The following is a 125,593-nucleotide window of genomic DNA, read 5'->3' as shown; positions in this document are numbered from 1 at the left end:
CGTTTCCGAGATCCCAGAAAAATAAATATACAAGAATTGCTCATTTAAAGGTATTAGATAACAATAACAATAACAATAACAATATTTTTATTCAGATAGATAGATAGAAACTGGATAGAAACGATAACTTTTGACACTTGTTTGACACTGACATATCCGATCCATATCGTTTCTATACCTTTTATTTGACGTATCTTAAAGTTCGAATATGGCTGTCTGACTAGACCAAATCCAACTATATGTGATTTTTCGGAATTGACTTTGGTTTCCTATTGAGCTTTAGTTATTATTAATTATCTTATTAATTTTTGGTTATTATTATTTCAGCTAATCCAGCTAACCAAGGAGGTAAGTTTAAAAAAATAAAAATCATTTATTTCGGACGATTGAAATCCATAAAGTGTTAGTTACAAACTTACAACTAGACTTAAATTACTATGTTATTACCTAAACTAAGATGTTGGGAGGTCCAGTGCCTAACTAGTGCACTATCCCATCTCCCTGCCACAACGACCGGAGACTGTGGCGGCTGTCGCGCACCCTGCGGAGCGTCGCGGCGCAGCGCTTGCGCAGCGTCGCGTGGAAACCGTCCACATGCGCGTCTGCGAATATGCCCGACGCGCTGCAGTGTCGCGGCAGCCGCAACAGTACCCTAAACGCGTCGTTGTACTGAACACGCATGGCATTTATAGTACGCTGCGTGTACCTCGTCCACAGGCTGCAAGCAAGTTATTTATTAGTAACGGTCAGTATACTAAGTATTAAGTTATGTAGGTACATACAGCTTTAATAATGGTTAAAACGGTGTACTTCCGTTTGGGCCAAATACCTACCTTTCCCCAAATTTCACTTCCCAACAAACGTATCGCAATAGTTTCATTTCCCAAAGGAACCTTTAGCAAAGTTACACTTCGCATATAATTTATTTGGTCAAATTATCATTTGGCATGATTTTACTTTGTCAAATGTTATTAGGACAAAAACTTATTTAGCAAACGATTTTTTATTGGCTAATATTATATTCCAAAAAGATTGATCAAATTGTCACTTCACAAATTTGACAAATAGGCATCTCTTTATTTAATTTAGTACATAAATTTGTCGTGTTAATATAAGTAGGTACGATAAGTCTACGTAATTTGGGTGGGTTAGGTTAGGTTTGAACTACGATCCTCACAAAACTGAACCGCTATCAGATAAGTTGAAATGTGACCTTTATAGAAACAAAATGTCCAAGGTCGGGATAAAGTATTTCAAATGAAAGCAAAAATAAAAATACTGCAGGCCCTCTATTGGTATGTAAAATATGTAAATTGTATATGCCATGTAATATTTTGGGACATGTAAGCTATGCTTAATGATACATTTGACTAAATAATACTTGGTAAAATGTAATTATTTGCTAAACAATAACTTGCCAAAAAAACTATTGGTAACTGAAAAATTGCGATAAGTTGTTTTGCCAAACATTTTTTTGGGAAATGATAATTTGGGAAACATAGTTTGGGATGTGATACTTTGGGAAACGTTTTTGGCCCATTCGTTAGTAAACCGGTTAAAACAATGCGTCTAAAGTATTTGCGATCCTCTAATATATTTACATACCTTTAAGAATAGTATCTAGAGGTAAGTAAGATACATTTTAAATACTTTTTGTAAAGCTATTAGGGAAAATACCTAATTAGCAGATACTTTAGTTTCGTCCACTTCAATTGCAGCTGATTGTACTCAAGAGAAAAATCAAAACGTAAAAAAAAATATGGTGTACCCTACACGAGTCGGACTCTGGCTTTACCAGTTAAAAAAATGTACCTACTTACCTATATTGTTTGATAGAGCCAATTCAGATGCTTTCGTTACAATTAAATTATACAAAATATAGGTATATTTATGTTCCCAGGGCAAAACATTGATTCCGCATTTGGCCGTCCGTCCGTTGGTGGCAGTAAGTATTAATCCACTTCCAAATAACAAAGAGTTCAAGTTTATCTTAATGGCTCCTCTACACCATTGGCCATGATGGGCAATTGCAGGATCCCGATCGTGTGGAGGGCCCATACCATGCATTATCGCCGATGATGGAGCGTAATCGTCATTCTTTCGCTTTTCGGGCAAACTTCAAAGGAAGTGGCGTTGGAATCGTCGTCGCCCATTCTGTAATGGCTCCTCTACACGATGGGCCAACGCCGGCCACTCCAAGGGACGCAGCCATGCGGTAGAATGAGATAGCTATATCACTTGCTCCCTCTAACGCATAAATGCGTCCCTTGGAGTGGCCGGCGTTGGCCCATCGTGTAGAGGAGCCATAATGGACTATCATTGCCGATGGTGTAGAGGAGCCATAAGATTAGTAAGATATTGACGAGCGGGCGTATCATTGGCGTAAACCTAGAAAATAATCAATACATACATGATATGATTATGGCAATGCTCAATTTGAATTGAATCAAATTAACACTGAATATATGTACTTATTTACCATTTTTTATTGTTTTATTGCAGATAACAGGCCGCAGAAATGTAAGCATTTTTTTATAATTTTCCTTTTTAATACTAGGTAAATAAATATGAAATAAATGTATACAATTGGAATTAAGAGAAATTAAGACCCATAAGTATTGTACAATCACATGCTTTTTAGTAGCTTCTGAGCTTGTTTTGTGGCATTCAATTATTTAGGTAATAAAATTCTCAATTTACTTATTTTTGCAGTCGTTTAAAGGCTTTTGTAACATCCTGTAGAGCTTGTTTACGTTTTTTATTTATGACAGTGACTAATCTATGGACTATGTATATGCTGTAATTAAATATATGTATGTATATGTAACTAGGGGCAACTGATCAACATTTACATTTTTGTTGACAAAAACGCTCATGCGCATTGAGAACTATTCATAAAATACCTAAATAAATAACCTAGGTAATTGTATCAATAATGGCCGTTATTATTGACAACGCAATTGATTTCATAGAAGTTTGACTTCTAAAATAACACTTGCACAGTCTGTGCTGTGAAAATCGCTGCCAAGTTAGCATGGCTTGATTTTATCAGTCTAACAGTTCGTTATAAGTAAGTAAGTAAGTACTTAATGTTTATGTTTGTATTTCAGACTCCAACCCGGCCGCCCGCGGTTAGGCAACGGAATTCAGTCATTCCATCTTTCCAACATATACCTACTTTAATAACGTTATAACGTTTTTTTGTGACTGTGCGACTCGGAATTTTGTATTCAAATAAAATTCAACTAAAGCTTTTTTAATCTTTCGTTTTACTGCTCTTCGCTACCATTTAAGTATTACCTAATTAAATAATTATCCCATCCATGCAATTCCGTATTTAGTATGTGCCATCGCACAAGGATCCTAGTGATAAAACCTTGTTTTTTTTTTATAAATGTAAGTACAATATATTGCCCCAATTTGTCCAACCGATCTGTCAGTACTTACAAAATTGGTACAAAAGCAGGATCATTTGGTGCAATTCACTGTCACTTTAGTAACTATATTAAAAAAAAACACAAAAACAGAATTTAAACAGCGAGAGAGCGTCCATGGCGCGTACTCTAGATATTCTAGATATAAATTTAATAAACACACTGCGCTGGCTGCGGCATTTCAAATTGACGTGTGATTCCCACAGGGCTATAGCCAAGCGCCATACGCCACATGCGATAGTCAAATTAGGCCACCACACTGCCCGCTACGCGACCACTAATTACGAACTTATCAATTTGTCAACCCATCCCCATCTTGCACTTATATCTGAGCGAATTATAGCCGTTATGTTATGCGTGAGGGAGCTTCGTGGTTCTAAAAGTTCCCACATCAGCATGGTATAGTTATTGCCGAATCCCTATCTAATTATTATAGATACTTACCTTGTAATAAAAAATATGTTATAAGAATTATTAGTTAGAGTCTGTGCGGAAAGAGAAGAGTCGTGGAATGTATGGGACCCAATACATTCCACGACTCTTCTCTTTCCGAAAAGACTAAGAAATTAAACAAAAATTTACTTGTGAACCGCCCAAATAGACCTAATATTGGGTACCTAATGATTCTCCGAGAAACTTTTAGCAGATTATCGATTCGCCGACAACGATTCGCCGAACATCGTTTCGCAGAGTCATTTATTTGTAAATGTTACTTTTGGTCGACTAACGTTACGTAAACTTTTAGTTCACATACAGTTCAGTTCGCTTATGTGTAAATTAGCTGAACTATTATCGGACGATTTCCATTTAGCAGAGTAGGTAACTGTTTCGTTTAAGCAATGTTTAGTCGAATAACGTTTCACATTATACATATAATTTTTTATTTTCGCAACAAAAGGATGATATAAAATATTATCATTTTTTAATTAAATGCGTTAAGTAGGTATACATATATGTAAGTATATAAAGTAAGTTACGAAGAAATAGCGAATATGTAGTGTCAGACTCGTCGTAAGGCTACAATTGCACTACATCAAATTGGTGGATTTCGGGAGGAAATGCTTGAGTTACTTTAGAAAATACCGAAATCATAATACACATGCCTTTAAAAATTTAGGAGTTCCGTCAATTCCTAATGGATTCCAACATCAGATCAGAACCAAAATTATTATGGGAATGCCACGAAGGTAACTTACTCAAATCGGACCATGGGTGCCGGAGTAATCGCTGAACATATTACTTAAAGTAAATCATCATCATTATCATCAAAACAATCATCATCATCAGGTACACTTTATCAAAATATTTGAACTCTCACCTTAGTTTATAACTATTTCGATTAAAATTTAGTTCTTTCTTCGGAAGTGTGATGAAAAACATTGTGTGTAACTCCGGGGGTAAGAATATTCTAAGTTCTGCTAGTCAATAATATGCCAAATGAACATTCGACCTATTGTGTTTCGACCAATGGTTTCTCGGGTAATTATGACAGTTACTAAATGATTATTCTACGAATAGTAAATTTGCGTATCAATGTTCTGCTTACTGACTACTCTCGCAAACGACTATTATGCGTAATGAGATTCGGCCAATCGTTACTCTGCCAAACAACCCGTCGGCGAATCGTTGTCGGCGAAACAAAAATCGGCGTAATTTTTCTCGGAATATCAATAGGGCACCGTCAGCAGGTCAGCACCTTCGCCGCCTCTCAAGTCTGATATCAGTCGCACGTCACTTTCGAGTTAGGTCACGTTCTGAGGACGTCACTTTCTGAGGTCGTCACATTCTGAGTTTGTCACTTTTTGAGGTCGTCACATTCTGAGTGCGTCACTTTCTGAGAACGCCACTTTCTGAGGACGTCACATTCGGAGTACGTCACTTTTTTAGCATGCACGTGCAACGTGAGCCGGCACGAACAATGGATTTTTAGCATGCACGTGCAACGTGCGCCGGCACGAACAATGGATACCAGCTATCATATTAGCTATGTAGCATAAGGCCACTTTTATGTATGACATACAGGATGGTCTTTTCAGCGTAGTCATTGAAGGGAAATACTAATCTATAGAGATAGACGATAAACGGGAAACTGTCGTTGATGTTCGGATTCAGATTACAAAAGCAATACTGCAAATATCAAAATCGATGTTGCTACCCGGATTTTCAACATTTGCGGCAGCTGGTGCAGTCTGGATCCGATCGGTGCCTTAAGACAGTTTCCCGTTATCGTCTATAGATTAGTAAGTATTTCTCTTCAATGGCCACTGAAAAAAACATTCTGTACCTATGTCATACATAAAAGCGGCCGCATGCCGTGCAGCTGATTGCTGGTATTCATTGTTCGTGCAAGTATAGGTACCTACGCTTAAATCTTACTATAAAAAAGTGACGTACTCAGAAAGTGACGTCCTTAGCATGTGACGTCCTCAGAACGTGACATAACTCGAAAGTGACCTCCTAAGAAAGCGACATAGGTACTCCGAGTGTCAGGCGGCTGCGAAGCACCAAAAGTATGCTCCCCTGGGCTTTGGGTAATAGTTATTTACGATACAAGTACGGAAAATAGGAAAATCGACACGAGTTGCCAATTACCTATTCGCACGTGTATCGTACAAAATTTTACAGTGCTTATGTCACTTTAAACTTTCGACATACGCACGGAAAGTGCTCTTTCCCGCGTATGTCCCGGGAAAGTAGCACCATATGTACTGTAAAACAATGAATACCTGGAGAAGAAGCCCCACATAAACAATATTTCTGTAAAAATTAAAAGGCATATCCTCTCCAAGTATTCATTTGATTTTCTAAAATGCGCGACTCACAAAACAGTTGTGCTTGATATGTCACTAACGGTCAGTGTGAAATTTTCAATATTTAACTGGTGTAATATAATTAACAAAATATTAAAAGGCACAGATATTTGTCGTTTACGAAAATCTTTACCATTAACTCAGAGAAAGGCATTAATAAAGTACAGAAAAAGGTTAAAAAATAAACAAAAATAACTATCTATAATGTTGTTTTATTTCTAAATTTCATTTGCCATGACCTAAACAGAAATACATGACTTTACTCCTTGCACATTACTGTGCAAGGTAAGTGTCATGTATTTCTGTTTAGGTTTTAAAAATAATTTTAAAAACTGGTACTACTACCTAGAGAAGCTCTTTACATTAGCCCCTTTGCCCACATATTCACACAATAAAAAAAAAAAAGAAAGTCCGATCAATTCCAACTTGATCTTACGGTCTGCTATTGGCCAAAATAGCTCTATGACAGTTGTGCGTCTGATACGTACCGTAAGAAATACTACCATCTATGGATACGTAGTATCTCTTATTAGTCTGTGGTTGGGGCCTTGATCTATGGTGAGGTCTCAGCTGTCACCTGTCACTCCTGTCAGTGTCATAAGAGGAGAAATAAGAATTCAATAGAACGGCGCGTCTCTACTCTAATCATTAATTACACAGTATTTATCTAACAAATCGATGAAAACAACTACTACTCTAACCAGATTTAAACTGTGCTTGTTATAATATTCTCCAGGTATGAATCACACAACTTGATAACAAAACAATATTAATTTTAAAACTCATATACTATGCACCAAAACTAAGATATCCCAGTTTCTATATGGAAATTTTTACTCTTCGCAAAACCACAAACTTAACCACAGCCCTAACCGCCTACTATGCCTTCGCAAATTCATGGTTACGATACGGGATCTTAACATGGGGTAACAGTATTACAGTACAGATGCACACGACTTATTCGTAATGCAAAAAAACTGTGTTCGCGTATTAATAAGAATCCGAAATTGGGAAAGTTGCAAACCTCATTTTTTTTAATCTCATTTTATTAATCTTGGCATACTCTCTCTACCATCTATATATATATATATTTTCGAATTGGGCATATATTTAAGAAAAAACATTCACTTGTTCCAAGAGCTACCAAATAAAAGACTAAAATATAAGCTTGAATTAGGTACCCGTCCCAAACCTAGAAATATACTGGAAAAGCCCTCATTATGTAGCAGTTAAATATTATAATCAAATCCCGAACTATATAAAGGCAGAGGAAAAACGGATAACGCAAAAAAGTTGAAATTGAACAGAAGTTTACAAAAACAACATAACTGCTTAGAGCGGTTGACACTTTTTTAAGAACATTGTTAATTGTTTCAGGTGTCAACCAGTGTAGTCAGTTATGTTGTTTTTGTAAACATCCCTTCAATTGTTCCTTACAGGCAAAGCCTACTACTCAGTCACAGAATTCCTTAATGATAGTTTTAATAAGTAATGTAAATAATTTTGATATACCTTTAATTCTAAGGCTTGTTTGTGTTCCAAAGATATTACATAAATAATTTTGTTTATTTTGTTGATACTTAGATTACTTAGCTTAAGGAAGTATTTGCAATACCCTTCTAGGGTCCATGAGACACTTTTATACTTTATACTTTGTATATTTTGTAAGAACTCTTTACCATGGTGCAATAAACGATATTATGATTATAGTTAATTTATTTATATTATCTATTTTAATCAAGTGATTGCTCATAGAAAACTATTCTATAGAATAGAATCTTTGATTACTGAATCTTACTTTCGAACACCGCAATCCAGTTTCTAAGTAGGTATTAATTTCGTGTACTTTCTTTTTCAGCCGTGTTTCTTCAAACCAATACGAAGCATGACATCTGATAAAGATCCGCTTACCAGCGAGAGATCTGGAAGAGTGAGAGAAGTCGGCAATCACGCCATTTGGAGTCTGTCATCTTGTAAGCCAGGTTGGTTGCGTCAAATAGATAGCGATGATCAAAGTGGCCTAATATATCAAAACACTTCCTTGTTCCTATAGTAACAGAGGTGTGGTGTGTTGCAATACATTTGGCCACTTTGGTTGTCACTGTCTATTTTATGCTGACTACTAATGAATTGTACAAATGCAGGAGTTAGCCAGTGATTGTAAATTGTGAAGGGTCTGAGATAAGTCACAACATATGAAAAGTTAACTAGCTTGCTTGCACATAAAAAAAAAAGTAAGTTTTGACAAAAATGCTAGAGAAAGTGGTTTAAAATTATCTGAAAAATTGGATATAATAGGCTATGCATTGTGCTGCAGTGTGCATGTATTTAACATTAATTTATTATCATTCACAGGCTTTGGTATAGACCAGCTGAGGGATGACTGTATGGACACATATTGGCAGTCAGACGGTCAACTGCCACACCTAGTCAACATCCAATTTCAGAGAAAGACTATGGTGTCGCACATCTACATCTACACCGACTACAAACTGGACGAGAGCTACACTCCCAGCAGAATATCCATCAGGGCCGGAACACACTTCAATGATTTACAGGAAATTGAAGTTATTGAATTAATCGAGCCGAGTGGTAATTCAAAGTTTAATCCAACACACAGTATCTTCGGATGCGTTTTTAGGATTCCGTAGCCAAATGGCAAAAAACGGAACCCTTATGGATTCGTCATGTCTGTCTGTCTGTCCGTCCGTATGTCACAGCCACTTTTTTCCGAAACTATAAGAACTATACTGTTGAAACTTGGTAAGTAGATGTATTCTGTGAACCGCATTAAGATTTTCACACAAAAATAGAAAAAAAAAACAATAAATTTTGGGGGTTCCCCATAATTAGAACTGAAACTCAAAAACATTTTTTTCATCAAACTCATACGTGTGGGGTATCTATGGATAGGTCTTCGAAAATGATAGTGAGGTTTCCAATATCATTTTTTTCTAAACTGAATAGGTAGTTTGCGCGAGAGACACTTCCAAAGTGGTAAAATGTGTGTGTGTGTGTGTGTGTCCCCTGTAACTTCTAAAATAAGAGAATGATAAAACTAAAAAAAATATATGATGTACATTACCATGCAAACTTCCACCGAAAATTGGTTTGAACGAGATCTAGTAAGTCGTTTTTTTTTAAATACGTTATAAATCCCCTAAATACGGAACCCTTCATGGGCGAGTCCGACTCGCACTTGGCCGCTTTTTTGTAGTACTAGGGATGGGCAAACTTTTAAAGAGATGTGCCAACCACAGTAGAAATCATCTGTCAAAGAGCCACAAAAGCTTAATTGACTAGTGTAAGTCCACCAAGTGTTAACTGTTTGAGCAAGCATAGGTGGATCCACATGCAACTCGCGGATGGGGATTGCCGACTCCTATTGTAGTGGAATGTAGTGGATAAATTACTCGTAACATAAGAATCATGACACCAAATCATAATGCAACATACATTGTGGAAATCCATAATAGCAAATATTGAAATAGTTGTTGAGGAGAATGAGTTAACATGTGTTCTAAAATACATGAAATAGAAAAAAGAATTTGGCTTGCAATGCAATACAACTTTTACTAAATGAGTACCTATTCTAGTTTTTCTAACATATTTTTTCTTATGCTACGTTGGTAGCCAGCATCTATTCTAAAATTGTTTTAATCATTCTTCTTTCAGGATGGGAAATGATACCGATCAAAGACATGCATGACAGACCAATAAGAACATTTATGATCCAGATAGCAGTTTTGAGCAACCACCAGAACGGGAGAGACACACACATGAGACAGATCAAAGTGCATTCTCCTTGTGAACCCACTTCATTTGATATTAATAAATTTAGGAACTTTTCTACAGTCCAATTCCAGCAGTACACTACTATCCGATAAGTTTCCTCTTCTGTTCCGAAAGCTAAGGATAATCCAGCCTTATTTATTGATTGTGTCTTACATTGCCTGAAATCGGTACCATTGGGGTCGGAAACTGTCCAAGGTTTTTATAGATTGACAAGGAAATTGACAGGGGAATAGGGGAAACCTGGTGCGATCTATACACTAGCGTCTTTCGAGCGTCGGCGTCTAGTCAGCGCTATATAAAATGGTGTTGCTGCGCAGTTGCGTCAACGTTGCGTCGAGCAGCAGCCATAGAGTTGACTAGACGCCGTCGAGACTAGTGTGGGGGTTAAAAAGCTACGACCGGCCAACCTCTTTGCTTGACCATTCAATCAAAAACTATAAAATAATTATCATTTTATATTGAATTAACTGAATAAATCTGTACAGTATACACAAGTTTGTATTACATTTTCAGTCTGATTCCTCACTCTCTGCCTCTTGAAGCCATTCGAAGAATTTAACCAACGGTGCCTGTTGGGCGATAGGACTCCCGTTTTGTTGCAAGTCATCGTACCACTCCAGTAGCGAGTCCTCGTCAACAACGTCTGCTCCGTACAACAACTGTATAACCTGGCCCGCTTTTCCATTCAGCCATTCGCATTTGATACAACTTTCCTGAAAACAGTTATGTTTCTGTTTTATTAGTCATTTGCCATCGCCATAATCGCCATCAGATATATCGGAGCGTCCAAAGTGCTCACAAATATGTGAACACGCCTCTATTGTCAAGCCGTTAGAGTGCGTCCGTTTACATAATTTTGAGCACCTCGGCCGCTCCGATATTTTATTACGATTCAAGTGAAATCAAGGAAATTGGCAACGAAACACGACCGAAGGGAGTGTTTTAAAAAGTATTTAAAACGATTTGCGAATTATCTTTTCGCACGTGTATCGTACGTTTTACAGAACATATGGTCATTAAATTTTTCGGCATAGGCACGTATTGTGCTAATTACCGCACTAGGGCGGTTAAGTAGCACCTAGCACCATATACAGGTGCTAATTACCGCACTAGGGCGGTTAAGTAGCACCTAGCACCATATACAGGGTGGTCCAAACCTTGACGTCCAAAAATTTTTTTTTGATTCCTCACGTCGTGGGCTATCAGAATATACCCCATGTATGTTAGCCGATTTTTCGTAGTTTTCGAGTTATGATTTTTTAAACTTTTAAATTTTATGAAATTCCGGGGTTCCCATACAGGGTGGCTAAAAATAACTGCATTCCCGTTGCCAGGGAGGTTTTGGGATTATACTGAGCAAATTTTACTATGAGACCAACCCCGAAATCGCGAAAAAAAATTTTACCCTTCCATAGAAAATGGACCACAGCTAAAATGTATGAAAGCCAATTTTTTTTTTCGCGATTTCGGGGTTGGTCCCATAGTAAAATTTGCTCAGTATAATCCCAAAACCTCCCTAGCAACGGGAATGCAGTTATTTTTTAGCCACCCTGTATGGGAACCCCGGAATTTCATAACAAAAGTTAAAAGTTTAAAAAATCACAACTCGAAAACTACGAAAAATCGGCTAACATACATGGGGTATATTCTGATAGCCCACGACGTGAGGTATCTAAAAAAATTTTTGGACGTCAAGGTTTGGACCATCCTGTATACTGTAATTTGGACACTGCTTGAGGCTACTTACTTCGACTGCTTTCAGACAATCCATGATGGAAGATTTAGTCTTAATATAGTTTGCCAGAACTGGCCGGAAGAACTTCAAGATATCTTTGACCACAGACACCACATTCTTGGCATCCGTGAGAACTGGTAGGCTCAGTAGGGCCCTCACCATGAAGAAGTTTACTTCGTGCAACTGAATGTTGTAAGCGTATCTTGACGAGTTGATTTCCAGAATGAGGTAATCACACTTTAATTTCTCTTCATACCCTCTGGCTAAACTGTCAATGACTTCTTGAAGGAAAACTGAAAATTAAAAAATATATATTAGCAAGGTGCATAAGCAAAATGGATACAATACAAAAAAAAATTAACATAAAAAATATAAGTGTAGGTACTAAATCTGTCATTTATGTATATTTATTATAGTATACAACACATAGTACTTGGTTCAGAAAATATAATAAGAGTTGGCTTATTAGGGAAGAAAAAAATGTAATATTCACACAGTAAAAAAAACTCGAGTTTATTTCTTTATTTTTGCTATAGGTACCGACTACCGATATCGCATTATCTCGCCAACAAACTATTGCATCAGATTGGCAAGTAATTATATAAAAGAAGAAGAGTGATTATGTACTTTTGATAAATAAAACAAAAATAGTCTTAGTAAGTTAGTAATGTCTTTAGCGTGGCGCGAGCTACTTGCGCAAGCATTTATTCGTAATTAGACCTTTACATAGTCGGTTCTTTAAACCGGAATTGTTTTACATGCGCCGTGTGCAATCGCAATTGGATTAAACGATTAGGTAATCAAATTATAATAAAGGAAAAATACACCACCTCCGACAAGACTCGAACTTGCGACCTCGTGGAACACCGGAGGTATTGAATTTTTCCTTTAATATAAAAATGTGTAGTATCGCTCGCAGACGTTGGCTTGATAAAAAATAATTTGATACTCAATTAATTGTTAAGGCATCAAATCAGAAATTTAAAATGACACAATGGCAACCATCTAAGTTCGCGTTCTTTTTACAAACTATGCTAAGAGGATAGTGGGGAGTGAAGACTTCTCCATACATACATAGGCCCCATTTTCCTCCCTGGATATTGATATTATTTTATATTAAAAGTTACTCTCCAGAGAGGAAAATGGGGACTATGTTTGTATGGAGAAGCAGTTAGATGACTTCGCTCCTTTCGTCTTAAGTATGATTAATCTAAAAAAATTAGGCGAAACAAAATGATATCATAAATTTTAAATAAGTACATATCAATTTATAATTAAACAGCATATTATGCTTTCACTTACTATTAGTATCATCAGGTACTGGTGAATCAGGTATTGTAGACTCTGTACTGCTGTCCGATGAGTAGCATGATTCGCTGTCACTCCAAGTTTTCTCAAAACCGATTGCTTCATCTTCTTCGCTTCCGGTTGACTCGTTTTCCCATTCCGTTCCACTTTCAGAAGTAGATTTTGCAAGTTTATGATCTGAAATGTATACTCATAGAAGATGGCTAGCAACTCTAGTAACATCATATCACCTATTCAACTCGTAGAACTAAGGATTGAAAAAACACCCTGTATGCATATTTACCATTTGATTCCAGACCTTCTTCCACCACTGAACCCTTATATTTAGTTCCACTTGATAATTTCGCATTTGAAGTAAGAATCGTTCCATTTTCTAAATCACAATCATTCTCAACTACGCAGTTTTCATCAATGTAACTGTTGATGATTTTGCAATTGTCTTTTATAACCGTATTGTTTCCAATATGGCTTCCAGAGATAGTAACGTTACTGCCTATCACACAGTTGCTCCCGATAACAGATCTGTTTACAACTGTGTTATCACTGATTTTGGTATTGGCTCCTATTAAAACATCTTCTTGGACACTGCATGACCTTAAAAACACGATTGACATTAGTTTAGAGGTGAACATTTTTAGAAAAAAGTGTAGGTAGGTAAGTATCATAATCATAATTGTTTATTGCATTTACTCTTATGCGAAAAACTAGCAAATTTTCGGTATTTTCTACTCAGGAATCACGAGTATAGGAACCTACTTACTCGTAGGTAGTAACGTTCATTTGCCCTCCCACTTTTAACGTCAAAGTCGTCAAACCAAAACAGTCAAACCCGGGGATGTAAATTAGTCTTACCTACTCAAAGTAGCAGTCTTGTTGCAGAAATTGTGGTTACCCAAGAATTCGTAGTTATCTTGGTAGAGTGCACCACTCTCTATAGACAGAGGCAGGGCCCAGTGATGTATAATGTCGCGGCTGTAAAAAAAAAAAACATTTTATATATAGACTCTAGAGTGGAGAATTGTTACCAAACCCCGTTATCAATTGTACAATTCATTGAAAATCAGGGTTCATGGTTAGAAAACCTATCAGGAAAATAAGCTATTAAAAATAAATATAATGGGTAAATAACGGTTAAATATGCTTTCAGGAAAGGGTCCTATTGAGAATATATAATGTGGTAAAAATTGCCAATGGCAGAAATAGCAACATGGAAAAAACGATTTCCGGATTACAGTACCTACAAGCTCGGTTCGCGTGACTCTTAATTTACCTACCTTATAATTTTAAATGTCCTCCAATTGGTGACAGTGGTAGCGTACATGTTGTCCTTCAACAGAACGTAGTACAAGGAACTGGCCAGTATTTCCTCGTTGATGAGAATTCCGTTAATAAAGTCGTCTCTGGTTTGAAAGTCAAAGTTGTCGGAGAACAGGGGAGGCACGGACGGTGAGCATAGTGCTATGTTAGCATCCAGCAGGTTGTGGTGCAGTTTCACTTCGGAATGGTTGAGCACGCTTTCCTGTAAAAAAACAACGGGTTGCACTCCGGCAGTGCTGCATGGCAGAAGTGAAAACTCAATCACTATTGCAAAATGTCTGCAGCATTATGTATAATTGAGGTTAACGCCATCTAGCGTTATTTCGTCGCATTACTTGAAACCCCTAAGCACATCACTGTTAGTACTCGAGTTATATTAATACCAGTTAGATGGAAACTCACTAGATGGCATTTAAATCAATAAAGAAAAACTTAATGACATTGTAAGTTTTTCGATCAGGGGCCCATTTCTCGAACGATATTAGTCTAATATTATTAGTGCGTTGTCATGGCAACCCATACGTTTTGACAGTTCGTGGACTAATAATATTTTCACCTCAGCAGCTCGAACAAGGGTACTTTGATTCTTAAAAACAGTGAGCAAAATGCGATTTTGCTCACTGAGTGAGACAAAATGACATTCAAGTGACCTTTATAGTCAAATGTCATTTCAACATGCGGGGTCTAATAAAAGTTCGAAATACTTGGGTTCTATTATCTCTGTCCCTTTCACACTGTTAGCAAAAAGAAACAGACAAAAAAAAGTTAAAACGACATTCAACAGTATATTCACGGTTTATAATAGACCCCCGAAAAACTTCAGACCGCATCGTTCCAAACCACGTACGAGTATGAATTCTTAATAATTAATAAATAAAAATAAAGTTTAAGATTTCATAAAAACTGATAAAATACTATATTTTAGGTATTTTATTGTACAATTAAAATAACGAACTCAAAAAATACACAGATCATCACGCAAAATTAATTATTTTACTTTTAAGAATTTCTACCATAGTTGACAAATAGTACGTATCCGCAATTCGGACCGTATCTTACAAAGATTTTTTTTGTTGTCAAAGTTGGCGATTGAAGTGTCAGTTAATGTTTGTTATTTCTATATTATTTTACTGGAATTTATTATTACGTTTTGTTTTTGTGTTCCATTGCGGTAATTAAACTTAATTGTTTGTATATCTTAAGAAAACATGAGTGCAGGTATTAAGTGATGAAGAAGGATTACATTTTTCAAGTTGTCTAATAGGTATGTTCTCACTGCGCTGAGGTGAAAAATGTTGTGTACTACACGAGATCAAAGTTATTTACATCTCGTGCGCTTTTGAGTCCCTTACTACGCTCAAGATTCTAAATTAGATTCACTCGCTACGCTCGTGAATCTATTATAGAATCTTTCGCTTGCACGGGACTCAAAATAAGCACTCGAAGAAATATCAAACTTTGATCACTTGTTGTACAAATAACTATAGTCTAATACCGTTCGAGAAATGGGCCCCAGGTCACGTGTCCGTCTTACGGTCACGTGATCTGTCGCGAGCTTAAAAATTTTACCCCACCTCAAAAAGTGCACAGCGCCGCTAAAGAAGTTTTCACTTCAATAAAATGAAACAAGTTACCATCAAAAACATATATTTTACCTACTTTCTCTCCGTTGTACGTCTATCAAGTGGTTCTCAAGATCTTTTTCTAGTCAGCCTAAACTCCACAGAAGTAAACTCAATGTGGTTATGTTTTTCCATTTGGCTACCTAGCTGCATCATCAGATCAGCTCCATCCATGTTAGCATATTTTTTTTTAATACACAAAACAAGCATTTATTATAACAATATAGGCAAAGGGGTAGATAATACGGGTAGGGTAGAAAAAGGGTTTCAATCGATGTGTGGAAGGGCGGCAATATTATTGGAAATACGGAAATTTCAGCTCAATCTGACACCGGGAAGTGGTTCAAATTTATGTTACAAGATTTGAAGCACATACTTACCTATAATTATACTTATACAGATAATATATGCGGTGAAGCTAGAGGCCTGTCCAGACGGGAACAATTTTTCGCCAATCTGATTCAATTGTCCGATCAAATCAGCAAACGCCAATTAGGCCACTTTCACCTATTTTAAATTCATGGTGATATTTGAACGCTCTAAATTAAAAAAAATGCCCCCAAACGCGAATACTAGCGTCACAAATTGGTATTCTTGCGTCCGCACCCCATTTTATCGGAAATATCGGTCATAATACTCATAATTGGCGGTCGAATTAGGAGAGCTAAATTGGCCTTTGCGTCCGCACGGCCTGATTTGATCGGACAATTTAATCAGATTGGCGAGAAATAGACCCCGTCTGGACAGGCCTTAAATTAAAGTGTGTAATATAGATAAAATTATCTTTAGTCTACTGTTTAACTAAGACGGTTGGTAAAAAGTTATTGTGGTCTGCCGAGGTCTGGTTGAAGGCAGCTAATGCATGAAGCCGATTTGTCCTAACTATGTCGAGTGCAGTGGATGAATCAACATTTTCTTGTTTAAAGTGGTAACACACTATCGCACCGCACCGCGACCTTGGAGCGTCGCACCCATAAGTGAGAGCGAGAAAGCGATATCTGTTTCTCGCTCTCACTTATGGGTGCGACGCACCAAGGTCGCGGTGCGGTGCGATAGTGTGTTAGCACGCTTACTCGTTGCCATAGTTACGGTCGCCTCGCTCGCCTGGGTCACTCTTAAAACATTGCATTGAAGTTTTGATTCATTAAATCATAGTAAATGCTTTTAATAGGTCAATAAATAAAAACACTTATTATAGTTAACATTTTGAGGGAAAAAAGGGGTAATACCATCATATACAAATTCAATATCATTTGAATATCATAGTTTTTTTCAAACAGCTTGGGTATGGTGACAGATGACAACTCAATACAATTTTGAGAGATTTTGCGTTTTGTGGTTATAAATTGTATGAAGATGACATCTGTCACCATACGCAAGCAGTTTGAAAAATACTATTAAGCTAGAGAAGTTTGATCTTTCTTACCAAGGGCAATGTGATAGTTTTATCCTTAGACTTGGGTTTATATTTTTTGTGGATGAGCACTTTCCTTGTGCGACCGTCGGCTGCCAAGAAAATTGGTTTGTCAGTGCCGATGAGCGGGTGCTCCCAGGACACTTGCTTGTAGACCAGAGTCATGGCTGCACCCTTATCTCTCTTGCATAATGTTCTGTAAGAGATATCTATTGTAATAATATAATGAATCGTCTATTACTGGCCACCTTCCAATAATTATACTGGAATTACCAAAATAAAAATGATATTTATTTATTTACACAATTCAAGTAAACCAAAATAAATACATACATTATTAGTTCTGAAAATTTACTTGGATGGCAGTATTGAGACTATTGAGTATAATAAACATAATCTTTTTTAGTATAAGATGTCCAGTTCAGTCAGTGGATCGTTCGTTCAAAGTAGTGTCTGACCGAAGTTTCTGTTTCAGTTTTGGCATAAAAGTCGTGTTTCAGCCGTAGTTTCGGATTCAGACAAAAAACTGCCGGAAACCTATCGACCGCGCCGAAACTTACAAAATTGCACTTTCGCATCGCGTTAGGCTAGTTTACTATAATGGTAAGTGGAATCTAATTACTAATTAGTCCTTCTCAATATGGAATAGTACGCAAAATTCTGCGTAGGAGGCGCCTCTAGCACATTCTGAAATTTCTGACGCCCTACCGCAAAACAAGAAGATCAAAATTTCGTTACCTACCTCTCTATCTAAAAAAAATATCTCTATCATAATGTCATATTTTATTATCTGTGAAAACTTGTCAAAAAACTGTTTAAGACATAGGATGTATAAGTTACTCAATGGTTTACAATGTGTGCTAGTGCTGCACTCTGGCAGCAGAAAATTGCAGTGATACCGCCTTACAATATATAATAGTTGTGGTCCAACATGCACTTAGGCAGTTTTTTATTTATTTTATTTACCTACTCATATACCACTTGCACAAATTATAGGAGTTTGTTCATATGACGAACAAGAAAGGCCAACATAATTTTTTTATTATCTCCCAAGTCCCACCCACCCAGTAGTAAGAATAGTAAGTAAACTCCAATGAAAAGTAGATTACTAATGACATAAAATTAATAATTTTTTAATATATAAATAATAATTAATTATAATTATAAAATATCAAATAAATAATTAATAAATCAGTAAGAAAACATAAAAAGGAGCACCTTGGACACCTTTGTTTCATACAACTAACTAGTGTCATATAAATATTACCATAATAAAATCATTTTGATTAAACATTGAGAGCTTGGCACTAATAGTATTAATGTGACAGCTTCTAAATTTCCTGATATTGGTACCTAACATGAATCTAGTATTAAACTGGATTGGGCATGAGTGGTGGGGATAACTGACAGAACAGGATAGTCTTATGTATCTTTCAGTAGGAGTAGCAGCGAAAGCGCTATTATTGTTTGTCCTTGTCACAGTCTCACATTTTTTTTTGTTCCCCACCATAAATTAGTATGCCCACCATAACAAATGAATTCGACCAATCATATCGTCACATTGTGTATGTTTTGTCCCTCACGGAGGCACACGTAGACCACTTCTATAGGATGCTATCTTCTATAGTACCTAATCATGGTTTTGTTCATTGTAGAAGCTTCTTCGGCACATGATACATTTCTGTTTGGCCCTATGATGTTTGACTGGTGTAGAATTTTGTCTGGAATAAAGTCAACCTAACTGACTTTATGCAATATGTTATGTGCAATAAAGCTGTTTGAGAATGAAACATAAATATAAGGCTTACTTATGTTGCTCCAACATGGAAGCATAGGGTATGCTAGCGATGCTGTTGATGGACATCAGCACAAAGTAGCCTCGGATCAAACCGGCAGCATCAATCTCTCTCATCACATCCCCCATCGTCTGGCAAGTGTCGGACATTAGCACCTGTGCGTCCAGGGTAAGACTCCATGGAGCCCGCTGTTCTTTTGCCGTCCTGCAAATATTCATTGAGAAAATGACATCAAGAACATTAATTATAACTTAAGCATTTTGAACACTAAAAAATATGTGAGTATAGGGCTAATTTGCAGAGTAAACTACAAGTATGCTAAAATCATTAAAGGCTAGAAACCTAGATGAAGGTAATCAGGAAGGTGAAACTAAAGTACAAAAATCTCCATCTCGGATGTTCTTAGAATTACCTTGCTTAAGACGAAAGGGGACAACCACCCTGAAACCGGCTTCCATACAAACATAATCCTCATTTTCCTCTCTTAACAAATGACCAGACTCACATTTTGTGTCAATATTATTCGTAACCTGCGTGTGTATTACATTTAGTTTTTATTTTAATAAAACGTTATTAATGTTTATGAGTTACCTTAAATGTTCTTTGATTTTAGCTCCGTCCTTACAACAAAATAAAATCACTTCATCAACTCCTCCCAACGCCAGAGATTCCAGGACGTAGTTAACTAGAGGCACTCCAGCGACCGTAAATAAACCCTAAATATAAAGTTTTCATTTATATATTTGAATTTTTAAAAGATGATGAAATGAAGATTGATTTCATCATGTCAGTACTATAAAATAAGGTAATATTCCTTACCATAGGTTTGTATTTTATTATAGGATCAAAGTTATTATTAAATATATCCATTACAACTACCGCTTGAACGGCATTTTCTTTCTCCATCTTTGATAATAAATATTTTTCTTTCGCTTTTAATATTTTTTTAGGTTAGTAAAGAAAAGTAGTAAAGTACGGACGTCATACATACGTCACTTAATTTCGACTGACATTGACATAACAATTTTTTTTGCTGACAGCAATTTCACATAGACCAAGTATTATATAGATGAGCTAACGCGTAAGCCCGTGAGGGGCACTCTACACTCGCGTTCGTGGCTTAGCGCGGTATATATAGTCCGTCAACCAAATCTTGTCAGTAGCAATGTAAAGCAAACTAAAGTAGGGCAACACTCAAAGAGCAGTATTGCGTTAAGAAAAGCAGCAATGTACATCGAACAACAGATTTTTTTTTCCGCTGAGCGCGCCCTGCGTACGTCAATTCAAATTGTCACTCGCGGTTTATTGAAAAAAATTGAAACATGGACGGGCAATTTAAAAGCGATGTTAAAACAATGTTAATTAAAATGATGAACAAATTTGAAGATATCAAAAACAACTGCTTATATTCTCTTTGTTCCCTATCTATGTCTTCTAAGTTTACTAAAATAAAATCATATCAAAATGCAGATAATTAGATAGTGCATATATTTGTTATTTACAATATAATATATGCCACTTGTTAATGTAAATTAGTGTACTGTTCTGGATGAATATGACATACCTGTGTAATTTTTTTGATTGGTATATATTGTACAATATACATATTAAAAATAAAACAACTGATATTTAGGTGTTTATTTAATTTAAAGGTAAATAAGATAAGGGTCACTTTTCGACTTGGTTGCGTTGTACACGTACATAAACCGCCATAGGTAAGTATTGTCTGAAAAGATACTACCTACTACGAACGCCTTATATTGGGCAAGATTTAATCCTGCAACAAACATGTATAGATTAGGTAGATATTGCGAAAGAACGGCGATATAATAATGGCTCTTAATACTGTTTAAAAGGTTTACCTTTGTAAATAGTCACAACTGATTGCTGAAAATATTTGACATGTGGGCCTATGGACGATTTCCAGGACACAATTTATGGTCTTGTTGGATAGATTTAGGCATACGTTTTAATTTTATTTATGCCTTTTAACCCTAAAACAAAAAAACTGAACATAATCTTAAAAGTTCGAAAGAGTTCTTCCAATACATGTCATAACCTCAATTTTTAGTAATGTTTACCATCAACGAGCATGATTGTACATTGTAGGCCCCTTAGCTTTGCTTAATCTTATTTAAGGTATTGGTATTTAATGGTGACAGCAGAAATATCTCTTGAAACAGAAACGATTCAGAATGAAAACCAAATGAAAACAAATAAGGTGACGGCTGTCATTCACGATCCACATTCCACAGATAAAACACAGATGACACGCGTTTTGGAATTATTTGAACACAGTGTTGCTAACCCGCGATTTTTCAAATTTGCCGCCTTTTACTACTGACAAGATTTGGTTGACGGACTATATATACCGCGCTAAGCCACGAACGCGAGTGTAGAGTGCCCCTCACGGGCTTACGCGTTAGCTCATCTATATAATACTTGGTCTATGTGAAATTTAAACTTTTTATATTATATTACTCTTTGGTGGAGGGCCCTTTACATGTACTATTTGTAAGTTAAATTATAGCTTTAACACACTACCGCACCGCACCGCAATCTTGGTGTGCGGACAGGCTTATCTAGGTTTACTACGAAGGGGGTAGGTATGTAGGTATAGATGGTCAAGCAGATCTCTCATCTCGGCAGTAGAAAAAGGCGGCAAATTTAACACATGTAGGCGCGAAGGGATATCGTCCCATAGAAAATTTGAATTTCGCGCCTTTTTTTTACTGACAAGATCTGCTTGACCATCTTAAGGCCCCATTACACAATGGGCCACCGCCGGCCACTCCAAGGGACGCATTTATGCGTTAGAGGGAGCAAGTGATATTGCTATGTCATTCTACCGCATGGCTGCGTCCCTTGGAGTGGCCGGCGATTGCCCATTGTGTACTGGGGCCTTTATAAAGCCCAGTACACAATGGGATGGTTTACTAAAGTGAGGTCCAAACGAGACAATTTTTCGCCAATCTGATGAAATTGTCCGATCGAATCAGGCCGTGTGTACGCAAACGCCAATTTAATTCCCATAATGATCAAATCAGCAGGTGCGGGCACAAAAATGCCAATTTTCGAAGTTAGTATCTATGCGACCGTTCCCACGATCTTCGGCCTGTAGAGGCGCGGTCAGATCTGTGAAAAAACGGGCCGTGGGAAGCCGGCATTAGAAAGAACTTCGCAGAAGTAAGCTTGTGGTTCCAAATCCGGCACTTTTAGCGGTAATAGTTTGAAGTAAATTATATGTATTGACCATGCTAGATTAGATAATTCAATAATTATTAACAATTAAAGAGCCTGATAAAAACTGCACGCTAGCTTCTGTGGAGTTCTTTCTAATGCTAAAAAAATGAACTATATACTGACTCTGATTAGGTTCTGGTAAAATAATACGGCTAAATATGGATGGAGTCATAGAAGGTAGCATCCTATAGAAGTGATCTACGCGTGCCTCCGTGAGGGACAAAACATATAAATTCGACCAATCATAGCGTCGCATTGCGGTATGGTGGGCAACAAATGAATTCGACCAATCACGGTGGTCAATTTACGGTGGGGAGTATACTTGGTCAATCAGATCTTGACAGTAGAAAAAGGCGGCAAATTTGAAAAATGTAGGCGCGAAGAGATATCGTCCCATAGAAAATTTGAATTTCTCGCCTTTTTTTACTGACAAGGTTTGGTTGACCAGCTATAAAACAAGATGTGAGACTATGACAAGGACAAACAATAATAGCGCTTTCGCTGCTACTCCTACTGAAAGGTACATAAGACTATCCCGTTCTGTCAGTTATCCCCACCACTCATGCCCAATCCAGTTATACTAGATTCATGGGATGGAGTAGTATTTTGTATGGAGGTGGCCTCTATGACGGCACCGCTATACTTACTAGGTAAACATTTAAGAGCTAACGGAAGCGGCTCCTAAAACTAGTGCGATAAGGACAAGGCGAAAAATCCTGCGTAAAAATATCAAAAATCGAGGTTTCGTACTCGACTGTTTCCTCCTCCAAAACTTAACCAATCGTAACCAAATTTGGAAATCTAAATGATTATGACATTATCTGTGTCGGACCGTTTTGCTTTTTTGACTAATTGATGTCAGTTTTGAATAGCACGCCTCTCATTGCGGCATAGTCAATTAGGCCATTTTGGCCATTTTTGAAGGGCTCTAGCGCCTTAAAAAACAAAAATATCAAAAAAAGCAAAACGGTCCGACACAGATATTGACAATATTAATCTGTGTTGAAAAAAATCATTGCTCTAGCTTCAAAACCCACGGAGGAAAGAGTCGAGTACGTTTGTATGGAGAAATGACCACTCCTGTTGGCTCTTAATCATTTAATACTTACCTCTTACCTTACCTATACACATTATACAGCAACTTCATTGTTTGTATGCTGGTTTCCAAGGTAATTATTGATTTATAAGTAGGTGGGTAAAACTACTTCATATTTACCACATATGGTATAAGTTACTCTATGATATTTACTAAGATTGCATTATATTTGCTTTTCTAACCAACTAGGTAAGAAAAGCACTTAGGTAAATAAGTATAATATTTCGATAGTAGAAATACGTAACAGGAAATTTATAGTTTCCAACCGTTAAGTACCTATCCTAGGATAGGACAACAACATGGAATATGATTTTTCGCGAATAGACTATGCAATATGTGGTATTACGTACCCGGATACTTTAAAGATATTACCCGCGCCTGGACCAAAATTTCAGCAGAAGGTGAGTAGAAGTTACCTAGTGACAAAATTTACAGTTTTTATCATAAGTAATTAATCGATTAATCTCTCATTTTCTCAGTTTGTAATCGGCGACAAAAACGGCGTTCTACAATGCTTGAGTATAAAAGATGAAGAGGCAATCGTTCAATTTAAAACTCTACCGGGGAAACCAATAACGGCTGTTCAGCTAGCTACCAACGATGGTATGCCATATTATTTGATCTATGTAGGTAGTCTATAAAATCAAACACATCACTACTAGCTATAACAAATGACGGACATAATGATACCAGTAGGTATATCGAACAAATATAAAAACTACTATCGATATTGAAATCCTTAACTTAGTATTTCTGCTGAGAATCCTAGACACCAACACTTTATGGAGGGCTGCACTGCATCGCAGGGCGTTTTGGTTTAACACTAACACAAAAAGAGGAAAGTCAGCTCCTGGTAGCGGAAAGGAAAATTTTTCGGAAGATCCTGGGACCTATCAAGAGAGAACGGCACCTGGAGGATAAGGAGGAATGCCGAAATCGAGGAGTTGGTGGCCGGACCCAATATCATCGGCGAAACGAAATCCCACAGACTTCGCTGGTTCGGGCACCTATTGAGAATGGGAGAGGACCGAGCTGCCAAGAGGGCGTACCTGGGAAGACCGACTGGTGGCCGCCCGGTAGGTCGGCCCAGATACCGCTGAGGAGACAGTGTGGAAGCGGATCTGCGTCAGCTTCAAGCCGATATTTGGCAGGAAACGGCGCAGGATCGGGAAAAATGGTGTGCTCTCGTTTCGGAGGCCAAGATCCTCTTTGGGTCGCTGAGCCGTAATAGTTAGTTAGATATTGAAATACACTTATGTATTATTTATTAGTTATCCTTTATAATTCGCCATACCAGGACGCATAGATTAGCATATGTTATCCAGGACGGTCCTCTTCGAAGTGTGCTATCTGGTCCCACCCGAGCCCGTCACCGAGGTAGCCAGCAGGAAATCAATCATCTTTATAATTCTTACACCTCGGGGAAAGTAAGCATTAGGCGTACTTTGTTAGCGTATTGTTTCAGAAAATTGAATGTAGGTAACATAATATTACAGGATCCCAAGCCGACAAAGTGTTTGCTGCATCAGGCAATGAAGTCAAAGGTTACACAAGGAAAGGAAAAGTGTTTCTTTCAATCGAAACTGCTCTATCGGAAACGATCACATCCATGTATGTTGTTTTCACCTTATGCTCTGGTTTCCTAGGATAGCGGATCCTAGGAAAACCGATCTTTACTGGAGTAAAGTGATTATTTTAATAAATATTTACAGTAGTTATTGTAAAAATCATTGCAGGTCCATTTTGGCGGGCGATCTGATTCTCTGCAGCGGTCGGACCGTGACTCATTATAGGGATTTGAGGGAATTTCATTCCTATATTTGCGAGGATAGAGTTCTAGATATTGCGTCATTTGCTACTCCCAATGTAAGTGGCTTTTACGTTGTGAACATCTTTATTACCTACCTACTTATATAACTTATAGCCTACTCAATTGAGCTACCTACCGCCACCAAGTGTACTAGATGCACCATCCACCAATTTATTTACAGAACACCAGAGTGCGACTTCTAGTCCTGATCGCTAACAAAGGAGCAGTAATGCTAGAGAACGGGCAGGTCGCAGCCAGGGCGGTGGTCACCTCCGGCCCTTCAAGACTGTTGGTCCCGCCGCCCATGCACGCCGCGGACCTTTACGCGTTCTACGGCGCTGCTGATGGTTCCGTTGGACTCGTTGCTTTTGAAGAGTAAGTAGTTATTTCGAATACACCTCACCTAATTTCACTCTCTTCGTCTTTATTACCAATCAGCTGGCTCCCTGAAGCCTGGTAGCTGGCATCAAAATCGAAGCAACAGGTTATGGGCCCATCCTGTTCTGTGCTCAGTTGATTAATTTTAAAACTACTTGCTGACTGTAATATCCATGTGATGTCATTGTCACATCCATTCCACGAGTTATGAACTTTATGAAACGCTTATTTTCATGCCTGTGAGTTTTTTAGCTCAACGCTCACCAGCAAATGCCTGGTGGAGGGCAAAGGCTTGGGTTCAGTAATGTGCCTGGGCTGGTACTTCTCCAACGGAAGCTCGCACCTTGCCGTCGGCCGCCATGATGGATCTGTGCAGCTCTACCTCGTGGATATGGACAGCCTAGGGGACAAGCCTCGGCTAAAATATACATATGTGAGTTTAAATTTATTATACCTATAGGGGTCGGTAGGAGAGTTTAGATGAATTACACACAGCTATGTACAACTTGTACATAGTTAATTAAATACTAATTGCAAAACTGTGTAAAAATAACGAATGAATGCAAGTGATTTAAGTTTAAGTACACGACAGTTAGGACCGCCACAGACGGACTGAAATTTGTATGGGAACTGTTCCCATACAAGTTGCAGTCCGCCTGTATCGTATCGGCCCGCTAAGTACCTGTAAGAAACTTTTTGGTAAATCTTGCAGTTCGTTTTGAACTTGCTATTGAATATAAAAAAAGAACACTAGGTATCAGTGTTTTGTCATTCATAGTTTGAATAGCCAAAGCACGCCAAAGGTAAATGATGTACAGAAGACGGGAAGTATAAACGCGAACTTCGAGGAACTTAAATAGTTAAACTCAACCCATACACACGGTCGTGCTCATGCGCGGACTTTAAGTAGGTACATGATAGGTAAGTATTACAGGTAGGTACTTAACCTACAATAAATACGCGATTTACAAATGATTTACTGTTTCAGTTTTCCGGAGAACCCGTTACGTCAGTCAGCGGCGGATGTGTCGGTACGGAAGAGAGCGAACTGTTGGTCACCACCTTTTCGGGCCGAGTATTCGCTCTGAGATCTCGTAGGCTGGTTTCCAGCTCTGGAATGTTTACTAATGTTCCCCCAGACGTTATAGCGGCGAGAAGGAGTAAACTAGAGTATGTTGACCAGTAGCTGGTTCATATAAGACGACGACAGGCCTATCCTATGTGTAATTATATAATGATCGGTCGTGCCTTGCCTTCATCAAACTCTCATTTACCCACTCATTCATCCAATTTAACTTGGCTTTTGTGTTAGGGCCACCCCACATCTAGCGTCTTTCGAGCGTCGGCGTCTCGTCGGCGTCTACAACTCTATGGCCCTGCTCGACGCAACGTCGACGCAACTGCGCAGCGACGTCATTTTCCATAGCGCTGACCATGTCATCATCCCACCTTATTGGACGCTGCACCGAATATTTTCCCAAAATCACCATTCACTCAGACCATTCATTTAAATATTAATGTGACATTCCTTGACCGTTTCGCAACGTAAGATAATGCTGGGCAAAATACTTAACATATTTTTATTGTCCAAAGGGCTGAAGTAGCTCGATTGGAAAAACAGGCAGCTAATGAACGAGAGAAATATCACCGAAATACCCGGTCCTTGGAAGGTGGAGTGACAATGACAACTCCTCCGCTGTTGGACATTCATTATGAGGCGAGTAAAGTCCATTCATAGGGCCCAAATAGAAAAACTAGTTCAGATTTTATAAATACCTATCTAAAGTAGGTAAGGTACGTCCATTATTAGATGATCGATTTCTCCATCGATATGAGCATATCTCTTAAGTTATGATTATGATGAAATAATTATATGGTTTGACTTAAAAAAAAAGTGTTAAAGTAAATCTAGATTTACTTAAATATTTGTTCCATGTGTTGCAGTTGTTAGGAGCGTCTAAAGACGGTTGGCAAGAAGCAAGAATTATGGCCCCCGTGCCTTTAGATATGTTATTTATATATTGCAACCGAAAGTTAGACATGAAGACTGACAGCGCAGCGGTGCTTAGTGTATGTCCGTCCCAGGTAATATACAAATTGGTGACTTGGTAAGTTTATAATCCAAGATACGATCTTATGACAACTCTGTCCCTTGAAACAATTAACAAATTAAAAACCCGGGTACTAATTTTGTCGAATATAAGTCGGGTATCACCCGGATGTCACATGTGATGGTACTGACATTTATTTAACCAGGGATCATCATCAGATTTCCTAGCAACAGTGCGATGCCAAGCCGGCACCCGGCGACTGTGGGTCCGCATGCGGCACGCGGGTCCGCCTCGGGCAGAATGTGCTCGGGTACTGATATACGCTTTGCCGGCTGGAGCGCCACGGGTCGCGCGTCTCATGACACTGAGGTTGCCGGTGCTCCCTTACTATTCCCAGCACGAAGATCCCGATTCGGATAGTGAGAGCCGGTTAGTATTTTACAACATTCGAGTACATAGGTATTCTCAATATTGCTCCGATAAAACAACTCTGTCTGCCCTTTACTTTCGTCTAAATTTGATAAAAGAATCCTGACCAAATTCTTCAGTCAGACTTTAAACTTCCAAAAGGAGGAGGTTCTCAATTCGGTTGTATTTTTTTTTGTCATTTACAATATTGTAAGTGCCTATTGTTTAATTTCCAGAGCATGGTGTGTACTGAGTGTATCAGGCAGTTTTTCCGTGGCCGAAATGACGGCATGGTTGTCAGAGGCGTTACCAGGGGAGCTTCCCAGGCCTTCTACGTCAGTGGCCGTCGGTCGGTCGCACTCCCTTCTTAAGACAATCCTCGTGTGTCGCTTGCAGTAAGTGTATATTCATATTCATATTCATATTATTTATTCACAATATTTATAATATTACATGTCATTTTTTATTTTTTTATAATAGATTGTATAATTATTCGAAACAAGTATAAGTGTACATTCGTAAAAATCAATAACAATGATAATAAAATTCATATTCGGGTAACTTAACTAATGCTCAACATTCAAAAATTCGTCATAGGTGTAGAATGTGTGTTCGAGAAGCCAAGCCTTCAGTCTAGCTTTAAAACATTGCAGCGATGGTGACGAGGTGACTGTCTCCGGCAACTTATTGTAAACAGTTGGACCCATTATGTGGGTCAGCTTATTGGACCTTGCAAGTCTACGTTTTACCGGGAGAAGTTGATTCGGGTTCCGTAGCGTGGGGGCTGAGTCGGCGCGTTTTTTATATTGCGTCAGGTTGGTATACACGTAAATAGCGACTTGTTGAATCACTATTGACGGCAGAGTCAATATACCCAGTTCTTTAAACAAGTATTTCTATAAAAACAAGTCCGTGTCAAAAATTTCAATTTTCATGCGACTGTATTTATACTCGACAGGCTTTTAGGCTCCGACCACCACCACCATATTGACAGCGACAAATGTAATATATCCCATATTAGGAATGCCATACTTGACGTAACACTTCGCGTGGTCGGACACTAGCAGTCTATGCATAGGTGTATGGTGTTTAGCGATAAGACCGCCTGTTGTCTGCCTCTACATTTAATCAATTGTTCTTTTCTTTTGTATCTTTTTACCTACTGGGGTGTGCCAATAAAGAGTATCCTATCTATCTATGTATGAAAAAAAAAAATCTATGTATGACGGACGACGGTATATTCCACCGTAAGGGAAAAACCTGCTAAGCGGATTTTACGGGTTATTCCCACTAGTTACCACCAAGTTGTTACCAGTGGTAAATACTGGGATTTTTTTCCCACCTTTTACCACTGGTAACAACTTGGTGGTAACTAGTGGGACTAACCCGATTTTACGAATAAGGTATCAAACGATTCGTTTTGCGGATAGCATAAGCTTCATTTTTGAGAGGAAAAAATCGTAGTCAGATCAAAGAATTTCAACTTCCTTGTGTAAGTACATATCTTGATACAGGTCAACATTACATCGGAGGCAGTTTTGGCTAATAAAAGATTCAACCAGAAGTTAGGCTCCAGTACCTATCCTTTTGGGGACAGAAGGGAAAGCTTATCTTGTGTGATTATACTATTTATACTGATTATGATCCAGGCACCTAAGTGTCTCAATTCTTTGTTGCAGGCGTGGCCAAGCCGTTTTCAAATCGGATAATGTTTCCACAATAGCTACGATGAGAGACGTAATTTCTAATTGCTCCTTACGAAAGAGCATTCGCCTGGAAACATCTTGTGGTATGTTTGTTAATTTACCCTGTTGTACAAAGCCGCAGTAACAGACTGGTGTAATGCAACCGACCCTAACTTATCGTTTATCGTGTCCCTTTCATAAACGAAACTAGTTTTTCATATGTTGCAGATATTCCAGAGGCAGCTTGTATAAAATCTTTCAAAAGAATAGAAGAGCAATTCAAGGTTGAGCATAAAAAATATGAAGATGTTTCTTTGAAAAAGGCATTAAAGTAAGTGTTGGTATCATTAAAAAATGTAATCACTAATCAGTCATCGATCAGTGAGGGGTGTCTACACACCCGATGGGCAAGCCGGAGCCTTACGTGTTTTTTCTTTAAGAATTGTTGGGTAAAATACTCGACAAAAAAGTGACCATACCTTTATCGACGGTAAGGAAAGGACTTTCGACGATGTTAGATATAAAAGTAATGAGGCATTGTATATGAATCTTGTATTATTATCATTCTACCTATTTTTAATTCTAATTAAAATGGAATACTAGGTACTCGTACCTACCTATATCATACCAGTTGGTTTTTGTCACAGATTAAATTTATTTGTCTGCAGTTTTGTTTCAGTACTGTAATTTTACTTAATAATACTAAACTAATAAAATTAATGTTTCAGTGCTTTAGATTTAGACGAAAACGTGTTAGCTGACAGTGAACCTGTACTATGTGAAGACTATCTCCGAGTATGGGAGGCACCATTAGATGATGAGGCAGACGCTTACTTTCAAATTCTTGTTGGTAAGATATAATCCTACCAAAAACATGTTCATGTAAAATGTTGCCAATAAGTCGAAACCATAAAGCTCGCACTGTCAAAAAGTTATCAGATCTCTTGTAGAGCCAAGCTTCTAACTCTACAAGCCCTAACTTCACAAACTCTACACCTTAGTCAAAATATGTGGTTTGACCGTTTCGTTACTACAAGAACTATTGAATAATAAAAAATAATGAACAGTGAATCCATTTTTCACCTTACGCCCATGTGACGGTAGCGAAACGGCTGCCCTCTACAGTTCACGCGCGATTCCACACGCGTTGGAGTTTGCCTAGTGTAGCCTAAATCGGAAAACTAACACAATACGATTTTGGTAATTGGCTCAAATAAACAGGGGGCTCCTGGGCTGCCCCGTACAGTTCATGCGCGCTCCCTATTTGAGCGACGGTAAGCGAAATACAAAGTACTACATATTACATATAAAAAAACAAGCAAAAAAAACGGTCACCCATCCAAGTACTGACCCCGCCCGACGTTGCTTAACTTCGGTCAAAAATCACGTTTTTTGTATGGGAGCCCCACTTAAATCTTTATTTTATTCTGTTTTTAGTATTTGTTGTTATAGCGGCAACAGAAATACATCATCTGTAAAAATTTCAACTGTCTAGCTATCACGGTTCATGAGATACAGCCTGGTGACAGACGGACGGACGGACGGACGGACAGCGGAGTCTTAGTAATAGGGTCCCGTTTTTACCCTTTGGGTACGGAACCCTAAAAAAGAACGAGACCTTGTGACCGTGACGCCATCTACGGATTACATAGGCACAATAAGGAAGGTATCTTTTTAGATCAGTAATCCAACTTCGAACATTTTATAATTCTCGTTCGAAATTTAAAATCTTAGATGCACGGCTGTACCAAAGTACTTACTACATTAAACGTTTCTATTTTCGTCTGAGAAGTGCCGGCCACCGCAGAACTACGCAACGGGCCACCCCTTAAGATCGGTTTTCCTAGGATAGCGGTGCCGTCATATAGCGGCCGTCTCCATACTAAATAATACGGCTAAATATGGATGTTGTAGTATTTGTATGGACTATATGACGGCACTGCTTTCGGAGGAAACCAAAGCTTTAGCAAACATGGTTAAACGTGGTTAAATCTGCTTAAATCTGCTGCGTCGTCACTTGTTTTCACCCGAGATCAGAAAATTTTTGAAGTGAAAACTTCTTTAGCGGCGCTGGACACTTTTTGAGGTGGGGAAAAAATGATAAACTCGAGACAGCGTAAGGCGATCACGTGACCGTAAGGTTTAGATGGCCACTCATTTAGATGACATTTAAATTAATAAAGAAAAACTCAATGACATTACATTTAGATGCGAGGTCTGCAAGGTAACTTTACAATTTCTATTCGAATTTTAAACAATTAATGCTACAAATTTGAATTTTGAATTTCGAATTTTAAACAAGCTCACTGACCAGCAATTTCGGAACTAAAGTTTTTCAATAGAAAGGAGGATGGGTCAATTATACATAGTGCTGCAGACATTTTGGACTAGTCATTGAGTTTTCACTTCTGTCGGCACTCCCGGAGTGCAACCCGTTGTTTTTTTTTCTGTTCGAAGTTGGACTACACGTTATAAAATAATAAATCGGTGTGCACTGACATAGGTACTAGTGTTTGCTTTCTGGCAGCTCTATCATCAAGGTTAAATAAACTAAATTTCAATAAAGTTTATTTTCCAGATACTGTTATGCAATGGTACACAGACTGGAAAAAGAACACATTGTACGGCACCAATCAAGGCAATGAAAAATCCGAGCTTCTCTCTGCTCTAAAAGATTGTAACTTGGACATCATCTATAAAATACTCAGTAATCAATCACAGTCACCATCATCACCTGACCTTTCAATCAATAAAATATAACAGGCAATAAGTTTTTTATTTGCAAGAAGACAATCTTAAATAAAGACAAGGCTGAACCACATTCGGTGGTGAACTCTAGGTGAGGCCTATGCTGGACAGCAAGACAATCTTCACGACCAATCTTTTATTATGAAAAATTGTTAAATAACACTTTATTTATTTTTATTATAACATTACTTGTATGGAGACTTATATTTGTATGGATAAGTTGTCTGAAGATATTTATCATACTGGTGTAAAGCATCAGGATCTTCAATGATTCGGGCAATGTCAGTCACTTGCTGGGATAAGTTATGGATAGAATTCATTTGTTCCTTGAGAAAAACTGTTGTAAGGAAATTAACACAATGATAGTCCTTATCCTTTTCTGCAGTTAAAACCAGTGTTTTTATTAGCTGCAGAAAAATTAACTAATGTTAATAAAATATTGTCTTCGGTTAACATGCATCTATTTCAGTTTAGCATGTAAATAACTTGCACCTGTTTCAATCTTGATATAAATAATAAGATACATACCTCAGTGATACAATGTTCCATATTCAATGCATGTTTGAAAGCTTCAAGCAGTATAATTTTGTCTTTTGGTGCAGGTGCATTCAATGCCTTAATTGTGGGAATGCCTCCTCTATAAAGCTGATACTGGATCAAATCTTCCATATGCTGGAGCTCTTCATGGTACATTCTCATGAAGAAACCCCCGGTTCCAAGTCTAGAGACACTAGGGTGTAGAAATGTTACCGCCAAGTTCAAGTACTCATGAGCCGCTTGCTGTTCTGCCTGAATTTGTTTATTTACACCAGCTTCCAAATCTGTACTGTACTGGTGTTTAAAGTAACAACTATCACTGAAGAAGTTGGTTGAATATTTCGATACATTTTGCATTACAGTATCTGTTAGGCACCAAATTTTTTTTAAAAGAATCAAAGACTTTTGCTTTCTCAGAACAAACATGATTTAGCCACTACTTCAAGACTAATATACTGGAATTTGTTATATACAACCAAAACACATACAAAAGTATTAACTTTTGTCAAAATATAAGAGACCAAATAGATTTATAAGATTATAAGATTGCCTCATGTGGCATGACAGTAAGCTAGTTAACTCAAAATAGTGATTTACAGTTAAATAAAACACAAACAAACGGTAAATCATGTTTATTACATTGCCTACTTATCTACAATAAAAACTATGATTAAGTTACATATTATCTAAACATTATATTACTTTTGGAACGGATAATAGTCCAAGCCAGAATTATATTTAAATTTGTAAGTAAAACGGTTGACCTGAGTTTTTCCAACTTCTATCATTTTCTGGACTTCTTTTCGGTAAGCAGGGGGCAACAGTTCAGTCTCTAGGGTGCACTTGTGATCGCTGTCTGTTTGAACCTTGTACACACGCTGCCGCACGATATCTACATCTCTGCTATATTCTTCTTTCAGATCGGCTACAGCTTGTGTCGCGGTATCAATTTTAAACACGAAATAGTTTGCTTCTCGATGAACTAAGCCGTGAGCACTCGTTTTGTACGGCATTGCACGAAAACCTAAGTTCTCGATTTCTCGTATGATACCTCCACGGTTAAATATGGCATGTGAGACACGTTTAAGTGCAGTTTTCAATTCAGGTTTCGGCATAACGCGTAACATTAGCGCTAATTCGTAACTAGGCATTTTTACAAGATTAGGGAAAATGTTTTGTAACCTAAAAAACGAAAGCCAAAGCCAACCACAGCCAGAAAAAGTTTTGACAATGACAACCATAGAAGGTAGCATCCTATTAGCCGGTTTAAACTCTCGCGTGAGCCACGAGACGAGCCCAAAGAGTAGTATAATAAAGTCCGTCAACCAAATCTTGTCAGTAGTAAAAGGCGGCAAATTTGAAAAATCGCGGGTTAGCAACACTGTGTTCAAATAATTCCAAAACGCGTGTCATCTGTGTTTTATCTGTGGAATGTGGATCGTGAATGACAGCCGTCACCTTATTTGTTTTCATTCTGAATCGTTTCTGTTTCAAGCATGTTTCAAGAGATATTTCTGCTGCCACCATTAAATACCAATACATTAAATAAGAATAAGCAAAGCTAAGGGGCCTACAATGTACAATCATGCTCGTTGATGGTAAACATTACTGAAACAAACAAACAAGTACTGGAAGAACTCTTTCGAACTTTTAAGATTATGTTCAGTTTTTTTTGTTTTAGGGTTAAAAGGCATAAATAAAATTAAAACGTACTTATGCCTAAATCTATCCAACAAGACCATAAATTGTGTCCTGGAAACCGTCCATAGGCCCACATGTCTAATATTTTCAGCAATCAGTTGTGACTATTTACAAAGGTAAACCTTTTAAACAGTATTAAGAGCCTTGATTATATCGCCGTTCTTTCGCAATATCTACCTAATCCATACATGTTTGTTGCAGGATTAAATCTTGCCCAATATAAGGCGTTCGTAGTAGGTAGTATCTCTTCAGACAATACTTACCTATGGCGGTTTATGTACGTGTACAACGCAACCAAGTCGAAAAGTGACCCTTATCTTATTTACCTTTAAATTAAATAAACACCGAAATATCAGTTGTTTTATTTTTAATATGTATATTGTACAATATACACTAATTTACATTAACAAGTGGCATATTATATTGTAAATAACAAATATATGCACTATCTAATTATCTGCATTTTGATATGATTTTATTTTAGTAAACTTAGAAGACATAGATGGGGAACAAAGAGAATATAAGCACTACGATAGGTAGTTGTTTTTGATATCTTCAAATTTGTTCATCATTTTGATTAACATTGTTTTAACATCGCTTTTAAATTGTCCGTCCATCGTCCATGTTTCAATTTTTTTCAATAAACCGCGAGTGACAATTTGAATTGACGTACGCAGGGCGCGCTCAGCGGAAAAAAAAATCTTTTGGTTCGATGTACATTGCTGCTTTTCTTAGCGCAATACTGCTCTTTGAGTGTTGCCCTACTTTAGTTTGCTTTACATTGCTACTGACAAGATTTGGTTGACGGACTATATATACTTGGTCAACCAGATCTTGACAGTAGAAAAAGGCAGCAAATTTGAAAAATATAGGCGCGAAGGGATATCGTTCCATAGAAAATTTAAATTTCGAGCCTTTTTTTAGTGACAAGATTTGGTTGACCAGCTATATATATGCTCGCGGCTCGTCTCGTGGCTCGCGCGAGAGTTTAAACCGGATACTAGATTCATGATGACAACTGTTCTTTTTAAAACCATAACACACTACTACACCGCACCAAGGTCGCGTGCGGTGCGGTAGTGTGCAGGGCTATTACGTGTGCACATTAAGCCCCCTCCACACTCGTGCGTGAATCGTGGCTTTGCGCGAGTGTAGAGGGGGCTTTTTCTATACAAGCTTTAGTAACACACTACTGCACCGCACCAAGTTCAGTGGTACACGGAAGTGTGGACGGCTTTTATGAGTGTACGCGACTAACCATAGACAAATTCAATCCTTTTTTTTGTGAAATTTATTTACAATGGTAATAACTAATATATATGGTAACATTGTTCTTACCGTCATGGCCGTGGAGGCGTTTGCTTCGCTGTTTTCCTAATATTATAGAATTTATTTTTGGCTTTCATGATGAAATCGTTTACCAAGTTTGTATCAGAATATTGTAAAACTTGGGAAAAATCTGGAAAAGAACAATTGTACGTATAAGTTGTTAATTATTTTCAACAACCGATATGTTTGTAACGTCTACCGCATGTTAAAAAATGCGTAACCTTTGTTTATTAACTTAATAAGCGTTCGTTAGTATGATCATTTACAGTAAATCGTATTTAAGTTACGGATAGTCCTCAACAATACATTCACGGCGATACATAATGCATTTTTGCATTTAGTCAAGTACTTTCAGAGTATGGCCTTATGGCATTATCTCATATTTACGGACCGTTTACCCTACAAGATTATTATTCATAATTATAAATATTATAATAAAATGTATCTGTTCAAGAAATAACATAAAATAATTGTTTATTTCAGTATCAAAACTGTGACACAATCTATAAAAGATGAAGAAAAGAGTCCATTGTTGACAAAATCTGGGAAGCTATCAGGATTGTCTGAGAACATTTACGATCTACTGCTCTGCGGTCTGCGAGGGGCGCTAAAGAGAGATGCTGTTTTGTCTACACTCCAAGAAATATGTGTCAGTATGATGTGCTTGATGTTTAACATTGAGAATGTTTAACACATTCAGTGCCAGCGCGAGCTACGCGCTACGAGCGTAGCCGATAACACGGGAAAAACCGTATGTAGCTAAAAGCGCCTACGAACAGTGAATTCCCCTAGCGAGTCGCTGGCAGTTAATGTGTTATAATACATCAATTCGAACAGAATAAATTGTGGGAGTGTCATTATAAACGTCATGCTTCCATAGGAATTTGACATTAATGATGACACTGTCATTTGCCATGCAGATTTAGCTTGGTCCAAGTCTATTTTCTAAGCTCTTATCCTACACCATTTGCTAAACGGTTATTGTTGTGATATTTTTTAGGCTTTACATGCAGATATACCATCTATAGTTCTGGACGTGGTGTGTGTACTAGACGCAGAGACCTGTTCAGACATCCAGAGCGAGGAGCGCTCCAACTTCTGCTACATAGTGCGGGAACTAGAATCATTTATATCTGAAAAACTGTTGAAGGAAAGACTGGAAATTGATACCTTACAGGATGTTGGTACATTGAAGAACAAAAACTTTTACACCAAATTTATCAAAATCAAGACAAAATTGTAGTAAGTATAATCTACCCCTAAAAATACATGTCAATTAAGTTTATTTGGGTATGTGAATTAGGTACTTATGTTTACTTATGCTACCTACAAACAAACAATGATGTTTATACAGTTGGTGTTCATAGTAGCAGATGAAATGAAGCAACTAAAGAATTCCTGCAATATTTTTGTTACTTGAGATATATCTCTTCAGGCGTTCAAAAATTGTTACAATTTAATTGTTTTATACATAGAATAGAAACATATATATTTTTGTATGGCTATTAGGGAATGGTAGATACTTTGATGCTGACTGGACCTAGAACAAATTTTTGTTCTATGTCTTAAAACAAGACATGAAACCTATCATCCCATCCTAGAATTATAATCAAATCAATATAATATGTTTTGTGGGTAACTATCTTGTGAATATGGTTTGAAAAAAAAAACAATTATGTCATAGTCTTATTTATGCTACATTTACATGTTTGCCAAGCATGTAAATGTAGCATTGGGTTATCTTTAAATTTACTTTGAACTAACCTTGTAAATGATTGTATTTTCCTCAGTTACAAACAACGTAAATTTAATTTATTCAGAGAAGAGAGTGAAGGATATGCTAAATTAATTGTGGAGTTAAATCAAGAGGTCACCGAAGAAACGGAATGGAAAGGATTATTAGAAATCATTCAATCACTTATAGGTATGTGAGAGTAAATTTTAAACATATGTAACCTTAAACACTGTACATATTTCAAGACCGGACCAGCTAAATTATTTATTTGCTGAATATGGGCTAGATGTAGTGTAGGGATGCCCTGCCAGAAACAGGCGGGCTATCAATTGCTTGTTGAGTTCATTAAGCCCAATTGCATGAAGTTGGCGCTGCAGGTTACTGTTCCGGCGCCATTCCCACACTATTCTCCACAAATCTTGTTTTCCTGCAGAACAGAAACAGAAAGTTCGATATCCTTTAGTTCACTTTCTTTTAGTCTGTCTCTACCAAATGTATGATATTGTGGTGCTGCATACATAATACATTCTGCTAGTAAGTGTATGCTAGTCTCTCTCTTTAGCCCTTTTCTACCTTTCGGGTGTATGCTAGTCTAATGAACTTTGAACATTGGTAGCAAAATGTTGTTAATCGGAACTATCACCACTCTACCCACAGATATATATTCCAAGTATATAAGTACTACCACAGATATATAAGTCCAGTCTTAACCCCTTATTCATAAAACTTAGTGACCTCCTACAAACCTTTGTTAAATGATGTCTCTTTCTAACAGAATCAAATGACGGAAAGGGACAAGACTTACAGTTTCCATTTTGGCTACTGTACCCTTAAAAAGATGTTAGCACTTGTAAGCAATGATTTGATACTATGTTTCTTACTTTCAGGTTGTTTTAATTTGGATCCAAACAGAGTGTTAGACATTATATTAGAGTCTTTTGAAGCTCGTCCCCACCTAGACTCGCTATTCATATCCTTAATCAAGCACTATATGGGTGACCCTCAAGTTATATCAGAAGTTTTAGGATTCAAACTTGGCAATATGGAAGTGCTAGATAAATATGAAGAACCACCACCACTCATGACAGTTATAGCACTGTTATTACAACATCAAGTAATAGCTCTGGATAATATCTATCCATGGGTAAGCATTTTTATAAAGTCTGTTTAATGTAACCCTTTGAGCGCCAAAGACGTGAACCGACGTTGCTACGAGTACAGCAACTAGTTGTAACATTTTATTGTTTTACAGTTGCGCCCTGATGATACGATAATGGCCAAAGAAGCGGACAAGGAATTTAAAGCCGTTCAGGAGTACATTCGCAAGATTAACATTGTGTCCACTAAAGGACCACAGGCCAATGCTCCCACTGAATTTGTTGAAGATAAATTTGATCCACAGGTAATTTAGGCTGTTCTATGAAATATATCTAAAGTCTATTTTTTTATTCCGTAGACTGAAATGACAGTTAATTGTATGAACATGAAATGTCATTTCATACTATTAACTGTCATTTCAGTCTACCGAATAAAAAAATAGACTTTAAATCAATGTCTCTCGGAATTCTTTGATGAAGTCAGTTGGAACCATGTCGGATAGCAGAGCATAATATTTATACTAAATCTATGATAAACATTTTCTTTAATTTGTGGGTTTCTAGTGTTCTAGTGCTCTAACCTAGGTTGGTCTCTAATTGACATGAAAAAATATAGTCAATGTTTCCGATTATGTTGCTGACGTAATTTTATTTCCAAGATCTGAAAATTTCAATCGTCATCCTTAATTAAAATATTAGGGAACGGCACGGGATCAGAGCCGCTCTCGGTGCCCTGTTCAATAATTCCATCCGGTGCAAAGTTGATTTTTAGGGTTCCGTACCCAAAGGGTAAAAACGGGACCCTATTACTAAGACTCCGCTGTCTGTCCGTCCGTCCGTCACCAGGCTGTATCTCACGAACCGTGATAGCTAGACAGTTGAAATTTTCACAGATGATGTATTTCTGTTGCCGCTATAACAATAAATACTAAAAACAGAATAAAATAAAGATTTAAGGGCTCCCATACAACAAACGTGATTTTTGACCGAAGTTAAGCAACGTCGGGCGGGGATCAGCACTTGGATGGGTGACCGTTTTTTTGCTTGTTTTCTTGTTGATGGTGCGGAACCCTCGGTGCGCGAGTCCGACTCGCACTTGGCCGGTTTTCTTGTAGGATTACTGGGGCAACCAGAAGCTGGTGCTGAGTGAAGCGCTGCTGCGCGTGAACGCGTGGCGCGAGTTCGCGGCGCTGGCGGCGCGGCTCCCGGGCTCGGGCGTCGCCGAGCGGCCCGCGCGCGCGCTCGCCGGCATGCTGCACGCGCTCGTCGAGCCGCTCTACAGGAAGTAAGTGCCGTTGCGGTTACTGGGGCAACAAAACGGAAAACTTTAAAAAAGAGCTACCTTTCTTTTATTGTGATTTATTTATTTATTGTGATTTTACTAATTTTTAATTTTTATTAATTTAATTTATTGTAAATTTTAATTTCATTTATTTATACTCATACTCATTTAATGATAATATTCTTAAAATATTACATGTCAACATCAGAAAATACATTTATATTGTTAAATCATTAAATTAAAATTACAATGGTAATAAATTGATTAGTTATTATTTTTGTCATGGTCAAAGAACTCCGTAACAGTATAAAAGGTCTTATCATTAAGCCATTTTTTTAGTTTCTTATTGAACATATTGGCACTATCTGATATTTTAATGTCATTCGGCAGTTTATTGTAGATCCTAGGGCCTAGGACATGCATAGTCTTTGAAGACTTGCTTAGTTTGTGGGGTATATAACTTATGTAGTATTTTTTTTTTTTTTTTTTTTAATTTATTAAGAAACAAACAGTCTTATACAACAGATAAGTATATAGAGTAACATTCTTCTAGTAATAGACTTATAGTTTCCTATATGTAAACAAATATTATAATAAAAACTTATTACTACGTATAAATGACATGCATATGTACTAGTATGTGTGACGCGATATGTGAGGAAATCTTAATCTAGGTGGTCATACTTAAAGAAGAAAAAACTAATTTTTTAAACAATCTTAGTGAGCTGCTAAATATGTCTACGTTTTGGCACTTTACATTGTACAACCTACATGTGCGTTTAATGTATGAGTGCTGCGCATGTTTAGTTCTGCTGCTTTTGATACTAAATAACATTTTATTTCGACAACTACGTTCTGTTCTGCGGGGTACGCGTAAATCTATATTTTCTAAAAGTTCAGGGGCATCTACTAAATTATTGAATATTTTGAATAAGAAAATTAAATCTGTACAGGAGCGTCTTATGGAAAGAGATTGAAGATTGTAACTGTAATATTAACTGTGTAGTATTTTAATTATTAACAATAGATTTTAAGTCACTTTGTACCTAACACCAATGGATCATCATCTAAATAAAGAAATTATATTATTATTCTCTGATTTTGCTTTTCCATGTTTAATATATTGATACTATAACATTTTTTTTCAGACACTGTCGAGTCTCCCCAAAGATCATGGGCACACCCATACCACAGCTTACGTCTCCTTTGGCCCCTTCCGCGTGCGTCACATTCGAAGACATGAAACAGAGTGTCATCCCTGCATTGATCCTATTGGGGCCTTCGCTCCATTATGATCCCATTTTAATGTATAAAGTAAGTCGATAAAACACCTACACGTACGCAGTCGCGGACAAAGATAGAGTGTAGTTTTTTAAACTGAGCTCATCCGGAGAATATTCGGTATTATTTTAAAATCACAAGCCGGACGCGCCAAAAAAAGGGCCGGAATGATGTTCACTGTTTCTTAGGTACCAACTCTATGGTTCTAGCTAGACAGTAGGTTCATAATGAACAATCAAATTTAGCTGCGATCGACACGCGTTACGAAGGCGCGTGCCGCGCGTCGCTTAGCACTCCAGGTAGATGCTGCTCAGTACAATCCATCTGGCCCCTATTTCACCAAGGTGACAGGTGCGAGAATTGTCGACATCACTGTTACTGACGTCACAGGCCTCTATAGACTACGGTAACCGCTTACCACCGGACAGGCGGTGTGCTTCTTTGCCACGAACATATTCATTAAAAAAAAAACTCCATTATATCGCCAATAAATAAGTACTTATTTTGCGAAGCTAATGACAATTGTCACAAGAAACACGACAATTGTCACGAAATTCCGACACAGAACTCATTTTCTGTCAAGAATTACCGAAAGTTCTATTAAATCGTGTGACAATTGTCATCATCAGCATCATAAACTTCGAAAGAGAAATACCTGTTTTTTGCCGATATAATAAAGTTTTTTTTAATAATACAATGATGGTGGCAAACAGGAATACGGCCCGCACAATGGTAAGTGGTAACCGTATCCCATGGATGCCTGGGACGTCAGCAACAGTGACATTTGTCGAATTGTCGCACCTGTCGCCATGGTGAAATAGGGGGTGACTACGCGATCTTCATCGAGTCATAGAATAGAATAAACTTAGTTAAACATTTGTTTTCAGATAATACGTATACTGCGAACATCCCGTTCACTAAAAGAAGATCCCTTGCAACATGAAGCCCTCACTGTGCTCGACGCTGCCATATTGCCCTCGCTCACCCTGATGGAAGGCAATTGTTGCATGGCCGAGGAAGTTTACACCCTGCTCAAACTTTATCCATATCAATGCAGGTAAAAAAACCGGCCAAGTGCGAGTCGGGTCTCCCGCACGAAGGGTTCCGTACCATTACGCAAAAGACGGCAAAAACAATCACGTTTGTTGTATGGGAGCCCCACTTAAATATTTAATATATTTTGTTTTTAGTATTTCTTGTTATAGTGGCAACAAAAATCAAGATTCATGAGTTACAGCCTGGTGACAGACAGACGGACGAACAGACGGACAGCAGAGTCTTAGTAATAGGGTCCCGTTTTTACTCTTTGGGTACGGATCCCTAAAAACACTACCCCTTATAATACAAAGTCCCCCGCCGCGTCTGCCTGTCTGTATGTTCGCGATTACTCAAAAACCACTGAACGGAATGTCATTCAATTTGTCATGTCTTATATTTATATTATATAATGACAAATTGTAGCAATGTCATTAATTCATCATTAACGTAAATTTATTACAATTTCAGTTTATGAAAATATGACGTTTATTAAGACACTTCATCCCTTTGATATGTTCAAGTCGGTGCAAAGTAAGTTTAGATGGACCCTTGTTTTTAGATACTGCCTGTACTCCCGTTGGAAGAACGAATCCGGCGAGCGTCTGCCGGCGCTCATGCGGGTGCGGGGCAACTCCCTGCAGCGGATCAAGCACATCATGAAGCGCGTGTCCAAGGAAAACATCAAGCCGCAGGGCCGCCTCATCGGCAAGCTGTCGCACGCGGCCCCGCAGTTCCTCTTCGACTACATGTTGCTACAGGTACGATCATGTTAGCGGTACTATACAACATCAGGCACATCATGAAGCGCGTGTCCAAGGAAAACATCAAGCCGCAGGGCCGCCTCATCGGCAAGCTGTCGCACGCGGCCCCGCAGTTCCTCTTCGACTACATGTTGCTACAGGTACGATCATGTTAGCGGTACTATACAACATCAAGCACATCATGAAGCGCGTGTCCAAGGAAAACATCAAGCCGCAGGGCCGCCTCATCGGCAAGCTGTCGCACGCGGCCCCGCAGTTCCTCTTCGACTACATGTTGCTACAGGTACGATCATGTTAGCGGTACTATACAACATCAGGCACATCATGAAGCGCGTGTCCAAGGAAAACATCAAGCCGCAGGGCCGCCTCATCGGCAAGCTGTCGCACGCGGCCCCGCAGTTCCTCTTCGACTACATGTTGCTACAGGTACGATCATGTTAGCGGTACTATACAACATCAGGCACATCATGAAGCGCGTGTCCAAGGAAAACATCAAGCCGCAGGGCCGCCTCATCGGCAAGCTGTCGCACGCGGCCCCGCAGTTCCTCTTCGACTACATGTTGCTACAGGTACGATCATGTTAGCGGTACTATACAACATCAGGCACATCATGAAGCGCGTGTCCAAGGAAAACATCAAGCCGCAGGGCCGCCTCATCGGCAAGCTGTCGCACGCGGCCCCGCAGTTCCTCTTCGACTACATGTTGCTACAGGTACGATCATGTTAGCGGTACTATACAACATCAGGCACATCATGAAGCGCGTGTCCAAGGAAAACATCAAGCCGCAGGGCCGCCTCATCGGCAAGCTGTCGCACGCGGCCCCGCAGTTCCTCTTCGACTACATGTTGCTACAGGTACGATCATGTTAGCGGTACTATACAACATCAGGCACATCATGAAGCGCGTGTCCAAGGAAAACATCAAGCCGCAGGGCCGCCTCATCGGCAAGCTGTCGCACGCGGCCCCGCAGTTCCTCTTCGACTACATGTTGCTACAGGTACGATCATGTTAGCGGTACTATACAACATCAAGCACATCATGAAGCGCGTGTCCAAGGAAAACATCAAGCCGCAGGGCCGCCTCATCGGCAAGCTGTCGCACGCGGCCCCGCAGTTCCTCTTCGACTACATGTTGCTACAGGTACGATCATGTTAGCGGTACTATACAACATCAGGCACATCATGAAGCGCGTGTCCAAGGAAAACATCAAGCCGCAGGGCCGCCTCATCGGCAAGCTGTCGCACGCGGCCCCGCAGTTCCTCTTCGACTACATGTTGCTACAGGTACGATCATGTTAGCGGTACTATACAACATCAGGCACATCATGAAGCGCGTGTCCAAGGAAAACATCAAGCCGCAGGGCCGCCTCATCGGCAAGCTGTCGCACGCGGCCCCGCAGTTCCTCTTCGACTACATGTTGCTACAGGTACGATCATGTTAGCGGTACTATACAACATCAGGCACATCATGAAGCGCGTGTCCAAGGAAAACATCAAGCCGCAGGGCCGCCTCATCGGCAAGCTGTCGCACGCGGCCCCGCAGTTCCTCTTCGACTACATGTTGCTACAGGTACGATCATGTTAGCGGTACTATACAACATCAGGCACATCATGAAGCGCGTGTCCAAGGAAAACATCAAGCCGCAGGGCCGCCTCATCGGCAAGCTGTCGCACGCGGCCCCGCAGTTCCTCTTCGACTACATGTTGCTACAGGTACGATCATGTTAGCGGTACTATACAACATCAGGCACATCATGAAGCGCGTGTCCAAGGAAAACATCAAGCCGCAGGGCCGCCTCATCGGCAAGCTGTCGCACGCGGCCCCGCAGTTCCTCTTCGACTACATGTTGCTACAGGTACGATCATGTTAGCGGTACTATACAACATCAGGCACATCATGAAGCGCGTGTCCAAGGAAAACATCAAGCCGCAGGGCCGCCTCATCGGCAAGCTGTCGCACGCGGCCCCGCAGTTCCTCTTCGACTACATGTTGCTACAGGTACGATCATGTTAGCGGTACTATACAACATCAGGTACATCATGAAGCGCGTGTCCAAGGAAAACATCAAGCCGCAGGGCCGCCTCATCGGCAAGCTGTCGCACGCGGCCCCGCAGTTCCTCTTCGACTACATGTTGCTACAGGTACGATCATGTTAGCGGTACTATACAACATCAGGCACATCATGAAGCGCGTGTCCAAGGAAAACATCAAGCCGCAGGGCCGCCTCATCGGCAAGCTGTCGCACGCGGCCCCGCAGTTCCTCTTCGACTACATGTTGCTACAGGTACGATCATGTTAGCGGTACTATACAACATCAGGCACATCATGAAGCGCGTGTCCAAGGAAAACATCAAGCCGCAGGGCCGCCTCATCGGCAAGCTGTCGCACGCGGCCCCGCAGTTCCTCTTCGACTACATGTTGCTACAGGTACGATCATGTTAGCGGTACTATACAACATCAGGCACATCATGAAGCGCGTGTCCAAGGAAAACATCAAGCCGCAGGGCCGCCTCATCGGCAAGCTGTCGCACGCGGCCCCGCAGTTCCTCTTCGACTACATGTTGCTACAGGTACGATCATGTTAGCGGTACTATACAACATCAGGCACATCATGAAGCGCGTGTCCAAGGAAAACATCAAGCCGCAGGGCCGCCTCATCGGCAAGCTGTCGCACGCGGCCCCGCAGTTCCTCTTCGACTACATGTTGCTACAGGTACGATCATGTTAGCGGTACTATACAACATCAGGCACATCATGAAGCGCGTGTCCAAGGAAAACATCAAGCCGCAGGGCCGCCTCATCGGCAAGCTGTCGCACGCGGCCCCGCAGTTCCTCTTCGACTACATGTTGCTACAGGTACGATCATGTTAGCGGTACTATACAACATCAGGCACATCATGAAGCGCGTGTCCAAGGAAAACATCAAGCCGCAGGGCCGCCTCATCGGCAAGCTGTCGCACGCGGCCCCGCAGTTCCTCTTCGACTACATGTTGCTACAGGTACGATCATGTTAGCGGTACTATACAACATCAGGCACATCATGAAGCGCGTGTCCAAGGAAAACATCAAGCCGCAGGGCCGCCTCATCGGCAAGCTGTCGCACGCGGCCCCGCAGTTCCTCTTCGACTACATGTTGCTACAGGTACGATCATGTTAGCGGTACTATACAACATCAGGCACATCATGAAGCGCGTGTCCAAGGAAAACATCAAGCCGCAGGGCCGCCTCATCGGCAAGCTGTCGCACGCGGCCCCGCAGTTCCTCTTCGACTACATGTTGCTACAGGTACGATCATGTTAGCGGTACTATACAACATCAGGCACATCATGAAGCGCGTGTCCAAGGAAAACATCAAGCCGCAGGGCCGCCTCATCGGCAAGCTGTCGCACGCGGCCCCGCAGTTCCTCTTCGACTACATGTTGCTACAGGTACGATCATGTTAGCGGTACTATACAACATCAGGCACATCATGAAGCGCGTGTCCAAGGAAAACATCAAGCCGCAGGGCCGCCTCATCGGCAAGCTGTCGCACGCGGCCCCGCAGTTCCTCTTCGACTACATGTTGCTACAGGTACGATCATGTTAGCGGTACTATACAACATCAGGCACATCATGAAGCGCGTGTCCAAGGAAAACATCAAGCCGCAGGGCCGCCTCATCGGCAAGCTGTCGCACGCGGCCCCGCAGTTCCTCTTCGACTACATGTTGCTACAGGTACGATCATGTTAGCGGTACTATACAACATCAGGCACATCATGAAGCGCGTGTCCAAGGAAAACATCAAGCCGCAGGGCCGCCTCATCGGCAAGCTGTCGCACGCGGCCCCGCAGTTCCTCTTCGACTACATGTTGCTACAGGTACGATCATGTTAGCGGTACTATACAACATCAGGCACATCATGAAGCGCGTGTCCAAGGAAAACATCAAGCCGCAGGGCCGCCTCATCGGCAAGCTGTCGCACGCGGCCCCGCAGTTCCTCTTCGACTACATGTTGCTACAGGTACGATCATGTTAGCGGTACTATACAACATCAGGCACATCATGAAGCGCGTATGTATTGGTAAATACGAGGGTCTGGGCGCCATTCGAGTGCGTGCTGCGAGCAGTTAACGAGCCAGATCTGGGGCCGTAGAGTAACGCCAATCGAAAAGTAAAAATGAATCGGGATAACAGATCGACAAAAGTCATTTCATCATTTTCGTTAGGTTATTTACGAGGGGCGTTCAATATATAATGAGAATGAGATGCAAACTCTTTAAATATTAGGAAAGTAAATACTGGCCGACAAAGCTAATCTACCTAGCTGATTGCCATGAAAAAAAAATCTAACTGTTCTTTGTTTAAAAAAAAATACGGCGATTTCTTTGCGATGCTATTGAGTACGTTAGCGAAAATGGAGAAAATTGAACTGCGCGCCGTTATCAAATACTTGTGTTTGAAATTTTTTTCTATGGACCAAGTCAATTTAGATTTACGGGACACTTTCATGTCTAATGCTCCTCCGTATTCAACAGTCGCACGTTGGTGCGCCGAATTTAGACGTGGAAGAACATCGACCATGGATCACCCCCGCTCCGGACGCCCTACTACAGCAGTAACTGAAGAAATTGTGAAAAAAGTTGAAAACTTAGTTTTGGCGGATTGTCGTGTCACGGTTCGTTTTATTGCTGAAAATGTAAAGATTTCAACGGGGAGCGTGCATAATATTTTAAATGAACCCTTGGGTATGAAAAAGGTATCAGCGCGTTGGGTACCCAGAATGCTTACTGACACGCAAAAACAAACTAGAGTCGAGATTTGTCAAGAAGCTTTGGACCTGATACAGCAAGACCGGGAACTTTTTTTGGCGCGATTTATAACAATGGACGAAACATGGCTCCATCATTACGACCCTGAAACGAAACTGCAGTCTATGACATGGAAAAGGCCATCATCTCCAACTCCGAAGAAATTCAAGGTGGGCCCATCTGCCGGTAAGGTCATGGGCTCTGTTTTTTGGGATGGTAAAGGGGTCGTAATGATTGAGTATCTCGAGCATGGAGCCACTATTACGGGCTCTTTATATGCCAAACAAATAGCAACATTGCGCAATTAGATCCGTGAAAAACGGCGAGGTAAACTCTCGAAAATTGTGTTGTTCCATCAGGACAATGCACGGGAACACAAGTCCGCCGTTGCAATGGCTGCAATACGTGATGCTGGGTTCGATATCCTTAAGCATCCTCCGTATTCACCAGACCTCTCCCCTAGTGATTTCTACCTATTTCCGAGATTGAAGGAATACCTAAGAGGCAAGAAATTTGAAGACGACGACGCGGTAGTCGCTGCAATACAAGATTTTTCAAGTACTCAAGATGAAACCTTTTTTAGAAATGGAATTTTAAGTTTAGAAAAAAGATATACTAAGTGTATTATGCTAAAAGGTGACTATGTCGAAAAATAAAATAACATTTAATAAAAGTTGTATATAACATACTCATTCTCACTTTTTATTGAACGCCCCTCGTAAGTTTCGATCGGAAGCACAAATCGTGTCGCAGATATAGTTTGGAAAAGAGTCGTTTGTCAGCGGAGCGTAATAGTCAGAGAAAATCAGACTATTTAACAAGCTTTTATTAGGTTGACCTGTATGTAACTATGTAATGGAATCTAAGGTAACTAATTTAACCATCTTCCAAGGATCGTAGCGTCATGAAAATTGGCAGCTGTATGTAGTTCTGATGACAATACAATAATATGGTACTGTCGAACTGATCTGATGATGGAGACAGGAGGTGGCCATAGGAACTCTGTGATGAAACAACGCAACCTAATTGTGTTAGGGGTTTTTAGAATTGTCTCGATGAGTATTAGTTGTCTGTCGTAAGAAAAGTACAGTCAGCGATAAAAGCTTGTACCAAAAATTAAATTTTCTAATTTCTTATGCTAATTTTTTACTTGGAGGGATTACTGTCAAAACTATATACGACGATTGAAATTCCAGATCCAAACGTACGACAACCTGATCGGCCCGGTGGTCGAGTCGCTCAAGTACCTGACGGCGCTCTCGCTGGACGTGCTGGGCTACTGCGTGCTGGAGGCGCTGGTGGCGTGTCGCGCCGCGCGCGGCGCCGCGTACCCGCCGTGGTTGCAGGCGTTGGCCGCCTTCGCCGGCGCCGCTTTCAAGAAGCACAACATCGAGCTGACCGCCCTGCTGCAATTCGTCGCCAACCGCCTTAAGGCGCACCAGAGGTACGTGTGTTCCATAGACTAGGAATCCTCTCATTTCATTTATTTGGTTGTAAAGTCATGGACATAAGTAAATCCAGATGTTATACAATAAAATACAAGTCAGACCATGACACCCTGTAAGGGCACACAACATTAACTTAAAAACTAAATAACCTAAAGTTTGGATTCATTTATAAATAACAATTATTAATATAAGTATTACAAAAAATAGATGTTACTCTAGACTGAGTATAAAGCAATTATTTCATGAAACCGATGCTGCCAAAAATACGGGGGTGCGGGGGGACGAGGTGAGTGAATCCCGTGCCGTGATTGGTCCGTTCAAAGACACGGACCAATCACGGCACGGGATCGACTCGAAGATGGAGTAAATCTACCGTATGAGTGGCAGAGGGGGTAGCGTTACTATGCTCAGTCTAGAGGATGTCTTGTCTGTGGTGTGTTCATAATTCATAATTCGTTTATTGTCTGTAGAACATGGGTATATACAATGATGGAACATTAAAATATAGAGCCGATGTGTGCCGAGCTTGTGGCGATTGGGTTGATCTTCATTTATCTAATACCTTTAAACGAGCAATTCTTGTTTATTTATATATATATATATATATATATTTCGGGGATCTCGGAAATTATTATATGTTTTCCGAGCGAAGCTCGGTCACCCAGATATTAAATACTAATATCTGGGTGACGAAATATATGAAAACTCGAAAATGCTCGTTTTCCCAGAGATAAGACCTAGCTAGATCGATTTTTCGCCCCCGAAATCCCCCATTTAGCAAATTTCATCGAAATCGTTAGAGCCGTTTCCGAGATCCCCGAAATATATATATATATATATAAATAAATAAATATATAAATAAACAAGAATTGCTCGTTTAAAGGTATTAGATTAGATAGATTAAAACAGGGTATTTACGATGTATAAATGAATAAATTGGGGACAATCTTACACAGATCGACCTTTGTTGTATTATGGGTGCAGTCAGCAGCAGAAGTTGCTAAGCTGGCGAGGTGTTCAAAATTACCTTGACGCGCGATTCTCTTAATAATAAAATCGCGTCAAGATCATTTTGAACACCTGGCCCGCCTAGCAACTATTGCTGCTGACTGTACTAGGCGACCATATACGTATTTATATAGATTAATACATATTTATACTAATAGGTACACATAGAAAAAACTTCCATAACTCAGGAACAAATATTAGCGATAAATAAACTTTCACATAAATTAATTTGAATTCGTATTTATGTTTGATTACAGCCAAGACCTGCTTATATTAAAAGAAATAGTGCAAAAAATGGCTGGCATAGAGGCTGCGGAAGAAATGACAGCGGAGCAATTAGATGCCATGGCTGGAGGCGAACTATTAAAAGGAGAGGTAAGTCGGGTCCACAGACAATCCAACCTCTAGACATAGCATAGTCGCGCTACCCCCTCTGCCACACATACGGTAGCGTTACTCCATCTTCGAGTCAATCCCGTGCCGTGATTGGTCCGTGTCTTTGAACGGACCAATCACGGCACGGGATTCGCTCACCTCGTCCCCCCGCACCCCCGTATTTTTGACAGCATCGGTTTTATGAAAGAATTGGCCTAAGCTCAGTCTAGAGGTTGGATTGTCAGTGGTCGGGTCTCTATTGTTTCCCAAATAATTCTAAGCCATAATGTATTGTTTGCCCGCATTTTCGTTAGTATGCATTTGGTTCAGAAACGCGTCGCTTTTCAGGATTGCCATAAAACTAACCTAACCTATCTATAGGATAACCTAACGAAAATCCTGAAATGCTAACGGTTTCAGTTTTATGACTAATGATAATATGACAAACAATACATTATGACTTATAACTTTATGGGAAACAACGGGACCCCGAGGTAAGTAATTCTTACAAAAACCAAACGTTTAGACTTGGAGAGATTTATTTTTTAATTAAGTATTTTTTGGTGGTCATTATAATTGTAGCCGTATTGTTTTCACAGGCTGGATACTTTTCTCAAGTGCGCAACACCAGAAGGTCGTCAGCGCGGTTAAAAGAGGCCATAGTTGGAAACAACCTAGACATATCACTCTGCATACTGGCCGCTCAGCAACGCCACTGCTGCGTGTGGAAAGGTAAGCTATTAACCCAGTTTTTCAAACTATCAACGAAATTTGAGTGGGCCCTGAAACATAAGACGACATCCCGATCGATGGGGTTAGCCTTTTGGACGCCAATGACCGATATATCCGCACCGTAGGTTCAACGCCAAAGACCGATTAATCACATATCACAGAGCAACATAGACCTACGTGCATATGCATAAAGTTCAATTTTAGTTTTGACACTTTGGTGACGTGGCGTCAGCGTGACAGCTTTTGTGTTTGACACGGCGTCGAAAAGGTTAACAGCCGATATTTCAGGCTCCCTATTTAACCTTTTCCACGCCGTGTCAAACACAAAAGTTGTCACTCAGACGCCACATAATTGAAGTGTCAAAACTGAAGTTGAACTTTATGTATATGCACGTAGGTCGTTGATGCTCTGTGGTCTGTGACCGATTAATCGGTCTTTGGCGTTGAACCTACGGTGCGGATATATCGGTCATTGGCGTCCCGGCGGCGCAGGTGGGTCCCGAACTTGGAAGTTTTCAGCCCAGTTAACTTTGGGAACCACTGTGTTAACCCTTTTCCAGGCATAGTACGATTTATCGAATCGACCACATCCGTGTCAATTTGAACCTTGGCAATCCGATTTAAGATTCAAATTAGATTGAGATAGAGAGAGAAAAGCGCATAGCATAGCTACAATATGGTTATTAATAAAATCAAATGTCAATATCCAGAGAGGAAACTGGAAGCTACGTTTGTAAGGGGCGTCACAGTCAAGTTTCCTACTTTTTAAAGTTCTCTCTGATTTATTAAATACAAATTGTGCCAAATATAGATGATTTCTGCTACTTTATTGCGTACTTACTAGAGCTCCCGAATCTCCCGATACACGTGTTACACGCTGACACGGGTACCCGTGTTCTTAAGCCCGGCGGTATTAAGAACCCGAACTACACGAACCCGCCCGAATTCGGAAACGTTTACACGGGTACCCGTGTACACGGGTACACGAAATAACGGATCTTATTTACCCGCGGGTTCGTCCCTTCACTCTCGTGTTGGAGAGATTCGTGCTTTGAAGACATACGATTGAATAGGCTACATGACTAATTTTTATTTATGGTATCAATCGATCGAGTTTGTTTTTAGGATCAAATGTCTATATGGGACCCATTGTATTAAAGTAACACAAAAGTCAGAAATTGTAGTCAAAGGCCGACAGTCGCACTTCATTCGCGAAACGCCCTATACAAAACGGCCAGAGGCCGTGACGTCAAGGTCTCTGGGAGCCCATCTTGTAGTATGGACAAAACAAGAAAATTGCGTTTTTGTCGGTGAAATATTGCGTTTATGTATATAGTTGCTATACAATATTTTTTTGGATGAAATGTAAGGAATCGAATGGTACCATTACTTTTATCGTTTTTGGAAGTTAAAAAAAAACTTAAACTTTTGAAACATTCAGGTCCTGTATTTTTGTAATTTTTCAATATTTTATTTTAATATCCACATTATTGTGATAAATTGCTCGTTTGCTATCTATTTTACTAGATTTTGTTATAAAATTCAACATGTGTCATCATCCCTATTGGAAAATTCGATTACTTTGCAGTTTTACCGGATTGATTGGTAATGTCTATACAATAGGTAGGTAAGTATACTTTGTTTCAATAATTCATATTTTTAGCTTTACTCTAAATAATATTAAAATTAACAATAGGTATCTTAGTATCCGTTGATTTCATTGATAGCTCGTTTTCTTCATTGTAATTTTTTGATAATGAAAGTAAACCTAAATGATAATCTAATACAAAAGTAGTTAGTTATGCTTACTGAAACTACCACGAATTTAGTTTTTTTGCGATTGTTTTCGCTATTATATCTGTCACTGAGCTTAATGCCCAGGATACTTCGTTCAATAGCTCGCTGACATGAACGTATTTTTGTCTTTATGTCCTTTGTGAAGACCCATGTTTGTGCACCGTAAGATAGACAAGGACAAGCACGCATCTATGACCTTTTTACAAACATAAGTAGGTAACCTAAAAGCATATTTAAAATGGCCATATGGTATGCAATAAACAAAGTGCAGATGTTTCATTCAATATACCGTGTTGTTTTTACAATATGAATTCGTGCTTTTGGTCTTATCTCTTTGTAACAAGCTTAACACGTCTGCAAAAAATACAACAACTAATCACTCAGTTAGAATCTTATTGTTTTGTTGCAACGCGGCACTAAAGAGCATTTTGATAATGACAAAGACAGCAAGCAATGAATAATATCTGTGCCTAAGATTTATAAAGTATCTCATCACGTACGGTATGGTCTTTATTTTATCTATGCATGTGAATCTACGTCTACGACGATAAAGAACTAAACTGTACATGTTTTTTAAGTAGCTACTAGCTACCTAATTATTACTTGAATAACGAGTTATTTTGTATATCTTAAATGATGACAAAGGCAATACAAAATCAATTAAATTAGTACAATACATATCAATTACATTGAAAATCTGATAAAACTGATCGTATTCGATTCCAATCGGAGCTCCTGATCCTGAATCTTCGTTTTATTTAAAGCTCTATACATCAATTCAATCTCCGCTACACGCCAAGGACGTGTTAGGCCCGCGTGTATTTAAGGTCCGTTCACCGTGTACACGGGTACACGGATACACGGATCTTAATTACACGGGTACCCGACTACACGTGTGGAACGGGTCAGAAAACCGTGTACGTGTAGTTCGGTACGGGTACCGAACACGTGTACACGAAACCCGGACACGACCGCGAGCGTCGTGTGAAATAATTTATTTTAAATAAATTCTTCCCTATCGTTTAAAAAGCATGTAATATCGTATGAATTATGGCCAGATATCGATGAAGACATCGGTCCCGGCTCCGCGCCCGGCTCCCGGCTGAAGGTGGTGGGGCGGCTGGCGGACCAGTGCCAGGACGCGCTCGTGCAGCTCGGCACCTTCCTCGCCTCCTCGCACGCGCCCGACGAGTACGCCGCACGCCTGCCGCCGCTGCAGGTACCGAGCCGAGCCGAGCCGAGCCGAGCCGAGCCGAGCCGAGCCTGCCCGCCTTCTCTCCGAGGCAATTCAATTCAAATTCAAAAATAATTTATTCAAGTAGGCTTAATAATGAATTAATAAGCACTTTTGACAAGTCATACAGAGTATACGTAAATATTACAATGATTAATTAAAACAGAAAATAATAATATTAAAAAACAATACAATTGGTAACAATTAACAATAAATAAAAAGACCATGTCAAACACAAAAAAAGGAATAAAAGTCAACAGAAACAATATAAATAATAGAAGTGCGTAAGTCAGCTCAGTCCCAGGCTGAAACGGCTTTCGGCAACCTGTTCCTATCAATTGACAGTCACGTGTAATCGCAAACTTTACCATTTAACACATTCATTGCCACCCAGCCAAACGAGACATCCGCGCCAGGCCACAAAAAAATCTTCATATAAAGGTGTAGTACCACGATCCCGACGGGTCATACGGCCTGGGAACTTGGAGGATACAACTAAACGGAGTAGCCATTAACAGGCTTTCCCCTCTGTCGAAAATAGGCGGCCAACGGTCATACACAATCTGACATGGCTATTTTTACGTTACGCATACATTTGACGTTCCCCTCCCCCGCAAAAATCGGCAGACTGTTTTGTACAGAAAATTACAGACATGGCGTCTCCGTTTGATTATATCCTCCAAGCCTGGGAACGAAATCATAAAATACCCGATTTTTCGGCACTGAATGTGTTAACTTCCATTGTAAATTTTTCCATCCGATTAAGGGGTTAGCCCCTTAAGGGCTGATTTCCGAGAATCGAACCATGGCTATAACAAATTCCATCTAAATCGGTTCAGCTGTTTAAGCAGAAAAAGTTACCAGACATACAGACAGAGTTACTGTCGCTTTTATAATTATGTATTAGTAATCGCGACGGCTGATCGATAATGTCTGATGGCTTTAGTCAAGATTTTATTTTACACTTAACGTAAACTCATTGTAGGACGATTTTCTGATCGTTAAAAAAATGTATTTCATATAAAAAAAAAACTAAAAAGCTAAAATGACCTAAAATTTTCTTGCAGGAACTGCTCCGCGATTACCACGTAGACGCCGACGTGGCGTTTTTCCTCCACCGCCCAGTGTTAGCCCAAAAGATCGCCGCCAAAGTGGAAATGCTGCGTAAAAGTTCGGACAGCAGCCCGGAGCTGGCTATAGAGCGCTACAGCGCCGCGGCTAAGGAGGCCCTAGAGCCGGTGGTGCACTCCGTCACACCCCTACTGCCTCTCAGGACCTGGGAGGATATATCGCCAGAGTTCTACGTCACGTTTTGGTAAACACTTATGTTATATTGTAATCTTAGTCTAAGCTCAAGACGGGTCGTAATGGTTAATCCCATTATTCATATCAGGGATGTTGCGAACATCCGCATCCGCATCCGCAACCGCGGAACTTCCGCATTATTTTCAACATCCGCATCCGCATCCGCATAAAATCGATGCGGAGCTTATGCGGATGCGGATGTCGAACAAGTCGGTACAGAAACGTCTTAGCGGCGGCGTAAGTGCTAAGTAATTTCGTCATTACCTATAACGATATCGTCTAGAATAGTCTAGATCCAGAAAAGTCGGTCAAGTTACTGTTTATTAAATATAACGCACTTATATTCTTGTACAAATACTAAACGTTTCGTTTTTTTTTAAATAAAAATTACTAAAAATGTAATATTTGACGTGTTTTAAGTACCTAATCTTGACATCCGCATCCGCATCCGCGGATGTGAGCCTTTAAATATCCGCATCCGCATCCGCGGATGTCAAAAAATCTGCATCCGCAACATCCCTGATTCATATACGCGCCACAATCGTTTGTCTTAGACTAAATAGACTCATTTGGACTTGGGCATTTAGACTTATAAATGTTTAAGAAAGGGATGAAACATAAATTAACTATTTGAGGCTTGTAGTGCGCTTATGAATAAAGGGGTAAAGCTAGAGATGGGCCGAATATGGACTTTGCCTAATACGAATATTCGCCCGAATGCTTAACTTCAGATCTTGCTGAACCGAATATTAGGCGGGATTTACCTAACAGTTTCAATGATTATTCGCACCTCCATAAAATAAATTTGCTAGAACGCAACCTCTGTTAACAAGAATTCTATACATATTTAATTACACAAACGGGTCTACCGCGATATAATTTCATTGTTTTTACCTTAAATTCCGACGTTTCAGCTGAGTTGCACCAGCTGTGGTCACGGAAAGACTGACAACCCAGCAAATGTCAACGGAGACATTAATAAAACATGTGTACAAAACGCGAGAGTTTAAAGTGAAGAATACTATAATTGCGTTCGGTTAGGTCCTCCCAGAATTTTCTTCTTTCTGTCCCGTCATCCTCGTCTAAATTCTATACCAATTCTTTCACTTTCCAATCTGTTCGACTATGGAATTCTCTGCCTGCAGACGTAAGGTGCGCCCAGTCTCCTAATTCTTTCAAGAGACTCGTTAAACTTCACTTTTTATCTGCTCCGTAATACTTTTACCTGTTTCCTTTTCCCTATAGCTGGCATATTTACACAGTGTGTGTGTATGTATATGTATCTTATCTTATTTTATTTTTATTTGTATTGTGTTTTTGTGCTAAAATTCTTATATTGAATATGAAACACCTACTGACATGACATAAATGTATTAATTTCCGCTACCTAAAGGTTGTCTGGAAGAGATCGCTTTTTAGCGATAAGACCGCCTGTTGTTTAACCTCTTCTTCCTGTATTATCCGTATTGTTTTCTGTAATGAGGTGTGCAATAAAGAGTATTTGTATTGTATTGTATTGCGGATAAAAAAAATTAACCTGGATATTTGGTACAGTCAACTTAAATGGAAAACCTAGTTAATTGAGCTAAAATTTCTGGTCCCTACAGATTTCAATTATCCCGGTTCACTGTAGTAACAAATTCTTATCTAAAAATATTTTGTTTGCTGTGGCAAACTTGTGAATATTGTTCAAATAACTGCTGTATTTGCAGGTCCCTGTCCATGTACGATCTAAAAGTTCCCGAAGAATGTTACGACAGGGAAATAGATCGGCTGAGAGCGGCCGCAGCGGCCGCCGCCAAGGACTCGTCGCAAGGCACCAAAGGCAAGAAGGAGCAGGAGCGGTTCAATACGCTTATAGATAAACTGCAGGTATTTAGAGATTTGCTTATTCAATTCAATTTATTTATTTAAAAGACAACAATGGCCCATAATAAATAAATAAATAAATAAATATTATAGGACATTATTACACAGATTGACTAAGTCCCACGGTAAGCTCAAGAAAGCTTGTGTTGTGGGTACTCAGACAGCGATATATATAATATACAAATACTTAAATACATAGAAAACAACCATGACTCAGGAACAAATATCTGTGCTCATCGCACAAATAAATGCCCTTACCGGGATTCGAACCCAGGACCGCGGCTTCACAGGCAGGGTCACTACCCACTAGGCCAGACCGGTCGTCATAATGGTTAGTAACAATTAAGATTAAAAACTAAGTGTTAGTGGAACAAAAACAGAAAGCGATTAAAACATACACAGACAGCAATAACTTAATCTATCACCTAGTAGCGGTTATGACACACTCGAAATGCCGCATTATAGGTGAGTCGTATCGGCCCGCTACAGTAGTCAGGATGGGGTTAGAGTTGGCACGCACTCTGCAGAGCAACGAGGCAACTCTCTTTCGTATTACGGCATAGTAGTCATCCGTGCGAGCTTGTGCAAACATGCCTGATGCGCTGCAGAAACGGGACAGCCCCAACAACATCCTGAAACCATTATCATATTGGACGCGCAGGGAACTGATGGTCTTTTTTTTTTTTTTTTTTTAATGGACTTGAGGGCGGTGTTACTGATGGTCTTCTGCGTATAGCTAGTCCAGAGGTTGCACGCGTAGAAAACTTGACAATAAGCTTATCTTTTAATAATCTTATCTTTTGACAATATGCTTAGCTTAGCTTATCTTTTATGTATTTTTTAAGTCATGTAATTAAATATATTATCCGTAGAACGCCTCCTGGGACCCGTTCACAGGTGTAGCAATAGACACCCTTTAACCGGTCTCAGCAGGCATTGGGACTACTGTAGAAAAAGTGAACAGTATACCGGTCTATGTTAGGCAGTTAATCCATATACCAACATCCTTAAGTGTAATTATTTATTTATTATTTCTTATACTATTATTGGGAATGGGTTGTAATTTATTCGGATGAATTCGTGGAGTGACTAATTATGGTTGTATAATTGCACTCTTTTACTAATGTTTTATTTTTATCATATTTTTTGACATGTAAACCGGTTTTATCAAATAAATGACTATGACTATGGATTGAAGTTTGGGTGGACAATGAAACTGGGTTATTGCAAAGATTTTTTTTTATTTTTTTTTTATTGATATTTAGGACAACAACAGCCGTAAATAAAAGTTTTACATATGAATGCTTACATAACAGATGGCCAATAACAGTTATCCATAGATTACATTTTACTTAAAATAACGTAAGTAGTATCTAAGTATTGCTTAACATATTAAACATTTAAAAGCTAAAAAAGATGTCGGACACCTGCCATAACACTGTTAGTACACGTTATCGAGACTTGCCGCCCACTAGATGGGCCCCTGAAACTGTCGTCGTAAAGACGACCAGGAGCAACATCGGTGTGAGCGGCTCAGGGGTGTCGAGAGGTGTGCGCCGCTTTCTACCCAGTGGCTGTTAACAGCCACTGTGCCAACTCGCGTCTTATGCATCTTTCACTTCCACTCCTGGAGCATATAGCTCTAACGACTCCTCTCTGGACGGCCAATGAAGGCCAGCCAGAGCCGAGAGTCCTGCGGGTCCCCTTGGGGTCCACTCCGACCCACGAAGACACGCCGGAGACGGAGACCCTGAACGACTCTCTGGGGTCCGTGGGGTCATTACTGCCCAACAGCTCGCCATTATTATTATAGCCTTTCTTGCTGGAAACCATCAAACTACACTTCATTGTTTATCAGTATATCACGCACGTTTTCCTTGATTTAGTGTCCAGCGTGTCCTGTGACACAAAGGCCTCTTCCAGCTTCTTCCATTCTTGTGTGTCGTTAGCTTTTTCGGGCTATTCTTTTCCTCCAATTTTATTATTTAATGGCCCCATCTTTTAAATTGGCCACCTTTCTTCCTTTTTAACAAGCTTTTATTAGGTCGACCTGTATGTAACTATGTAATGGAATCTAAGGTAACTAATTTAACCATCTTCCAAGGATCGTAGCGTCATGAAAATTGGCAGCTGTATGTAGTTCTGATGACAATACAATAATATGGCACTATTGAACTGATCTGATGATGGAGACAGGAGGTGGCCATAGGAACTCTGTGATGAAACAACGCAACCTAATTATGTTAAGGGTTTTTAGAATTGTCTCGATGAGTATTAGTTGTCTGTCGTAAGAAAAGTACAGTCAGCGATAAAAGCTTGTACCAAAAATTAAATTTTTGCCAAAAACTTATTCCATCTATGAGATGGAAATATATTATATACTGGTACTTAAATCTCCTCTAACCAATTTTTGTGAGTGTATGGCTTCATCAAAGCCTCGATGATTCCGCGAGTCGGGTGTAGTAATTTGTAGTTCGACGATAGATGGTGTTCAGAATATCTGATTAACTTAGAAAGAAACACAAATTCCTTAATATACTTATAATATAAAACTAATAAAAATCAACTTGCACATTTTTTGTCATCTGATAATGACAATTTCCTGTACATTTGTAAGGTCAGTGAGTGTCGCCGGTACTTAGCTTCAACGTCTCTCGTCAGACCAACAATGTAAGTCGGAAGGTTAAAGTTTGTTCGATAGAAAAAAATCACGAAACATGTCTAATTTTCATTTACTTCCATTTGAATATCGGGAGCAATCGGGACCCTGCATACACTGCACATCAGTATAATTTTAGTATACAATGGCTAATCGGTTAGGGATATTTAACCGAGGGATCTGTCGATCAACATTTTAATATTTTTTTTTTATATTTTTATTTATCACAAAGTACACAACAATTTTTAACAATTTATATTCCGTTGGCGAGATCGCGCTCATTTTTCAGTTTTAAACATAAATATTATGCTATGCACTAATGCACTAAATACTAAACTTAACTTTAATACATACTATCCAAAAAGCGAACATGCATGGCGATTATGATGACAAATCAAAAAAGACAAGTAGGTCATAACATTTGAAATTATTTTAACAACAAAATTAAACGGAAGAATACTGTCAGAGTAATCGAGGTAAAAGGTAAAAAAACCCGGTCGCCGGCCCCACCATCCGACGCCAGTTTCGCCGGTATCCTTCTAAATCGGTGCGGTCGTGCAGGAGGAGCGCTTGCGGCAGCAGGCGCACGTGGCGCGCGTGGCGGCGCGGCTGGCGCGCGAGTGCGGCGGCTGGTTCCCCGCGCGCGCCGCCAAGTCCGCCAAGAACGAGACCGTCACGCGCCTCATGCAGCTGTGCCTGTTCCCGCGCTGCGTGTTCACGCCCGCCGACGCGCTCTTCTGCGCCGAGTTCGTGCACGCCGTGCACGCGCTCAAGACGCCCAACTTCTCCACGCTGCTGTGCTACGACCGGGTGAGTCTGAGTGCTAGGGTTGCCAGATGGTCGGGATTTGGCGGGATTCTCCCGATTTTTAGCATGTGTTCCCGCTTCCCGACCAAGTGCAAATTGTCCCGAAAAACAGGTTCACGTTATAAAACAATGATTTCAAGTTCCGAACTGTCGTCGAGCGAGCGCGCGGGGCGTGCGTGGCGAGAGATTGTGCGGTGAGGGAGCGATGGTTTTTTTTTCCGACTTAAGTCCTAAAATCCCGATAAATTGATATTTTTTCTCGATAATAGCGCCTTTTGATCTGGCAACCCTACTGAGTGCGCCCGACTACCGCGGCCGTGACGTTTTCGATTATGCATATTGCCTTTGTTTACCGATAATTTTCGTTCGGAACGTCCCCTTGAGCTAGCTCGTTTTCGTTACCTATCGAGCGCTAAATGTTTGTTTTATAAGTTCCTCGTAACTTCGGATCTCTTAAGACCGGTCGCAGCGATTACGCTGGCCGGACTGATAAACGTCATTGTACGGAGAACTGAACAACTTCCCATTCAATAAACTTTGGCGATTTTTTGACGCCGACATATTTTGGTGCAACCGACCCCAAGAATTCATTATTCTGAATACTCAGCTTAACGCACAGACAATCCAACCTCTAGACATAGCATAGTCGCGCTACCCCCTCTGCCACACATACGGTAGCGTTACTCCATCTTTGAGTCAATCCCGTGCCTTGATTGGTCCGTGTCTTTGAACGGACCAATCACGGCACGGGATTCGCTCACCTCGTCCCCCCGCACCCCCGTATTTTTGGCAGCATCGGTTTCATGAAAGAATTGGCTTAAGCTCAGTCTAGAGGTTGGATTGTCAGTGGCTTAACGTTTAACTTAACCCGTTAGATTCGCGTTTAATTCACACAATCCACTCGGCTATCGGCTTAAGCCCTAAAAATGAAAATAGTGTCCGAGATGCGCTCAACGGGATAAGAATAATAAGTAGAGATGCACCGGATATCCGGTATCCGGCCGTTATTTTAGTATCCGGCCGGATACCGGATAGTGACCTACTATCTGGCCGGATACCGGATAGTAAAATTAACACATTTTGGGGTAAAATATGGAATCTAAAAACAGTCACGGTCATAATGCTAACGACACAGTAGATAGAAATGAATACGTAACCAATGTCACACAATACCTACACTTATTTGATTACACAAAAATACGCGCGCGCACTTGTAACGAACTTAATACGTAAAATGACATGATAAAACTCGTTACGATCCTATAAATGTGTCCGCGCGAACGTTCACTACGAAACAGGTCGAAACCTGCACGATGCGCAACTGCAAAACTCAAAATATAGGTATAGTTCCTCCGGCCGAATATCCGGCGGCCGGATACCGGATATTCGGCCAGTGTCCAGGCCGGATATCCGGTATCCGGCCAAACAACTATCCGTCGCATCTCTAATAATAAGCATGTGTCGTTGGCAGTTGTTCTGCGACATCACGTACTCGGTGATGTCGTGCACGGAGGGCGAGGCGGCGCGCTACGCGCTGTTCCTGTGCCGCGTGCTGGGCACGGCCATGCGCTGGCACGCCGACAAGGCGACCTTCCACAGGGAGTGCGCGCACTACCCCGGCTTCGTCACCAAGTACCGCGTCTCCAACCAGTTCACCGAGGCCAACGACCACGTCGGCTACGAGAACTACAGGTCAGTGTTTTTTTTAATCTTTATTGAAGAGCTTTATCGCTTAGCGATTATATCGCTCCATATAATCAACATACAATCACCCTCATTTACGATTACTAAGGCCTATATTGACTAGCTTGAAGAGTGCTCTGGCCTCGTTCGATAATGGAGAAGCCAGGGCACTATTGCAGCCACCAACATTGTGAAAAGTATTACAGGATATTTTCAGTTGACTCCTAAAGGATTCGTTCCGCACACAGGTCAGTGTTGGGCGCCTTTCAGTGCCAAACGAAACTTACGCGGCGGTGCGTTAGTGAGACAGCGTTATTGTTATGCACGTAGTGTTAGACCAGGCTAAGTTGCCAGCGATTTTGATAGCACAGACTGTGCAAGTGTTATTCTAAATGTCATTGTTGCTGCCAAGTTAGCTTGGTTTAACTCTAGGTATATAGCGATGTCCCGCTCGCAGGCGGCGTGCATTACCCACCCAATGTAAATATCGAACTTAAGAGCCAACAGGAGTGGTCATTTCTCCATACAAACGTACTCAACTGTTTCCTCCGTGGGTTTTGAAGCTAGAGCAATGATTTTTTCAACACAGATTAATAATATCTGTGTCGGACCGTTTTGCTTTTTTTGATATTTTTGTTTTTTAAGGCGCTAGAGCCCTTCAAAAATGGCCAAAATGACCTAATTGGCTATGCCGCAATGAGAGGCGTGCTATTCAAAACTGACATCAATTAGTCAAAAAAGCAAAACGGTCCGACACAGATAATGTCATAATCATTTAGATTTCCAAATTTGGTTACGATTGGTTAAGTTTTGGAGGAGGAAACAGTCGAGTACGAAACCTCGATTTTTGATATTTTTACGCAGGATTTTTCGCCTTGTCCTTATCGCATAGTTTTAGGAGCCGCTTCCGTTAGGGAGACGGGTATATTTACCTAAAATATTTAAAAGCTCCTGTTGGCTCTTAATCCCTGAAATCCCAGAGGTCCAAAGGGTGCGACCATTATATAATTATGCGAGGGTTTTGAGAATTTTCTGGCCACTCTTCCCCGTGGTAAAATGACGTGAGATTTGTTTCGACTCCCTCCCTCTCTCCCTTAATCTCACGTGAGATCTTCAAATTTTGTATTTTTTAGTATAAATGCGTTTCATTTATTAACATACTTTTTTATTTCATTTATTTTTATAAATGCATTCTCCAGACACGTGTGCCACAAGTGGCACTACAAGATCACCAAGGCCATGGTGGTGTGCCTGGAGTCTGGCGACTACGTGCAGATCCGCAACGCGCTGATCGTCCTCATCCGGGTGCTGCCCCGGTTTCCCGTGCTCGCTAAACTGGCGCAGATCATCGAGAAGAAAGTTGAGAAAGTAAGGAATACATTTTTCTCAAACTTGCAGTGAAATGTTGACATGACTTACTTCAAAAGAAGTCCGAAAATACTACGTATACGGTGCGATGAGTGTATGTAAAGGAATTTCGTCTAGCCTTAGGCTTCGTTCACACGGCATTGTCCTGCACGTTTTTTTGCAGTATACGTCTTAACGGATAAATAGTGGCACATACTTTGTGCATAGAACCATTCACACGGCGTTTGTACTGCAAAGAAACGTACATTCTTTATACGTTTAAACGGATACTCACCGGACTTGTCAAGCAAATCGAATGAACTTTAACGTATTCGGTTTGCAGTGACGAATAGTATAGTTCTGTTTCATTCACACGGCACAATTTTATACGTTTTTTAACGAACAAGCGTCTATAGTACTCGAGCGTTTTTCGGAGGGGTCACACGTATTTTGTTTGGAATTTCGAGGTTATTTCAAAATGGTTGACGAATCTTCTATAGATAACGAATTATTAATTAATTTAGTGGAACAAAACTTTATATAGACATCCGAAATAAATTGAAAAAAATTGTTTCATCATTCCTAAGTTTAGCGTACCTATAAATTTTCAAATATTTTATTACGCACAGATTTTTCATTTATGGGATGTAGCCAAAACCTTCTATTTTGTCGGCGGCGAAACCGTTATCGCCATCGATACCAAAATAAAAGTACGATGAAGCGTGAATTCATCTCAGACGTCTGCCCACTGCGACAACTGCGTGAAAACTGTCGCTATTCGGCGTGAAAACGGTTTTTAAACGAATGAAAATCTACCGTGTGAACACCCGACTGGTTGTACGTTTAACATCGAATACGTGAAAAAACGTGCAGGACGTTGCCGTGTGAACCTAGCCTTACACACGTAGGCCTGTATAGCGGCCCGCGATAACTCATACTCGTGCCGGGGCCCGGCGGGTTGGTCAACGACACCATCTCGTAACTCATGAGGCCCTGGTACTTGTTCCGCGCTAAATTACATTTTTAGTCAGTTTTTTGCATTGAGGTTTTTACAAGAGACGACATCTCGAACAAAATGTTTCCGCACCTTAGAGAAGTGCATGCATGCATGCGAAGCCGAAAATTGTTAATAAAGACGCCACGAGTATTTTTTGACTCAGTTAAACAACGTTACATACAATATTTTTCTACGACCAAATATTTACTTAATACAGAAAAAAAAATTAAAATTGCCTTCGTGCGTGTTAAAAAGTTGCAACAATAGCACAAGAAAATATAATAAAAGGGATGGAATAACATTTCACCGGTAAGCAATGGAATAACTGTTGATTTACTATTATTTAGTTTTAAAAGTAAATATTTGGTCGTAGAAAAAGTATTGTATGCAACGTTGTTTAACTGAGTCAAAAAATACTCGTGGCGTCTTTATTAACAATTTTCGGCTTCGCATGCATGCATGCACTTCTCTGAGGTGCGGAAACATTTTGTCCGAGATGTCGTCTCTTGTATATACCTCAATGGTTTTTTGCTCGATTTTAGCCACCGTAACCTATGGATATTTGATTGTGAGTTCGAAGAAAAGCACTATACAAAGCTCGGACTAGAAACGGGGTTGCCGGCCGTGTATTCCCGTCTCCATCTTGGCTTGCACGTTTCCCGGCTTCTATATTATTGTACTATTAATCTGTCAGCTCCCACGGCTCATATATGAGCCAGAACGCTTATGGTGACGTCATATCGTGGGATTCGACAGGTTAAAATGTCATGTACTAATCGAATAAACGAAACAAACTAACAATGAACACGTTTCACCAGGTAAGAGAAGAGGAGAAGACGCATAGGCAAGATCTGTACGTGCTGGCGACGGGCTACAGCGGGCAACTGCGCAACCGCATGTCCAGCATGATGCGGGAGAGCGAATTCCATCAGGTCGGTGCAGCTGAAGTAGGCCAGGGCTCTCCAAACTACGGCCCGCGATCCTGCCAATTTTGCTCGCAAAAGGAATCCACACAATAGGCTACATGACTATTTTTTTATGGTATCAATCGATCGGGTTTGTTTTTAGGATCAAATGTCTAATGGGATACATTAAAGTAACACAAAAGTCAGAAATTGTAGTCAAAGTCCGACAGTTGCACTTCACTCGCGAAACGCCCTATACAAGACGGCCAGAGGCCGTGACGTCATCGCCCATCTTGTAGTATGGACAAAACAAGAAAATTGCGTTTTTGTCGGTGAAATATTGCGTTTATGTATATAGTTGCTATACAATATTTTTTTGGATGAAATGTAAGGAATCGAATGGTACCCTTACTTTTATCGTTTTTGGAAGTTAAAATAAACTTAAATTTTGAAACTTTCAGGTCCTGTAATTTTGTAATTTTTCAATATTTTATTTTAATATCCACATTATTGTGATAAATTGCTCGTTTGCTATCTATTTTACTAGATTTTGTTATAAAATTCAACATGTGTCATCATCCCTATTCGACGGTGTTAATACTGTCAATGTGCTTAGCACATCAGAAAACTTAACATATACTAAAAGTTTAGTTTTCGTTTCATTACACTGCTGTGGTATGCAGAGTAGTATAAAATAGCTAGTTACTGTATAGCAGAAACGAGACGAGCAAAATTTTAAACATAAGTAGTATTTTTAGAGTTATGGAGGTAAAACTTAATGGTACGTTTACACGCTTGCCGAGGCTTGGCAAGCGTCTACAAGCTTCAAGCCTTTACAAACGCTTGGATGCCATTTACATGCTTGCGAGTGCGTTACTGTGTTCCGGACAAGCAAGCATGGCAGACGTGGACGTTGAAGTTGTGTCGGAAATTGCTCTAAGTAAACACTAAACACGCGCCAACGTGTAAATACGTCGCAAGCGCTTGCCGCAAGCTCCTTTTGATCTGTCTCCAAAAACCGACACTAGCCCGGATCGCGACAAGCTCTTGCAAGCTCACGCAAGCCAAGCCAAACAACCCCGTTCACACGCTTGTGTTTCTGGAAGCTTGTTGAGACTTGCCAAGCGTGTAAACGGACCATAAGAACTCGGGCTATAATATATTACGTCGCAAGTTTCGCGCGGGTCGCCATATATTTTGTTCCTTTCTAGTTTCCTGGCTCTACGCCTCCTTTTAGGCCGGGGACTGGTCGCGAGCGGCAAGGCCGGGCCGTTCATACAGTCGGTCGAGCGCTATGTATCAATGGTCTCGCTCGATATGCCGCGCGCCGCTCCGCTTGCGACTAGTCCGCGGCCTTAAGGCGTCGGAATGTTGGATGTGGAGTTAGCTGTTAGATAATAGTACATTATTGTCGAGGTTCGGAAGTAGCTACTTGCTGGCTGAGGATTCGTTTTAAACGGACGACCTTGGGAGTCCGTTTAATTGAATCCGAAGCCAGCAAGTAGCCTTCCAGCCGAGTCATATATAGTGCTTTTCTCAAAAATGGTGCAAGAAATAGAAATTTTTTACCGGAGCAACGGTCTAATTATCACAGAAAAAAGTAAAACCATTGAAAATATTTGCTTTGCCGCCTTTAAAAAAAAGAAGTGTATTTTTCTGCTGAAAATACGCCAACCTATTTGAGACACCTAAATAGTCACGGTACCAACATTATAATAATAAGTGCTGATCATCTGTTTGGCTGTTTAATTGGACCTATACCTTCATTTGATATGGCCATTTCAACTTTTAAAAAGTTTGGAACTCGTTAAATAATGGAATTCGTATGCAACATTGCAGTCCCGAAATCGAGACTGCAATGTTTTTAACTTTTTAATTTTTTGACTGACCATAAACTACGCACTTCGCGACCAATTTTTTAACCGTCAACGTCGACTTTGCCGTCCATTTTTGAGAAAATAATATTGTGTCTGGGGCTGGGCTCTGGGCAGGTGGTGCAACTGCAGCCGGGCGACAAGCACAAGGCGGCAGCGCCCGCCGCGCCGCGCGACGAGCCGCACAAGCCGGAGCCGGACACCGCGCCGCCGCCCGCGCCCGGTATGTACTAAACATTATTCCCACTATAGTTCGTTTTTTAGGCGTGAAGCGCTGGTGGCCTAGCGGTAAGAGCGTGCGACTTTCAATCCGGAGGTCGCCGGTTCGAACCCCGGCTCGTACCAATGAGTTTTTCGGAACTTATGTACGAAATATCATTTGATATTTACCAGTCGCTTTTCGGTGAAGGAAAACATCGTGAGGAAACCGGACTAATCCCAATACGGGCCTAGTTTACCCTCTGGGTTGGAAGGTCAGATGGCAGTCGCTTTCGTAAAAACTAGTGCCCACGCCAATTACTGGGATTAGTTGCCAAAGCGGACCCCAGGCTCCCATGAGCCGTGGCAAAATGCCGGGACAACGCGAGGAAGACGAGTTCGTTTTTTAGGGTTCCGTACCCAAAGGGTAAAAACGGGACCCTATTACTAAGACTCCGCTGTCCGTCCGTCCGTCCGTCCGTCCGTCTGTCACCAGGCTGTATCTCACGAATCGTGATAGCTAGACAGTTGAAATTTTCACAGATGATGTATTTCTGTTGCCGCTATAACAACAAATACTAAAAACAGAATAAAATAAAGATTTAAGTGGGGCTCCCATACAACAAACGTGATTTTTGACCGAAGTTAAGCAACGTCGGGCGGGGTCAGTACTTGGATGGGTGACCGTTTTTTGCTTGTTTTACTCTATTTTTTGTTGATGGTGCGGAACCCTCCGTGCGCGAGTCCGACTCGCACTTGGCCGGTTTTTTAAATACATAATACAAATACAAATGTTTATTTCTTAGAATATGGTTGTACCTACCATAAGATGGTCAAATTACAATAAATGCGTCATTTTAGTAATAAAACTGAACATTTATCTTGATCAGAAACAGACAAACGGGAGTCACGCACGAGCGACCGGCGCCGAGAGGAGGCCGACCGCGACAAAGAATCCAAACGCGAAACACGAGTGTGAGTACAGCTTTATTACTTCCAAATTACTACATTTATTATGCTACTAGCTTTTGCCCGCGACTTCGTCTGCGTGGAGTTAGTAATTTGGGTAGCTTATTTTTACCCAATCTGCTTTTTAACGATTCCCCATACAAACTTTCAACCCCCTTTTCACGCCCTTAAAGGGAGATTTTTGAGATAAAAACTACTGTCCTTCCCCGGGACTCAAACTATCTTCATATCAAATTTCAACTAAATCGGTTCAGCGGTTTAGGCGTGAAGAGGTGACAGACACACAGACAGACAGACACTTTTCGCATTTATAATATTAGTATGGATTACGCCAGAAAAGACATTAAACACGTCAATTAATTAAACTGCTGTCATTTGGCGGCAAAAAAAACCATTATAATAATCGTTAAAATAAAAAAGTGACATCGTCCTATTCTTTCTTTTATTTCAGTTTATTTTATAATTTATTTATTATTTAGTGTGGTGTAACTATTTTAAAAAACACATCCAAGTATTTTATAAATAATTTGTTCCCAAAGTTATACATTGCATATTGTACAAATTACCTAAACTAAATTGATGATACATTGCATGTTGTACAAATTACCTAAACTAAATTGATGTATTATATTTACATTCAGGACATCTAAAGAAAGAGCCAAAGAAGAAATTAGAAGCAAAGAAAGATCACCGAGAGATCGTCAACACAGAGTAAGTTGAAACATAATAATGTTGTGTCATTTTAGAAATAAAAACAAATGAATCCTCAATTAACATTATATCTTTTTGCCAGCTACTAAGTTACAACGAATCAGTTACTCGCTGGTAGAGTGGAGGACCAATCAGACAGATTGATCAAATACTGCAATAAACTCGCATACAAGTTCTCGCATTACCCCACAGACAAGACACCCTCTAGACTGAGCATAGTAACGCTATCCCCTCTGCCACTTATACGGTAGTTTTACTCCATCTTCGAGTCAATCCCGTGCCGTGATTGGTCCGTGTCTTTGAACGGACCAATCACGGCACGGGATTCGCTCACCTCGTCCCCCCGCACCCCCGTATTTTTGGCAGCATCGGTTTCATGAAATAATTGCTCTAAACTCAGTCTAGAGGATTCCTAGTCTATGCATTACCCAAATGATCATTTAATCCAGCGGTCGGCAACCTCGGCCTGTCAACCTGTCACTTGCGGCCCGCGAGCCTTATTTTGTATGTAATATTGACAAACGACAATATCTGATAGTCATAAATATTAACAAAGTACGGCCCGCGTCGACTTCGTTAACTACTATGTGGCCCTTGGCTATTAAAAGGTTGCCGACCGCTGCTTTAATCCCTCGAGTCCCAGCCATAGGCAATGCCAAAGACCTCCAAGTGGCATGGGTTTTTGACCATACAATTTTTAACCTCCTAAGCTGTATGGCTGGGATACAAGATAAAGAAATTCGAACCTATATATAACCACAGAATAAATAATAGTACTAAGTACAGAAGACTCACTCTCTAACAAAACGCGTTTGTTACGATCAGCACTGATATAAAAAAAATATATATATATTCTGGGGGACATCTTACACAGATCAACCTATCCCCAAACTAAAGCAAAGCTTGTATTATGGGTGCTAGGCGACGATATACATACTTATATAGATAAATACATACTTATATACATAGAAAACATCCATGACTCCGGAACAAATATAAGTGTTCATCGCACAAATAAATGCCCTTACCGGGATTCGAACCCAGAACCATCGGCTTAGCAGGCAGGGTCACTACCCACTAGGCCAGACCGGTCGTCAGCATATGGCCGCTAGGTGGCGACAGCGCCACGCGCGGCTTATGGCTTTCCCCAAAATTGGGGCCGAACGGATGTACTTTTAGCTACCTGTAGCAAAGCGACGAAATCGCGGAGTGAGACACGCCTGATATGACTTAGAAAATAAGAGTTGATTTTTCTGTTTGAAAACTTTGAACAAAAGAAATGCCACTTATTAAGTACGTAACGTGCCACGTATTAAGTCTTACTGATCTTGAGCCTAAGGAGGGTGTGAAATCTCGTTGTAATTTCGCGTGGGATGTCGCGTCCTTGGGACTCGATGTGTTACGTTAAGTGCCACTTGCACCATTCCACTAACCCTGGGTTAGCAGAGTTTACCCTGGAGTTACCATGGTTACCAGTACAATTTGACACTGAGTTAACGGTTTAACCGCTTAACCTTGGCTTAGTGGGATGGTGCAAGTGGCCCTAAGTGTATGTGTTGGTGCAGGAGGAGCGGTACCTGGAGACCGTGTCGCCGCCGCTCGACCACCGCCACCCGCCCGACGACATCGATCGAGGTAAACAATCAACCTACTGCTCAAATATACAGCGGGGCCAGTCATTCATGGATAACCTTCTAACCACCTTAGGCTGGTCCACAAAATGCATTTATAGGTCAAGTTAAAATTTTGTGGTTTACGAGATAATTGAAATTTTCTGTCTTTTTAGCTACCACCTTAACTTCATTCATCATTTAGGCCATATGCTATGGCGCCATCTTTTCGAGCGATGGCTCGATTATTCACACCTTTGACCTATACTCGAGTAGATGAAATTTAATTTAAGACATAAAAATAAGGATCAAAATCAAATGGCGTTCTAAAAGGTTTAATCATGTGTTGAAAGATGGCAGTAAATTTACTATGACTACAAAATTTACTTTGACAATCCGCCTCTATACTAAATTCTCTTTGGTAAAATGTATGCGTATTGACCTCGTGCCCTTTGCAAACGCTTCTTAACCCCTCGAACGCCATTGTCAAAAATTTGCTACTGAACCTTTCAACTGTTCATTACAGTCCAAATTGTCTGGGACGTATACGGGACAAGGCAGTTGAGGGGTTAATGCGGTGCAAAATAAATAATTAATCAATATTAGGACATGTTACACCAATCGATTAAGGCCCACAGTAAGCTCACAAAGCCTTGTGTTGTGGGTAATCACACAATGGCGTATGTAACATATACATGTAAAATAGTCGGGAACAAATAAGGAATCTGTGTATGCGTGGTGTCTGTGGTTAATCTGAATTAAACGTTAAACTTATAACATTCGGAATTGTCCGCAGATGTGAAACGCCGTAAAGTCGAAAGCAGCAGTAACGGCAAGGTGAGTATCGTTGTAAGTAGCCGGCCTCGCGTCGCGCCCGCGCCGGACTGAGCTGAGGATTGGGCTGGGCCACGACCGCACCGGAACCTAAACTAGTACAAGTGCTTGCTAACTACCCGGACCCTCAAGAAATAGTGTGTAAAAGACTTTAAAAACATTAGCCAGTGATAAATAAGTGTCTAAAAAATCAATTTAAAAACAACGGACTGTGTAAAACATGTAAAATAAATAATATCAGAAACGAAACTCCGGCGTCACAGCAAGAACCACTGAGCAATAATTATATAAAGAAAATGCAAACCGTGAGAGAATAATTGAGGACAGCACAAACAAAGGAAAAATGAAAAAAAAAAACATAATGTGAAAGAAACATCGAATACAGCATAAAGAAAAGAACAAAGTAAGAAATGAAGAAAGCATAGTGTAAGAAAAAATCAAAACCAGCATGAACAACGGAGTAACAAATGAAAACAATGACCACAAATACCTTATATAAATACTAATAAAATAGAAAAATGTGATAAAATAAAAAACTTGATTTTATTGAAGACCATCAACTGCACCATTAACCATAAACTACAAGGAGGGAAAAGTTGGGAATCGTCCACATTCACACACTACTTTGTGAACATCGGCAACTAAGACGACGCTTCGTGTTCAAACGTAAAAAGATAAGACTGAAGACGCACGAAGATTGACAATACAAAGGAATACTAAAATATCATTGAATTGAAGCTTGCTGCGAATCTGAAGAATATCAGCAATTTAAACAATCTAATAACCCTGAGTGAAACTTCCATCAAGATTTTTATGAAGAATGAAGATGAAGAAAATACAAAAAAAGCCTTATAAATATAAAATACTATCAAACAATACTAAACGTCTCGTACCAGGAAACCGTAAAATCAGAAAAGCTGTGAGTCGTTGGTCTGTCAGCCCAGTCCAAGTACGCTATGGTAAGGTATTATCTGTCGTAAAAATGTTGAGTCAAATGATCCAGTGAATATGTGCAACTAATTATTTGTCAAAAAGGAAGGTACACCATGCAAGAGGAATCGGAACATATATGTTTATACACATACAGCCTGCTGAGAGATACCGGACGGATTAAGTGGACTTATAGTAGAATTGAAGACGACCATTGTGTACAGATGAAGTATTGTTACAAAAGAAATATACTTCTGGAAGGAATGCAAGGATTTGATGTCTGACTGAATACAAATAACTGAATGATAATAATAAGTTGCCGTATTCAACGTTTCCTTTGACTCAATTATATAATAGCTAGTAAAAAAAAATTCTAGATTCGTAAGCTGTAAATATGTAGATAACACTGACAATCCAACCTCTAGACTGAGCTTAGGCCAATTCTTTCATGAAACCGATGCTGCCAAAAATACGGGGGTGCGGGGGGACGAGGTGAGCGAATCCCGTGCCGTGATTGGTCCGTTCAAAGACACGGACCAATCACGGCACGGGATTGACTCGAAGATGGAGTAACGCTACCGTATGTGTGGCAGAGGGGGTAGCGCGACTATGCTATGTCTAGAGGTTGGATTGTCTGTGGTAGATAATTATACAATGATTTTTATAATTGCTTGGTTATCTGAATGTATGATTTAACATGTTTTTTTGAACAAGCAGGGCAAAGAGTTAGAGGAACGGTCACCCGAGAAGGAAAAGCGAAAGACTAAAGTCAGAGGTGATGAACGTAAAGAACGTAAGATGAGCCGCAAACGGGTAAGTTGGACCAACACTGCACACACTAGATAAATCATAAATTAAAAAAAATAAATGGGAACAATCTTACACAGATCGACCTAGCCCCAAACTAAATAAAGCTTGTACTATGGGTGCTATGCGACGATATAATATGTACATACTTAAAATAGATAAACACATTAAATACATACTTGTACATATCATTCATAACACGGCAAAATTTTTCGTGATGAAACACAAATAGAGGCAAGGGTAGTCTAGGTGCCCTTTTTACTTGCAATCCACACTAATATTATAAATGCGAAAGTGTGTCTGTGTGTTGCCTCTTCATCCTTTAACCGCTAAACCGATTTATTTCCCGGGAAAGACATAGTTTTTATGTCGGAACTGTCGGAAGTCATCCCTAAAGAGCTGAAAAGGGGGGGTGGAAATGAGAAAATAAATGAATTGCCTGTTCAGTGGTGTAAGCAATTAAACATATTATGCTCAATGTTATTGCCATGAGATTTTATCCAGGCGCTGTACTCACTTAACTGCTGGAACTAATTCCACGCAGACGAAGTCGCGGGCAAAAGCTAGTATTATGTAAAGCCTCTACTGTATCCCCAAGAACACCGAAAAATGCATCGGAATTTTAAAAATGTCAACAATTTGACAAAGGATATTCGGTAATATCACCACAACACTTTACAAATGCCATTGTAGTATCTGGGTATAAAACAAATAAAGGTCAATGTGGACAAGACCGTCTAAGTACAAGTTGTTTCGTCGCTTTTAACTGTGGCGTTTGCACGCATACTCACGCATACTCCCACTTACACGCCGGTAAAGATAAAAGATAGTTTATTCAAGTAGGCATAATTACAATGCGCTTATGAACGTCAAATAAAGCTAGGTAGACCGGCTCCAACCCTACACCTCTGCCCCGAGAAGATTTAAATTCCCCCTCAATTGGAGGAGGGTATCCCATTATGGGACCGGCAACAAACTTGGCGGGACACATCTTTTCAAAAATAATTACATATCTTCTAAATAATTACATCTTATAATTAACATGCATTACGAGAAAAGGAGCATTAGAGACGAAGGAGTGTAGCTCTTCCTTACTGACTGTGTTTCAGATCTGAACGTACGTACAACAATAAGAGAGTTTTTGCCCTCTGATGGTCTTACCTGCAATACATTCTCCACATTTACCTAATATACAGAAAACCTCGCATATTTGAAAATATTAAATCCAGGAACAGGAATGAGGAAGTCTAGGTATCAGCAGTACAAATTCGTAGGAGGTTTAATTAAAGACTGACGAACTACAACTATCCTATACCTAAGTAAACATAATCTAGGTGTACCCACATCGTATATACCTATATACATATATCACAAAATATAATAAAGATTTTTTTCTTCTGTAGGATAGAGCTGATGAATCAGCAATTGTAGAACAGAAAAGACGGCGCGACGAACAAAAAGGTAATGGCAGCTTCTTACCTTACAGCCTGGCCACGATACTGCGTGACTGACTTCGGCTAAAGGTAGACTTCCGAGCGAAGCGGCTCACTGACGCGGCGACAGAGCGATAGTATTATGCAGTATGGAAATGTATGAAATTACTTCCGAGCGCAGCGTCTCAGTCGCAGCGACAATGCCGTCGCGTCAGTATCGCCCGGCGATAGCGGCCGTGCTATGTCTGCGCAAGCACTGTCGCGCAGTCGCTACTATCGCACGTAGTTCCTTTATGTTTTTGGCGCAAGTTCTTCATGTACCATCGATAAAATAACTGACATAAGCTCCTGAATTTTGCATTGTTCTCAGTTTTTTTAGTTTTTTTTTATCGAGATGCTAGTGTCTTCATCATTTATACTTTTGAAAATTGAGTTGGGTAGGCTTCGCTCCATATTATAATAGAAGCGAAACTCTTCTTCTAATAATATTTTCATAATTGATCGGTTCATCATGTATCAACATGTCTGCCCTGTATGGAATAACAACTGCGACTGTCGCCGGTTTCGCGCCGCTCTCGGAAGTGTATCTGCGTCGTTACCGCTGCGACACTGACGCAGCGGCTCTGATGCTGCGGCCGTTGCGACAGAGCCGCTTTGCTCGGAAGTCCAGCTTTAGGCGACTACCATAGGTTGGAGCGAGACAGCGATCGGACTTTTCGTTCCCACCTATGGTTTTCGCCTTAGCCCGCTTAGTCGCAGCCAGTCGCGAAATGTCGTAGCCAGGCCGTTACTTTAGACGGGATCTACCGAATAAATAAATCAATTAAATATTTTGCCATTTTCATTTGCATAATCACATGATTTAACCAACAAAGTTCGTTCGAAGTGATCGTAATAAAATTGTTATAGTATACATTATTTATGAAGTAAGGTCAGGTTGGGTAAGTGAAACACCGGGGCAATTGAAACACTTTTATGGAATTCTCAAACTGTTTCTCTTGCCCCAAGCAAAATAGTTTCACTTACCCAACCTGACCTTACCTATTACTTCCATAAAGAATGCTTAAATTTAGCTTATATGTTTTAGCTGTTTTAAAGATGGGAGGTCACCAAAACGGAGCGCAGGAAGAGCATCATTACGAGAAATATCATAAACGGGTAAGAAACTTCACATATAGTTTCTGACTAGAATGGAAATAGACCCATGGCAAAGAGAATTTGAAATAGAGGCGGATTGTCAAAGTAAATTATGTAGCCACAGTAAATTTACTGCCATCTTTTGACCGAAGATTAAAACTGTTAAAACGCCATTTGACTTTGATCCTTATTCTTTCACTGACATGTGTTAATTTGTAAATATTGAAATTACCGCCATCTAGCCGAGCATAGGCCAAAGGTATGGTGCAAACTTTTCGAGAGATGGCGCCATAACCTTTGGCCTATGCTTGGCTAGATGGCGTTAATATCAATATTTACAAGTTAATACATATGAGTGAAAGAATAAGGATCAAAGTCAAATGGCGTTCTAACAGTTTTAATCTTAGTCAAAAGATGGCAGTAAATGTACTGTGGCTACATAATTTACTATGACATTAACTCTCTAGACACTCTATACTCTTTGCCCATGGTGTGACTACGAAAAAAAAACGACAAATGGAAATAAATACTAAACGTTTTCAAATTGCAGCTAACCCCTTGGCGGGGCGCGCTAATCTATATATGGGGCATTATCTATGAAAAGGGACCTTATTGTCGATGGCGCTAACGCCGCACAGCGTCGCGCGGCATTGTATTTATATCGGAGCATCGTTAATAATGGCGTAAGCGCCATCGACAATAAGGTCCCTTTTCATAGATAACGCCACATATGAGATCCTAAGATTTCAGCTCAAGATGCGTAGACAAGATGCCAATCGTTCACGCTCCGTAGCGTAGCGCAATTATCTCTTTCATTCTTCTATATTGGTGCGACAGAGACAGTTGCGTTTCGTTCGCCAGATTTTACACACGATTATTGGTATCTTGTCTAAGCATCCTGAACTCGGAACACACAAGAAAATATGTTTTAGCAAATAGCAATAGAGTCGAAATATGTAAAACAAGGCAACAACATACCATTTATTGTTTGCAACGCAAGCCCAAGCTCCAAGTTCCGGCTTGCCCAAGTAGCCTATTTTTTTTTTTCAAAATAACATTGTATATGAGATCTTAGGGCTCGATGCTAAGGTTTTTTAGCTTAAATCAATGTATTTGTTCTGTAAATAGGCCACACGCGCACGTTTGCAAGTCTGACTACTAGCACTTCTGAAATTACGACATCGGTCGAGAAGAACCGGCGCAACAAACTTGTCAGTTAGTCGAAGTCGTTTACGTTTAGTAGATTTATAAAATACAATGCGTTAACCCTTAGTTTGTTATGGACAGGTGGGTTTACGTTTTTAATTTCTTTTTTGCTTTAAAAAAATCATAAAAGTACATACTACAAGCATCGTACCGTTCGTACGATATGGCGGCGTGATTGAAATATTCACTTTATGGGTCGAAATCGAAATAATATTAAATGTCAGGGTATGTATAAATAGGTACATATGAGATATGACAGATAGCTTACTGGCAATTGGCATTACAAACTGGTTTTGACAGACCTGTAAAGGCCCCAGTACACAATGGGTCATCGCCGGCCACTCCAAGGGACGCAGCCATGCGGTAGAATGACATAGCAATATCACTTGCTCCCTCTAACGCATAAATGCGTCCCTTGGAGTGGCCGGCGATGGCCCATTGTGTACTGGGGCCTTAAAGTATAGTAACGATCAACAACAAGAATGTTATAACACACACACAACAGTTATAACATAAAATTGTGTAGTAGTTACATAAAAATGTACGAGTTATGGGTGTCAGATTTAATAAAACATTTCTTTTTTTACAGGAAAAGTCGCCGTTCAGGGATCGGTCGCATGAAGAACCGAGAGATAAACAATATCCTTTTTAATATCTTTATGTTGTCGTTTACGTGTCTAACGTTACGTATAATGCGGCCGCATCGCATCACAATTCTCCGTATTTATATACGCCGGTTTTTTTTCGATTTCGTTAGCTTTCATTTGTACAGTACTTTTCATTGCTCTCAAGTAATTTATCATCGACACAAAATAATCAACACTTAAGACATTGAGGACATGTCTTACCAAAAGAGTTAAACATGGCTTCATACATTAAAAATGGAACAAATCCTCACAAGATCTGTCAAATTTATGATAAAAGTATGTACATATTTATAATACAATTTATTTATTTAGAGAGATTTAGAGGGAATATTTTGGCTTGCATGGTGTTCAAGATTATTGCTTACATACCTAATATTAAAATATAAACCTACTGTCGTAAATAAGGTCCCGTTGAAGTTAACGGAATCCAAGAAAATCACTGTATAATGTCTTAAGAAATTAATATTGAACGCAAAAGTATATTTCGGACACGTTGACAGAGGCAGGGTCGCTCGAGATAAAACGGTGACTTACCGTACAATACAATATTCTTCACATACATAGTTTACAATAAACTGTATTATAACTAGAGATGCCACGAATATTCGGTATTCGGCCACATTGCCGAATATTCGGTATTCGGCCGAATGTTCCCTACTATTCGGCCGAATGTTCCCTACTATTCGGCCGAATACCGAATATTTGTTGCCCCTACCTAAAAAGAAAAATTACACAAAAAAATACCAAAAATTAGGTACTAAAATGTATTATTGGAAAGTTGTTAAATAGGAATACCCTTTTTTAAGCATTTGTTGATTATGAAATATTTTAAGTATTTTTATCATGGGTCTGATTCGATTGACTCTAACTACATTCATTAAGTAGTTCTGTTTTACAAAAATATGTCTTAGCAAACGTTGTGCTTTGTTGGCGAACAGTTTTCATAATAATTGCGACTCACAATGTTCGCATATTCGGCCGAGAGTTTGGCCGATTATTCGGTATTCGGCCAAAGCCATTATTCGGGGCATCTCTAATATTTTATAACATTTTTCTACTCCAGCACTTAAATGTGTCAATTAAATGACTGACAGTGATATCTAAAGCAATGTCATTTGAATGATTTGTCTATAGGCTCATAAGATGACTGCTAGCAGTCATCTTATGAGTATAATACAACTGCTTTATTTTTTTTAAAGATATAAGTTCCGTTTTTTTAAATAATAACTCTTTTTTTTTTAATAATAACTCTTTTTTTTTGCTGCAGCTGTCATAGAAAAAGTAATGTATGCAACAGCTCATAATTGGTTCTTAAAATTCTCGGGTCTTTTTTTACAAAACTCGACTACGTCTCGTTTTGTAACTTCGACCCTTGAATTTTAAGAACCCTTATTATATCACTGTTGCATAAACTACTATTATAACATTCCTTAACTATGCTATACTAGACGGTCCAACGAGTCAAAGTTGAGAAGATAAGAAGAGAGAAGAAAATTCGTGGCTCCTGAGTTTAGAGATAATTTAAATAGTCGGATTAAGAAAATACATTTTGCATGACAAGTGCAATAAAATATCTTTCTTGACAACTCAGAATGGCTTTATTTGAATATGATCGATGAACAAGTATGATCTTATGGTAATTTAGAAATTTCTAGTTGCGGCACGTTCGACGTTTAAATCTCGGGCGCAAATATTGTCCATCTCCACTACAGGTTATTCTACACTTTCTACAGGTAGTTCAAGCTTTGCTAAGTTTGAGGCTAGGTCGATCCGTGTAAGATTGTCCATAAAAATGATTATTTGTTTATTCTTAAAATAGAGTGCTCACTCCATACATCAGTTTTGGTACCAAAAAGACTATTGTTTTCAGTGTCGACATCTAGCATCGAGTACCGGAATTATCAGTAGCGCTACTTGATACTAGACTAGATGTCTAGTGAGTCGCAACTCACTAAAATTGTATTGAACAACAATTTACAATACTAAAGCAGAAGGAGTTGAAAATAGTTCCGGATAATCCGGTTAGCTACTTATATTATTAGCTGAAATTTGTTGAGCATTAGGATTTTGGGTTGGTGCAACATCTATTGTCAAGTAGCAGTACTGATAATTCCACTACTGGATGCTAGATGTCGACTATGAAAATAATAATCTTTTTGATACCAAAACTGATGTATGGAGTGAGCACTATGTACGAGTATTTTTATATCTATGGTAGTAAAGTCTATTTTTTTATTCGGTAGACTAAAATGACATTTCATAGTATGAGATGACACATGTTGTTCATACTATGAAATGTCATTTCAGTCTACGGAATAAAAAAATAGACTTTAGTAGTTTATTTAAAGGGTACTCCCATTTTGATGGTCGGGCCAATAGTCTGTTCGGAAAGAGAAGAGTCGTGGAATGTATTGGGCCCCATAAACTTATCTTTGATATAAACAAGGTTTGCGAATCCTGATAGCTTATTTACATTCGCGGCTTGTGGTTCGGCTCGCGGCTCGTCTTGTGTTTAGGTTTACTCGCGCCTCGTGTCTCGGCCACAGCTCGTAAGCTCGTCGAACTAATCGATTTTAAACCAGAAGACCGGTTACACGCTGAGGGTGTTCCAGCTTCGATCGCGCCACTACGTGCACTTCAACTCTTTTGAGGTGCGCGTGCCGCGACCGCTGCAGAGGACCATCGAGTGCGCCGACTTCTGGCCGAAAGGTGTCGGGTTTCGGAGGTTCCGGGGCAAACTGCCGAATCCGACACAAGAGCAGCCGATGCAACGAAGCCATGCCGTTTTGTCGACTAAATAACTAGTGTTTAGTTTTTAGTTTATAAAATACATATGTATTTTATAAACTAAAAACTAAGTTAGTATGTAAGGTACCTATATGTATTTGTAATATGGGCCTTATTGCCTGATTTAAATTTCTAAATAAATAAATAAAATAAACACAAACGGCACTGTATAAGGTTTATAACCAAATGACAGACGAACGCGAATGTAGACAGCAAGCGCGCGAGCCCCTTGACTCGTGCTCAAAAAACCGCTCCACGCGAGCCAGGCGAGCACGAGCCGAGCCGCGAGCCCACCGCTTATATGCGTTTACATTCTCGCGCGAGCTACGAGCCGAGACGCGAGTGTAAGCGGTGGACTCGTGGCTCGTCTCGCGGCTCGGCTCGTGTGGAGGAGCGGTTTTTTGGGCACGAGCCAAAGGGGCTCTTGCGTTCACACTCGCGTTCGGCTTGTCATTCGATTATAAACCTTATGCCGTGCTGTTAGTGTTTAAAATATATTAGCTTGACGAGCTTACGAGCCACGGGACGAGCCACGAGGCGAGAGTGTAATCATTAGCTCGACGGGCTTACGCGCTCGAGGCGAGCCACGAGGCGCGCCGAGAGCCGACGAGACGCGCCGAGAGCCGAGCCACGAGCCGCGAGTCTAAACCGGCTATAACACTCGTCTCGTGGCTCGCACGCGAATATAAACCGGCGGCGAAATGTTTACTTCATGCGAAAGAGGAAAGTAAGTATAATGTTACTTCATGTTTACTTGACAGCAAAGAGAATAGAGTGAATAGTCCAATAGAGAGTTACTGTCATGGTAAATTTAAATTATGTGGGCATTTTCACTTAACTGTGCACCTTTAACTGCCGGTTAGCAATCGTTACAAAACTGACGGTCAATGTCAGATCCCTTACATTTTGTCAGGAATGTAACGGTTAGACGTTACTGAAACACGACTTAAGGTGCACAGTTAAGTGAGAATGCTCATATAGCCCCAGTACATTTACTGCCATCTTGAAAGATTAAAACTGTTAGAACGCCATTTGAGTTTGACCCATATTCTTTCACTGATTGTGTTAATTACGTCATCTATTCTCCCCCCCCCCCCCCCCCCCCCCGCCTAAAATCATGCTTCGAATGACCCCGTTTCCTACCATCGTCCGATGTCCAGACCCCCCCCCCCCCTCTAATTTGAAATGACGGCCACTCATTTAGATGGCATTTAAATCAATAAAGAAAAACTCAATGACATAATTCAATAAAGCTACATCTTGATGAAATTGCTAATAAAAGTGGACTCTAGTACCTACTGGTGAATAAAACTCAAAATATCATGATTCATGACCTCCAATAGTATTTTATACAATCGTGATATAATGAAGAGCTTTTCAGTCGAGTACCGTGTTTAGGCAACGAAGCTTGCTGAGTTGCCTAAGGAAGGTACGAGATTGAAAAGCTTGGTTATATCACTATTGTATACAATACTTTTTCTACGAGTCAACAAAAAAAATACTTTAAACTAGTAGAAGAATCAAATATGTAGGTAAAAAAAAACAAAAGTATACAGCTAAGATGCGCGAGCAGCCGCGATACCTTCATACTCGTACGCGATCCGGCCCCCGCGCCCCGCGCCACCGGCCGGTTGGTCAACTGCCTAAACTGTATCGAAATGAATATTATTTGAGTTGGGGTCCCATAGTCAAAAAAGTATGCGATTTCACTTTGGTACCTATACGAAGTCTTAATTCAAGCATTGCAGTCGACGAGTAGAATAGTTATTTTCGATACAAGTGCGAAAAAGAGGAAATTCGAAACGAGTGGCGATAAATTAAAACACGACCGAAGGGAGTGTTTTAAATCGACACGAGTTGCGAATTACCTATTCGCACGTGTTGTAAGTTTTTCAATAGAATGGAGGATGGATCAATTATGCATCATAGAAGGTAGCATCCTATAGAAGTAGTCTACGCGTGCCTCCGTGGGGGACAAAACATACGCAATGCGACGCTATGATTGGTCGAATTTATTTGTTATGGTGGGCAACAAATCAATTCGACCAATCATCCATACTAATTTACGGTGGGGAATAAAAAAAAAGCGAGACTGTGACAAGGACAAACAATAATAGCGCTTTCGCTGCTACTCCTACTAAAAGATACATAAGACTATCCCGTTCTGTCAGTTATCCCCACCACTCATGCCCAATCCAGTTTAATACTAGATTCATGTTATACATAGTGCTAACAGAAAAAGTAAGGGCAAACCGCCTAGCCTGGTACGGACATGTGATGCGGAGGGATGAAAGTCATGTGACGAGAAAGGTATTACGAATGAATGTGGAGGGAAGTACAAGGAGAGGAAACCGAGGAAAAGGTGGATGGACTGTGTGAGAGATGGTATGAAACGAACGCAAGTGAATGATGAGATGACGGGTGACAGAGAGGTATGGAAGAGGAAGACATGCTGCGCCGACCCCAAGTAAATGGGACAAGGGCAAGAGAATGATGATGTTATACATAGTGCTGCAGACATTTTGGGTTTTCACTTCTGTCGGCACTCCCGGAGTGCAACCCGTTGTTTTTTGTTACCTACTTAACGTGTCTGAACACCAAAAATGTAGTCGAGTAGATTAGTAAGAGTGGTGGGGGGAGGCTCACTCGCCAGAAAAAAAAATGGATCCACTCGACTAAATTGTTGCTGTTCAGATACGTAATACTCGCCACTCGGCTAAATTACTAACGTAGTCCGAACTAGGCTCTATGGTTTACGATGAGTGCTAGTGTTGCACTCTGGCGGCAGAACATTGCAGTACTTACTCTAATTTTCATCCCTATATAGCCATTGACTGAAGATGTATGAAATTATGAATCTGCCCACTTTCCCCTGTATTTAGAGGTTAGAAATTTTTTTACCAAACTAATACCGAAGTAAAAGACGACGCTTCTCTTTATTACAATAATTACTAAACATAAATATGAAGCCTGTGTCCCATCATTCATTGCAAATATATTATCAATCCTTCGTCAAAAATAAACTACAGCCTAAGTTGTGTGTCACGTAAAGGGACAAGGCATACGAACCACTGACCACTATAATACGATACGAACGGTTAACGTGGGCACCAACATTCGCCTTGTATCTCTTAGTAACTTGGTAAGTATGAAGAAAAACAAAAGAGATTCATAGCTATCTTTGCACAAAATAAGCAAGTACTTACTTATTCTGGAAATTGTAGATACATAAATATAGTTTGTCAAAGGACTGTCTCATTTCAAACAGAGAGAATCAAACTATCATTGTCTTACACTAGTACTAGCACCTAAAAGAAAAGGATGAGTATAGTTTGGTTGGTTGGTTCTTATTTACTGTCAAATTGGTTTGAACCTCCGGTGGTTACTTACATCGACAAATATAATGACCGTAGGTAGGTACTATATTAAGAATATAAATACCTTTCGATTGTAATCATAATACAGACTATGATTAGTTTCGTATACGAAGATAAAATTCACTAAGTTTTGTTTAATTATGCAGTAAATACACAATAATAAAATCACATTCATCACATCAATCACATCCCAGTTTTAACTAGTTTTAAGTCAACAACGAGTGGTGAATGGTGAATGAAATGAAATTTGCACTGACAGGTACGTTCCATAAGTTCCATTCTTTCAACATATTACCTATAAAATAATATGGTCGTTCATGTTCATGACATCCGTTGTCTTCATTGCTTCGTTAAATTCGCGACTCGCAAGTGTCGCTACGATAAAACGTTGTCAACCATTTCCAATAACATCTTCTTTCTTTTAGTGCTTTTACCAGCATTTTCCAGTGGGTCAGTGTTTAATCAAAACAGATGTAATCTCAGATTAGTAGAGGACTAGTTCAGCACTTAATTTAACTTCATTCAAAACAAATGTGTTTACATTGATAAGGTCATTGAAGTATTGTATTATTTAGGTATTGGTATGATTCGTTCCCTATATTAAATAATGAACGGCTCTTTCTTTAAAACGCCATGTTGATTTTCATTATCTGTGGGATGCAATGAATGAATGAATGACTTAGGGATAATTGAATACTGATAACGTGTCCCAACAAACTTAGTGATATTATTAGTGGTATATGTTAAAAATAAGACAAATTGTTAATTTTTCACAGTGACAAAGCATTATACTATCCATTAACAGTGCAAAATTTCAAACGGTTAAAAAGATACGTTCGGATGTAACCGAGTGTCAAGTAGTTCTAGAAAGGTGTTTGCAGCCATTTTGAAAATGGTACTTAATACATCTTGTAATGTGATGTGATGATTGATAAAATGCCTAAAAGCTGTTGGTAACTGAGGTAAGGCAACGCTTGGTACCACTTATTGCTTTTAAAACAGTGCGCTTATTCGGCATATAATACAGGTAGTAAACATAAATCATGCGTGTAAATACACACGCCGCCATTTTGCATTTCCTAAATTCGTAAGGCATAGATAAGATAGACTTGTATCTACAATTAAAATGTAGTATTTGGTTGGTCATTTGTTGTATGTTGTATACCACGTGTCACATGGTTAGTTATGTTATGTGGTGTTGGTGTGTTTAAGTTTAAAATTTTTAAGATCATTGGTTTGGTTAACCGCAAACTTACGATATTGTGATTTGTGTCGCTCTTTATTACGCGCGGTTAGTACCTTATACCTACTTACTTACTTCGTGTTTACGATTTCCGGTAAATGAAAGTAGGTGTGTTTAGTGTTTATAAGCGAGGGAATAATATTAAAAAAGAGTTTGATGAAATATGTTGTCGTAAATGTAATAAAGTTAATAAATAATGCAGACTTCTCTTGGTTCAACCCAACTCATGAATCTTCCTACCATCTATGGTTCAACTCTATGGCTTGAGAGTTGAGGCGTTCATGAGTTGTTTTTTGGCCATGATTTGGACATCGATGATGCATCGATGTGTGTCAAATCAAATCCCATAAAATACCGGCAGTCCGGCACTGACGAGTAAAACTAAAGCTACTCCCAGATTAACTAATTTGTATGGTTTTAATTTATTATAGTTAAGTTGATATTATTAATAAACGCGTAGTGATGCAATTCGATGTAGAATTGATCGAGTTTTCCCGGTCGTTTCGATCGAGTATTTTTGACGTCAGCCATCTTAAGATGCTAAATGAGGCAGTGAAGTTTGTCGTTCGTTTGTATTGAAAGTAGAAGACTTTGGTAGAAGACAATTTTAATGATACCTACTAACTTTTTCTCATCTTTGTTGACACTTCATTTTATAAATAAGTAAGTAAATTAATAAAACCCATTTTTGATGTGTTTGCTTTTAAACGTTAGATAGATACCTATATTTACCTATCTTTAAATATGTTAAGGTCTACCTAACCTATCCAACTGCAAAAATGTCTCTGATTTCCAGTTCCTGAATGGCCGCGCAGGCCGCGAGTAGTGGAGTTGGCAATTTGTTATGGAATTATAATAACGGAAGGTAAGCTTGTTCCTTCAGAGTTCCTTTGGTTCCTATATTGACATGTCATTGAACATTCAACAAAAGAAAAACAAAAAGCTAAGGCTTATTAGTGGGACAATTTTTCACTCAATCTGATTAAATTGTCATTTTGTGGTGTGGACGCAAAAATGAAATTGCCTTGTCGATCCCACTGGATTCGAACGCTCCAACCATAAATCTAAATGGTCTAAGAGCTAGCCACGGAAAAAGGTATGCAATTTATAAAGAATTTATTTGCTCATGGTCTTCCTGCAGGCGCTCAAGTGGTTTGTGTACTTTCATCACCTGGCACTACTTTTCCCCCAAATAAAACGCCTGGCATTGTTATATTTGAATTAAATACACTTGACCAAGTATAATTAGGAAAGTATAATTGGTCAAAAAATCAAGTAGAAAAAGGCGGCGGCGGTTTGAATTGTTTGAAAATCGCGTGTCATTTATATCTTATCTGTGGAACATGTTTACATTTCATCGTTGTTCGATGTATATTGCTGCTTTTTGTTCGTTTCCTAGGGATACCATACTTTAGTTTGCTTTACATTAATTATTGCTACTGACATATCCGGCTTGACAGACTATATTTCATTTTAGCGGTATCAATGAAAGGGAACCCCCTTCCTAGAGCTAAGTCAAATGAACGGGTAAGCAATTCAAAGGGAAAACCAATCGTTGGGGCCATTCGATAAACGACTAAGCCATTTAAAGGCTTTTTTCTGGGAAGGGGTGGACGGACGGTGGATCTTAAGACATTAAGGGATTAGTTGTCAAGGGAACTCCAGCCCCAGGCTCCCATGAGCCATGGCAATAAGGCGGGACAAACGCTAGGAAGGAGAAGGGGGCATTAGGTCATATCTTTGACATTATATTTTAGACCGTAACATACCATACCTACCTACAGTTGATATTCATTCTAGAAATGTCAACCGGTAACACCCTATTGGAATGTAAAGTTGCTTTTAGCAACTTGCTACTAATGTATGCCGTGTTGTAAGTAACTTACTATGAATGTGTGTTCGGCGACGATGGTTTTCATACTAAAAAGCTGTCATTTCATATCAGTTTATAAATTCGTGGGTAAGGTGAAAAGCGCTCGGCAGAGCAGCTAATAAGGCCAATCTGACGGTGCCCATGGCTCGCATCAGCTGACCGTGTACCATTTATATTCTCACTCATTCGTGCAAGTGCTCCGCGGTTTTGTGTGTTTTGATCCTCAGTGTATTGATGTAAATGTTGTTTGAAATATTGATGTAAGTAAATTTCTTATAGAAAAGACCTTCCTACAAAACCGAAGTTTAACAGCGATTCAGGGACGAATCATGCTGCCCTTTCTAATGTATGGCACTATCCCTTCCGGCTATAATACAGTATCGTATTTAAAAACACGCGTTATTTAGAATCAATATCGTTTGACATGTTTTCATTCAAATATAGCGACAACATTTTTGGTTACAGGTTAAGTTGCTGATAATGGACCAAGAACCTCAAGTGTTTACTTCAAATATAACACGAAGTTCAAAACCGTTGAAAAATGATCTCACTGATCTCTTAAAAGTCAATCCCGCTGAACCTATTGAACAAAAAAAATACGAGAAAAGGAATACTTGCGATTTTATACCGAAGACTGGTAAAACTTATGAACCAAAGAGAAAATCAAAATTTAAGGTTAGTACTGTGAGAGACGTTAGACACTTGTTTGAAAAGGATGTCTACTCAACCTTACTGGTCGATTTGGAGAAACAGCAAAATGTTTTACTGCGAAAAATTAAAGCTGGGTCCGCTAGAGATGAAAATACAAAAACGATTACTAGAAATATCTTCAAATCCGATAAACCGGTGTCAAGATCCGCGTGGCAAATGTTAACAAATCTAAACCCAGAAGAATATGCACACCCTACTCAGTTTGTTTTGTGGAACAGTAAACGCATCCGAGTCAACGGAAGCAGGGGAGGATCGTGTAAGTTCTTGTGTAAATACGATCTAGCAATGAGACAATTCCCGAAAAAAACAAAATCCTCATTAACACGGAAACATGTGCTAAAGAGAAAAGGTTTACTGCAAAACTCTTTGAGTGTTAATTTTAAACCTGGGCCACTTAGAAAAAAGAGTTTTCTTGATCATTCCTATCAAAAATATCATGTTGGCGGGATAGAGTTACAGAATTTACCAAAACCTGCTCTTGAGATTAATCCGACCGTGGGAAAAACCATAGATCCAACGATATCTCATTTTCTCCAAAACATGCGAGAGGAAGATGGAACAATAACTGAGAAATGGGCTGAGTTTTCAGTTTCCGTTTTGGCTACGGTAAAAAATGAAATTGTAACTCAAATCGAAAGTGAATGTTGTGTAACATTTGATCTCAATTATAAATGCGATCAACAACGAATATTAATGCGTCGTGATTTAAATAGTGAGTTTACGCCGTCACCGCTCGCTACGATTATAGACGATAGTTATTGTTACACACATCAGGATTCAGTTGTAACATCTGAAATTGAAGGTCTACTTGATAAAATTATAGATTCAGTAGAAATCAGCTTAAAACAAGACAATATGTACACCGGTGAAGATGAACCCCGAGATGTAAAATCAGAAGAAACTACAAACATTACAACTGTTATTCAACCTAAAGAAACCCGACTGAAACGCAAATGTGGGGAACTAGAAAGACTAGATGTAACCATTATAAGATTAACAGAAAATGTTGATACAACTTCTCATACGTGCCCCAAAGCGTGCTGTAGTATGGGTTGTGTTTGCCCATCATTGGAATGTAGCTATAATTTTAAAACACACTGTGGCCGAATAGAATGTATGTTTGAATGTAAATGTGATTTCTCAAAGTACAAAGTAGTTGATTCATTTGAACGTGATTGTTCTAATTTATTGCCTGGTTTGCTCAAATTAGACACTGAAATGAGTTCAAACATGGCTAAAGAAGAACAAAAGTTTCATCACACTGTAATTGTTACACCTGAAAACAGTATGTTGTTAAAATCTAAACGCAGAGATTGGAAATCTTCAAGAAAATACGCAGAGTTCTTTAGTAACATGTCCCTAAAAAATGAGTACAAACCCGAAAAAGTAGCAGAACTTGTAATCGAAAAACTTAATTTGCCAAATGTAGAACCGTGGTGTATGGTTCATGGTTTATATAAATGTTTTTGTAAATGCATATTTACTGATAATTCGCTCCCCGAAGTAAAAACCGACGAGGTTAAAGAAATTAATGTAGTCCACCAACACAAAGACAGCGTAGTTCTAACTGATGATGTGGAAAAACCTAACTTAAGAGGCATTAGGGCGCGTATGCCTTCTTATAGAAATATATATGACAAAAATCATGTGAAAGACAAAACAATTGAAAGCTTGGCAACAGATTGCACTCAGCTAGTTTTGCCTCATTACTATTCTAGAAGCGCAAGAGTAAACTCCTATACAGGCCGAAAATTCTCAGATGGATATTATTTTAATGCAAATAGAAAAATCTCGGAAATGGAACAGCACGATAAGTCACTTCGCAAACGATTGGAATACCTTTATCATGCCAGTACAAGTAACCAAGGACAGTTAAATTCGAGTAAGGTTGTGGGATCCGTACCAACTCTTTTGCCAACAAAATCAGTACCTACTGGATCTCTACCCCCCACCCTACCTCCATTGCCACCACTAACATCAGCCCCGACTATTAAACCAGCCAATGCAAATGAAAAGGCCTTAAATACAAAAATAAACTTGTATACAAACCGATTGCCAGACAAGAAAAAATTAGTGGCATGGTTAGAGGTGAGTTACAAACAGTACAAACAACGCATCAATAGCGGAATTGTGAAAATTTCGCTAGAACCACCACATCTTGGAAAAATGGCTCTGTATCCATGGGAGTTCATTTTAGGTAGATACCGAGATAAAAAAAATCTGTTTTTGATTACAACTAAACTGCCTTATCGCCTATTCATGGCAGTGGATCCCCGAAATCCATTCTTCAGGCATTGCATAAATATAAATGATATCCGCTTTGCCGATTTATCCAAATATCCAGTGACTGTTAAAAATTTGCTTGCGAATGCAAATGATCTAAAAGACAACTTTTGCATATTATGGGGCTTATCACATTGTTGGGAATTAATTGGTTCTGTCACTAAAGTGTGTAGTCCGGAAGAAGTCCATGAAAGTATCCAAGTGAGTGACGAAACTGATGAGGAATTAAAAAATAACACTCCCGAGGCGTTGAGTGATTACGTCCGCGATGATTCGGAAGATTCTAACGCTACGATTTTATCACTCGGGCAATATCGTGAAGAAGAAAATATGAGCTCAGATAAAACAATTGACGAAGGTCATGATACGCTACCAGATGACTCTTCTAGGTGGTTTGTGATGACAGTAGAAAATGACTTTGAGGAGATTCAATTCTACAATAAAGGTTTTTTTGTGAAATTGGATAGTATAATTAAGGCAATTGATGTAGCACGTGCTTCAAAAAAAACAGTAAGGTTATCTTCTCAAAAATGCGCGGACAATAGCACTGGCCCACAATTTGGGATTTATGCTATACCAAACGAAAATGAGCCGTGCGTGTTTGTTGGCCCGTACGAAAAAGGCGAACCACTTGGTATAGAAACTGTAAAAAATATGTCCGATATTCGCAAACAAAGGAGAACCAAAGGTGTATGGATTACAACGAAAAAACTCGAAAATTTTAACGTTCTTGACAATCCTTTGTCATTCATGCCACCAAGAAATGGCCCAGACACCGAAATGATGACGCTTGCTGGAGATTCTGTGGACACTGATAAAGGTACTGATAGTTTTGTAGAAATGTCAAAATGGGATAATAAACTCACAAGCCAAAATGCAGAAAAACAAGGTTCGAATGGAACTCATAACTCAAAAATCTTAAAACCTATTAAAATTTGCAAGACTAACAGTTTTTATCAACTTGCGCCAAATGGAACTCTAAAACAAATATCTCCGCAACACACTAATGAACAGAGTCAAGTATGTATTCCTACTACGATTCAACCAAGGGTGATCAGCGCTCAAGTTTGTGCTCCTACTAATATTCAACCTAAGGTGATAAACGCGTCCCTTTTAAAACGGTCTGACTCTGGCTACGCTCCTTTATTAAAGACTTCTTCAATACTGAAGAGTATACCCAAACCTACTATATGTCATCTCAAGAGAAAAATTGTTACAATTCACAAAAAACCGGTCGCTGAAATTGCGCCTCAAGTAAAACAATCCGATAGTCCAAAGATAGCAGTAGCACCAAGCGCAAAGGATGAGTCTACAAAAAAAGAAAAAGGCATGTTTATTCTCAAACCCGAAGAAATAAATAAGAGACTAATGCAGAGTCAAGTGCCTACGAATTTAGAGCATTTAAATGCACACCAATCTGGATCTGATACGGGGACAGACGCCGAATTGGAAATGGATATAGAAAATTTTCTAGCTACTGCAGAAGAATGTGAAGCTCCAAATGATGATGTTTTAATTATTTCTGATGATGAAATGGATGGACGTGGTGGACAGACACTTTGGACAGACATGTGGATCGAATGTAAATCTATTGAAGGCTTAGGTTGGGTACGAGGAAGAAAAAATAATCAAGGCTCCGTGAGTTTTGAGTTTCCTGGATTCAACTACACAGAATTCTACAAGCAAGAGGAAGCATTCACTAAGCTCACTCAGTAAGTATTTGCTTATTTATTATTTTAACAGTCTGCGGACCTTGTGATACAAGTTAAGGAGAGACAAATTAAACACGATTCACTGTAGATGTTTATTTATACATTTTCAGAGTTTTATCGAGAAAAATCTACATACCTAAATTTATACATTTGGAATGGCATATAGTAGAAACAGAAAAGGACTTACGTGCCACGCATATGCTAACACAGGAGGAATTGGGTCCTGATTTTGTAAGTATATTTATAATTTATTTATACAGTAGGCCAACGCAAAAAGCAAGTTGCCAATTATGGAAAAAACAGTTGACATTACGTTTCGGTTTTAGAGTAGGTACATAAATAAGACCCAAAATGACATTGACATTGAACACACAATGAATTATATTTTTGTAAAGTTTTATTTGTTTATTAGGTTATGACTAAACGAGGCATACAACACAAACAGGAACTGTTAATCAGTAAGCTATTAAAGAAAGAAATCGCGGACGATAGCGGAGACAGTAACCCGAGAACTGAGAGCGACGTTAGCGACGCTCCTGATAACGAGGAAGAGGTCTGTACCTTTGTTTAAACGACAACGTTTATTAAAATAAGAAAATTAATTATTTCATAATTTTAATAATTTCAAACTAAAACTCAATAGTCTTCAAAATTCCAGGGATTGTGTTGCGATTCAGCACGATAAAGGAATTTAATATTAGTAGGTACTATTTCGTACCTTGTCACAGAGTATGAGGTCCCTAGTGACAAATTGATTGTCACTGTGACAAGGTACGAAATGGCACGGAAATTAAATTATTTGACTGTAGATAGGTATTTATACCAATAAGTATGTATCTTAAACCTACACCTAGTACCTACAAATTTAAACAGTTCCAAACCAAATGATGTGATTGTATTTTTAATTTTTAACAAGCAGAAACGTCTGCGATCGATGCTATTAAGCTTAGAATAAATTTAAAAGTGGAAAAAATTATTCTAAGCTTGATATGATTGTATGTTAATACAGAAACACATACACAACACACAGTACAGTGTTCGTTTTAATAAAATAACCTGTTCTGTATGTATTACGAGCATTTTACTTTAGCCCTGAGAATACTATGTAATAAGTACATATATAGAGACGTAAGAATAGTAATCACTTAATTTTCATCAATTATGAACCTTTTAAGCAATAAACAGGTTGATTTCAGCCCATGGACATCGCGAGCCTAGAAGCGGCGAGCCAACAATTAGAACAGGAAGGCGAGGAATTATTAAAGACATTCAAAACCAGCGCCAGCAACGCCGTAATCGACCAAGGACTGATGGAGCTGGACGGCATGCGGGAAGAGATCGCTGCGCGACTTCAGAGTATGGTGGCTGACACTTGAGAGGAAAATGGACGACAGCGCGCGATCGCTTTGCCATACAAACGTAATCCACATTTTCCTCTTTGAATATTGGCATAAAGTAAAAAATCAGAGTCAAAACGAAGGGAAAATGGGATTTGCAATTGAACGGAGAAACGGTCGTCCGCTATCTTCTTAATGTTGTATATTTCTCTCGCCTGACGTATTATTGTAGAGTTCGAGAACTCGACTCAGGTTTCCGAGTCAAGTCAAAGCGTGGTACGGATTTGAATCTTTTCATAAAAGCCAAGTATCAAATAAGGTTCAGAACTAGAGTACAAATCCATTCCTAGTGGCGAAGATCCCAAATAATTGTATTTACCTACATTTAGCGCTAGAGTCGTAGAGTCGGTATATTTGTGCCGTGCAGTAAAAAGTAATCGATTGGCTAGGTGTTCAAAATCATCTGTACCTAATACACAAACTCTGACACCAGCTAGAGTATTTAGAGAGGCCTAGCAAAGAAGCAACGCGGCAGTATCTATCTGCGAGATTCTACCAGTATTTTTCTAACTGTATTAATTAGGGAGGAACGGGTAGGGCGAGATACTGTCGCGCCGCTCCTGTGCTAGGGCATATTGGTCTGTTTAGCCACTTATCTATGCCGCTGATTGCACCTAAATGTTAGACGATAATACTAAGTTTGGTCTTGTACAGCATGACCTCGATTTTGATGATCCAACACATTAGTTTGAAAACACTATGAGTGTGCTATTTATGACCGATATAATTTGTTTTCGGCGGATATATAAAAGCGATTCAACTCGGAAAGTAAGTGTAAGGCCTGAGTGGACGCTCGAGTTGGGCGTGCAGCGGGGCGGGGCATGCGGCGCGTAGTAGTAGTATATATATATATATAGGTACTGTAAATAAATATCTACTTGAATAAAAACGAGAGACGGGGTACGCAAAATCTAAAGAAGTTGATTTTAATTGAAATGGATCGATTTTAAGTTGAAATTTTTAGACTGCCATAAGATGTTAAGAATCGGAAGATTTCCTACATGAAAAGAATTTGAGTTCTTTTGGACTGAGTGGTCGCTTAGGTTCATTACGTAAGTGGATTTTAACCTTGCGTGTAAAAAAACTGTGATATTATTCTGTAACTACAAACAATTGGACGTTATTTAGGAGAAATGTTAAACTGGATAACTCACAAAAATATATATAATTATAAATCCACATATTCATAAAACTTTACAAGCCTCAATTAGTACATTTATCATCTTTTTCTTACAAATAGATATAGGTACAGTCAGCTGCAGAGAGAGGGACCCCCCTGCATAGAAGTTTGCACTTTGCATGCAGGGGAGGTACCTTTTCTCTGCAGCTGACTGTACATACATAAGAACATTAAGACAAAGTGAGAGATTGACAAACGATTAATAACCACTTAATTGAGGCTTGTAGCGCGTTTATAAATAACGCCAAAAGTCATCACAATTTTAACCTTCTGTCAAAAAGTCATCCTTGTAATTTCGCTAAACTACGTCTAATTATATACTTATGTGTACTTTACATAATATACATATAAGTAACTAGTATTTAAATAATGGTTAATAAGCAATTGTAAGATTCTTAGGGAACACCAGGGGCTCCCAACCTTTTTTAAGTATTGTCAAAACAGGTCGTATTTTCAATTTTGTGGAGGTATAAAACCGAAAAGCCACGGGATCTCTTGGAAAAGCTTCTCCGGCCAAATTACCCCCCAGCTGTGCGCCTGTTCCCGTTTTTAATGGTTGGGAACTCCTGACGTATAACAGTGCGTACGCGGAATAGTTGAACATTTTAGTATTATTGTCTTTCTAACCACTAGCAAAGAGAATTGAAAGAAATATATTACAGTAGGTAGGACACCTAAACGTGTCTATATTGTCAATATCAGACTAGGTGCTAAAATGTTCAGCGAGTAATGTCTTAGGTACAGTCGGCAAAACTATTAGCTTATCATCCCTGCATATATGCAAATGTATGTATATGTAAACAAACTCACATATGAGCAAATCGTTTTGCCGATTGCCTTCGCGGGGCGGGGCTGTTGTCTGAAACTCAAACACAAACAGCTGTACTGCTCGTATTCTCTACAAGAACTAGTTAATACATACAATACCTGTAGTGTTACTAATGTAAGTATGGAATTGTTTTTAAATACTTAAGTTATCAGGCGGGCCGTATGCTTGTTGGCCACCGATGTGGTATAAAAAAATATTTAATAGGCGCCTGATGTACGTAAAAGTTTGCTTTAAATACCTACTCTCCGTGTTTATAAGCGAAATGCAAAATATTAAAACACCAATTTTAACAGCTGACGGTACGTATTATTTATGCGGTAACTTTCCATTAGGTACCTACTTATTAATAAAATTCTACAAGTCTCAGTTAATTTCTGTTTTACACTTTTCTTACAAATAAATTAGTCAAAAAGACCGATTAAAGGGCGTTGCACCAACCACAATTAACAGACTGATCAACGTCATATAGAAGAGAACTGTGAAAGTTCCCATACAATAAAATCTCGCGAACGCTTTAACGGTGACAGATGTTTTGGTGCAACCGAAGCTAAGACAAGCGATTAATAGCTAATATAATTGAGGGGGTTGTAGTTGTAGCACATTTTATGAAAAACGCCATGTGTGTTGAAGAACTAACGTTTAAATTGTCATGTTTTCCAATCACATACGTACCTATAATATGGCGGCACCGTATAGCAGTTACAGCACCACCTACTTAAGTTGACAAAATTGCGGCATTAATATTTTGCACCACTATACTAGTCTCCATTCCTTTGTCTATGGCTATTCCAAGTGCAGACAGCATGCTTGCCCCAAGTTATGTAAATATACCCTATAATTGGCGTTAATTAGGTTATTTTAAATGTACATACATTTCAGACTGATTTTAGAAGGTTTGAACACTAAGTTCAGACAATTACCTTGTTAGATATGAGTTAATAAAACTACATTAATGAAAATATTATACTTTATTATTCTACTAAAAAAGGTTTACGACTTACTATAATCTATGATATTTATCTATGGGCCAATAGTTGCCTGAGAATAAATATTTTCATTTCATTTTCATAATCCTAATGACAATATTATGTCTAGGCATATTAGAGAAAAAAATTATATTATAATTTGGTACAGTATTGGGTTTGTGGGATTATAAAAGCAAGTGAGAAGCTTACATTTGTTATAACTGATACATTTGGTTACTAAAAGTACCTACTTTCATAGACATTCGATGAAAGCACACAAATTTGCATCCATTGTGCTCGCAGAAAAAAAATGTTTATTGCGATCTCCAATAAGCATTTTTTACTTTAACGAGATGTTCTTGCTTCTTCGGCGGTAAAACTTGCTTACAAGTCTTACGAAATGTATATCTGAAATTAGTTAACAAAAAAAATTATGCAATTATGTACAAAATACATGTATATAAATAAATACAATTTAAAACTAGCAGGTAGTTCGCCCCAAACTGTGAATTTATTTAGCAGATTTTTCGTCTACGTATATTAGGTAGGTATACCTACCTACTTTGAGCAATTTGCTATAACGGCGAAAATCGAAGTTCGTAAATTTATAAACCTACTCCCATCTTAAAGGCCAGTAACGCACTTAACCCCTCTGGTGTTGCAGGTGTCCATGGGCGACGGCAATCGCTTACCATAAGGCGATTCGTTTGCTCGTTTGCCTTCTATCTCTTATATCATTTTGTCACTCTAATTACGCCTTAATTGGAATAAAAGAGAAAGGATGCCCAAAATTTGCGAACTTCGGTGTTCGCGGTTCGCGGTAGGCCCTCTGATTATTTGGATTGCCAACCAGCTTGTCAGGGTCAACCCGAGAGGATAATAAGTTGTGAAGTGGAAGGGAGATTGGTGAATTTCGTCGTGGCTGTCGCGAAGAGTTATGAAACGGTGGCTGACCAAACGCTTAGAAACTTGCAGTCGAGGCCCAATTTTTATCTTGTCCGAGGATTATCACAAATAATTGACTTGATTGAGTAGTGTCCGGCTGTCTGTCTGCCCGGCTGTTCTCAGATCCTCTGCAGGTCGCATTTCTCAACCAGGTTTGATAACGTAACTAGTTTTCATTTGTTGGTTCAGTTATATGTTTTTTTCATCAACCACAAGGGTTTGCGAGGTCTACAGCTCACAGAGCCACTAGTAATTACCGGTGCCACAAAATCTCTCCGGTCAGTATGAGGGCAGATAGCAAGATGAACTCGGCGAGCAGCAGAAACGCCGGCGCAGCCTGCCCAAGGGACAGGGCGCGCGGCGTGTGCCCCGAGCAAGGGGGAATCTGCCCCCCCACGCGGGCTCGGGTTGCCCGCGTATGCCCCCGCTCCAACAGACGCATCATACTGAAAAGGAATGTAATATCAAAACAGATTTAGTTCTGTGATTCGTAAATTGCGCTCTATCAAATGTATTGAACAGCCTTAATTTGCCGCACAAGGTGGCAGACCCAAAGCGTACGGTCCCTACAAGACTAACCTCCATACAAAGAACTGCCTGTACGGGCTATTCTTCTGCCCCATGACGTACACTTGCGACGGCGGCATGATCTGCAGACCCGCCAGCGAGCACAACTCCTTGTCCGCGAACGTTCGCGAGATCACCTGACTCGCCGTGTACGGCTCCGTGTGATACGCACATTCTGCACATTCATTAAATACATTACGTACTATTATTTATTCTGTGACGGCGTGGCTAAGGAATTAGATATAGGTATCAGCTTCCTTGGACCTAACTGACCTAAGCTACGCTAACGCTAACGCTACGGTCAATTATCGTCTAAAGTCCGTCAACCAAATCTTGTCAGTAGTAAAAGGCGGCAAATTTGAAAAATCGCGGGTTAGCAACACTGTGTTCAAATAATTCCAAAACGCGTGTCATCTGTGTTTTATCTGTGGAATGTGGATCGTGAATGACAGCCGTCACCTTATTTGTTTTCATTTGGTTTTCATTCTGAATCGTTTCTGTTTCAAGAGATATTTCTGCTGTCACCATTAAATACCAATACATTAAATAAGAATAAGCAAAGCTAAGGGGCCTACAATGTACAATCATGCTCGTTGATGGTAAACATTACTGAAACAAACAAACAAGTACTGGAAGAACTCTTTCGAACTTTTAAGATTGTGTTCAGTTTTTTTGTTTTAGGGTTAAAAGGCATAAATAAAATTAAAACGTATGCCTAAATCTATCCAACAAGACCATAAATTGTGTCCTGGAAACCGTCCATAGGCCCACATGTCTAATATTTTCAGCAATCGGTTGTGACTATTTACAAAGGTAAACCTTTTAAACAGTATTAAGAGCCTTGATTATATCGCCGTTCTTTCGCAATATCTACCTAATCCATACATGTTTGTTGCAGGATTAAATCTTGCCCAATATAAGGCGTTCGTAGTAGGTAGTATCTCTTCAGACAATACTTACCTATGGCGGTTTATGTACGTGTACAACGCAACCAAGTCGAAAAGTGACCCTTATCTTATTTACCTTTAAATTAAATAAACACCCAAATATCAGTTGTTTTATTTTTAATATGTATATTGTACAATATATACCAATCAAAAAAAATACACAGGTATGTCATATTCATCCAGAACAGTACACTAATTTACATTATCAAGTGGCATATTATATTGTAAATAACAAATATATGCACTATCTAATTATCTGCATTTTGATATGATTTTATTTTAGTAAACTTAGAAGACATAGATAGGGAACAAATAGAATATAAGCACTACGATAGAGAGTTGTTTTTGATATCTTCAAATTTGTTCATCATTTTGATTAACATTGTTTTAACATCGCTTTTAAATTGTCCGTCCATGTTTTAATTTTTTTCAATAAACCGCGAGTGACAATTTGAATTGACGTACGCAGGGCGCGCTCAGCGGAAAAAAAAAATCTTTTGGTTCGATGTACATTGCTGCTTTTCTTAGCGCAATACTGCTCTTTGAGTGTTGCCCTACTTCAGTTTGCTTTACATTGCTACTGACAAGATTTGGTTGACGGACTATATTTACATACTTATCGTTTATAGATGTAAAGCGCTTACTTCCAGTACGCATTAGTTCTATCCCATCCTCAATGTTTTCAAAGAGAGGCAGCGTTCGCTTGGCGTTGGTCACTTTCTTCGCACGCAATTCATCTTCCTTCTCATTCTTGTAACCCATGTAGTAAAAGAATCCGGGGTTCTGCGGAGAATAGGTATTAAAACATTCCAAAGAAAATATGGCATATGTAGGTAGTTGGGTCACATGGAAATTTAGGTACCTTCTTACCTATATCTATTTGTCTTTTTCTGTTTAGGTGTTTCCCGAAGGTCATGTTGTTTTAACATGACCTTCGGGAAACACCTAAATCCCTACAATTAAGCAAAGCAACATTTACCTATATAAAAATTAATTCTAAACCGTTTACTGTGCTGCAAGTATCTAATTCTAAATTCAAGTAAGTAACAAACTGGATTTATTAAGCGATGATAAGTACAAGTAGGTACCTACACTTCATACATTGAATACAAATAGTTAGGTACACGCTCGCAAAATAGAGTTTACTCCATGTAACTCCATTAAAACAATGTACTTAACAAGCCTTTTCTTTCGGGTTGATACTTGATAGGTGTACCTAATGTTGGACCACTCACGTCAAGCCACTGCCGAGTGTATCCAATGTCCTCAAAGACCAGTTCGAAGTCGCTCTTTATCAGGCCATCTAGGGAGTCCAAGCTGGGGGCGGCCGCGCTCAGCAGCCAGGACACAACGCTGCTGGTGTAGTAGTTGTACAGCAGCATGCTGGTGAGCCCGACCACCAGCAGGGCTAGCTTTCGGCCTGGTAACAACTTGGCCTATCAAGTCATTGGTCATCAATGTAGGTACAACTATGTTTGATCAATCGATTGACAAAATTAAAATGGCAGATAAGTATTAGGTAGGTTGGGCCCACAGGTTGGGCCATTTGCTATCTTCTCAGATACATAGTTGGAAGCCTGATATAGGTTATTTTATAACTGGAGCGATGACACTGTGTTGTGTGCAACCCGCCAATTTATATGGTTTAAACAATAATATTTTTTAATGTAGGTAGGTATAGGTATACCTATCTTATCTGACTGATGATAGAATGAGGTGAATAATAAAAATTCTTACTGGAACTATCTTTCTCCGTCTGATGTCCATCGTCGTAATCTGTAAAAAATGTACCTTAGGTCATTACTAAATGATTTATTTAGAAAGTACGTGATTTAATTCTCTTTGGAAAGTACTTAATAAAATATGATTTCAAATGTTTGTAACAATAATTAAATCCTTTTTTACGTCCTGGGTGGCAAACTTGTATAAGGAACTCGTCAAACGTGATTGTTTCATAGTTGTCTGTAAGCAATCCGTAGCTCTATAAAACAGGAAACCGCTTAGAGGATGAGGAAGACCTTGTTGAAACCCGGCCGCGAGCACGCTGAACACGCCGTAGGGGCCGGGCTCCGGGCGGCGCTCCACGGCGGCCGCGGCCCCTAGCACCAGCGCGCACACCACCCCCGCCGCCGCCGCGCACCACCACACCCCCGGAGACATGGGGGTCAGGAACTGGTTCTCGTAGTCGCCGATACCTTTGTCTGATATCGTGTAGTAGAATTTGGTCCTGATATAAGAATTTAATTTACTTCGGGGATTTTATGAATTAGTGGTTCTTAATGAGGTTTCAAATGCTATGTAGATTAAAAGGAAGCTCTTGTTTTGTTAAAAAAAAACTCTTAACGGTCCATATGCATTGTAAAGTATAGTAAGTAAGTAGTAAGTGTTGTGTGTATAGTAGTTTCAGTTAATTTCTTACTCGAGTTCGGTGGCGGAGGGGAAAAACGGGTCCATCCAGTCCAGCCAATTGGAGAACATCCGGGTACACGTCGACGAGATATCCTGTTCGCGCCACAATAACAAGTTCGACATTGCCTGTACATAACATTGTTCCCTGTTTTTATATCATACTCGTAGATATTTAGGCCGCGGACTTTTGTCGCAATGACGTCATAATAGGGTAGTTTGGGGAGTAAATGGAACGGTGTTAATTAATACGGCTGTGTTCATTAAAATTTAATAATCAGGCATTCACGATATCAATTACATATAAGTCAATACAAATAAATCCAAGCAACCTTTATAAATCCTGCTTTGATAACATACTTTTCAAATATGCACCAATAACATCCCATCGAGGTGGATAGAAGCTTTCCTTTTTGAAGTGGATATGTTCTGATAGAAGACGTAGCCTAACCGCGAGTCATTTAAAAAAACTCTTGATCTGTTACGGAGAGTCAGTTAACGAAAGAACAACGTCGATATCGATGTATCAACAATCAATTGACAATTAACTTATAGGTAATTTATACCGTGGATGCCTGATTTTTTAATTTAACAAAGGCGTATTAATTAACACCGCTCCATTAACTCCCCAGACTACCCTATTGTGACGTCATTGCGACAAAAGTCCGGGGTCTGGATATTACATATATTAAAATGACGGTTGGATTGAAAAGTTTAAATTGTAACAGGGTTGAACTTATGTATAAGTATATATAAGTAAGTATTAGCAATAGTAGCTTAGGGAAAAGGTTTCATTTCAAGCACCTACCTAGTTGCAATGCCTATTCTTCATAGAAATTGACACATATAGATAGCTATGGGTTCTATTTTCGCCATTTCGGCTTCGGAATGCCTAATGAATGTTACCTTAGTGGAGTTTCGTTCTGGCGTGCCGATCCAGCGCCCCACAATAGTATAGTTGAAACTGAAAAACAAAACCCTTCATATTTTTAGGCTATGATTATCGCACTCGAGGCCTTGCTACCTACTACCTCGACATCTTGCTGATCTGATGATGAAGCCCGGAGTCTAATAGATGATAATACTATGACTTATTCTGTGCTAATAGTAAAAGTGGTAGGAAGCTCTTCGGAAGCTTGGGCACAAATGAATCATTTTAACACATTCACTGCCAAACTGCCAACGACCCACTAGGTGATCTCTGTTCGTAGGCGCATTTCGCTACATACAGGTTTTCCCATGTTATCGACTACGCTCGTAGCGCGTAGCGGGCGCTGACGTTGAATTGAATGTGATAATTAATACAGTATCTAACTATCTATACCTACTTTGGTTGGAGGCGTAAAGTACAGTCAGTAAAAAAGGTTAATTAGGTAGGTAAGGTACCTAAATAAAATATATATATATATATATATATATATAGTATTCAGTTTTCACAGGAACTTATTATTTTGAAATGCGTAAAATGGCCTAAGTGTTCTGATGTCCTGATCTCCATTTGATCCCCGTTAGGGAGGTCTGGGATTTAGGGTGATACAGTCGCCATCAGTTAAATCTGTTGTAAACTTTATTGCGAGCCGCCGAGGTGCTCAAAAATATCTGAACACGCACTCTAACGCCTTGACAATAGTGGCGTGTTCACCTTGTGAGCACCTTGGCCGCTCCAATATATCTAAATGGCGACTACAAAAATCGCCTTTAGGGGGTAGCCCTTGAGTGGTACTGACCGAAAATTGTGCATTTCTTTAAGCAGATTGAGCAGCTGCGTGGAGATCTTGGTCATGGCGGCCACGCCCACCGTGAACCCGGGCTCGTACAGCATGCCCTCATGGAACACCTTGGAACTGTTGCGTATCTAGGTATAAACATGGCAATGGTTACAAAAATACCTCTTCTGGTCCTGAAAGGTAAGGATAAAGAATGGCTCACGCTAGAAAGGTCCGGGTCTTCGTATTCAATGATAGGTCACGTGGTTTTTTTTTAAACGAAGTATCGGAGGCCTCAGCCCGGACCCGGACCGTTTTAGCGTGAGGCCTCCTTAACACTTTGACTACCGAGAACCCGCCTGGTAGGCACTCGTAATGTTTGCTCAGATGCCGGACAACCCGCCTAGCGGGTGTTTTGTACGCAGATATAGACGACCGGTTTCTGGGGTAGTGCGCCGTTTTTTGCCCGGTTGCGAAAGTGTTAATGATCTCGCCTAATTTCTAGTAGTTCCACATATCTATCTAATACCTTTAAACGAGCAATTCTTGTTTATTTATTTATTTATTTATATATATATATATTTCGGGGATCTCGGAAACGGCTCTAACGATTTAGATGAAATTCGCTATATGGGGGTTTTTGGGGGCGAAAAATCGATCTAGCTAGGTCTTATTTCTGGGAAAACGCGCATTTTCGTTTTAAGTTAAAAGGTAAAACTCCACGTGAAAAAACTTGCGGTCAATAGATAGAATAATAATAACAATATGGAATACTAGCTGTTGCCCGCGACTTCGTACGCGTGGATTTGTATATTGGTGGTTATATATTCTATATTAGCTTAGAACATTATGCAGAAAACGATAGCAGTAGGGACTGCAGTTAATCATTTGTTAATTATTATACACAACCTGGCTACGAAGTTTCAAGCCCCTAACTGAATAAAATTGTTCTCTATATAATCCCTCTCAACCCCCAGCATATTTTCAAGTCCACTATTTAGTAAAACCTACTACCTAACTACCTATTTACGAAGTTTGAAGTTCCTAGCTTTAAATAACATTTGAACTCTCTACCAACTTTCAACCCCTTCTTAAACCTTTTAGGGGATGAATTTTTAAAAAAGCTGAAATTACTTATTATGTATTATAATAATATGCCTTTTTTATACAACGATTAAAGCCCCGCACTCAAAAAAATGTTTGACCTCCATACAAATTTTCAACCCCTTTTTTACCAACTTGAGGGAAGAATTTTCAAAAATGCCGAAATTACTTTTCTTGTATTCTAATAATATGTCTTTATACAAAGATTCAAGTCCCGCACACAAAAATGTTTGATCTCCATACAAACTTTCAACCCCTATTTAAACCTTTTAAGGGATGAATTTTTAAAAACTCTAAAATCACTTTTCTTGTATTCTTATAATATGCCCTTATACGAAGATTCAAATCCCGCACTCAATAAAATATTTGATGTGCATACAAACTTTCAACCCCTTTTTCACCACCTTGGGGGATGAATTTTCAAAAACGCTGAAATCACTTTTCTTGTATTCTAATAATATGCCTTTATACAAAGATTCAAGTCCCGCACTCAAAAAAAATGTTTGATCTCCATACAAACTTTCAACCCCTATTTAACCCTTTCAAGGGATGAATTTTTAAAAACGCTGAAATTACTTTTCTTGTATTCTTATATTATGTCCTTGTACAAAGATTCAAGTCCCGCACTCAAAAAAATATTTGATGTGCATACAAACTTTCAACCCCTTTTTCACCACCTTGAGGGATGAATTTTCCAAAACGCTGAAATTAGTTTTCTTCTCTTTTATTATAATACCTTTTTACGAAGTTTCAAGTTCCTAGCTTAAAATAAAATTTGTACCCTGTACAAACTTTCAACCCCTTTTTAAACCTGTTAGGGGATGAATTTTACAAAACGCTGAAATTACTTGTATTATCTTCTAATAATATCCCCAAATACAAAGATTCAAGTCCCGCGCTCGAAAAAATTTTTGATATCCATACAAACTTTCAACCCCTTTTTCGTCACCTTAGGGGATGAATTTTCAAAAACACTGAAATTAGTTTTCTTGTGTTTAAATTTAATATCTATTTGCAAATTTTCAAGTTCCTACCTTAAAATAAAATTTGCGCCCCAAGACGAACTTTCATCCCCTTTTTAAATCCCTTAGGGGTTTGAACTTCCAAAAACGTTGCAATTACTTTATTTTGTAATCGGCTATTATGCCTTTCTAAGAAGTTTCAAAGCATTTGTTATGGATTCAAACTTTTAACCCCTTTTTAACCCTGTTAGGGGATGAATTTTACAAAACGCTGAAATTACTTTTCCTGTCTTTTAATAATATCCCCAAATACAAAGATTCAAGTCCCGCGTTCGAAAAAATGTTTGATATCCATACAAACTTTCAACCCCTTTTTTACCACTTTACGGGATGAATTTTCAAAAACGCAGAAATTTCTTTTCTTGTATTTTAATAATATATCTTTTTACGAACTGTCAAGTACCTAGCTTAAAATAAAATTTGAACCACATACAAACTTTCAACCTCTTTTTAACCCTGTTAGGGGATGAATTTTACAAAACGCTGAAATTACTTTCCTGTCTTTTCATAATATCCCCAAATACAAAGATTCCAGTCCCGCGCTCGAAAAAACGTTTGATATCCATACAAACGTCAACCCTTTTTTCACCACCTTAGGGGATGAACTTTCAAAAACGCTGAAATTAGTTTTCTTGCATTTTAATAATATATCTTTTTACGAACTTTCAAGTACCTAGCTTAAAATAAAATTTCAACCACATACAAACTTTCAACCTCTTTTTAACCCTGTTAGGGGATGAATTTTACAAAACGCTGAAATTACTTTTCCTGTCTTTTAATAATATCCCCAAATACAAAGATTCCAGTCCCGCGCTCGAAAAAATGTTTGATATCCATACAAACTTTCAACCCTTTTTTCACCACCTTAGGGGATGAATTTTCAAAAACGCTGAAATTAGTTTTCTTGTATTTTAATAATATATCTTTTTACGAACTTTCAAGTACCTAGCTTAAAATAAAATTTGAACCACATACAAACTTTCAACCTCTTTTTAACCCTGTTAGGGGATGAATTTTACAAAAGGCTGAAATTACTTTTCTTGTCTTTTAATAATATCCCCAAATACAAAGATTCAAGTCCCGCGCTAGAAAAAATGTTTGATATCCATACAAACTTTCAACCCTTTTTTCACCATCTTAGGGGATGAATTTTCAAAAACGCTGAAATTAGTTTTCTTGTATTTAAATTTAATATCTATATGCAAAGTTTCAAGTTCCTAGCTTAAAATTAAATTTGCACCCCAAGACGAACTTTCATCCCCTTTTTAACCCCCTTAGGGGTTGAATTTCCAAAAACGTCGCAATTACTTTATTTTGTAATCGGCTATTATGCCTTTCTAAGAAGTTTCAAAGCATTTGTAATAGATTCAATCTTTCAACCCCTTTTTAACCCTGTTAGGGGATGAATTTTCAAAAACGCTGAAATTACTTTTCTTGACTTATAATAATATCCCCACATACAAAGTTTCAAGTCCCACACTCACAAAAATATTTGATCTCCATACAAACTTTCAACCCCTTTTTCACCACCTTAGGGGATGAATTTTCAAAAACGCTGAAATTAGTTTTCTTGTTTTTTAATATAATACATTTTTACAAAGTTTTAAATTCCTAGCTTAAAATAAAACTTGTACCCCATACAACCTTTCATCCCCTTTTTAACCCCCTTAGGGGTTGAATTTTTCAAAATCGCTTCTTATCTCTTGTACACTTTATAAATGCAACCTAGTGTGCAAATTTCAACTTTCTAGCTTTTGTAGTTTCGGCTCTGCGTTGATGAATCAGTCAGTCAGTCAGTCAGTCAGTCAGTCAGGACACTTGCATTTATATATATAGACTAGCTGTTGCCCGCGACTTCGTACGCGTGGATTTGTATATTGGTGGTTATATATTCTACATTAGCTTAGAACATTGTGCAGCAAGAGATTGCGGTAGGACGGTTAATCATTTGTTAATTATTAATATTATACAACGAATGAGACTTTGTCTTTCACAACCTACGAAGTTTCAAGCCCCTAACTGAATAAAATTGTCCTCGTTATAATCCCTCTAAACCCCCTTAGAAGATTTTCATGTCCTCTATTTAATAAAACCTACTACCTAACTACCTATTTACAAAGTTTGAAGTTCCTAGCTTTAAATAAAATTTGAACCCTATACAAACTTTCAACCCCTTTTTAATCATTTTAGGGGATGATTTTTTAAAAGCTGAAATTATTTTTCTTGTATTCTAATAATATGCCTTTATACAACGATTCAAGTCCCGCACTCAAAAAAATGTTTGGCCTCCAAACAAATTTTCAACCCCTTTTTCACCACCTCGGGGGATGAATTATCAAAATCTCTGAAATTAGTTTTCTTCTCTTTTGACAAAATACATTTTTACGAAGTTTCAAGTTTGTAGCTTTAAATAAAATTTAAACCCTATACAAACTTTCACCCTGTTTTAACCCTGTTAGGGGATGAATTTTACAAAACGCTAAAATAACTTTTCCTGTCTTCTAATAATATCCCAAAATAGAAAGATTCAAGTCGCGCATTCGAAAAAATGTTTGATATCCATACAAACTTCCAACCCCTTATTCACCACCTTAGGGGATGAATTTTCAAAAACGCTGAAATTAGTTTTCTTGTATCTTAATTTAATACCTTTTTACAAAGTTTCAAGTTCCATGCTTAAAATAAAATTTGCACCCTAAGACGAAGTTTCATCCTCTTTTAGGGGTTGAATTTCCAAAAACGTAGCAATTACTTTTTTTTGTAATCGGCTATTATGCCTTTCTAAGAAGTTTCAAAGCATTTGTAATGGATTAAAACTTTCAACCCCTTTTTAACCCTGTTGGGGGATGAATTTTACAAAACGCTGAAATTATTTTTCCTGTATTTTAATAATATCCCGAAATACAAAGATTCAAGTCCCACGTTCGAAAAAATGTTTGATATCCATACAAACTTTCAACCCCTTTTTCACCACCTTAGGGGATGAATTTTCAAAAACGCTGAAATTAGTTTTCTTGTATCTTAATTTAATACCTTTTTACAAAGTTTCAAGTTCCATGCTTAAAATAAAATTTGCACCCTAAGACGAAGTTTCATCCTCTTTTAGGGGTTGAATTTCCAAAAACGTAGCAATTACTTTTTTTTGTAATCGGCTATTATGCCTTTCTAAGAAGTTTCAAAGCATTTGTAATGGATATTTCAACCCCTTTTTAACCCTGTTGGGGGATGAATTTTACAAAACGCTGAAATTATTTTTCCTGTATTTTAATAATATCCCGAAATACAAAGATTCAAGTCCCACGTTCGAAAAAATGTTTGATATCCATACAAACTTTCAACCCCCTTTTTACCACCTTAGGAGATGATAATTCAAAAACGCTGAAATTAGTTTTCTTGTATTTTAATAACATATATTTTTACGAAGTTTCAAGTTCTTAATTTAAAATAAAATTTGAACTCCATACAAACTTTCAACCCCCTTTTAAATGAGGGGATGAATTTTACAAAACGCTGAAATAACCTTTCCTGTCTTCTAATAATATCCTCAAATACAAAGATTCAAGTCCCGCACTCTCAAAAATATCTGATCTCCGTACAAAATTTCAACCCCGTTTTTACCACCTCGGGGGATGAAGTTTTAAAAACGCTGAAATTAGTTTTCTTGTTTTTTTTTAATTTAATACCTTTTTACGAAGTTTTAAGGTCCTAGCTTAAAATAAAATTTGCACCCCAGGTCAAAGTTTCATCCCCTTTTTTACCCCCTTAGGGGTTGAATTACCTAAAACGTCGCAATTCCTGTTTTTTGTCATCGGCTATTATGTCTTTCTAAGAAGTTTCAAAGCATTTGTAATGGATTCAAACTTTCAACCCCTTTTTAACCCTGTTAGGGGATGAATTTTCAAAAACGCTGAAATTACTTTTCCCGTCTTATAATAATATCCCCATATACAAAGTTTCAAGTCCAACACTCACAAAAATATTTGATCTCCATACAAACTTTCAACCCCTTTTCACCACCTTGGGGGATGAATTTTCAAAAACGCTGAAATTACTTTTCCCGTCTTATAATAATATCCCCATATACAACGTTTCAAGTCCAACACTCACAAAAATATTTGATCTCCATACAAACTTTCAACCCCTTTTTCACCACCTTGGGGGATGAATTTTCAAAAACGCTGAAATTACTTTTCCCGTCTTATAATAATATCCCCATATACAAAGTTTGAAGTCCAACACTCACAAAAATATTTGATCTCCATACAAATTTTCAACCCCTTTTCACCACCTTGGGGGATGAATTTTCAAAAACGCTGAAATTACTTTTCCCGTCTTATAATAATATCCCCATATACAAAGTTTCAAGTCCAACACTCACAAAAATATTTGATCTCCATACAAACTTTCAACCCCTTTTTCACCACCTTGGGGGATGAATTTTCAAAAACGCTGATATTACTTTTCCCGTCTTATAATAACATCCCCATATACAAAGTTTCAAGTCCAACACTCACAAAAATATTTGATCTCCATACAAACTTTCAACCCCTTATTCACCACCTTGGAGGATGAATTTTCGAAAACGCAGAAATTAGTTTTCTTGTTTTTTAATTTAATACCTTTTTACGAAGTTTCAAGGTCCTAGCTTAAAATAAAATTTGCACCCCAGGACAAAGTTTCATCCCCTTTTTACCCCCTTAGGGGTTGAATTACCTAAAACGTCGCAATTCCTTTTTTTTTGTCATCGGCTATTATGTCTTTCTAAGAAGTTTCAAAGCATTTGTAATGGATTCAAACTTTCAACCCCTTTTTAACCCTGTTAGGGGATGAATTTTCAAAAACGCTGAAATTACTTTTCCCGTCTTATAATAATATCCCCATATACAAAGTTTCAAGTCCAACACTCACAAAAATATTTGATCTCCATACAAACTTTCAACCCCTTTTTCACCACCTTGGGGGATGAATTTTCAAAAACGCTGAAATTACTTTTCCCGTCTTATAATAATATCCCCATATACAAAGTTTCAAGTCCAACACTCACAAAAATATTTGATCTCCATACAAACTTTCAACCCCTTTTTCACCACCTTGGGGGATGAATTTTCAAAAACGCTGAAATTACTTTTCCCGTCTTATAATAATATCCCCATATACAAAGTTTCAAGTCAAGTTTTTTGTCATCGGCTATTATGTCTTTCTAAGAAGTTTCAAAGCATTTGTAATGAATTCAAACTTTCAACCCCTTTTTAACCCTGTTAGGGGATGAATTTTCAAAAACCCTGAAATTACTTTTCCCGTCTTATAATAATATCCCCATATACAAAGTTTCAAGTCCAACACTTACAAAAATATTTGATCTCCATACAAACTTTCAACCCCTTATTCAGCACCTTGGGGGATGAATTTTCGAAAACGCAGAAATTAGTTGTCTTGTTTTTTAATTTAATACCTTTTTACGAAGTTTCAAGGTCCTAGCTTAAAATAAAATTTGCACCCCAGGACAAAGTTTCATCCCCTTTTTACCCCCTTAGGGGTTGAATTACCTAAAACGTCGCAATTCCTTTTTTTTGTCATCGGCTATTATGTCTTTCTAAGAAGTTTCAATGCATTTGTAATGGATTCAAACTTTCAACCCCTTTTGAACCCTGTTAGGGGATGAATTTTCAAAAACGCTGAAATTACTTTTCCCGTCTTATAATAATATCCCCATATACAAAGTTTCAAGTCCAACACTCACAAAAATATTTGATCTCCATACAAACTTTCAACCCCTTTTTCACCACCTTGGGGGATGAATTTTCAAAAACGCTGAAATTACTTTTCCCGTCTTATAATAATATCCCCATATACAAAGTTTCAAGTCCAACACTCACAAAAATATTTGATCTCCATACAAACTTTCAACCCCTTTTTCACCACCTTGGGGGATGAATTTTCAAAAACGCTGAAATTACTTTTCCCGTCTTATAATAATATCCCCATATACAAAGTTTCAAGTCCAACACTCACAAAAATATTTGATCTCCATACAAACTTTCAACCCCTTATTCACCACCTTGGGGGATGAATTTTCGAAAACGCAGAAATTAGTTTTCTTGTTTTTTAATTTAATACCTTTTTACGAAGTTTCAAGGTCCTAGCTTAAAATAAAATTTGCACCCCGGGACAAAGTTTCATCCCCTTTTTACCCCCTTAGGGGTTGAATTACCTAAAACGTCGCAATTCCTTTTTTTTTGTCATCGGCTATTATGTCTTTCTAAGAAGTTTCAAAGCATTTGTAATGGATTCAAACTTTCAACCCCTTTTTAACCCTGTTAGGGGATGAATTTTCAAAAACGCTGAAATTACTTTTCCCGTCTTATAATAATATCCCCATATACAAAGTTTCAAGTCCAACACTCACAAAAATATTTGATCTCCATACAAACTTTCAACCCCTTTTTCACCACCTTGGGGGATGAATTTTCGAAAACGCAGAAATTAGTTTTCTTGTTTTTTAATATAGTACATTTTTACAAAGTTTCAAATTCCTAGCTTAAAATAAAACTTGCACCCCATACAACCTTTCATCCCCTTTTTAACCCCCTTAGGGGTTGAATTTTTCAAAATCGCTTCTTATCTCTTGTACACTTTATAAATTCAACCTAGTGTGCAAATTTCAACTTTCTAGCTTTTGTAGTTTCGGCTCTGCGTTGATGAATCAGTCAGTCAGTCAGTCAGTCAGTCAGTCAGTCAGGACACTTGCATTTATATATATAGATTTAGCTTCTTACCACCGACACGGCGCGCAGCGTTAGATTATGAAAATCCCAGCGATTGTAGTACTTGAAGCCTTGGAATAAAATCTCCAAACCTGCAATTTGTACAGTCAGTATTGTACCTGAGACATCCCGACCTAGATTCGCGTTGTCACATAGAAAATATCGGCATTTGATAAGTCGTAAGTAATATCTATCTATTATGAATCAGTCGAAATTTTTGCTGTGAATTCTGGGCTGGTCACAATAATAGTACTTTGCTCAGTGTGACCTGTTTCATCGCAAGGTATGGATGGGTTGAAAAATTCTTATGCATATCTACCTAAGTATATATCTAGTCTACCTTCAGGTACGTATTTGCCTTACAGTCAAAAGCAGCCAAGGCCCGGGGCTACGGGGCGGCAAACATTAAGGCCGAGGCCGCTAAATCTTCAGGCCATTGTTACCTCTCTTGGAAGTCCAAGCTCCAAGTTCTCTGGTCTCCAGCGCGTTACCCTGCACGCGGCCAAAGTTGAACACATCCGTAAGCTGATAGGTGTCTCCTGTCGTCAAATATGTCAGATACAGTACCCGGCGACAAATATTGCATATCGGCTTGAAGATAGGTTATAAGGAGACATTTTGGCTGTTGAAATATTTCAACCACCGCTAAATATAGAAACGGTAGCCGGAGAAACGGTAGCAACTGTATGATGGTCACGGGCGCAGCATGGTTCCATTTTTATCGCTTGTCACTATGTCCGTCACTTTCGCACTTACATACTTGTTAGAACGTGACAGGCGGCCTAGCTAAGGTGCCAATGGCTTACGCTCCGTAGCGATCGAAACGCAACTGTCACTGTCACACTTATATATGGAAGAGAGATAGAGAGACACAAAAGCGATTCGATGGCGAAGAGATGGCGATTGTCACCTTGGCTAGGCGGTCAGGAATGGTCAAAAGCATGTGACAAGCGATAAAAATGCGACCGTGCTACCAGCCGTAGGCAGGACTCACCGCAATACAAAGCCACTACAACATCAGCGTTCACGCTAAGCTTCAGATCTTGGAAAGTTTCCTCCACGAAACTAGTATTACTGCAGTTGTCGTTCGTAACCAACCAGGAATGCGTGTCATCAAACATTGTTGACTCTGAGGCCTAGAAACAAATGCTCAAATATCGTGTATTTTATATGTTCGTTGTTGTCATGTCGAAATGATTACAAGATGCCGTAGCTAAAGCTCCAAATAGGTATATTATGTAGTTCCCCATTGATCCCCATTTTATATCCATGGGATACGTTAGTTTTCGATTGTCGAATTGGGCCCCAAGATAACAGATACGTAGGTACGAAAAGTCTCTTGAACATTTCCATAAAACGGCCCGGCGCGACGTTTTTAGTTGAAAGAATGTCACATTTGACAATGGCAGATCTGTACCTATCGTATCGCCGTGACATCTTATAATCATTCATTGTTCGAATCGGGCCGTTTGACATCCAAATGACCTCTAAATGATGTAATGTCATTTAACTCATTTATTTAGGCCTTTTCTAAATACGTGACAACCGTCCTTCTGGCTAGGCTCCTGTAATAAGTACCTACGCACGTAGCGCTGTAGCGCTACGGCGTAGCCTGTATAATATAGTCGTAGGCGATAGCATGAGGGTTTTTCCAGGCACCAATTGGCACGACAATATCAGGCGTATTCTGATTTTAATCATGGGGTATGAATTCGTTCTGGATTAGATATGGATCGAATTATGATTAAAATTAGAATACGCCTGTTTGAAACAGCAAAGTGCCGTGACAAGCACTAAGTGTCTGTCTACGGTCTACGGGCGGACTGAGGGCCATTGTGAAACTGACGGTGCCTTTAAGATATAAAGCCTAACCAGAAATATAAGATCATTGTCAAGAGGGCGCTGTTATTTCATGTATGTATAAGATGACAGTTCATTTTTTTAGTATGAATAAATTTGTTCGAGTGAAATTCCGCAACATAGCGCGTGATCATATATTCCTGGTCAGGCTTTACTAATCTATGGCTTTGTTCGCCGCGTAACCTTAAAAAAACCAAACGCTTAGATTTAAATTTCCGATGCGTAAGAGATTGTTATACCTAATTTTGACACGTATCTGAGGTGTGTCTGTCGGTAGCATCGTAGCTCCCAACTGGATGGTCCGATTTGAGCACTCAAAATTTGAGTGCAGTTTTCGGTAAAACGATAGGTATAACTACTTTTATTAATCTAAGAGCATAGCATCGACTTACGTTGTTCAAAATGTCCCGTGTGTTGAGACAATCTCCGTCCAGAAGTACCCCAACGTTCGCGTCGTACTGATACAACAGTCGCATCATATTTATAGGCCCCTGGTCTATCAAGTCTACCGTTGCTCGTATGCCTGCATTCATCAATAGGCGCAATACGGCCCTGATTCCTATAAAAAGTCAAAGTTACAGCGAAAAGTGAACAAAGTAATATTTTACTTACTTTGTCTATAATGCATTGTAACGCATACATGTAGCCCTTACCACATTTGTAGGCATATATGGCGAATATGATATTCAACTCTATTGACAACTATTAAAGTTCAAATTTAAACAAATATTTTTTATTACATGCATTAAGGGGTTAAATAGGTTTTTTTTTTAGTTTTAAGTCGGTTTTCTGTTTATTGTAAAAAGTTTTTATTCTATTAGGTATCTCACCAGCAGCGTCCTTGCACGACAAGTGCGTAACATACTTGACGTGCTTGTGCTGAAAGTAGTCGACGACCATGTTCGGCCAATCCGTCGCGAGACTCGCGACACTCGCCATCAGAAACAACAATCGCCACATCTGAAGATAGTTGTCAAATTACATTAACATTATTTAGCGCTCGGTTTCTTTTTTTTTGTTGGCAGTGGAAATTTTTAATACTTGCCTTACCTTGCTTTTTTGTCAAATAAAGTAGGTAGGTATTTACATTATCTTTAAAACCGAACGACCAATATAAGCAGTATAGGCTGCTAAGTATAATATAGTTAATATTGGCCCCTCCATAGTAAGGCAATTAGAAACAAGGCAATGAAGAAGTCTATAGTTGAGAGTGACCAACTACTATGGAGGGGCCAATAACTATAGCAATCACCCTAGTATACAACCTACTGACAGTGGTGGATCTATCTAGTGACACTGAATACAGCAAACGATGTAGGACATGTAGGATTGTAGGTACATGACTATGAAATATAAAATGAGATCTAGCAATTACTCGTATATTGCAACGTGTTACGTGAAGCCAAGAAAGTAAAATATTACTTTGAGAGCAGGCAGCTCATTATTAGTCAGCACATCATCATTATCCCTGTCTTGGCATTATGCAGAGCCTAAGGTCCGCTAGGCTACATATTCCCAAGAATGTCTATAGGCATTAGTTTCTATGCAAAGCGACTGCTATCTAAGAGAAGCTTATATTGGGATTAGCCCACGCAATCTTCGGTTTGAAAGTCTTTCTCTAACCATCATTAAAGCTGGCTCGTTCGTGCAAATCACTTAGTCATTTAGGTATTTTAACTGCGTATAAATGATAACATAGAAGAAAATAACTAAAATAAAAACTGGCTAAGTGCGAGTCGGACTCGCGCACGAAGGGTTCCGTACCATTACGCAAAAAAACGGCAAAAAATCACGTTTGTTGTATGAGTATTAATTATACCTACTTTTTCTACTCGTCGACTGCAATGCTTGACTTCCTATACCAAAGTGAAATCGCATACTTTTTTCACTATGGGACCCCAACTCAACTATAATATTTATTTTTTGTTGACTCGTAGAAAAAGTATTGTATACAATAGTGATATAATCAAGCTTTTCAATCTCGAACCTTTACTTAGGCAACTCAGCAAGCTTCGTTGCCTAAACACGGTACTCGACTGAAAAGCTCTCTATTATATCACGATTGTATAAAATACTATTTTATAAATATCATGAATTTAAAAATAAGGTAGGTAATTTTCTCATTTTATTAATAAAAGAAAATTATGTTTTCCGAAACGAATAGGTACTTACCTCCAAATGTATTATTCATTCATGACATGGTCAGAGCCAAGATGGGCGGTTTGCAATATAAATTCCGCAATTTTCACAACTGCGACCGACATGATTGCGGTCATTAAACCATATTTCTGTCAATCAGTCTCTCGGGCCTTATTCTCAAATCATACAAATTAAAATAATATCGAATTTGTATTCGTTGCGTAATTGAGAGTCTAGTCTAACCCGAGGCGAGGGCCAGTTTTTAAGTTTTAGACCTTCTCTTTCCAAACAGTCTTGTCTTGTCTGCCGTGAATTTAAATGTCGGTCGTTCCAAATATGTGTCTGTCAGTCGGTCTATGTCAGGCCACCAAGGAGGTTAGAAGCCAAGACACGGAGCGAGTGGTTCGAAAAATGGAAATGTGAGTATTACGAGGATTTTTAATAGGGACAAACTTTTTTACCACACCACACTGAGGAAAATATTACCTAACTGTAAAACATTAAAAATACGAGGGTTTTTAATAGGGACAAACTTTTTTACCACACCACACTGAGGAAAATATTACCTAACTGTAAAACATTAAAAATCCAAATGAAACCCATTAAATATTTATCATTCAAAATCATCACTTAAAAGTCAATTCCATCATTTCTACCAGCCAACATGAGTTAAACAACTCAACATTTGCATCTTACATTTGCTACTCTTGTGGATAAAACGCAACTTTCTCATCACTTATTCGAAGAATAAAGGAAAGCCGGTAAAGGGGCTGTTCATAAATTACGTCATCTATTTTTGACGATTTTTGACCCCGCTTCGAATGACCCCGTTTCCTCCTACGTTATGCTACCATCATGAAAAATGCACTTATTGTATTATATAGCGGTCGGTGTCGGCATCGAGTAAAGTGCAAAGCATCTAGTTCTGAATAAAGCAGACGTTTACGCGCATGTATTTAACTAGATTGGTAACGCATACTATTAGGTATTAGGCTGTGGGAGGTACTATCATATACATGCATATTTCATGCACATTTTATTCATATTTTAATCACGACAAATAAAATATACCTTGTAGGTACCTAGTAAAATCATTCTGAGAAAAATAAATTGTTTAGGGATTTCTAATTTGCACGTAAGAGCGGAGACAGACCTACCTATGCTAAATCCGCGTCACTGTCTGTTACCTACTGAAATTGAATTGGTGTTATATTGCTATCTTATTTTCATTTCTGAATAAGGCCTCCGTTTTAAGGCAGCAGTTTTCTGCGAATAGAATTATGAAATTGAAAAATAATGAAAACGTATGGAGAGTCCCTCTAATAAGCTACCTAATTCTGCAGTGACTGATCGGCCCTATTTTCCCTTCATAAGGGAAATTTCCCGGGAGTAATCCCACCTAGAGAATTTTCCCGGGCACGGCACATCACTAGTCGTGTATTATATATTTTTGGCACTTTGTCCGTATCGACATTTTTAGACGCGACTGTACAAATATAGTTTCGGTTTTCTTTTTAGCCCGTCCATTTTTTACAGTATCAAAATAGTAACAGGGCTTTTTCTAAAATAAATATCGAAAACCTGATTCTTTCAAATCTGGACATTCTTGGGCTCATTCTACTCAGAATCGACAGCACTCTCCATCCTACCATTAAAAAAAGATGTCCCAAAATGTCCATTACATTACGTCACGTTTTTAGTATGAGAAAATTTTTCACTTGTATGTAACGTGACGTAGTGGAATGTACAATTTTCATACAAAATTTTGGGACAATTTTTTTTATCATCAGGATTGAATATGCTAGTGATTCTGAGTTGAAAGAACCCAAAAACACCAGGATCTGGGAGAATCGGGTTTTCAATATTTATTTTAGAAAACGCCCAACAGACAATTTACCAAACAGATCAAAACACATCCTTTCCTCGTCATGATGGTAACAAAGTAGGTAGGTACACTAGTGTTGCAATAAATTATTTGTAACTATTTATTTGGTACTGACTGTACAGTGTACCTATATACGAAGTATAGGTATATGCCGTCTATATTAGGTATTGTTATTAGAATCGTTCTAAGACTTTTCTACTATTTAGGTAATGAGCATTTATTTGAAGAAAAAAAAACAATTAAGGAAATACTTCTTTTATTATAAACGGTACACATAATTATGTTACTAAAGCTATTACTAAATAAACAATAGTATTACTTATTTTATATACACAAACATTAAATCAATATTGCTTTATAATCAATTATTTATAATTCAATTTATTATCATTTTCAGATAAAGAGAATAAATGATGTAGGTATTTTTTTCATAAAATAATTAGCAGAATAAATTGATTACGAAACTAAATACATAAGTAGGGAACACTAACCGACGGATCACTATATAGAACTTATGACCTGACTAATAAGTGTAAGGCTGACGCTAGTAGCGTCGAGCGTAATACATTTGTTTTTCATTTTAGATAGGTATACTTATTACTCTTAGTGTAAGGCCTGAGTGGACGCTCGAGTTAGGCGTGCAGTGTGGCGTCGAGATCAGGAGTAATTTGAGCAGCGTGCACTAAGGCCGCTCCTATACGTTTGCATTTGTTTAACATGCACGCCGCACGCCCCGTCCCGCTGCACGCCCAACTCGAGCGTCTACTCAGGTCTTACACTAACCTATCTAAAATGAAAAAAACAAATGTATTACGCTCGACGCTATTAGCGTCAGCGTTAAGTGGATTCCTTCGGATTATTTTGTCAATTAAAACTAAATGATAAAGATAGGATCGTGTCCTTGGTCTATTTATTAATTAAATGGTGACCAAATTGTAGAATTGTCGGCCGACAATGGCAACACACAAATAGTTTATAAAATACGACAGGTAAAGTCAATAAATACTCTGGGTTTAATAGAGACAGTTTTATAGCACTTCTGCTTTGTGAGATCGCCAAGCGTTAATAGGTAATTCATATCGTATAATGTATCTAACTATTATCCATTATGACTAGCCATTTCATGAAACTGCTATAAATTTTCCGATCAGCGTGGCGTCTTTTACACGCACATAAGTTATTGGTTTCGAACAGACCCAAAAAAAGTCCTAATTTTCATATTTATAAATAATCATAGCATAATATGTTATATTACTTACTTAGATTTCGTTTCTCAGGTAGCCATTGTCTATTGCCCGTAACATAACACACTTGCGCAGATATTCCGGAACGGAATGTGTGAGCCTATTGCCGGTTAAGAACCACTTATTGCCGGCATATGACTTATTAGGGGGTCCCGTTGTTTCCCATAAAGTTTTAATTCATAATGTATTGTTTGTCATATTATCGTTAGTCATAAAACTGAAACCGTTAACATTTCAAGATTTTTGTTAGGTTATCCTATAGATAGGTTAGGTTAGGTTTGTTTTATGGCAATCCTGAAAAGTGACGCGTTTCTGAACCAAATGAATTATGAATAACGAAAATTCGGGCAAACAATACATTATGGCTTAAAACTATTTGGGAAACAATAGAGACCCGACTTATTAGACGTGTACAGGGGGCCGATTTTTTAAATTCGACCACTCGATTTCGTGTATTTCGTTCAGTAATATCTCCAATAAGGCATGTAAATTCTACTAATAGAATTGAAAACGAGTGGTCAATGGCACTAGATTCCCAATTTCTATCGCTTGTATTTCAAAAATCAGCATTTCGCCGTTTTCCACCGATTTTCGAGTGACGAAATCGAGCGATCGAAATTCAAAAAGTCTGCACTTTTAATATCGGATAAGATTGTTAATAAATTACAAAAAATACCTACAAAAATTACTTTAACTCTAAAACATGTCAACATTCTAGCTAGGAACATCACAGCTCACTAAGGGACATAAGACTAAAACTTAAATACAATAATATATCAATACCACAAAGCAATACATACAATTTTTGTAAGATTTATTTAAAGTACATATTTATTTGTCGATATTATCATAATGGTCGGTAAGATGATTATGTATGAATAAAATTCAATGCGGACCTGATCGCACGCTGTGCTTTCATAAAAAAATAGTCAAGCTCTGGAGAAACTACATATTACATCGTTTCCCTTGATTATGTTTATTCAGATATAAGTACCTAGTATATAAAAGTATAGTTGCGGAGGGCACATACTTATACGGGTAACGGGATTATACCGAACAATTTTTTATTTTATCTAGATACATTAGTTAGACCGTCAACGACATTTACGGTTAAATAATCTATATTAACTAAAAACGTTGACAAATTGTATAAATAGACATCCTAGATATTTATGTAAGGGATTTTATAAAGGGCATCGGTATTCAATGCATACCAAAATACAAACAGGTCACTTTGTAGTTACGCATCGATTTTCTCTGAATACCTATTTTATATGTGAATTTACTATTTTATTAGGTACTACATCGGTAGTTCAAGGCATAGAGAAATATAATAAGACAAGCGTGCTCACTCCATACATCAGTTCAGACTATTAATTTCAGTGTCTACATCTAGCATCGAGTAGCGGAACTACCAGTACTGCTACTTGACAATAGATGTAGCACCGACCGGAAAGTCTTATCTCAACAGCATAAGACTTTCCGGCCGGTGCTACATCTATTGTCAAGTAGCAGTACTGATAGTTCCGCTACTCGATGCTAGATGCTAATAGTCTTTTTGGTACTAAAACTGATGTATGGAGTGAGCACTCTATGTATTTTTTTCTCTATGTTCAAGGTTAGAACAAGAGTCAAACAAAAGTTTCTATTGAATAAGTATCGTGTTCGGTGTGATACTAAAATGTAACGGATAATAAAATCGAGTCCAAAGGGTTTGTATTACTCGTATACCTCGGCCACGGAAAAAACTTCGAGCAAATCGGCAGCGTCAATCGCTATACAGCGTGATAAAAAAAAATGTCAGCGTGAAGCGATTACACTCGAAAAAAAATTCGTGGCCTTCAACTCGAGTGTAGAGTTTGTAAATAAATATATTATGTATTTTACGAGTTGTTGGTGTCGGTGGAGGGGCGGCGCGCGTTGTTGCGCTGCGGGATGACGAACTCGGCGTGGCGCGGCGCCGTGAAGGGGTTGGTGGCGGCGAACGGGCCGCTCACGGAGCCCTGCCGCTCGCGCAGCGCAGCGCGGCGTGCCGGCGGCGTTACTGTGCCGGCACCCGTCAGAGGCTGCGGCTGAGCTTCTCTACAAAAAAACACATTGTTCTTTGTTATTCCTTCTAATAGCCTTTCCCGCTATATTATTGTCTGTACCTAAACAAGATATTATATTATAATTATAGAGTTATTGTGCCATTACTTTTTATGTTACAAATTAAGTCTGATTGTTCTATCAAATTCCAAATGATTATGTAATACGGGCAACCACTGGGGCTGCAACACAGTGTAAACTAACGCAGTCTCCAGGGCTCCAACTTCATTTATGTAGCATGTATGTTTTGAACAATAAAGATTTATTTATTATTATTATTCCATTTAGATTTTAGGTAATGAATTCGAAGATCGAAAAGCTATCTCCGGTTCGCAAAGACAAACCTCTGTCCAGACATGCCGGCAGGCAGGAAGAAATTGGGTGTGGCATGGTATTAACTAATTCATACATCAGTATTTTCTATATATACAGGTGGACTAATTTTGAGATTGCACACTCGGTACAAAGGTTTTTCCACGAATATATCTCTAGACATTTTTGTTAGATTAGGTTTTCTGCAAGTATAATTGATAAAATAAAAATAAAAAACACGAATTTTGAAAATCATAACTTCTGGGCACGAATGTGAAAAATACTTTCACTTTACTATTGTATTGGGAATATTTAATTCTACAACTATAATTAAATTTCTACATACTTACACCTACACTACAAAGTTTTAACTAGGTTTCAGTCATTCATTGGGACCTCAAGCGATTAATTGAAAGACGAAAATGAAGTGAAATTTGAATATTAGTGGATTTGTGAATGAAATATTCGTAAAGAACATGTCGGTAAGTCCATAGCCTTGTGCGAAATGATTTGTTTAAAGCGCGATATGCCTAGAGAATTTGTGATATTTTTGATTGGCTTTTAAAGAGCGAATTTTAGACATGTCACGTAAATATATTACTACTTACACTTAATCGTGTAAAATAAATAATGTCGCTATATTCGGTCCAAAAGTAATGTAACTAAACAAAAAAGCACTTAAAACGAAACCACATGACTCGACTCGACCATAGACCAATAGATAATACCACAGAAACAAAATGTTGTAGGTACTTCGTTGATCAAATGACCCGAATCACCTGGTTTTATTATATTATTTTAAGATCGGAATAAAATGAAAATACCTACTATACATAGTTAAAAATAACAAATATATACCTAACATTTATATTCGAGTCAAAAATACCACAAATCGGTCTGTACTCCTAGTGTAAATTTCATTCGACATCGTGACGTGACGTACCTACGCGTTTGCGTTATGTGTGTCATTTTGTATGGGATTTTGAGCTACCAAAACGTCCCGCTTGGCGTGCTGTTTAAAATCCCATACTTAAATAGACATAAACGCAAACGCATGTCACGCTATCGAATGAAATTTACACTAGGAGATCTGAGCATAGCCCGCCTTAAGTTGAGCGCGGAGGATCTATCACGACCGCTAGCTATGTTCACCTTTTTGTCGGCACCACACAGCGGCTACGGTCGGTTAACTCTTAAGTTAGTTTCGCTTAAGCTCACCAAAAGGATTGCTGAAAATGGTAATTAACACAGATTCAAATAAATCACACATTATTAAGATAGGTTTAAGTCTCTAATCAATTGTAAGTATATATCAATCAATGCATGAGTATTGGCTTATTTCGAAAAACTGTTAACCTGCCAATAAGAACGTCACGCCGGTAATAGAGTCTTACCAGTAAGCGAGTCAGAGGAATCTAAAATAAATCACCAGAATAGCTTTGGCAAAACTAATGCGGTGGACACACCACGGAACGCACGCACGTCGTTCGTGGCCCTCGGGTTAGACCTGGCACTCGTGTGGTGTTATAGTACGGCTCTTCTGAGGTGAACTTTTCGCTTCGAACCTTAATCTTTCAAACAAAGGCCATTGTCTCTATTATCGCAAAACCGCTTGCTCCCGACTTAGCACGTGCCAGTACAACATTCATATTGAAAAACAACCGCTATCGTCATAGTATTAAGGTTCAAATTTAATGTCACTGATATTCTATATATTACGTTTTGGTAGTGTAGGACGATAGACCGCCCCGAAGCGATACGGCACTCATATTATTTTGATACTGGCGTATACCTGGGCACGGCGTTGAGGTCGGCGGCGGCGGACATCTGCCGCGGCGGCAGCGCGGGCGGTCCCGCTGCGGCCCCGGCCCGGGCGCTGGGTCGCGGAGGGAGCTGCAACACAAAAGACAGACTAAGAGGAAAGTGGACGACGGCGCGTGAGGCTTCTCCAACGTTCTCAGTTTTCCCTCTGGATATGGCGTTATATGGCGTTACTCATAAACGGCTGCTAATTACTTATAGTCTGTCAAGCCGGATATGTCAGTAGCAATGTAAAGCAAACTAAAGTATGGTATCCCTAGGAAACGAACAAAAAGCAGCAATGTACATCGAACATCGATGAAATGTAAACAAAACAGTTCCACAGATAAGATATAAATGACACGCGATTTTAGAATAATTCAAACGTAGTGTTGCTAACCCGCGATTTTTCAAATCTGCCGCCTTTTTCTACTGACAAGATTTGCTTGAACGAGTATAGTTGATGATCGTCGTTTGTTCCTATCTGTCGTCGTGCCATAGAGAGGGGACAAGCGATGATCATCAGCTGATTAACTTAGCAGACATTTATGAATAACGCCGATAGAAAATATTTATAAAACAAAATACCCAAAGAGGAAAATGGAGACTATGCTCGTTCGGAGAAGCGGTAAACTGTTTTCTTAAACTTTATCTTTTTAGGGCCCGGGCTATAACCGTAAAATCAAAGTTTGTAAATTTCGAGCAACCTAAAATTACACCTTTATTGGAGAAAAAGAGAAAGATGCCCCAAATTTGCGCTGTTCTATATTATAGGCGAATTAGACTCTCGCACGAGCCACGAGACGAGCCGCGAGCCGCGCCACGAGACGCGAGTGTAAGCGGTGGGCTCGCGGCTCGTCTCGTGGCTCGCAAGCTCGTCGAGCTAATATAATTTAAACACTAACGGCACGGCATAAGGTTTATAACCGAATGACAAGCCGAACGCGAGTGTAAGCGGTGGACTCGCGTCTCGTGGCGCGGCTCGCGGCTCGTCTCGTGGCTCGCGCGAGAGTCTAATCTGCGTATTAGCGGGAGGCCCTCATGTCCTAACCCCTCTTTCCTTTTGGTCAGGTCCGGCAGGCCGGTGTAGGGTGTACTCACCCGGGGCGGGTCGGGCTGCGGGACGGCGCGCGCGGGCGGCGCGGGCGGCGGCGGGCGGCGCGGCGGCACGCTGGCCCGCCGCCCCGCCCCGCCCCGCGCCCAGCTAGCCTCCGTGGCCGGCTCCTGCACACAATACAGCAGTGTTGGCCGAAATGTTAATGCAATTGAAAATGTTGGCCATTAACCGTTATAAATTGAACCGTAAACTGTAATCGTCCGTTACGGTTTAAGGTTTAATTTATAATGGTTAATGGCCAACATTTTCAATTGCATTAACGTTTCGGCCAACACTGCAATACAGCCCGCACGTTTAGGTATAGTGCGTAACGTGTAAGAGGCATACTCTTTCTCTTCCATATTAGTGCGGCAGCGACCGTTGCGTTTCGTTCTGTACGAAGCGTAAACGATTGGCGTGTTGGCAACGCAGCCTGGTTTAAATTAACTTATTGGTCAGCGGAGTAAAAATATTAAAAAGCTAAGGGACCACTTTTTCAATAGGGATGATGACACGTGTTGAATTTTATAACGAAATCTAGTAAAATAAATAGCAAACGAGCAATTTATCACAATAATGTGGATATTAAAATAAAATATTGAAAAATTACAAAAATACGGGACTTGTAAG

The 125,593-nt window shown here is 39.1% G+C and overlaps 8 protein-coding genes across 10 annotated transcripts; 4 read left to right on the top strand and 4 right to left on the bottom strand.

Annotated features, from left to right (window-relative positions):
• The first annotated feature begins 8,095 nt into the window (after nucleotides 1-8,095).
• On the top strand, nucleotides 8,096-10,176 carry LOC134662887 (anaphase-promoting complex subunit 10). Its single transcript, XM_063519197.1, has 3 exons — nucleotides 8,096-8,226; nucleotides 8,600-8,836; nucleotides 9,920-10,176. The coding sequence occupies exons 1-3, from the start codon at nucleotides 8,130-8,132 to the stop codon at nucleotides 10,129-10,131; spliced, it is 546 nt and encodes a 181-aa protein (XP_063375267.1). The 5' UTR covers nucleotides 8,096-8,129; the 3' UTR covers nucleotides 10,132-10,176.
• A 305-nt stretch (nucleotides 10,177-10,481) lies between these two features.
• LOC134662378 (translation initiation factor eIF2B subunit epsilon) lies at nucleotides 10,482-20,198 on the bottom strand. The gene is made up of 10 exons (XM_063518585.1): nucleotides 20,051-20,198; nucleotides 19,823-19,947; nucleotides 19,244-19,435; nucleotides 17,448-17,631; nucleotides 14,357-14,601; nucleotides 13,935-14,054; nucleotides 13,366-13,676; nucleotides 13,077-13,259; nucleotides 11,787-12,067; nucleotides 10,482-10,752 (listed from the first exon to the last, which is right to left on the bottom strand). The coding sequence occupies exons 1-10, from the start codon at nucleotides 20,135-20,137 to the stop codon at nucleotides 10,549-10,551; spliced, it is 1,932 nt and encodes a 643-aa protein (XP_063374655.1). The 5' UTR covers nucleotides 20,138-20,198; the 3' UTR covers nucleotides 10,482-10,548.
• Nucleotides 20,199-23,869: 3,671 nt separating this feature from the next.
• Nucleotides 23,870-32,672, top strand: LOC134662381 (Bardet-Biedl syndrome 7 protein homolog). The gene is made up of 15 exons (XM_063518587.1): nucleotides 23,870-23,971; nucleotides 24,050-24,173; nucleotides 25,067-25,181; nucleotides 25,307-25,436; nucleotides 25,562-25,755; nucleotides 26,011-26,191; nucleotides 26,747-26,928; nucleotides 27,352-27,475; nucleotides 27,703-27,843; nucleotides 28,015-28,238; nucleotides 28,454-28,612; nucleotides 29,897-30,006; nucleotides 30,131-30,233; nucleotides 30,631-30,752; nucleotides 32,481-32,672. Exons 1-15 carry the CDS (start codon nucleotides 23,870-23,872, stop codon nucleotides 32,660-32,662), a joined length of 2,193 nt encoding a protein of 730 aa, XP_063374657.1. The 3' UTR covers nucleotides 32,663-32,672.
• Nucleotides 32,673-33,569, bottom strand: LOC134662380 (ferritin-2 heavy chain-like). Its single transcript, XM_063518586.1, has 3 exons — nucleotides 33,179-33,569; nucleotides 32,835-33,057; nucleotides 32,673-32,696 (listed from the first exon to the last, which is right to left on the bottom strand). Exons 1-2 carry the CDS (start codon nucleotides 33,542-33,544, stop codon nucleotides 32,836-32,838), a joined length of 588 nt encoding a protein of 195 aa, XP_063374656.1. The 5' UTR covers nucleotides 33,545-33,569; the 3' UTR covers nucleotides 32,673-32,696; nucleotide 32,835.
• A 235-nt stretch (nucleotides 33,570-33,804) lies between these two features.
• On the bottom strand, nucleotides 33,805-34,345 carry LOC134662886 (small ribosomal subunit protein bS6m). Its single transcript, XM_063519196.1, has one exon. The coding sequence runs from the start codon at nucleotides 34,336-34,338 to the stop codon at nucleotides 33,886-33,888; it is 453 nt and encodes a 150-aa protein (XP_063375266.1). The 5' UTR covers nucleotides 34,339-34,345; the 3' UTR covers nucleotides 33,805-33,885.
• Nucleotides 34,346-36,214: 1,869 nt separating this feature from the next.
• Nucleotides 36,215-78,733, top strand: LOC134662405 (THO complex subunit 2). Its single transcript, XM_063518619.1, has 29 exons — nucleotides 36,215-36,363; nucleotides 36,701-36,866; nucleotides 37,218-37,459; nucleotides 38,008-38,141; nucleotides 38,840-39,096; nucleotides 39,205-39,354; nucleotides 40,165-40,334; nucleotides 41,480-41,645; nucleotides 42,500-42,669; nucleotides 43,210-43,408; nucleotides 49,396-49,643; nucleotides 50,913-51,030; nucleotides 51,630-51,762; nucleotides 54,618-54,778; nucleotides 55,861-56,108; nucleotides 57,811-57,970; nucleotides 61,188-61,436; nucleotides 62,905-63,125; nucleotides 64,316-64,484; nucleotides 66,279-66,392; nucleotides 68,357-68,462; nucleotides 69,328-69,412; nucleotides 70,048-70,117; nucleotides 71,683-71,752; nucleotides 72,524-72,564; nucleotides 74,209-74,304; nucleotides 75,702-75,759; nucleotides 76,819-76,889; nucleotides 78,664-78,733. Exons 1-29 carry the CDS (start codon nucleotides 36,293-36,295, stop codon nucleotides 78,724-78,726), a joined length of 4,206 nt encoding a protein of 1,401 aa, XP_063374689.1. The 5' UTR covers nucleotides 36,215-36,292; the 3' UTR covers nucleotides 78,727-78,733.
• A 7,072-nt stretch (nucleotides 78,734-85,805) lies between these two features.
• Nucleotides 85,806-94,162, top strand: LOC134662374 (uncharacterized). 3 transcript variants are annotated; one of them, XM_063518579.1, is made up of 5 exons: nucleotides 85,806-85,847; nucleotides 88,467-92,707; nucleotides 92,818-92,938; nucleotides 93,120-93,260; nucleotides 93,904-94,162. In XM_063518579.1, the coding sequence occupies exons 2-5, from the start codon at nucleotides 88,482-88,484 to the stop codon at nucleotides 94,081-94,083; spliced, it is 4,668 nt and encodes a 1,555-aa protein (XP_063374649.1). In that variant the 5' UTR covers nucleotides 85,806-85,847; nucleotides 88,467-88,481; the 3' UTR covers nucleotides 94,084-94,162. The 3 variants fall into 3 exon arrangements, with proteins under 3 accessions (XP_063374649.1, XP_063374651.1, XP_063374648.1); XM_063518581.1 differs by lacking the exon at nucleotides 85,806-85,847 and adding an exon at nucleotides 86,912-86,993; XM_063518578.1 differs by lacking the exon at nucleotides 85,806-85,847 and having other exon boundaries at nucleotides 88,436-92,707.
• Nucleotides 94,163-97,383: 3,221 nt separating this feature from the next.
• On the bottom strand, nucleotides 97,384-115,359 carry LOC134662885 (ionotropic receptor 75a-like). Its single transcript, XM_063519195.1, has 15 exons — nucleotides 115,230-115,359; nucleotides 114,792-114,958; nucleotides 113,534-113,675; nucleotides 112,983-113,078; nucleotides 112,552-112,631; nucleotides 103,671-103,798; nucleotides 102,850-102,907; nucleotides 101,957-102,072; nucleotides 101,556-101,764; nucleotides 101,275-101,313; nucleotides 100,773-100,957; nucleotides 100,182-100,320; nucleotides 98,603-98,765; nucleotides 98,281-98,469; nucleotides 97,384-97,486 (listed from the first exon to the last, which is right to left on the bottom strand). The coding sequence occupies exons 1-15, from the start codon at nucleotides 115,357-115,359 to the stop codon at nucleotides 97,393-97,395; spliced, it is 1,935 nt and encodes a 644-aa protein (XP_063375265.1). The 3' UTR covers nucleotides 97,384-97,392.
• Nucleotides 115,360-125,593: the final 10,234 nt, after the last annotated feature.

Source organism: Cydia amplana, chromosome 3 (assembly GCF_948474715.1).
Source record: "Cydia amplana chromosome 3, ilCydAmpl1.1, whole genome shotgun sequence".
NCBI lineage: Eukaryota > Metazoa > Arthropoda > Insecta > Lepidoptera > Tortricidae > Cydia > Cydia amplana.
The sequence above is the reverse complement of the archived record's forward strand: the minus strand, read 5'-3'. Positions and strand labels throughout refer to the sequence as shown.

Coding starts and splice junctions, on each gene's coding strand:
- LOC134662887 (XM_063519197.1), top strand. CDS start 8,130: ATGACATCTGATAAAGATCCGCTTACCAGCGAGAGATCTGGAAGAGTG. Junction 8,227..8,599: donor TCTGTCATCTTGTAAGCCAG/GTTGGTTGCGTC, acceptor TATCATTCACAG/GCTTTGGTATAGACCAGCTG. Junction 8,837..9,919: donor TGAATTAATCGAGCCGAGTG/GTAATTCAAAGT, acceptor TTCTTCTTTCAG/GATGGGAAATGATACCGATC.
- LOC134662378 (XM_063518585.1), bottom strand. CDS start 20,137: ATGGAGAAAGAAAATGCCGTTCAAGCGGTAGTTGTAATGGATATATTT. Junction 17,632..19,243: donor TCCATGTTGGAGCAACATAA/GTAAGCCTTATA, acceptor TATCTCTTACAG/AACATTATGCAAGAGAGATA. Junction 13,260..13,365: donor AGAAGGTCTGGAATCAAATG/GTAAATATGCAT, acceptor TATACATTTCAG/ATCATAAACTTGCAAAATCT.
- LOC134662381 (XM_063518587.1), top strand. CDS start 23,870: ATGGAATATGATTTTTCGCGAATAGACTATGCAATATGTGGTATTACG. Junction 25,756..26,010: donor GGACTCGTTGCTTTTGAAGA/GTAAGTAGTTAT, acceptor TGAGTTTTTTAG/CTCAACGCTCACCAGCAAAT. Junction 30,753..32,480: donor TTACTTTCAAATTCTTGTTG/GTAAGATATAAT, acceptor TTTATTTTCCAG/ATACTGTTATGCAATGGTAC.
- LOC134662380 (XM_063518586.1), bottom strand. CDS start 33,544: ATGCAAAATGTATCGAAATATTCAACCAACTTCTTCAGTGATAGTTGT. Junction 33,058..33,178: donor TGGAACATTGTATCACTGAG/GTATGTATCTTA, acceptor ATTTTTCTGCAG/CTAATAAAAACACTGGTTTT.
- LOC134662886 (XM_063519196.1), bottom strand. CDS start 34,338: ATGCCTAGTTACGAATTAGCGCTAATGTTACGCGTTATGCCGAAACCT.
- LOC134662405 (XM_063518619.1), top strand. CDS start 36,293: ATGATGAAATCGTTTACCAAGTTTGTATCAGAATATTGTAAAACTTGG. Junction 42,670..43,209: donor CTTTATCCATATCAATGCAG/GTAAAAAAACCG, acceptor CCTTGTTTTTAG/ATACTGCCTGTACTCCCGTT. Junction 75,760..76,818: donor ACGGCGCGACGAACAAAAAG/GTAATGGCAGCT, acceptor TATATGTTTTAG/CTGTTTTAAAGATGGGAGGT.
- LOC134662374 (XM_063518579.1), top strand. CDS start 88,482: ATGGACCAAGAACCTCAAGTGTTTACTTCAAATATAACACGAAGTTCA. Junction 92,939..93,119: donor AGGAATTGGGTCCTGATTTT/GTAAGTATATTT, acceptor TTTGTTTATTAG/GTTATGACTAAACGAGGCAT. Junction 93,261..93,903: donor CTCCTGATAACGAGGAAGAG/GTCTGTACCTTT, acceptor GGTTGATTTCAG/CCCATGGACATCGCGAGCCT.
- LOC134662885 (XM_063519195.1), bottom strand. CDS start 115,359: ATGTGGCGATTGTTGTTTCTGATGGCGAGTGTCGCGAGTCTCGCGACG. Junction 98,766..100,181: donor AGAACTAATGCGTACTGGAA/GTAAGCGCTTTA, acceptor ATGAATGTGCAG/AATGTGCGTATCACACGGAG. Junction 97,487..98,280: donor GGAGAGATTTTGTGGCACCG/GTAATTACTAGT, acceptor AACTAATTTCAG/ATATACATTTCGTAAGACTT.